This window comes from Tenrec ecaudatus, chromosome 13 (genome assembly GCF_050624435.1).
Source record: "Tenrec ecaudatus isolate mTenEca1 chromosome 13, mTenEca1.hap1, whole genome shotgun sequence".
Classification (NCBI taxonomy): Eukaryota; Metazoa; Chordata; class Mammalia; order Afrosoricida; family Tenrecidae; genus Tenrec; species Tenrec ecaudatus.
The window spans coordinates 3,295,722-3,438,620 of NC_134542.1; the positions used below are offsets into that span (position 1 = coordinate 3,295,722).

Below are 142,899 nucleotides of genomic sequence, written 5' to 3' on the forward strand. Positions count from 1 at the left end.
GGAGAGGAGGGGGAACAAATCTTACTTTCTCCTCTTTCCTGGTCACAGGGCATTGACCAACAGAATGCCAAGGCTGCCTGCCTAGTGGGGTTTCAGCTCTGAAGGAGGGAGGGGGGAGTGAAGAGAAGTTTTTCAAATCCTTCAAGAAGCAAGAGGGTGTAGAGGGTGTGGTGTGCGGAGGGAGCATTTCCTGTTTTCCTTGGGGTGGTGTTGGAGAACCAGGGCTGCTTGAGCAGAAACTCCAAAAGTCCCCCTCTCTGCCACCAGGGGCCCAGCCCCAAGGTGACCAGGCCAAGTGGTGGCTCTCCCTCTCTCTTTTTCATGCTAAGAGCCCTAAGCAGCTTGTCTGGTAAAGGCCTGAGGGTGACATCAGCGCCTGCAGTGGGGCCAGGAGCCGCCCAGAGGGGAGGGTGTCTGGCTTTCATTTACAGTGAGTAGCGGAGAGAGAGCCTTGTGCGGGCAGGGGGAGGAGGAGGAAGAGGAGGAGGAGGAGGAGGAGGAGGAGGGGCTGGAGGAATCCCTGACTGCACCCCTGGACCCTGTCCAGTCCAGGATCAGTCTTCCTTGGAAGCGCCCCGACCTTCTCCAGGGCTCTAGCCCCGCTCCTGCAGGACCAGTCAGGACGCCTCCCCCTTCTCGCTCGGGTCCTTGGGCCCCGGTGGAGGATCTCCAGGAGGAAGAGGAGCTCAGAGAGCGGGCAAGAATATGCCTCAGGTTCCCGCCTAAGTCCTCCGAGAACAGTCCAGGACGAGGACCAGCCAGGTCTGCTCAGGGTGAGTCCTAGCCTGATCCCCTCTCTGCCCCCCAAAGCTGGCGGCACATAGGCATCGCTTCCATTCTGAGGTGACTGCCTCCTGAGGACCCAGGACCTCTTGAGGGGGGATTCCAGGTCTCTGGAAGTTTTGATGGCCCAATGTGGGTTGACGGGGCTGTGGTCCTGGGGCACCTGTGGGAGCCTGAATGAGGCTCCGTCTTTCGGCTTGGCTGGCCATCCTTTTGGGAACAGGATTTACTTGGAACCATTTGCTTCTTCTAAAATCCAGTCAGGGTCTGTGTTGTTTGGGAAAGGGTCTTTCACTGCTGAGGGGCTAGCGGGCTGCGTGTGGATTCTGGGAATGTGGGCTAGGCTCTGCTAGTCGGTGGGGCATCAGGGCTGGGGGATTGGGGAGGATGCCTGCTCCAGTCTACACTTGGCAGGGTTGGGGGGGGGCAGACATTTGTCCCCACGGGGCCAGAGATAGCTCAGGAATTCCCACCAGTGGTTCAGGAGCCAAGGTGCTGCTGGAGTCTGCTCTTTAGGACTTGTGAGTAGGGCTGCAGGCTCCGAGAAAGCGTTTCGTGTTTGGCTGCCTGCCCAGGGGCCAAGGCTGGGCCTCAGAGGCCGTGGGGCTGGCCTCTGCTGCCAGATGTCAGTGTGTTGCCAAGAGGGGGGCCCCCGGGCTGCTTTACATCTGGGAGGGGGCAGGGTACACTGAGCATGGGGCAGTGTGGATTGCCAGATTTCCTGGGGAGTTGGGGTAGAGGTCCATTGCTCTAGACTCTAGAATCTAGAGGCTCCACTGGGTCAGAAGCAGGGGTGTCCCACAGCTCAGTCGGGGTCCTCAGGATAAACTCTCCATGTTGGGGAGCACCCTCAGCCTGGGGGGCCCACAGCCAGCCTTGAGGATACAGGTCCCTCAACAGCAGGTGGCCTCAGGGCTCCTGTGGGCAGACAGTTTTAAACTGGGCTCTCCCAGATTCCTGGGGGCCCCCAACCCAACAGAAATGCTGTCTTGGCTCCTAGCCAAAGTGAGATGGAAAACAGATGGTCTGTTGATGAGGGGGTTGGAACTTCTGTGTTCTTGGCTGCACCACAGGCAAGCAAGAGGTCCTTAGTTGGCGTCCACAGGCACCCTTGAGTCCTGGGTGTGGAGATAAAGAGCCAGAGGATCCCAGGTGCTGAGTTGCTTGTCCGAGACTGCAGAGCCAGGAGGTGGCCGAGGTGGCAGTGGAGAAAGACCCTTTTGTGAGCACACACATGGCCGGCCAGCTAGGGAAGGAGGGTCACAGGCTCCCTTACTTCTACCCTGGGAATCTGGGATCTGACTTGCCCCACCCCACCTCAAACCCCCAAATCCCAGAAGCCACACTCACTGCCAAAGAGTCAATCCTGAATCACAACGACCCTACAAAGCAGGGTAGAGCTGTCTCTGTGGGCTGGTGAGACTGTAACTCTTTATGGGAGTCGAAAACCTCATCTTTCTCCCTCGGAGTGGCTAGTGGTTTCGAACAGCCGAACTCGAGGTTATCAGCCCAACTTGTAGCTGCGACATCACCAGGCAGGGCTCACCCTGATCCCCACTTCCACAGTCCATTAAAAGTCAGGTGAGACCTGGTTTATGCTGTCTCCAGATTTCCTAACTTACAAAAGAAGGGCTGGGCTTGTGGGCAAGACACGCCCAGAGAGTATGGCCGTATGACTGGGATAGGAGTGGTCATGGTTTCTTTGGGGGCTCTCTGGAGTCTAGGGGTTCCAGAGAGGGGCCTGGGGTTTGTATCGTTCTGACATGGGCTTGCTGCAGCTGAAGGCATGGGTAGGGGCCAGCGAGGAGGGCCTGGTGCAGAGAGAGGACCATGTGGCTGGGGATCTCTTGTCTAGACAAAGGGCGTTCATGACCAAAGCCTCTTTGTCCTCTCCCCCACTCCCAGTAGGGCACCGGATGTGGGGGACCATTAAGAGGTCCCTGTGGGGGCGAGGTCTTGGAGAAAGAATTCCAAAGGCGGGGTGAAGTGTTGCTCCCCTTGGCTTTTCCTATGGGGGAAAGGAGGGTGTGGTCATGGCACCTCTTCTTGGGAAGTGTCCACAGAAACTTCTAGAATGAAAACCCTGGGCTGCGGCATTTTGCTCACTTGGGCGGGGCTCATGGTGCTCCTGGAGATGGGATAGGCAGGGAAAGCCCCCACACTTGGGGACACACGATAAGCATCTTTCTGGGTGAGCATTAGCATCCTCTCTGCGCCTATCCTGTTCCCGAGGCACCCAGGGCTAACTGCCCCCGCCCCTTCCCCCACCTTCCTCAGCAGTGTCTTTGGGGATTTCTACACTTTAGAACTTCATGTGTACCTGGTGGCAGACGCACGTCTCCCCAGGGTGTCCACGCCGAGCATGCGGAGCCTGCTGAGAAGTTAGTGGTTCACATCCAGCCAGAGACCTGGCAGTCTCCCCTCCCCCATATCAGCCTCACTGAACCCCCACAGAGCCCAGGCACACTCTGACCCTCATGGAGGTGCAGAGAGTTGGGGTCCCCTGGATGGCATTCATGTTCCCCCTTTGTTTGGTGTTGAGGCAGGAGGAAAGTCCTCCAGCCAACCACATTATGATTTGAGTGTGCTGAGAGGCTTTCTGTCTGGACCCCCGTGGTGGGTTAGGGCGCTGCAGATACGCATCTTGGAAGAGGCCTTCCTCCTCTTTGGAGGTTGGCAGAGGGCCAGGCTTCCTGTGTCTCAGTGCTCTGAGTGGGCACAGCTGGCCGGAGGAGGACAGGCCTCGGGGTCATGGGTGCTGTCAGCGTGAAGGTCCCCATGGAGCAGGAGGGTTCCACCAGCCAGGGACAGCCTCTTCCCAGGGGGTTCCGTTGGGGTTTCCTGGGAGAGTGAGCCGAGGTTGCTTCTGGAGGGAGGAGGATGCCCTGGGGTCCTGGAGTGGAGAGTTCTGGGTCTCACTCAAGTGGTTTTTCTGCAGGAAGTTTTTGGTGACGCTTAGGCGTGGAAGGCTGGTGGGGAAAGCCACCCCGCTGGTGTACACAGAGCAGAGGGTCCGAGGAGAGGCCTGACACTGAGAAATTAAAAATCATCCCGTCAAGAGAGTGGGAATAATTCACACCTGGGAGCAGGGCTGTGTTCCAAGGTTCCCCCTGAGCAGACATCCTGACCCACCCTGGGCGAAGGCTCTTCTCGCTGGTCTGAGAGTTTGCCCACGGGGAGGAGGCCCTGGCCTCACCAAGGGGAACTCCGCTGCCCGCTGGCCCCAGAGAGGGTGAGCCCCGTCATGGTTCTGGCTCCAGTGTCTGTCTGCAGGGCCCAGGAGACATTCTGGGCTCCTTTACAGGGGATTGTGGTGGGCTCTGGGGATGCAGTGCAGCTCTGTGCCCCTAGAGGGCAGTGCTCTACAGCGAGCACAGAAAACTCTCTGTCGCCCCATAAAGTCTCAGGGTTTGCTGAGTCAGCTGATGCACGCTCAAGCAGTTCCTGGTGGTCTTTAGCCTCCACCTAGAGGCTGTGCGAGCCTCTCTGTTTCGCTTATTCTCTTTTTCTCCCTCTTCCTTTTCTTCCCTGCCTCCCACTTCTCCTCCCCCACCCCGTTCCCCCCCTTCCTCTTCTCTCCTTTCTGTGCGTATTCATATTGTTGTCCCTGTTGGGTGCTGCAGAGCAGATCCGTCTCAGGGGACCCAGGCCGGGGCACAGCTGCCCCACTCCCCCAGCCTCCCCCCAGCCGTCCTTTCTGCAGGGGCAGGTGGCCAGAGCTGCCTGGTGGACTCGGTCTGCCAGTTTCTCAGTCAGCAGCCGGGGCCCCACCAGGGCTTCGGTGGCAACCATCCGAAAGGGGGATCCGTTTGCAGTCTCGCTGTCCTTCCTCAGTGGGAGTCGTGCCTTGGAAAGAGGTTGCCTCTCTGTGTGGTGGGACTTTGGTGTGAGCAGGGCATTAGGCTGCAGTTGGACCTTTGTGTGTGTGTGTGGGGGGGACACTTTGCCTGTATTTAATGGCAGATCCTGAGGTCCACAGTGAGGAGCCCAGGGTCCACTATGCAGCTGTGTGAATCTTGCCCCTCCTTCCTTCCTCCCTCCCTCCCTCTACATCCATGTCAGGGTTTCCAAGGGTGTAACTCTTTATAGGAGTAGAAAGCCTCCTCTTTCTTTTTTTTTAATTTTAACAATTTATTAGGGGCTCATACAATTCTTATCACAGTTCATACATATACATACATCAATTGTATAAAGCACATCTGTTCAGTCCCTGCCCTAATCATTTTTTTCTCCTCTTTTCTTTTTTTTACATTTTATTAGGGACCCATACAACTCTTATCACCATCCATACATATACATACATCAATTGTATAAAGCACATCTGTACAGTCTTTGCCCTAATCATTTTTTTCTCCTCTTTTCTTTTTTTACATTTTTTAAAAATTTTAACAATTTATTAGGGGTTCATACAATTCTTATCACAGTTCATACATATACATACATCAATTGTATAAAGCACATCTGTACAGTCCCTGCCCTAATCATTTTTTCTCCTCTTTTCTTTTTTTACATTTTATTAGGGACCCATACAACTCATCACCATCCATACATATACATACATCAATTGTATAAAGCACATCCATACATTCCCTGCCCCAATCACTCTCAAAGCACCTGCTCTCCACTTAAGCCCCTTGCATCAGGTCCTCCTTTTTTTTTCCCCTCCCTCCCCCCTCCCCCCTCCCTCATGTGCCCCTGGTAATCTATACCTCGTTATTTTGTCATATCTTGCCCTATCTGGAGTCTCCCTTCCCTCCTTCTCTGCTGTCCCTCTCCCAGGGAAGAGGTCACATGTGGATCCTTGTAATCAGTTCCGAAAGCCTCCTCTTTCTGAAGCAGCTGTTGGTTTCGAACTGCTGACCTGGTAGTCAGTAACGCAGCGCACAACTACTGTGCCACTGGGCCTCCTCCATCTCACCACTGGAAGGGCCTTAGGGGCAGCCAGCCAGGTCACTCCCAACTTTCCCGCACTCCCCACTACCCCTCCCCTTACTCATCTGAACACTGTTTCTTAAACACCACAAACTATCCTTGTGGTAGCCACCTTCTCCCAGTTAGTTAAAAAGAATAGTTGCCACCCTGACCCTCAGGTTGCAGCTGGGGTCAGCCTCTCTGAGGAGCCTGGAGGACGGGGGCAGAGGGCGCAGGCTCTTTGGGTACTCTGAGCCCTCCCAGACACCTTGAAGCTTACTTAGCAAGTCCCACTGGGCTTCCTGATGACCCCAAAGGGCATAGTACCTGCCCTTCCGGTCAGTGAACACGATGTCGGTTGGTCTGTTAGGTCACTGGGTGCCACCAACAGTTGGTGCTCCACTGGGATCTCAAGACTGGTGGTTTGCACCCACTCAGTGGCATGTGGAGGAAAGGCCTGGCAGTCTGGTCCCATCGTACCGAGTTCAGCAAGTAGCCCTAGGGAGTGGTCATACTCACTAACACAGGGTGGCCAGAAGTCGGAATCAACTCGATAACACGGAGTCTGGCTGTCTTCCCTCCCTCTCTTCCTTCCTCCTTCTCTCTCCCCGTCTTTGAAATGCTGAATCCTTGGGTTCTTACTCCTGGCTGGTTCAAGGACGCTGGCGCTGGCTGAAGCCTCAAAGCCAATGCTGCAGCATTCCCGTGGGCACCCTAAGGCCTCACACGCAATGGATCCCATAAGCAGACATCTGGGACCCATGCATTTGGTGTGGGTGGGTCGGGGCACAGTCTTTGCTGGAGTAGCATATTTTAACTTTACTTAGCAGGAGAATAATCACTGATTTAAAAAAAAATCTGGAAATAAAAGGGGAGAAGGAAATTAAAACAAATACTAAGCGTTCTGCCAAACTCTCTCCCCGAGGCAAGTTCCTCGTCTTTGTCAGGGGTCTGCTTGCACGGAGCATCCTCTGGCCCCGTCTCGAATGGTAAGTCTCAGGACTCACAGCCAGCCAGATGGGAGTTGGGTGTGGTCAGAGACCATGGGAATAAAAATATGATCCAAACTCACTGCCACCAAGTCGGTTCTGACTCATAGTCCCCCTACGGGACAGAGCAGAACCCTCCTCATGTGCTTCCCATCTTTACAGGAGTAGGGAGCCTCATTCTCTTCTTGCAGAGTGGCTGGTGGTTTCGATCTGCTAACTTTGCAGTTTGTAGCCTTTCTGTTCACCCACGATGCCACAGGCCACTCCTGTTTGTGCTCTGCGTTTGAATTTGGTAGACCCAAGACAGTGGGATTGGCCCCCTGGAAGGGGAACCATTTCACATTGGAAAATCGAACAGCAGCTGGATGTGACTCAGGCCTCCAGGGAAGCCAGTCCAGGAAGCTGGGCTTTGCTTCTGGAATCTTCATCAGTTGATTCAGCAGCCTGGTGCAGCAACCAGAGTCAGTGCCAGCTCAGCCAAGCCTGCGATGTGTGCTACGTCCCCAGAGGGCCCTGGGCAAGGAGGGGAGGGGATGAGGGGAGGGGACATCCTATGTCTGGAAGGGAGGTGGGAAACCCAACTGCATCAGAGCTCAGGTCATGGATGGAAGGGAGCATCGGAAGCTAGACTCATGGCGCCCGGGAACAAGCGTGGTTGGGAGAGATGGGAAGAATGCCACCCAGAGGAACGTTCCCAGGATGCGGCACCAACTCCAGTGCCAGCGCCGCCGCCACGTCAGAGGTTCCACGTGAATGGTTCTTTTTTCTAGGAGGCTCTCTCCTCCCGGGAAGAGTGACAGTCTTGGAAACCCACAGGGGCTCCTCCACACTGGCTTATGGGGTCTCTCTGAGTCGGCCTCAACTCGATGGCTTTGGTTTATACTTGACTGAGGAGCCTAGGAGCCCTGGTGGCCTAGTGCGTATGCATTGGGCTGCTCCACAAGGTCAGGCGTTTGAGACCACCAGCTTCTATGGGTGAAAGATGAGGCTCTCTACTTCTGTAAAGAGTTACCTCCTCACAACCCAACAGGGGCCCCTCTACCCTGTCCTATAAGGTTGCCAAGAGCTGGCACGGACTTACTGTGGGCTAGATGGTGAGCTGCGAACCTCAAGGTTGGCAGTTCAAGCCCACCCACTGCTCTGATGGAGAAACACCAGGCTGTCGGCACCTGCACCAGGTCACTATGCCTTGGGGTTGGTTCAATGGCAGTGGGATACTTGATTAGTAGAACTGGGAAGTCCAGGTGCTAAGCTGAAGTTTGGGGGTTCAAACCACCCTGGGGGTCCAGGAGAGAAATGTTTGCCCATACAGCCTAGAAAACCCATCCATGGCAATCTCTACATGTGGGGTGCCAACTCCAAGACGACCAGCCAAAACAGTGAGGACAACCACGTGCTCGATGGTGGGTCAGACCAGAAACAAGCACACACACCACTTTGGTTTTCCTTGACCACGCCAGAGCATTGCCAACACTTGGCTGGAACGCCGTGGCTTTGGAAAGTTTGGCCACCCTGAATTCAGGGACCAACAAGGGAGAGGAGCAGAAATTCAGACCCAATGTCATGATGGGTCGCGGGACGGGGATGGCGGTGTGTTGGTGTGATTTCCCTGGAAGCTGCTGCTTCTTGTGTTGCGTGGTGCACGCTCTTCCTTCGCGTGAAGGTGGAGCTGGTGTTCATACCCCACAGTGTAAATGGAGACCAAGACGGGCGGCTGTCGCATTCTTAAGGGTTGCAAAAGGTGTCTGACACCTACTCTGTGGAGCAGCATTTCCCAGTCTACGGCAGATCTGGAATTGGCTGACAAAGGGCTATTATCACAGAGGTTAGAGCTCGGGGTTCAGTGGGAGCTGCTATTCCATTGCTAGTGCAGGCTGCCATTTGGCGGGGGCCTGTCTGATGGCATGATTCTGAAGTTCCCACTAATTCCAGCACCAGCGACCCCTGGGGACATATATGCCCCGCTAGTTGTATCACAATCCAAATGACCTGAAAAAGCTTCTCTGTTTGATTCATAATGTCCCCCCGTATGGAAAAGGCCTGGTCTGAACGCCAACAAAATCCAGAATAGCAGTTGGTTTGGTCTTAAAAAGAGTTGCAGGCTTGTGCAGGAACTTGGCAGGTTCATCGGCAGGCTCTTGACTTGCTGTCACGAGAGCCCCTGCTGCCTGGTCAGGGTGCCGTGTGTCGCACGGCTGAACTCTCCACAGGGCTGCCCGGGCTGTTATCTTTCCAGAAGCAGATAGCCAGGCCTTCCTTCCGAGGGACACCGGGTGGGCTCGAGATGCCAACTGTTGGGTCGGGGGCTGAGCTCAAACCATTTGTGCCACCCAGCGACCTTCATCCCAAACCCAACCCAACCCACTGCCCTCGAGTCAAATCCAACCCATAGGGATCCCAGATAAGGAGTCTGAGGCTGCGAGGCTTCAGAGAAGCAGCTAATGGGTAGGGAGGGAGGTCATTCTGTAGGGAGGTGGGGAGTAGGGGGCTTCTCTGTGATCTTTGACCAAGAGCGCTCCACTCCCCTTGAAAACTGAGCAGGTGATTGCTAAGACAAGACCCGGGACTCAAGGGCAGGAGCCAGCACTTGTTGCAGAATCATTTCCGTGTGTGCGCCTTTTTTCTTAAAAAAAGAAGAAAGTTCCAGACGTGGCAAATGAAAGGGCCTTTGAAGAGGATTCGTGAAAATGGATTTCACAGGTTGCACACTAGCTGGGGTGGGTGGGGGCCTCTGGAACACGGCCCGCTCTGGTTTCAGACGCGGAGCTGGGGGGGGGGGGCTCAATCTTCACAAGAAGAGGAAGCTTTGAAAGTTTTAGACAGCTGCTAAATTAAAAAAAAAAAAGGCTCCTATCCCATCTTTTACAGGATGAGGCAGAATAAGAAATAAAAAACAAAATAATAATAGCAATGAACAAAACAAAATAAAGCAACATGAAGTGAAAAGCAATTGGGAAAGCGAAGCAGGCAGATGAGAGGGGAACCTTAATGTGCTCCCATCATGGCCCTTCTGTCTGTGGGCGTAGATGGGGGGGCACCAGCCCAGCAGGACCCCGCCCAGCCTAAGAGCCCGGGGGCCGCCTGTTCTGAGTGCTTCCTTTCTTGTTTGAAAGGACGGGCCTGGACAATCAGATCCTGTGGACACAGCTCAGTGGCTAGTTGCTGCCCAGGAAGCAAGTCTATTTTCTCTCCCACGACATGGGGAGTTTCCTGGAAATCAAAGCCAAATCAGGCACCCGTCTTGTCTCTGATGTTTCCTGGGTATCTTCTCAAGTGTGGGTGCCAGCGAGGACTCTGGTCCCTCTGAGAACCACCTACGTGACCTCGGGCAGCCGTTTGACCTCCCCTGGGTGTGGTTTCCCAGGTATAACTGGCAGCCCGTGAGGAGCCCTGATGGCATCGTGGGTTATATGTTGGGCTGCTCACTACAGGCTCAGCAGTTCGAAACCACCAGCCACTCCACTGGAGAAAGAAGAGGTTATCTAGTCCTGTAAAGAGTATCAGCCTTGAAACCCACAGGATATCGACCCGATCTTACAGGGTCACCGCGAGTCATAATTGACTCGGTGGTGGTGAGTGAGAGAGTGAGGGGTCTTCCGTAGGGAAGAAAGCATGGCTCTCCATTGGGAGATTCCAAACAAAAGTACTTTTGGGTTCTGTTGCCCTGGAGGGCAGCGTGGGACTGTTCTCACAGGGGTTCCGGTCGGGCGTCTTTCTCTCTCACAGCAGCTGGTGAAAGTGCCTGATCGCTGACTGAGAGGCTGGAGGCTCGAGTCCAGCCAGAGCCACCTTGGAAGAAAGCCCCGGGGCATCTACTTTTGAAAATACGCCCCCCAGGAGCGCGGTGGCAGAGTGGTTTCACATGGCTGCTCAGGGTGAGGCGTGGCTCCACTCCCGTGAGGAGCTAGTCTGGAAATGTCATTGGATCTGGGGGTTGGACAGTGACGAGATGGACATGCAAGCTTGGGGTTGGGGGGTCCTCTTCCGGCTTGGGGTGGGGGAGAAGGGGTGGTGTTTGAGGAAAAGGTTTGGTGAGCCAGTCGGTTGAACTATCATCATGTGAGATAAGTGACTTCAAGTCTAGTTCACAGCCACCCACGGAGACCGGGCCACAGTGTGAGAGTCTTACTAAGGAACTAGCACTGGGCTCAGTTCAAGGACTCTGGGTGGTGTAGTGGGTTGATGCAAGATGAACAGTTCAAAACCACTAGCCATTCCAGGGCAGAAAGATAAGACTTACTACTCCCGTGATGAGGGACAGTCTCAGAAACCCACAGGGGGCCGTTCTGCCCTGGCCTGTAGGGTTGCCAGGAGTCGCAATCAACTCAATGGTAGTGAATTTTTGGCTCAATCCAAGGAGCCATGGTGGTGCTCTGGTTACGTGATTGGCAGCTAACCAGCATATGACTGTCTGAACTACCAGCTGCTTCATGGGAGAAAGATCACTACCTTGGGCCTCTGTCCCATGAGCTCTCTACGGACCAGAATGGAGTCAGTGGAATCAGGTGTTTGGGGCTTGCTCTGTTCTAAGGCTGGAGGCTGGCAGGCAGCAGATGCTCACTGCAAGAAATATTGCAAAATAGTAGTAGAGAATGCCAGCGGCTATGGTGGCTTTTGCTCATGTCACTTGGCAAAGTCTAACTGAGAACTGCAGTTTCTAGAGCAGTAGTTCTCAACCTTCCTAGTGCCGCAACCTTTTAATACAGTTTCTCATGTTGTGGTGACCCCTAACCATAAAATTATTTTCGTTGCTATTTCATAACTGTAATTTTGCTACTGTTATGAATTGTAATGTAAATATCTGATATGCAGGATGTATTTTCATTGTTACAAACCGAACATAATTAAAGCATAGTGATTAAAGCATTAATTAAAGCGTTTACCCAGTAATTATAATTCATGAAGTGTCATTTTACCTCCAATACTACTGCTTTCAACACAGTAGCGGTTTTTTAACAGAGTAGTTACTTGCAACACAGCAGCTGCTCTCTACACATGTGTGACTGGTCTGCATAAGTACATTATGGCACCAACCCTGTCACATATACCTGTATTTGTATGGGGTGTATGTGATAGGGTTGGTGATAGGGTTGGTGCCTGGTACTTGTAAATGGGTGCATCTGCATGTGGGCAGACCCACCTGGAGACAGATAGAGGAGGAGTGTCTAGGTTCCTAAGATCATGGGAAATATGTATATTCTGATGGTCTTAGGCGACCCCTGTGAAAGGGTCGTTCGACCTCAAAAGGGGTTGTGACCCACAGGTTGAGAGCTGCTCTTCTAGAGCTTCCTTCATACATGGCTGGCAGAGTTAGCAGGATGCTGCTAACAGGCCACGTGTGTGTCACTGAAGACCCATTTGGAACAAGAAGATTCAAACACACAGGTGTTCACATGGGCCAGTTTAGGAATGCCATTCAATCCGAGGTCTCAGGTAGATGTTTAATCAGCGGTCCCCCCCCCCCGCCCCCGAGAGAAATCTGATTAAAGAAAGGACACTCTCAGCTGGTGGAGAAACCACTACAAACTGGCTGCTTTTTAAAGAACTCATGTGACGGCGTTCTTCACGCCTGAGTCAGAATGCTTGAGCAGGACAGCGCGGAGCCTTCTCCGAGGGTGCCTCGTGTCCGAGGACAGAGAGGACGGTCTACCACTTCCCACTCATCTAGCAGCTGCCCTCCTTTCTCCATTTGCTTCTCCGCTGGTCCTTCCTTTGCTTGGTTTTCATCTATGTGTGCATGTGTACACGTACCTATGCGGACACGTGCAGTTGTTGATAGGTGCCACTGCGTGGGTTTGGAAACAGAACGAAATACTTCTTGAAGCTGTGCAAAGTGAACCATGGGTAAGGGGTGGGGATTCTGTATGCATTTAGTTCTCAGATATCTATAAGTATATCTACCTACCTACCTACCTACCTATCTTTGTCTTTGTGTCTCTATCTACATATGCACATTCATCTATTTTTTGTCAGCTTATCTACATACCTATCTACCCACCTACCCATGTCTTTGTGTCTGTACATTTCTATCTATCAGATATTTGCTACTGGTTTTAAGAATAAATTGGGAAGTCAGCTTGGATTCTGAACAGGGCGGAGACACAGTGTTTCGTATTCCCTGAGGGTTGGGTAGTATGAGGAAACTGATCTCTCCCCCCACCCCACCCTATTCTCTCTCTCAGGTTCATACTTGGTGCTCAGACAAACCCAAAATGAGGAACCACCGAAGCCTGACCTTCGTGGCCCTCTGCTGCCTCTTTCTCTCAGGCTTTTCCATGACCAGTGCCCAGCAACAAGCAGGTAAGCCCGGAAGCATTTCTGGTCACCGATTTTAGATCTTAGCACGAACTTGAGGGAGAGTTGAGAGGCTATTAAGAGACAGGAAGTCATTCAGTGCCAGGTGCTGGTTTAGTTCACAGGCTCTATTCAGGAAGAGGCGACCTTGGTCACTGTACTTCACCTCAGCCTTGAGATCCTGGAGCTGGCTTTGCAAGGGGCTGGTTTTGACATTGGGTGTGAGCTGAATGTCTGTTTCGGGAATGCTGTCCCTTCAGAAGAGCGTTTCCATATTTCTGGTGTTGGTGGGTCTCCAAACTCATGGAATCAGGCGACGGCAAGTGCTATAGCAAAACAAAACAAAAAGCCGTTCCCACGAAAAACCAGGATCACATTCTATGTTACCCTGGGCACAGAAAGGCATTTAAAAATCTTTCTAGTGATTGGATCTTGAAAGAATCACTTCACCCAAATTGCTAAAAAAACAAATAGATCCCAATGAGCCCGATGACGAATATATCTGCTCATCGGGTGGGAGAAAAGGGAGAACTGCCCCCAGCATTGACCGTGGCAGGTTATAGGCTAGCTAGGATGGACTTGGGTCTTTCTCCACTGAAGGGGGAGCAGGGGCCTCTGGCCAGCACTGGCAGCTCCGCCTCGATGGCACAGGTGGTCTGGCGGGCCATCAGGTCAGCTGGGGTGTGTGGAGTCTGGGTGCCCCAGTGCACAGCCAGAAGGATGGGCTGGCAGGCACTTCTGACCTGGAACCCTTAGCTTCTCACTTCTGCTCTGGAGGGAGAAGTGAGCACATCTTTGAAAGACATGAATCATAACGAATATCTCTGAAGGATTTCTTGCTCTGGGAAATAAATAGTAATTAGGTAAGGCACCTTTGGTGACACTCCAACATTGGAGAAAATGGGACATGTGTGCTTCCAGCATACACTCAGGTCTTCCTCACTTCAAGGAGATGTAAACATATTTAATGCATGTGATTTTTGTTTTTCTGGCAGACCACCCAAAGCATTGGGTCTTGGTTACTGTAGAACACCTGTAGCTTTCACTTTCCTGTCACGGTCCCGTTTCATACTCAACACTGAAAAATGACCTTGGAACATGGTGGTTGGTAACTGGGGGTGAGATTTCCTTCCGGTCTGGTCCAGTGGTTTCTGGGACTCAAACTGCCACAAAGTCTCATCTGCGGGTGAAAAACATCAGTCCATGAGAAGCTGTCTTTTTATATTCCATCGGGGGCATGTTACTGGTTCATGAGTTGTGGTCCGTGTATGTGAAACTTGAGTCAATGAGCAGACGCCATCAGCTGTTGAGCCCATGTGTGTGGACCCTCCGCTGGCTTCTCAGGTAAGTTGTCTACCTTCCCGTACTGCAAGTGGGGTGTCAGGGATTTAGCACCAGGCTAGTGTAAGCTCAATTTGTCCAGGGAGGCTTTTGTAGGTAGGAAGTCATTGCGCGAACAGTAGCCGAATCTAAACCAATGTCTTCTTTTAAAGATGGCCCAAACGGTGCTGCTGCCGATCTAATATTTCTAGTGGATTCCTCTTGGCACATTGGAAAGGAGCAATTCCCACTTGTCCGGGAGTTTCTGTACGAGGTGGTAAAGGCTTTAGCTGTGGGAAACAGTGATTTCCATTTTGCTCTGGTCCAGTTCAACGGAGACCCGCACACTGAGTTCCTGTTAAATACCTATCGTACCAAACAAGACGTCCTGGCCCATATCTCCAACCTGTCTTACGTTGGGGGAAGCAATCAGACCGGACAAGGATTAGAATATGTAAAGCAAAACCACCTCACTAAGGCTGCCGGGAGCCGGGCCGGGGCCGGAGTCCCTCAGGTTGTCATAGTGCTAACGGATGGACAGTCGGAGGACGGCCTTGCCCTGCCCTTGGGGGAACTGCAGTCTGCTGAGGTTGACGCGCTTGCAGCTGGAGTTGAGGATGCAGGCGAAGGAGCGTTAAGACAGATAGCCAGCGACCCGCTCCACGCATACGTCTTCAACCTAGAGAATGCCACCTCCCTGCATGGCATCGTGGGGAACTTAGTGTCTCGCGTTCATTCATCCGTGTTTCCAGAGAGGGCTGGGCACAAAAAGACCCTTAAAGACATCACAGGTAACAGCAGCATCGCCAAGCTTCGCCTTGCCCTCCTGTTCCTTCTTCAGCTCGCCAGCGGCGCTGGCGTTAAAGCAGCACTCTGGCTGAAAGATGGCGGGGGAGGGGAGCGCAGGGAAGAGATGAATATTCATGGCTGTAAAAACAAAGGTTGGAAAATTCTTCGGTTGCCTTTTTCTGAAACGGGCAGGATTTTGCCCACCTCCAAGAGGAGAATTGTTCCCCCTCACTTTTTTGTGACAAGGAATATTCTAACGCTAGAAACCGACACTTGACAGCTGCGACCCTCAGAGACGTACTTGAACTTCCCCCTTCCTCAGCAAAGAGACCCTCCACATAGCTGGGTCGGCATCCACTAAAATTGCCTTTGGTCCGTGACAGGAATTAAGGGCTCCCTTCCTTAACGTGGGAGAAAGAGGAGGCCTTCTACTCTCGTGAAGAGATACACTCTCCAAAGGCGGCAGGAGCAGAGCTACTCTGACCCAGAGTCGCTGTGAGTTGGAATCCAATTGATGGCAGTGAGTGTCTGGTTGCTTCACCTGAGCTGACTCTCCCCCAGCCAGGAGCCGAGAGAGGCAGGAACCCGTCCACCCACGTCCCCGTGCGACGGCACCAGCTCTTCCCTTCTGCTCCGTGTTCTGCTCCGTGGGCAGAATGAGCCGAATTGGAATCAGCAGAAACCTTAAACATGATCTACCCACACTCTCTTCTGAGGACACGAAGCCCGAGAGACAGGAAGTGATGTGCAGTTAGAGAAACAGCCAGAGCCGCGTTTTGGCTCCTCCCTCGTCCTCTGCACCGCGGTGGTGGCTGTGCCCGTACATGCATCTGAGTCCAGGGATGCTCCTCAGGGCCCACCCAGAAGTACTGGTTCCCCGGCAGGTAGTTTAATTAGCCATTGCTTGAGCCAGTTAGCTCTCCTCCCGTCATCTGTGACTGAAAGCCCCAGGAGGAAAGACCGGAGAGCAAGCCTTAAGAGATCAGGGCCGTTTAGACAAGTGTCCATGGGCAGGCTGACTCACGAGGGCTGAGTTGGACAGAGGGACCCCCTTTGGTTAGAACCCGAGCCCACGAGGCATTGAGTTAGTGTGTGCTGCCAATTCTGGATGGAGTGGGCCTGGAGTTAGAGTGGAATCAGGGATATTGTAGGTGCATGAGCTTCACGCAGGAGAGGGGTACCTCCTCTGAGCTGGTGAGAAAGGCAAGGAGCAAGGAACGAGGAATGTGTCTGAGATTCGGAGGCAGAGAGGTTGGAAGCCCAGAGAGTTCAAGTTGAGTTGGCACCTGCCATCTCCATGCAGGACGGCGATGGGGACAGTGAAGCCGCCGGGCTCGGGAGGTTGGAGGAAGAGGTGTTATTTTTGAATGGTCGCTGCAGGGGCCGCATGAGGAAGGGGTCAGAGTGTCCATGGTGGTCACTGCTGACCCGCAGCGACACTCGGTTGTTGGAAGAGAGCAGGAGCCATTGGCTGTCTCCACTTGTGGGGCGCCATGACTCTGCAGAGACCTCGGTCTCTCCAGGTCAGAGGCGAGTGCTGTTGAAGAAGAAGTGGCAGAGAGTAGGAAGAATCTAGCGTGGTGGCAAGCAGAGTCCCGAAACAGCCCATCCTGAGATCTTGACTGGGCTGGGAAGCTGCGTTGGGGGATTTCTGAAGAGCCAGTGCACGAGAGGGCAGGATGAGGAGGAAGAGCCCCAGGGGCAGCTGAGGGTGGCCAGGGGAATGCTGCGTCTGCAGGAAGGAAGATTTTAGAGAACTGATCTAGGGGTGGAGGCTTCCCAGGGGATGCTAATCTCTCAGCCCTCCTGAGATTAAAGTGCAACAGACAGAGTCCAAATTACCGTAGATACTCAAGTATAAGCCCACCCTGTTATCAGCCGAGGTACCTATTTATACCCCAAGAACGGCATTAAACATGCACTGGAAAAGTCGGCTTACACACAAGTATATACGGTAGATCCAAGAGTCTGGCACTCAGAGGGCTTATCCAGACAGATGCAAAGGTGTTGGAGAGGATGGTGGGGCACGGAGTGTGGGCCCAAGCAGAGCACGACAGAGTTGAAAGTGGGAGCACTTCTTCGTGCACAGCTTCAAAGCAAGAAGTGGATGCGCATCCGAGTGCACCCAGGAGGCATGGGCGAGCAGGCCTCCGCAAGCTCCCTCCGTGGCCGAGAAGAGGGATGGTAGAGAAAGAAGGGTTGTGGTTATCACGAGGGGATTGAGGACACGGGGGCAAGGGGCGCGGAGTCAGCCTCTGGCTAATCTAAGGTGGCGGGTGGAGTAGGAAGCAATGAGGAGCTGATAGCAAGGGCTCAAGTAGAAAGAAAACGTTTTGGAAATGATGATGGCAACATAGGTACACATGTGCTTGACACAACGGATGGATGGATTGTCATAAGAGCTGTAAGAGCCCCAGTAAAATGATTTAAGAACAGAACAGAACAGAGAGTTGAGACTGCGGTCGAGATCCCGCAAGCTAAGGGCTCAGCAGGAGGGGCTCCTAGAATGGTGGGCAGCAGACAAAGGCGAGAGAGGCAGCACTTTCTGGAGGGGTGGGCTGGTCAAGCTCTGAGCTTGGTTATTGGACCGAGCAGCCACGTTGTGGGAGGAAACGGTGGCAATCTGTTTCTATGAAGATTGCCAGCCTTGACGACAATGGGGCAGTTCTGCTCTGCCCTGTTGGTTCCCTCTGAGCCAGAACTGATAAGCTACTAGGTAGTGACGATTTTTATAACAGGCATTTGGAAAGCAAAAGACAGGAAATGGGGCAATGGAGTGTCCGCAGGACTTGGTTCCTGAACTCAACTCAAGGGCCGTCAGAAGATTGCTGGTAACTAGGCTTCCCCAGTGGTGCCGAGTGACACCAGCTTTGGCAGGGAAGAGGCTCTTGCAGATTGGATGGCTTCTCCAGGGAAGGAGCGAGGGCGCTGCCCAGCATATTGACCAGTAGCCCTAAAAAGAAAAGACTTCTTAGTGGGCATTGATAAAAGGGGAATGGCCTTGGTTCCAACTGGCAATTCCACTCCTGGCATGAAGGCTTCATGCTCACCCTGCCAGATCACAGATAAGGAAGATAGGTGTCCTCAAGGACAACCCAAGCAACCCCAAGTTGCAATGAAAGACTCAGAGGTCTCTTTGACGGTGACTATTTTCTACATTATTGTTAGGATCATTGACTGACTACAGCACCCCCCTTATTGGGGTATAAGGATAAAAAAACAAATCTGTATCACAACACAGTGACGAGGCTCCATAGAGAATCAAGCTCCGTTTCTTTAGCAAATCCAGGAGAGAGCACATGAGTTTTCCTTATGTTTAGCCATCATCCAAATAAGCAAATACTTGGATCCCCATACGGACAGCTAAATCAATCAATCAATCAATCAATCAATCAATCAATCAATCAATTTACATAATGATGCTTTCACACAGATGATAAAACCTTTGTTTTTAGCCAAGAAAGCATCTCTGTCTTCTAGTACCCAAGCCACTTGCAGCGCCAAGGTGTAATATTCATCCCTTCAGGTTGCCTTTGCTAATCCACTCCACTCTGCAGTTCTTCCGGAACCGTGGCCCACTGCATGTTACACGCACACACAAAATAATAACCACAACAGTAATGTCTCTGCTTACAGTTTTAGGGCAGGCTAGTTAGGAGGGTGTAATAGAGAGAACTAATAAATTTGGGTCTATTTTGCCCCAAAGGGAGCCCAGGTGGGATAAGTGCTGGGCTGCTCACCATAAGGTGGGCGGTTCAAACCCACAAGACATTCCACGAGAGAAAGAGGAGGCTCTTGTTTCCCATAAAGACTTATCGTCTCTGATTACATAGGGTCACCATGCGTCAGAGTTGACTTGATGGCAGTGGCCTAGTCTTCCCATTGGTTACCTGTTGGCCAGGTAACTTTTCCCTGTAGAATGTAACTGACTAAGAAACACATGGATATAATGTTAGCAATCACCACAGCTCCCCATGAACTCTAATTAACCGATCTCTAAAGATGATCAGTGATGTTCTTTGAAACTCTTGTGTCATAAACAAACAAACAAGCCCTCAAAACATAAGATGGATTTGACTAAAGTGCAACCATATATGGTGAATGGAGAGGTCAAGGTGAGTGGAGAGGTCAAGGTGAGTGGAGAGGATTGGTGAGGATCTGACTACAGCTTTCTTTCCGCTGCAAAGAGCTGAAAGAGTTGACAAACGGCCTAAACTTATGTGTGCTCCTATGTTTTGCACTGGAGATAAGAAGATAGGTGCCGGGAAGGCATCGGACTTTAGCAGATGTGTCCAGAAAGGAGCATTTCCAATGATCGGACAGGAGGTAATTCTCCATGGACACTTCAACTCTTTCCACCCTCAAAAGCACCACCGAAATGAATGAGACATGAGTCACAGACGTAGCCAAGGAGACGACTTCCATGTTGTCACTTTAGATAGGTTTGGTGATGGCCAGCACCATTCTGCTTGGTGGGTTGCCTTGCTATAGACGTGGAACTCTGGTCTTGTGTCTACTTGAGGCTGTGGCTCTCTTGGATAACTAAGCATGCTTTGTATGTTCCATCATTGTGTGTGTACGGAAATGATGTTGTATCTTCGGTGATGACAAATTATCCAACATTTTTCCATGGCCTCTGTTCAAGGAGCCCCCACCCCAATCCCAGGGTTCTTTTATCATATTGATTCTAGTAAGTTGTGACCAAAGAGCAAGTAGTAGGTTAACAAGAGCTGATGCCATCATATGATTCAGGTGTCACTTCTCTTTCATTGGCCCTAAGATGACACTTACTCCTTCTTTGGAGTGGACTTGACCTATAGGGAGTGGAAAGCCCTTTCATGCCCCTCAAGGGAATCGATTTGACCCTGGGGAATGTTGGGAGCCTGAGCAGTTATCTCAGAGGAGGGTGCAGGTCCCTTATACAACCCTCTATATGATTCATACTCCTGAACACAGCACCACACCCCCACAAGAAAGATCCTCCCAGAATTTTATACCTTGGAGGAAGACTAGAAAATACTTTGAATTTCTTAACAAAGTCTCAGTTTTATTTAATATGTCTATGGAACAATTGCTAATATCCTAAGATATCCACTATAAAAATAATTATCTTTCACATTAGATGGTATAAAAGAGGGTTGGGCCACTGATGTTTCCAAGTTAATAGCTTTCCAAAGGCAAATAGTTCATCTACACGTATGTTTCTCAAGCGAGTATTGTGGACGTAAGGGGAGGAAGAGAGTAGTTTTGCGTCTTGCCATCTCTGTTTCAACTTAGGCAAGGACAGGGCTTGGGTAAGACTCTAATTTCCACGGAAAAATCCTTCAATTTTTAGGAGGCAAAATGTGTATCCTCTTTCCACGGTGAAAATGAAAGTCGTTTTACTGGCGCAGGGGCAAAAGAGCTGTAACTATGAAATGCCCGTCGCCACGACAAAGCTCAGAATACAGATATCACGCTCACACAAAATCTCTTGGTATTCCAAACACATTTAGAAGTCATTAACCAGAGTGATGGAAATTACTGCGCACGTGCTCCAGGTTAAATCAGTATGATTTAAATGTTCTAGCTCAGCGGTTCTCAACTTTCCTCATGCCGCGACCCTTTCATAAAATTGTTTTAGCTGCTGCTTCATCACTTCATTTAACTACTGTTATGAATCGGGTGACCCCTGTGAAAGGGATGTTCGACCCCTAAAAGGGTCGTGACCCAGAGGTTGAGAACCACTGCTCCAGCTGGCCCTTGGTGGTACTTCCCTGGCTCTGGTTTTTAGATTTGTTGATTTATATCCCTTGCTACGGGTGTCTATGGAACCCCACACCCAGGGTGGGTCTTTCCTGTCACTATGGAGAGAAAAGACGGACTTGCTAGTGCCCCAGAGGGAATTCCAACGCTAAGGGTTGATTAGCTGGTCAAGGTCCCAAGAGGCAACCAGTTTAGGATGTCATGAAAATAGAGTTGGATAATTGTGTCATGACTGGATTCATAGCACCCTGTTTAACATTGTTCTGCATTACATGATTGGATACAGAGGCAACACCTGAATGAAGTGAACAGCTCCCAGGGGGGGCTTCTGCCAGTGCCACAGACAGCCTGGGTCTGCGCTGTTGAATGGACAGCCAATCTGCACTGTCCAGTGTCACCCACATCAGAATGGACCTTTTTAAAAACAAAGAAAAAGCAATGTCCTGTGTACACTTTCACCCAAATCCAAACCACACACACACACACACACACACACACGCACACACGCAAGCACGGAACAGAACATGTAACCCAACCTAGACTCACCTCTGCGTTTCATACAACCATCCTTCCGATGAGAAAGGAAAACCAAGGCAGAGTGTGCATCCGGGTATTTAAACAGTGAACACAAACCAACTTTGTGTCTCGCTCAGTTCTTCCCTCCATGTTCAAAGTGGCACGTGATCCATCATTCTGATACGTCAAGAACGAGGAAGACATGGTAGCCACCTGGACACGTGGAAAGCCATGCGTGGCCAGACCACGACTCCTGTATTCACACCTGCAAACCTGCCCTTCATCCCCGAAGAAGGCTGAAGCTATGGCCCCGATTTAGAAATCATCTTTGGAATTCTCCTCGATAGGTCTAAGGGTGCAGAATTCCAGTCAGCTCCAGAGCATGGATGAGTCCGGAGCAGGCGCTCAGGATTTCTCCCTGAGGGCGTGGAAATAGGATGCTGTGACAGGGCTACACCACGAGGATATGGGCTCTGTGCCCTGTTCTGCACGGCCTTTTCCACAGAGTTGCCTCTTATCCATTCAGAATGCAGACTGAAAGAATGTCACGTTCCTTAATCCACATGTGTTTCCTTCATCCAGATTGCGTGTTTCTTGTCGGTTTCTGGAGAAACACGTGAGAACACCAAACGGATTGCATGTTGTCACCTGTTCTAACGCTTTCACGTTTTTGTTTTCTCTCTCTCTCTCTCTCTCTTTTTTTTTTTTGCCATTTCTTTCTCTTAAAGCACAAGACTCTGCTGACATTATTTTCCTTATTGATGGATCAAACAACACCGGAAGTGTGCATTTCGCAGCCATTCGAGACTTCCTTGTGAATCTCCTTGAGAGACTCTCGATTGGGACTCAGCAGATACAAGTGGGGGTGGTCCAGTATAGCGATGAGCCCCAGACCATGTTCTCCTTGAATACCTACTCCACCAAGGCTCAGGTTCTGGAGGCGGTGAAGGGCCTCAGGGTCCTTGGTGGGGAGTTGGCCAACATTGGCCATGCCCTTGATTTCATTGTGGAGAATCACTTCACCCAGGCAGGCGGCAGCCGCGTGAAGGAAGGGGTCCCCCAGGTTTTGGTCCTCATAAGTGCCGGGCCTTCTAGCGATGAGATCCGAGAAGGGGTGGTAGCCCTGAAGCAGGCAGGCGTGTTCTCCTTTGGCCTCGGCGCCCAGGCAGCTTCCCGCTCAGAGCTCCAGCACATAGCTACCAGTGACAACTTGGTGTTTACTGTCCCGGAATTCCGTAGCTTTGGGGACCTCCAGGAGCAATTACTGACGTACATTGTTGGCGTGGCCCAAAGGCTCATTGTCTTACAACCTCCAACCATTGTCACTGAAGGTACGTATGCTCTTCTTGCCCAAGGTGGGGGTGGGGTGGGGCGGGGGGCGCTGTGCATGTTGGCTTCTGTGAAAGTGAGGCAGGCGCCAGAATGACTTACCCCAGGAGAACCTGTAAGTACCCACGGGCCAGTCTTTCTGTGCTGAGCTCTTTGGATGAGATGCTTGTGAAGGTGACCGAGTTTGTAAGACGGAAGATCAGTAGGTGTGTCAGTTGTCAGGAAAGGGTCAAGAAAGTGTGAAGAAAGCCGACCTCCACACGTCGCTCTTTCCGCGACGCTAACAACCCTTGTTGTCTTATCTCGTGAGAGTCCAGATGTCCTAACCGTGGATTTGAGTGGATCTCGTGGCTGATGTGGATGGTTAGTGGCCGCTCCTGTTAATGGAGAGGTCGGAGGTTTGAGTCCGCTTGGGGAGACCTCAGAGAAAAGGTCGGGGGTTCTATTTCTACTTTTTTTTTTTGGTAAAAAGCAGCCAGTGAAAACCTTTTGAAGCACAGTTCTGCTCTGATACACACGGGGTTGCCATGACTGGCAACTGACTCAATGGCAACTGGGTTTTATTATAATTCAGAGAAAACTATTCCAAGAGAATGGTATTGGCCTCTCAAATCCGCATTGGCCTCTAAAATCCACATCCAAAATCCACGTGGATTCAGACATTTAAAAAATAAAAAAAGTCTCATCCGACAGCAACGGTGGAGCAGATGGTGGGCAACCATTCACAGGTGCTCTGTGCCAGGGCTTCTGGGCCATGCGTGCCTTCTGAAGGTAAGAGACGGAAAGCAGTCATACGGTGGAGTTCGCATGAGCCTTTTCCTTCTGTGCGTGCAGATCAGATGTGAAGGGAATTATTTTGAGTGTCAAGTTGATGGAATACACTTGAATGTAGCGTCTTTGGTGGAACAACTCATGGGAGTGGCTTTTTCAAAGACAAAACCAACCAAATCATAGAGCAAATATGCATTTCCACATATATGGGAAGTGGGGGATGTATTTTCAAAGTTTAAATCAGATGCGGTGTTCATTAAAAATCTGACAGATGCAGTCACACCATATTGTGGGGGCTGAATTCTTCTCAGATGAGCACAGGTTTTACTCCTGATCAGAGAGAGCACGTTGCTGTGGGGGGTCAATCAGAATGGCTGTGGAATTACGTATTGGCTACTCTCTTGCTATTTCTAGACAGCCCTCTGATGAGGCTAATTTATACGCTGATGCCAGGGAAGCCTGAGAGATGCAGTTTTCCATTGCACGAGTTTTACAGATGAGAAGAAGTTGAGGCCTAAACTGGAAGCCTGGTTGTGGAGGGATGTTGTCGAAGTCACACAGTCGTGCAGAGGCAGAGCTAGGTCTAGATCTCAGGTGTACTGCTTCCCGGAAGCAACGGAGTCTCTGGTTGTGGCAGATGCTCCCATGAAGCAACTAGCAGAGTGAGGACAGGGGAACAGACAGAGCTCCCTCCCCCTGATCAATTACTCTCTCAGACCCGAGTCTCTGTAGACTGCATCAGGCCAATAGGATGCAGTCTGGTAGATTCATCCTATGATGGAACCTCAATCTTTTCCTGAAACACTCAACTCGCTTCCAGGTGTACACACTGAGGGGCTCTCACAGCAATAGTTCTTGAATGTCAAACCTTGGTAGGCTTAACCTTGGTAGGCTTATCCTTCCCCGTCCGTGCCTAATTGGACACTGAGGATTTAATAAGACCTGATGGTCATCTGCAACCAATGACTACATTTTCTTGAGTGGATCAGTACACTTAATCCTTATCTGTCAACTTTCTAAGCAAATGATGTGTATCTGTGTCTATAAAATTAATTTGTTAGTAAGATATTGCTGTCTTTCCCCATTTCCCCAATTGAGTTTTCCTTTGAAGAAGGACTGTCAATTATCATTTTTAAATAAACTTCGTTGGGAAGGCATGCCATACTTGATTTCAGTCATTAGGCTGCCACGTGGCCTGCTGGGGCCGCAAGAAACACATGTACCAAGGTAACTGACCAGAGGATATCTCTCATAACATTTATTTCCATTAGTAAGGCAGCCCTACAAGGCTTACCTGTCATTCCTGCTAGATGCCCAGCGCTTCCCCCTCATTTGACAGGAACCTACGACTGACCACAGTCCTTCCGGCGAGCAAATAGAAGGGTTAGAGCATGGGGTGAAATGTGATGCGGGAACGGACTAAACCGTGGGAATTTGCCAGAGGCTCATTTCCAACATGGCGGCATTCCTGTGACCCTTGCAGACCTGGAAGTGCTCTGGGAAGGTCCAATGATCTGTTGCCATTTCCATGGGAGTTTATCCCTCTGGAAACAAAGAAACCCCTTTTAATCATTTTGTGCACATTGAGGAACTTCCAAGACTGTCGTCAGAGAGGACTGGCTTCTGATCGCTGATCTGGAACTCACAGCCATTTGACTCTGGGAAGGCCACACAGTGTCTCTAGACTCTGTTCTTGGATTCCCGACCAAGGAGTTCAGTAGATGAAGACGTTTCCATTCCAGAAGATCCAGGTCCCTTGCCAGGAGTGGGTAGTGCATGGCCCTCATTTCAGGCGAGATCTGGCACGTTCAGGGTGGTATGGCTGTAGACTGCCCTCATTTCAGTCATCCCTTAGTTCACGAGCATTTCATGAATACCATCTTCAAGCTTAGTAATTGATTGAGAGCCAACAAATGCTGAAGAGGTGTCTAGCTGTCTGTGTCTCAGTCATCGATGTCTGCATGTCTGTCTGTCTGTCTGTCTGTATCCATCACCTACTGCTGTTACAACAGAAGTATCCCAAGTGACTGGCTTTCAAGGCAGACCTGTATTTTCTCACAATTCAGGAAGCGGCAAATCTGAATTGGGGCCGTGACTGGAAGAGTCCTTCCTTGTCTAGTTCAGCTGCTCCTAGCTGTGCCGTCCCTGGTGACCCAGGGCTTGCCCATGCATCTGTGCATCTGGGTGCGTTGCTGCCCCTCTGAAGCCCTTCTCCCCGTGTGTGTCTCTATGTCCACGTTGCTCTTTGTAGAATTCAGAAGTGACTAGAGTTAGGTCCCAACATAGCGGAAAATTCTATGTTCCAACAGGATCACGTCCACTGCCAAAACATATTTGGGAGTGGGGGATGCAATCAAACCCATGGTAATATTGATCTCCAACTCTGTATCTATATGCCTATAACTATGCTTATCTCTGTGTATCTGGCTTTGCTTATCTTGTACCCCTATTTGGAGAGACCTAGAGGGAGAAGGCAGAGTCGGGGGGGTGAGGTACTCCCTATTTTCCAACAGGCACATGGGGTGAGGATGCCCCATGTCTTCAGGTCTACTTGAGGCCTGAGAATCTGCCCATTCCTTGGTTAGACCATAACTTGCCTAAGCAATGGTCTTGAAGTGCCCGTTATGTTTTATCTCTGTGTGCGCGCGCACACACACACTTTCCCTTCGAGAGGAGAGTCTCGACCAGTCATAGTGGCCTTGACCCTTTCCAGTGTGTTGAAGTGGCACAAAACCAAAAGACCGTCATGGCCTCCTGACGGAGGACTCCCCAAGTCATTCAAACGACTTAGTACGTCGATGGCATAACTCGATGGGACCCCTCCACTCCCTCAGAGTTTTAAAGCCCTTCGGGGTAGTCCAGGTAGATTTTCTGGCCTGCTCCAGCCTGTGCTTCTATGACCTGGTGAACGAGCACACCGCCGCGGCAGTTCACCAGCCACTCCCAGGTAGTGGCGTCATTGGCATCTCTGTGTTGTGACCCGATGTTCAGTTCTCCAGGTCTGGGTGGGGATTTAAAGACTCTGTCGCAGAGTACTTCAGCCACAGTGATTCAGTGGCACTTGCTGGTATTGGTGTTTATGATGCCAAATCATGTTCCCCCAAACCCCCGCCCCCCGAAAATAGAATGAGAGAGAATGGAACTGCGTTTGCTCATTCTGCTTTGGCCGTTGGCGATGCATGTCCCTTGGAATCAAGATCATGAAGCCAAGGGACTCTTGGGGCGCACCCTCAGCTACTCTTTTCGTGATTAAAACAATGGCCTCCGTCTGGCCCCTCAGCTCCAAGCCAGACGCATGTATGTATCGGGGGAAAGAGCTTAGCGGCTTCCAAGCGTCAGCGTGCCACACCAATGGCTTTGAAAGCCAATTTTGTTCTCCTGCAATGGTTGTGTGAAACATGCCAAGAGGGGGCGGGGTGAGAGGGCACCCCAACTTGTGGGTCAGCAGCAAAGAATGCATGTGTCACGAACACGGGTGCAATGACCCTTGCCGACCCGAGGCTCCTCCCTGACTTGACATGGGCCAAGGAAATGGGAGTGTCCCTAAGCAGAGCGCCCTCTGTATACAGTCCTGGTTGAGAGTGATCGTGAACGTCCTGCTTCTCACTGTCTTGTGTTGCTACCTACAGTCACTGAAGTCAACAAGAGGGACATAGTCTTCCTGATAGATGGCTCCTCCACACTGGGACTGGCCAACTTCAATGCCATCCGTGACTTCATTGCCAGGGTCATCCAGAGGCTGGAGATTGGACAGGACCTTATCCAGGTGGCAGTGGCACAGTACGCAGATACTGTGAGGCCCGAGTTTTATTTCAATAGCCACCCCAGCAAGAGGGAGGTCATAACCGCGGTGCGGAGACTGAAGCCCCTGGACGGCTCGGCCCTGTACACGGGCTCCGCGCTGGATTTCGTCCGCAACAACCTGTTCACTAGTGCAGCCGGCTACCGGGCTGCCGAGGGGGTGCCCAAGCTCTTGGTGCTGGTCACCGGCGGGAAGTCCCTAGATGAGGTTAGCCAGCCGGCCCAGGAGCTGAAGACTAGCAACATCCTGGCCTTTGCCATCGGGAACAAGGCTGCTGATCAGGCCGAGCTGGAAGAGATCGCTTTCGACTCCTCCTTGGTGTTCGTCCCCGCCGAGTTCCAGGCTGCCCCCTTGCAGGGGATACTGCCCAGCTTGCTGTCCCCCCTCAGGACCCTCACTGGACCCAACGAAGGTATGGCGGGGGTAGCATGGGCGCACCATAGGCAGTCTTAAGGTATCGCCTTTGAGGATGAGAAAAGAAGGGTTATTTCGTGTTTTGATAACCAATACCCAATGAACACACTCACTCACTCACTCACTCACTCACTCACTCACTCACTCACCCACTCACTCACTTTAGGTGAGGAAAAGGACATGACTTTTACAATAGGAACCTGGGTCACCTATGGTTGGATCGAATGGCCCAAAGTATTCCCAGCAGCTCTTATCTCTGGCCAGTACCAGCATGGTTCTGTTACTATGGTGATGCCCTCTCACTCCCCTCCTCTCCACCACCAAGCTGTTGCCTGGCCCCTCCCAGTCCCGAGCCTACCCCTGAAAGACCAGCGCTAACTGGGAGAGGATGTGGTTTCCTCCGCTTTGAACTTCCCCCTCTGCTCTGTACGGATTTCATTCCATGAGCAAGCTTTGGGGAGTGAGGTGCACACCGCAGCCCCAGAGTCCCTCAGCTCCCTCACGTGCTCTGCTCCCCAGTGAGGTATGGTGTTTAAGACCACCCACAGGTCTGTGGGCTTCCGAACGGAGGCAGTGGCGCCCGCGTCCTTAATGAAGATGACTCTCGTGGATGCCGCCCTCCTCACTGCACACGTGTCTGGAGGGCCCGGGTGCATGGACTGTACCGCGCGCGTGCATGCTGCTCCTTTAAGCCTCCCTCGTGTCCCTACAGCCGCACTCTAACTCTTCCCTCTTCCTGGAAACATCTAACCCTCACTTTTGCAGCTGAAGTTCAACCTGATCGAATGCAGGGCACGATTATTTGTGAGGTCTACGTTTCAGGGAGGCTTTGGGAAAGAGCAGGAGGGCACACGATCAATGCTTGGGGTGGGGGATCATCACGAATTGGGAGGACTTTGCTTCTGATTTTCCTCAAGGTAAAGCTCAGCCAGGTGTGCAGTCTCTGTATTGTGATCACCCAGGTAGTTCCCTGGGTGCCCCAATTGATGGTTGCCTAGCGATGCCAGGACTCCTGATAAGACAAGAATGCCAGTTGAGGATGACCTAAGGAGGTGCCAGGACTGCGTCTGATAAGTGGAGCCTGCTCTTTTTTATTTCCATTTTGAGCCTTAAGGCCGTCTTAGCTTCTTGGTGACTTGTGTAAACTACAAGCCCTTGGCTGGTGCCCAGGATTCATGTGCTTGGCTCCTAATTTAAAACCTGGAGATTGGCATCCACCTAGAGGCACCTTGGCAAAAAGACCAGGTGATCTGTTGCCAGACAAACAAACAAAAACCACCCAAAATACAGAAAAGTCCCCGCCATCGGAAACCCTATGGTTTAAGCTACAGGTGGAGGGCTCTCTAGGTGTCCCAGTTCCTGGCCTGTGTCCACACACGACTAGCTGGGAGCATCAACACCCCCACAGGCCAGGCAGGCAGGCTCAACGCCCTCCTAGGCAGCAGAGGCCATTCCTAGGGCTTCCCAGACTGTCCCAAGGATTCTGATCTTCTGGGTCAGGTTGTTGGGACCGTTGGAACTTCAGCACTGTGTCCCTCTGACAGCCCACGGTGGCCGTCAGACCAGCACGCTTCACCACCACCAGCCACCCCGAGGAAAATATGTTGCCGCCTGCCATATTTTACGCGATGGCCTCGCTTTGCCACCCTGAGTGTTTCTGTGTTGTCGATGTTGACATGTGTGCCCACGTGGCGTGGTGCGCACACATGGTAAGGCCCTCTGGGGTCACGTGTGTCTCACTGTGTTTTCTGTGCTCCACCGCAGTGCGCGTAAACAAAAGGGACATCATCTTCCTTTTGGATGGATCGGCCAACGTTGGAAAAGCCAACTTCCCTTACGTGCGTGACTTTCTTACCAAACTAGTCCACAGCCTTGACGTTGGACATGACACTATTCGCGTGGGGGTAGTGCAATTTAGCGACAGCCCCGTGACGGAGTTCTCTCTAGACACACACCACACCAAGGCCGAGCTGCTGACCCGCCTGGGCCAGCTGCAGTACCAGGGGGGCTCCGGCCTGCGCACGGGCTCCGCCCTCAGCTTTGTCCGCGCCCAGCACTTCACCGAGGCCGGGGGCAGCCGCATCCGAGAGCACGTGCCTCAGCTCCTGGTCCTGCTCCTGGGCGGCCAGTCCGAGGACTCCTATTTGCAGGCGGCCAATGAGCTGGCGCGCGCCGGCGTGCTGACCTTTTGTGTGGGGGCTAACCAGGCCAAAAAGGCCGAGCTCGAGCAGATTGCCTTTAACCCGAGCCTGGTGTATCTCATGGACGATTTCAGCTCCCTGCCATCTCTGCCCCAGCAGCTGATTCAGCCCCTCACCACCTATGTTAGCGGTGGTGTGGAGGAAGTGCCCTTCAGCCAGCCAGGTAAACACGGCGTCCTTCGCGCGGACCCCCTCTCCCTCCCCGGTGGGCAGCTGGCCAATCGGAACCCAAGTGTGTTATTAATACCTTGAATGGAGGGTGTGAACCACTGTACCAGCAAGGCGGGGGGCGGGGCTCTGTCTCCAGGGCACTCTTTGGGGGTGCTGACGGCCAGGATGGCAGAGATGGGGCACTGCACCCATCTCGTCACACCTTCAACACGGGAACTTCGATTTGCTTACTTCATTTGTTTTGCTCCAATGCTGTGAAGAGTTGCCGTTTACGCCCAGCTAGAGCTGATGGAAATGAGGAGAGAGACAGCCAGAGGGAAAGAGGGAGAGAGAGAGCCTCTTTCATACAGGAGTGTGCTCTGAGGTCAGTGATTACCCACTGGGCTGCTGACCTTTAGGTCAGCAGTTCGGCATCACCAGCCACTCCATGGGAGAAAGATGAGGCTTTCTACGCCCATAAAGAGTAATAGTCTTGGAAGCCCATAGGACAGTCCCGTCCCGTCCTATAGGGCCACGCACGGGGAGTCGGATTTGCCCCGATGGCAGTGAGTTTTGAGATGGTTTCCCCTAGATGGTATTGTCATGCTCCTAAAGCTCAAGTTCCAGCTAGTTATGTAGAAGAAGCCCCGGAGACATGATGTTTCAGCCCTTCCAGCCCAGGCCCCACAGAGCTGGGTAGCAAGCCTGAGCCAACTGGAGCCCCCTCCCAGCACTTGTGGGAAGTGTAGGCCTGGGGCGAGCCCTCACATTGCACCCGGCCTTCCGCCTGCCTCTAAGAGGACTGGGACACGAGGGAAGGCCCGGTGGTCTTCAAATTAGAACGTGCCATTTCATAAAAAAGATACTCCAAGCACAGCAGAAACGTGGCCATTCAAGTATGCTTGGGTGCTGCCCCACACGTCTTTATCACGCAGGATCGAAGTGAAATTTTTAGCAGAAGAGCAAGGGCCACGCTGTTCGCAGTTCGGTGGGTGGCCGTAAGAAAGGCAGCCTGGTCTCCTGGTGGGATTTCCTGCTCATGTGAGAGCACAGCCCTGCGGTTGTCTCCAGTGGCTCACTTTGTTGAAGAAACATGGCGCCCGATTGGCTAGCGCGAGCTCGTCCACCCCGAGCTTTGCAAACGCGCACCGCTTTGGAATGCGGCTGTTTCTCGTTAGGTGCCTCCGAGCTAGTTCCAGCTCATAGTGGGCCCAACTACAAGACAGCAAGGCACCGCCTGGCCCTACGCCATCCTCGCAAGTGTTATGTCTGAGCCTGTTGCTGCAGCCACGAGGTCCACCCATCGCCTTGAGGGCCTTCCTCTTTTCACCAACCCCCCACTTCTCCAAGCACAATGTCCTTCTCCAGGGACTGGTTACTGCTGGTAGCTTGGCCCAAGTCTAGGAGACACAGCCTCTCCATCCTCGATTCTAAGAAGCAATTTGGCTGTACGTCCAAACCCGGATTTGGGTGTTCTCTGGGCATTCCAAGAAGACACTCTGTTCTTCGCGCACACCAAAATTCGAGGGAGACCTTTGAGTGACAGCTGGAGGTGCTCGCTCTTCCCTTGCTGGTACAGTGGTCATCAGGCTGGTGACTGGGCGGTGCCTGCTAATCTCGCTCTCTCTCCCCTCCCGGCGCCCTCACCCCTTCTCTTGCAGAGAGCAAGAGGCGAGACATCCTATTCCTCTTCGACGGCTCGGCCAATCTCGTGGGCCAGTTCCCAGCTGTCCGTGACTTCCTCCATCGCATCATCGATGAGCTGGACGTCAAGCCCGATGGCACCCGGGTCGCGGTGGCCCAGTACAGCGACGACGTCAGGGTGGAGTCGCGCTTCAGCGACCACCAGAGCAAGCCCGAGATCCTGAACCTCGTCAAGAGGATGAAGATTAAGACGGGCAAACCCCTCAACCTGGGTTACGCCCTGGATTACGCGCAGCGAAACATCTTTGTGAAGTCGGCGGGCAGCCGCATCGAGGAGGGCGTGCTGCAGTTCCTGGTGCTGCTGGTGGCGGGCAGGTCCTCGGACCGTGTTGACGTGTCCGCTGGTCACCTGAGACAGAGCGGGGTGGTGCCATTCGTCCTCCAAGCCAAGAACGCCGATGCTGCCCAGCTGGAGCAGATCGTACCCTCTTCTGCCTTCATCCTGGTGGCCGAGTCGCTGCCCAAGATTGGGGAGCTCCAGCCCCAGATCGTGAACCTCCTGAAAACGGTGCACAATGGGGCCCCGACACCAGGTACATCCCGTTACCAGTGCGCGAGTGGGGAGTGGGCTCCTGGCACCGCACCCACCGAGAGCAGCCCTCGGGGGGTCTGCCTGCACAGCCGACCCACGTGGTTTCTGCAGGAATAATAGAATGAGGATCGGAGCCCCTTTCTTGCGTCTCCTTTGGCGCTAGGCTTCTGTGAAGGTCACAGCCAGGATGCCCCTGTGGGGCATCTCTCCCTCTGCTCTGCAGCATGGGGCTGGTCAGGAGCCAGGACTGACCACCACAGCCAAGGCTGTAGCCCTTTCCATGCGGGCGTTCATCTCCCGCTGACCCCTAGGTCCACCAGAAGAACTGGGATGGTGATTGTCAAGGACGTCACAATATTTTGTATCGCAGAATTTACTTTATAGGCTTAGGCATACTGGTGGCCACACACCTTCTTTTCTGAGCGCACCTTCTGCTGCGTGCTTAAGGAAAGCGCACTCCCGGGCTCCACGATTGCTGGAGGAGTCCCCCCATTCCACCCCCGGCCGGCATCTTTATTTCAAGTGGGTATCAGCCTCAGAAGCCCACAGGGGCAGTTCTACCCTGTCCTATAGGGTTTGCCATGCCTAAGAATTGACTGGATGCCACCGAGATTGGTTCTCCTTGACCAGTTCCCAATGATGATGCCCAGTCAGTGTGTCCAAGTATCATAGACTTTCACCAAAGGACACCATCGGGAAATCCCGTAGGTGAATTTCCACCACAAACGCTTGGTACCATCTCCAACTGCTACTGACCCCATAGAGGGCTGCTCTGAGCTAGAACTGTCTCAAGGGCAATGGGAAGTTCGCGTTTCCAAGACTTGGTGTTTTTTAGCCCCTCTTCCTAGGTGATTCAGACCCGGGAAGAGCATGCAGAGCACTGTGTGCACCAGCCGGGCGGCCCCTCTTGAGCTCCTGGGGACTCCGTGTTGACCGCTGTGCATGCCCACTCTTGAAATCGTGTTCTCACCCCAAGATCCACGTTTTCTTCTTCCCCACTGACTCACTTGTGACTTGCAGAAAACCACCCAGATCCCAGTTGGCCACCGGAAAGTAGGGATGGCTATGCTGGCCCGGCCATCCAATCTCTTCCCCCCCAGAAACGAAGTAAATGGGAGAGTTTTGACCCCACCCTTGAAGGTTGGGCTGCTGAGTGTAAGGTCAGCCATTCGAACCCACCAGTCGCTCCACAGGAGGAAGCTGAGGCTGTGTGCTCCTGGAAGAGGTGGACAGCTTTGGGAGCCCCCGATTGGGTTGCTGTGATTCAACCCATGACAGTGGATGGGTCGAAGGTCAATAAGTGACCATTTTTTTCAAGCACTGGAAAGTTCCCTCCAGTATGCCAGGGTAAATGAAACAGGGTTGCTACGAAATCATAGAAACTTTCACTAAATGAAGACATGAAAAAGTGAAGCTCTTCTTCCCAGATAGACCTTCCACCCAGGTCTCATACTGCTGAAGACAGTGTCTCCATCCCGCTAACCTTTCCCCGAAGAACTCCTTGCTCTTTGGTTGACATCCTATTAAAGCCGCCAGCCGGCAACCTGGAAGATTCAAATTGGGTTCCTTTCCCATCTGTTGTTGAGTTTGGGGAACAAAGTGGAAGTCTGAAGGGGCAAGATCAGGACTGCAGGGTGGATGTGGAAAGAGGTCCTGATGAAATTCTTCTGAGACAGCTTTGTTCCTTTCCCCTAAGAGTGAGCAAGTGCACTGTTATGATGCAAAATGGTAATAATAATAATGATAATAATTAATAATAATTCCTCAGTGCAACTTTCCTGGCTCTTTCCTCGGCTGTGACTTTTTCTATATTCTTAAAACTTCCTGATAAACCCCTGTGATAATTTTCCCACAAAATGATCCAGGTGACCCCTTTGGACTCCCAAGCAACCAACTGCATATCTTTCTGAGCTGACCTCTTGGCTTTTCATTGGTTCAGCTGTCCCGTCCCCCCTCCCCCCAGCCAATGTTGGCATTGGACTTTTCTTCGGAAGGCACCCCAGTGAGACTAGGATGCGTGGGTTACTGAGAGAACTTGTCTGAGCCCTCGGCCAATGGCAGAGATGTGTGCCAACCCTGGAATCTTAGTGGGAATGCGTGTTCACCCTTATAGATCAGTTTCCGTTGGCTGCTGTGACCAGTGACCACACACTGGGTGGTTTAGAACAACACACGCTGATTATCTTATAGATCTGGAGGACAGCGGTCCTGCATCTGCCTCCCTGGGCCAACATCTAGGCGGCTTCAGGCTTGTGCTCTTTTCTGGAAGCTCAGGGGAGCCACCCTTTCGCGGTCCCTTCCCATTCCTCAAGGTCACTCTCATTGCTTGGCTCTCGCCTCCTCTCCATCTATCCTCAACTGGAGCAGGGTAGCATCTTCTCTCCTCTCTGATCGCGCCTTCTGTCTGACACCCCCAACCCTGACTCGGCGGCCTTCTTCTAAGGAGTCTCTGGCTGCCCCGGGCCCCCCTTTTGCAGGTCAGGTGGCATTGTACAAGTTCAGGGGTCTGGGTGGGGCCATCTTTGGGGTCATTCAGCCAAGCACACTTGGTATGACCTTGATACTTCTGTCCTGTGTCACTCATCCCGTCATTGTCTCAGTTTCAGGGGAAAAGGATGTGGTCTTTCTGATCGACGGTTCTGATGGCGTCAGAAGTGGGTTCACCCTGCTGAAAGAGTTTGTCCAGAGGCTGGTGGAGAGCCTGGACGTGGGCCAGGACCGGGTCCGAGTGGCCGTGGTTCAGTACAGCGACCGACCCAAGGCTGAGTTCTTCCTGAACTCATACATGGACCAGCAGAGTGTCATCAATGCCATACGTGGACTGACCCTGCTGGGCGGCCGGACTCCCAACACCGGCGCAGCCCTGGATTTTGTCCTGAGGAATATCCTCATTCGCTCTGCAGGCAGCAGGATCGAAGAAGGCGTCCCCCAGCTTCTGATTGTCCTCACAGCCGACAGGTCTGGGGATGATGTGCAGGGTCCCTCGGTGGTCCTCAAGAGGGGAGGGGCAGTGCCCATCGGCATCGGCATCGGGAACGCTGATATCTCAGAGATGCAAACCATCTCCTTCATTCCGGACTTTGCCGTGGCCATCCCCAACTTCCGGCAACTGACCAATGTCCACCAGGTCATCTCTGAGAGAGTCACCCAGCTCAACCGCGACGAGCTTAAGAGGCTGCAGCCTCTTTTCCCAGGAGGTCCAGGTAAGGAGAGGATGCGTGGGCTCTTTGACCCTGTTAATTGTCTGGGCCCACTTGTTGGGATGATAAACTGCACGTGGTCGTCAGTCTTGTTTGCTCTGCCATGTGGGTACAAAGTGGAGTTTCATGAACACACTGCAAGCCCGTGGCTAGGAACCCATCTGCTTCAACGATGACTGTGAGAGAGGGGTGGGACCAGAGGTGTCTTGTTCTGTAGTACTTGGGGTTTCTGTGAGGTGGGGCTGACCCAGCGGTCCCCACCAACAATGCCTTCTCCAGGCTTGGTGCCCAGAAATGAGAGAAGTTGGAAGGGAGGCTGTGATTTGTGTCTTTGGCCAAATTAAAGACTCCACGTGGGCCGGATAGTGGACTGAAAAATCTCAGCTTCCTAACTCTACGTAGAAGGTTGTGCATCAAGGTTGGAAGGGCGATAAATCAATTGAACATGTGACTTTCAACCTCCCCAGGTAGATTTAGCCATCAGCCTGCATGATCTAGGGAGGGGCTTGATCATTGGTACTCTCTAATGTCCGGGACCCACCCTGCTTTCACTCTGTGACCGGGCTTTTACAGATACGAGCTGCCGTTGTGACTCTGCCTATCAGCTGGTGACTCTGTGACCAATGGAGAGGCGGTCCATTAATACTAAGGATTGCATGCGAATGAAGGTGAAACCCGTGATAATGTTTGATTCACAGGTGCGGTCAGCAAGAAAGACGTGGTGTTCCTCATTGATGGATCCCAAAGTGCTGGACCAGAATTTCAGTACATCCGCACGCTTATCGAAAGGCTGGTCGACTACTTGGACGTGGGCTTTGACACCACCCGCGTTGCGGTGATTCAGTTTAGCGAGGATCCCAAGGTGGAGTTCCTGCTGAATGCCCACTCCAGCAAGGATGAGGTGCAGAATGCCGTAAGACGGCTGAGGCCCAAGGGGGGCCGGCAAGTCAACATCGGGGGGGCCCTGGAGTATGTGTCCAAAAACATCTTCAAGAGGCCACTGGGAAGCCGCATCGAGGAGGGCGTCCCTCAGTTCCTGGTCCTCATCTCGTCTGGGAAGTCTGACGATGACGTGGACGACCCCGCTGCCGAGATCAAGCAGTTCGGGGTGGCCCCTTTCACCATCGCGAGAAACGCAGACCAGGAGGAATTCGTGAAGATCTCCCTCAGCCCCGAGTATGTGTTTACCGTGAACACCTTCCGAGAACTGCCCAGCTTGGAGCAGAAGCTGCTGACTCCCATCACCACCCTGACCTCGGAGCAAATCCAACATCTCCTGTCCACTACACGCTATCCTCCTCCAGGTGAGGACTGCCTTTGCGTCCTGCGTGCTTTTGATACATATAGGAATACATGTGGATCTTGGTCCCTTATGACCACAGAATGGCTTTGTGTCATGTCGATGGGAAGGAGTCTAGGTTGTCAATATCTGGCTGGGTGCAGGGACCAGCTCCCCATGATCAGGGGATGCTTCTCTTTTTCACTGATGTCCATTGAGATTTTTCTGGGCTGCATTTCCTCTGTAAAATACTCCCGAGGCTCAGGAGGCAAAGGCAGGTTTCAGTGTGTTGAGTGGCAACACTGATGTAGTCCTGGACACGGTCCTGGAGAGTCACCTTCAGTTCTAGCTCGTAGGGCATGTCAGCTCATCTTCCCTGGGGTTTTAAGATTAATTTTCTAGTTAAAATGGACTTACGAAAAGAGCATATAGAGCAGTGGCGATGGAGGTGGGGGTGGAGATGATTGGGGTGGAGGTGGTGGTGGTAGAGGTGGAGGCGGAGATGATTGGGGTGGAGGTGGTGGTGCTAGAGGTGGAGGTAGTGGTGCAGTTGTTGGTGATGGTGTTGTTGGTGATGATGGTGTTGGAGGCGGTAGTGGAGGAGGAAATGGTGGTGGTAGTGAAGTGGTGGTGGTGGTGGAGGAGATGGTGGTGGTGGTGAAGTGGTGAGGGGGCAGGTGGAGGTGGTGTTGGTGTTGGTGTTGGTGGTGGTGGTGGAGGTGGTGGTGATGTGTTGGTGGTGGTGGTGGAGGAGGTGGTGGTGGTGGTGGTGGAGGTGGAGGTGGTGAAGGTGGTGGTGGTGGTGGTGGAGGAGGTGGTGGTGGTGGTGGTGGAGGTGGTGGTGGTGGCGTTGAGGGAGGTGGAGGAGGTGGTGGTGGTGGTGGTGGAGGCGGTGGTAATGTGTTGTTGGTGGTGGAGGAAATGGGGATGGTGGTGAAGTGTTGGTGGTGGGGGGAGATGGAGGTGGTGGTAGAGGGGAGGTAGAGGTGGTGGTGGTGGTGGTGGTGGTGTTGAGGGAGGTGGTGGTGGTGGTGGTGGTAATGTGTTCGTGTTGGTGGTGGAGGAGGAGGTGGTGGTGGTGTTGGTGTTGAGGGAGGTAGTGGTGGTGGTAATGTGTTGGTGGTGGTGGTGGTGGAGGTGGTGGTGGTGGTGGAGGTAGTGATGGCGGCGTTGAGGGAGGTGGAGGAGGTGGTGGTGGTGGTGGTGGTGGCGGCATTGAGGGAGGTGGAGGTGGTGGTAATGTGTTGGTGGTCGTGGTGGTGGTGGAGGTGGTGGTGGTGGCGTTGAGGGAGGTGGTGGTGGTGGAGGTAGAGGTGGTGGTGGAGGAGGTGGTGGTGGTGGTGTTGAGGGAGGTGGTGGTGGTGGTGGTGTTGAGGGAGGTGGTGGTGGTGGTGGAGGAGGTAGAGGTGGTGGTGGAGGAGGTGGTGGTGGTGGTGTTGAGGGAGGTGGTGGTGGTAATGTGTTGTTGTTGGTGGTGGAGGTGGTGGTGGCGGCATTGTGGGAGGTGGATGTGGAGAAGGTGGTGGTGGTGATGGTGGCGGCGTTGAGGGAGGTGGAGGTGGTGGTGGAGGAGGTGGTGGTGGTGGCATTGAGGGAGGTGGAGGTGGTGGTAATGTGTTGGTGGTGGTGGAGGTGGCGGTGGTGGCGTTGAGGGAGGTGGAGGCGGATCCTAATGAAAATCGTGGGGAAAGAGAATTATGAGAAAGCAAGCAAGCAGGAAGCTTCACTGCAGCTTGGTGGGGACAGGATTATGTTGGGAGGACCTCATCCCAGATGGATTAGGACTGGCAAGCAGGGAGGCTGGAGAGATGGCATGGCCTGGTGGGCCAGAGGGTGGACACTCGAGTGTCCCTTATCATGCAGTCATTTTAAACAAGTCACTTAGCCTCATTGGACCTCACCTGCCTCTCCTTTTTTTGTGGGAAAAGCGAGTTTACCTCAGTGATTTTCGTCCCTTTTGGTGGCGACTGTTCATGATCCTGTAGTTTGTCATATGCAGGATTTGTCGCTAAAACTTTAAAAATTAAGGACACCTGAGGCCATAAGGCAATATTAAAACAGTACATTCAGAAACTCTAGGTTTTGGAGAGTGCAAACTATTTCATAGGTGCCCTGGGGGTATAGTGGTTACATATTGGGCTGCTAACTGCTAGGTCAGCGGTTTGAATCCACCAGCCGCTCCTCCACCTCCAACACCAATACCACCTCCTCCTCTACCACCACCTCCACCCCAACCATCCAGAGCTTTCTGCTCCCTAAATATTGGCAGCCTTGGAACCCCACAGAGCAGTTCTACTGTGTCCTCAAAGGTCTCTGAGACACAACGGACTAGACAGCAGTGAGTTTTAAACTAGCCCCAAAAAGGAAACGGAAAATCGTTTGGTGGAAAAAAAGGAGTCATCTCAAAGTCTAGATGGTAGGGCCTGTGAGCTTGTCTTTCCCAGGATTTTCAGATTCATTTTCTAGTAAAAATGGGTCCACATGGAGGGTGGTGGTAACGATTTGTTTAAAAATGTCGATGGGGATAAATGACACACGCCAATAAAGATACAATTCTGGTGCTTATTGATACGATGGTACACGATAAGGCAAGGCTCAGCAGATGACGCAAAGAACAAGACCAGAGCCAGACGTGGGCTGGGTGTGTCCTGAACTTCCTGTCCTTTCCCCCCTTCAGCTGTCGAGAGCGACGCTGCAGACATCGTGTTTCTGATCGACAGCTCCGACGGCGTGAGGAGCGAGGGCATCGCGCACATTCGAGACTTTGTGGGCAGGATCGTCCGGAGACTCAACATTGGCCCCAGTAAGGTGCGCATCGGGCTGGTGCAGTTCAGCAACGAGGCCTTCCCTGAGTTCTACCTGAAGACTCACAAGTCCCAGGCTGCCGTGTTAGAAGCCATCCGCCGCCTGAGGTTCCGGGGAGGCTCTCCACTCAACACCGGCAAAGCCCTGGAGTTCGTGGCAAGAAACCTTTTCGTGAAGTCGGCTGGAAGCCGCATCGAAGACGGCGTGCCCCAGCATCTCGTCGTGGTCCTCGGTGGGAAATCCCAGGATGATGTCTCCAGGTTCTCACAGGTCATCCGTTCCTCGGGCATCGTCAGCATAGGGGTGGGAGACCGGAATGTCGGCCGAAGTGAGCTGCAGACCATCGCCAACGACCCCAGGCTGGTCTTCACCGTGCGAGAGTTCAGAGAACTGCCCAACATAGAAACCCGCATCATGGACTCCTTTGGGCCCTCTGGGACCACCCCTGTACCCCCGAGCGTGGGCCCACTTCCACCCTCGAGACCAGGTAGGTGCTGTGAGAGGCCAGGGACTCGGGGTGTGGCATCCATTTTTTTTTTTCCCTCCAAGGAAAATGGAGACGATTGCTTTTCAAGGAATTAGGAATGGAGTTATTGAAATTTAAGTCAAGGGTTGATCTGAAATGATTAGCCTTCATTTTACTATTTGCCTTCTCTCAGGGTGACTTCCGAAGATATTGAATCCTGGGAATAGAACCCCGTTGAGACTGTCGAAGGAAGTATATACCTCACCAACTGTGTGTTCCTTGCTTCTTTCGTTCCTCCTGAATTCATGGCCACCTTATGGGGACGTGCCCCAAGGATGCAGTGAGGGGATCTCCTGGACGCATTAGCCTTCAGTATCGGATGGAATCATCTGATACTGAAGTCAGTCCATGCATGCCATTGGTGGTACACCACCCTCCTTCTTGGGCAGATGGGACCTGAGGCGGAAACTCCATTTAAATCTTCTACCCCACATGCCTAGTGGTAACTTTAGCAGTTGCGAAGAACAAATTGAGTCTCTGTGCCAGCCCGCATCTCTTTTTGATACTCCTCGTGAGGATGGACGCGCCATGTCCTGAGCAAGTCACAGGACTGGGTCTCCAGGGAGGAGGTGTCCTCTGTATTCCTATGTAACCCTGCCACGGCCTAGTCCCATCTCACAGCATCTTCTGAGAGCCTGTCCTCTCTGTCCCAGCGTCAGTTGAGAGAAGGTAACCAGGACACTAGTGTCCAGAGCCATGGAGTCCCAGAAGACCGCCCCAAGGCTTTCAGCATGCGGGCACTCATGCCTTCAAAGACTCACGGGGCCCCTTCTCATTCTTCCACGCGTTTCTCTAGTCCTCTGGTCCTGCCTCTAGCACACGGCCTCACACTGTGGCTGGCGACCATCACTTACGTAAAACCGAAGGAGTGACCGTGGTGGCAGGTCCTGATCCACTCGAGATGACGGATCATTCACTCGGGTCCCCAAAGGCTCCCCGAGATTGCTTGCAATAACTGGGTTCATTTTCATTGAGTTCTCAATTCCTGTTTCATTCTCTGGTGCTGCTGTACCAGAAGCACCAACAACCAGGCAGGGTTGGCAGATAGGAAAGCGAGAGCAAGGTTAATGCCAGAAGTCTGAATTCAGAGCACGGCCTCTAAGGAAAGGCTTCCTCTCTCTGTCAGCTCGGGGAGGGGGTAGAGGAGGCCTTTGTCTCCTTCAAGCATCTGCAGGCCTGGTGTCTCTTGGAGAGCTCCATGCGTCTGGACTTCAACCTTCTCCTGTGTCTAGGAGGTTCTCGGCACAGGGGCTCTGGGGACAGAGGATGTTCTCTGCTTCCAGTTCTTTCCCCCCTCTGGTGGTGCTCAGGCCCCTCCCTATCTCTCCCTTTATCTCTTCTGAGAGAAAAGGTGGTACAGACCATAGTCCCGGGCCACGGCCTTTACATCAGGCCAGAGCTGTGACTTGGGTAGAGGCATTGCATCCTGCCCTAATCCCCTTACAACTGATGAACTGATCACATCAGATCACACCACGGGGATGATTAAATCATTAAACAGCTTTCAATCGCATCACTCCCCAATGGCCAAACCGAATTGGCATATTCTGGGGGGTGGAGGGTGGGGAAACGCAATTTAGTCCAAGACACTTACCTTTTCTGTTTTGGCATAATTTGAGGGGGCATAGGCCGACCTCAAGAGCATTTTCATCAGGGCCTGGGGTGGCTGATGTCAAAGGTTCTATCCAGTATGGGAAGCTGGTGTGTCTGTGATTTACCTGCGACCACAAGGCCAGCAGTTGGAAACCACCAGTCATTCCTCAGGGGAAAGATAAGGCTTTCTATTCCCATGAAGAGTGACAGTCTTGGAAACTCACAGGGCAATTCTACCCTGTCCTACAGGGCTGTTTTGAGTCGGCATGGACTCGGCAGTGGGTTTTGAGGTTTGGGTTTATGCTATTAGAGAGGGGCGATTAGATTACGGGCCGTGAATTCAAAGACTGTAAAGGCATGCAATCCAGGGAAAGGCATCGCATCACTAACTTATAGAGAAGTCTCGTTTTCATGATTTTAGCTTACTGCTTGTGTTTTCATGTTCTGATATGAGAAACCATTTTCTCCTCATTTCCATTTTAATCCCCCTGCAGAGCAAAAGAAAGCGGACATTGTGTTCCTGTTGGATGGTTCCATCAACTTCCGGAGGGACAGCTTCCAGGAAGTGCTCCGCTTTGTGTCGGATATTGTGGACACAGTGTATGAAGGGGGTGACTCTATCCAGGTGGGGTTGGTCCAGTATAATTCTGACCCCACGGATGAGTTCTTCCTGAAGGACTTTTCCACCAAGACGCAGATTATCGATGCCATCAATAAAGTGGTCTACAAAGGGGGGCGGCATGCCAACACCAAGGTGGGCATCGATCACCTGCGGCGGAACCACTTCGTGCCCGATGCGGGCAGCCGCCTGGAGCAGAGGGTCCCGCAGATCGCATTTGTGATCACGGGTGGGAAGTCGGTGGAGGACGCGCAGGAGGCAAGCCTGGCACTCACTCAGAGTGGGGTCAAGGTGTTTGCCGTGGGCGTGCGGAACATCGACTCAGAGGAGATTGGAAAGATCGCGTCCAACAGTGCCACGGCATTCCGAGTGGGGAACGTGCTGGAGCTGTCGGAGCTGAGCGAGCAAGTTCTGGAAACGTTGCACGATGCCATGCACGAAACCCTGTGTCCTGGTGTGCCTGATGTCTTCAAAGGTAACCCCCGTTGAGTGCCTTCCACCCTGTCCTTAAAAGGAGTGACTTAAAATCCACAGCAAGGAGTACACCACGCCAAGAAATTCCACATGCATGACTCAGTGACACTGCTTACATTCTTCAGTGTCCTTTTCCAATTTACTCTGCCACCCTTCGCATGAACCAGCAGTTCTCAACCTGTGGGTCGCGACCCCGTTCAGAGTCAAGCGACCCTTGCACAGGGGTCACCCGAATCATAGCACCAGCAAAATTACAGTGATGAAGTAGCCAAGAAAATCATTTTATGGTTGGGGGGTCACCACCCCATGAGGAACTGTATTAAAGGGTCACAGCATTAGGAAGGTTGAGAACTACTGTCCGTAAGCTTCTCATAAAACCTTTCGGGCTGTACTGGCCAGTTCGAAGGCACTTCTTGGAAAAAGCTCAATGAACACATGCTTCACTAACTAAGCTAGGCTGCTGTTCAGTTCAGCTCAGTGCAGACGTCCGAGGACACTCGTGGTTTGGAGGTTAAGGCTGAAAGATGATTCAGGGGCACTAGCTGGGCAGTTTATCTGCCCTCAATGGCACCTTCATATTTTCAGGTCATTTAATATTGGATCCTGTGACTTTCATGAGCACTGGTTGGCTTCAGTCATTTGCTTATATCCAGATATAAGTCGGTTGACCCTGGCGATCGTCCGGCCATTGTTTTTGTATGGTCTTCCAGGGTAGGAATGGAAGTCTATCTTTTCTTGCCTTTATAAAAAGTTGCTCTTATTATTATGACTTACTGATCTCTACTTCCGTTTAGAGGTTTATTAGATCAGTTTCATGGGATCAGAGTATCAGCCACTTCAATCAGAAACTTGGGTTGTTTCTAAAAACCTCCTGGAGATGGTCATCCCGACAGTTACTAGCATCACCAAAAAATAACAATCTTGTATTTAAAAAACAAGGTTCCTAAGAGCGGGCACCATTTCTTTCCTCCATGAGAGAAGCAGCTCGAATTGCTTTTCAAAGCTCCTATGGAGAATATCCCATTTTCCCATGAGCACCAAGTCCCGGTTAAGGCCTGGCTTGTGCTGGTGATGGGGGTAAATAAGGATTGCCCTGGAAGCCTCCGTGTGCAGCTCATTGCCTGTTTCTCCTTTCCAGCCTGCAGTGTGGATGTGATCCTGGGGTTTGATGGCTCCAGTGACCCCAGTATATTTGTGAGCCAGAAGGGGCTGGAGTCCAAGGTGGAGGACATCCTGAACAGGATCAGCCAGATGCAGAGGATCAGCTGCACTGGCCACGTGGCGCCCACCGTGCGAGTGTCCGTGGTGGCCAACACACCCTCGGGGCCCGTGGAGGCCTTTGCCTTGGACGAGTACCAACCAGAGCTGTTTGACAAGGTCCGGAATATGCACAGCCAGCACCCCTTTGTCCTCACTGCCGACACGCTGAAGGTCTACCAGAACAAATTCAGAGCATCCTCGCCCAACAGCGTGAAGGTGAGCCGGGGCTGCCCTCATTCCGACTCGTCCTGTGTGCTTCCTGTCTGGTGCCTGGGAGGACCCTCCCCTGAATTCTAGACATTCTTCATGTTCTCGACTTCGTCACTGACCGCATCGATCTGCATGGTCACACCCTCCTCATTTAGCTTAATTTCCACTCTTAAAGATAATTCCTGGGAATCTGTAATCAAGCTTGATGGAGTTGAATTTATGATTAATTCTTAAGCAATTGTAGTTCTAGCCACTAAATTATCCATGTTCTTACGGGCGTCTCTCTCCGCTTCGATGTGCCTGAGCTGTGGAGTAGCTTCTGACTCCTCACAACTCCGTAGACAGAGTAGAGCAGCCGCACAGGGCTCCCAAGGCTGTCAGCGTTTCTACAAGAAGACGGCCTTTTCATCCCACCAAGCGGCGAGTGGGTTTGAACTGCTGAAGGTTTGCTTGGAAGCCAGAAGCTTTAACCACCGTGCCACCAGCGCCCCTCTTTCTATATCTACTCCATTACATATATATGTCCGAAGGTTCATAGAAAAATAAAATGAAAAGATGATGGCGTTTTCCCCTATGCGCCTGGGGGGACCCCCACTCGATCTGGGCCCTCCATTGTTTCCATGAGAACTGTATGCTCTCTCAGTTTCCCGAGGGCCATCTGGGATGCCTCTTCTCCATGTGATGTGCCTTCTGTTTTCAGGTGGTCATTCATTTCACTGACGGGGTGGATGGAGACATGGATGCTCTGCAGAGAGCCTCTGAGGAACTCCGACAGGATGGTAGGTTTGGCAACATCCTCAACCCGAGAGGTCGCGGCGTGCTGCTTGCTCTTTGGGAGATGCACTTGGTTAACAGCCAGCGTCCTTGATGCGATGCTTCTGAGCAGGCTTGACCTTTGTCCTCAGTGTCATGGTCCTTCCTTGCCCATCTGGGGAGTGTAGTAGAGTTAGGGAGGGCTCTTGGTGGGTAAAGACTGTTTATTTCAAGTTCTGGTCATGTGTCTCCCAGGCATCATCATCAACAACATCAGCAAAAAGATTTCCAGCACCAAAGGCTTCAGCAGGATGTCTGGGGCATCTCTTATTCTGAGAACGCTCCACTCATTCCTCTGCGTGACTCAGGCTGTAGAGACGGGACATTATTTTTGAAGTTCTTCCCAAGGAAGTTGTAGCGTGTTCATTCAACACGGCAATCCATGAGATAGTGGATGTTTTCTTCCGTGAATGTTTCGAACTTCCTTCCTCTCTGAATTTCACTTCCTCACTCGACACATCTGTGATATGTGAGACCTGAGATGGAGAACACAACCATTCTGCTTTCTGGTTCTCAATTTTCTAGCCATGCCTTTAGCTATTGGCATGCATGAAAAACTGGCCCAGGGAGAATCCACGGTTTCTATCGTTCAGCTCCTCAAGGAGACAATCAGTTCAGTTAACAACCTTCGTATCGCAGACCACATTTCACAGTGAGCCTTTCTCCGAGAAAGGAAACGGAGGGCATGCAGGTAAGAAGGTGTTGCCTTTCCCAGCAGGTGTGCAAGCTCTGATCTTCGTGGGCCTTGAGCATGTGGTCAATCTGGAGAGGCTGATGCAGCTGGAGTTCGGACGAGGGTTCATGTACAACAGGCCCCTGAGGCTGAACCTGCTGGATTTGGATCACGAGCTGGCAGAGCAGCTTGTAAGTTGTCCACGTCTTTACCCACCAGTTAGATTTGGATGCTGCAGATTCCACCATCTTTAGACAGCCGGCCAATGAAGACACACATCCTAGGAGAGGCCTTGTGGTTTCAGGCCCCATTGACCCCACGGTATCGAATAGCTGTGAACCCAGGAGAATGATTACTTGACCTTGGCCCTCATTTCCCATAACTGTAAGATGGTGAATTTGCATGGGATAAGCTCCTGTTCAGTTATCTTTGGGTGAGTGGGACCTGGACTGATTGTAGGTGGGTCAGTTGATTCATTTAATTCAATTGAACCGGTTGCCCCTGGACTGAAGGACTTGGACTCTACGTGACTCCATGTATATCAGAGTAGAACTAGGCTCCTTTGGATTGTCAGTGGCTGGTATTTTTGTAAGTAGATCTCCTGTGTATATCTTCTGAGGTGCCTTTAAGTAAATTTCAACTCTTCAGTTAGTCCAATAAAGTAATGATTTGTGTCCAACTAAGCCTACTTCAACCAAAGCAAAGCAAAGCACAGCACAGCAAACCCCATTGCTGTCCAGTTAGGTACAACCCGTAGCAACCCTATAGGACAGAGTAGAACTACTTTCTAGATTCTCCCAAGGCTGTAATCGTCAAGGAAGCAGATTGCCACAACGTTCTCCTTTGGAGTAGCTCGTGGTTTTAAGCCAACAACCCTCTGGCTAGAAATCAAACACTTACCCATTGAACCACTTGGGGACCCCAGGGCTCCTAATCCACTTGTTCCCGTAACACACCAGTCCCGAATGTCGAGGTTCGATTGCTGGAGAGTGGGCGCCCGGGGCTTCCCAGGACCCCTGTAGTGGCTGCTCCTTTCCCTGTCTTTTTAGTCATAGGGTTTCTGGGGATGCAGAACATTACGGGTGACTGTCCCCAAGCAGTGAGTACAATGTCCGTGGTGAAAATGTCCCTGAGGAGCATGGACACTTCTAGAGGGAGAAGGGCTGCATCGTCTTGTCTTCTCATGTCCGTTGACTGCTTTCTCCTCCCTGAGCAGGAGGCGCTAACTCCTGGGGTCGAGTCAGGTCTTGGCTGTGATGTGGGTGTGGGCACGAGGGAAATGTGAGATTGAGTCTTGGATTCAGACAGTGGCCAGCACCGTAGCAAACTGGGAGCCCGATAGTGCAGCCTACTGAGAGATGGGCGGTGGACTCGTGGAGCCGATGGGTATATCTTTGGGAGTCCACTTTCTACCTATGCCCAGGGACTGAGATGCTAGAAGGGAATGCAAGTGTCTGATGGTTGTCAGAGACACTGGTGACCAGAACTGAGTGCCTGTGACTGAGAGGCAAGGACAATCCACTCTTGTTTGTCCCAATTCATGGCTGTTCTGGAGACTAAGTATCCTAATCCGTGACTCTGACCACAGTTCCGAGGGAAGTCATGCTATGTATATCGATGTTGGAGCCACCTTCAGACCCAGTAATTTGCAAATTGTCAGGTTTGGTTGAGTACATATAACATCGGAAGCATGCACATCTATGTTGGAAACTTCTAGAAGAGGGCCCAGCCTAGCAGTGTGAATATGATTGATGTTATGTTGGTGACTTTCCATGCTCTCATTAGTGACCTCCCCGACTTCCCACTCTCGACGACCCACTGGCCACTAAGACAGAGACTCTAGGCTAACCAATCCTGAGTTCATGCCACAGTAACTTTCACTCGATTCCAACTGTCCTCGGAGAGTCATGCTTCTTTCTCGGCACATCTTGAGCCACGGACGTCCCCCTTCCTTCCTATTTTTCAGGATAGCATTGCCGAGAAATCTTGCTGTGGGGTTCCCTGCAAGTGCTCAGGACAAAGAGGAGACTGGGGGCCCATCGGCACCATCGGGCCAAAGGTAAGGTGGTTTTCCCCACTTTGCCCTCTTAGGCCCGAGACCAGCTTTCAGAAACCCAGCATTGCTCTGGCCGGGAACTCTCTCTGACACCACTATGGAGGTGGTTAAAGAAGAAGAAAAGATAGCCCCACTTTGTAGAACAGGGAATCCGAAGTGCAAGCCACCAAAGAAGACACCTAGGCGTTTCCCTGGATAGACAGAGCACTAGGATTTTCTTCTCAGCGCCCTCTGGGTAGACTCGAACCTTCAACCTATCAGTTAGCAGATGAGTCACTCACGATTTGCACAGTCCCGGGCCCCTGGCTTAGGAAGGTCCGCTGCTTACGATATCCTCCCTTTCCAAGGCGCGGGGGGCAATCTCCTCTTCAACATGCTGGTTACCCATTTCAGAGGTGTGCCCAAACCCGCCTTGGCCGCTGACTGCGGCCCCCTCTGGGGATCGTCCATGGGATCCTGAGCCAGGATTTCTCCTCACACTGAGAGGCTGAAAGATCTTGCTAGAAAGAGTAACCTCATGAAAAAAGCGAGGAGACAAGTCTGTGATGTTCTAGGAACTAACCCAAGGCCAACTAACCGTCTACACCACTGCACAGAGCACGGGAGTGAGGGAGCTGTGGAAACACAGATCCACGAGCCCCACAGGATTAATGGCACCCCATTTGTTCTGTCCTAGGGAATCCCAGGAGAAGATGGCTACCGTGGCTACCCGGGAGATGAGGGGGGACCGGTGAGTGAGGCTGCAGCCTGCTTTGGTTTCCACTCCTTGTTCTGCACACAGGGGGGCTGAGTTGCGGGGCTCTAAAACCCAGTGGTTTTCCCGGTAGAAGAAAATGCCATTCCGAATTTTCTAAGGATGATCCTGGGATTTGTATGTCGTGGAAAACAGCGCCATCCCTGACAGGTCAGAAAAGCCTGGGCGAGAATTGCAGGTGTCCACTGACTCTGCTTGGGGAGCAGGGAGTCATGGGAAAGAGAGGACCACCCAGTATGTCCACATCATCCCCTCTCCAGCCCCACGTGTCTCCACCTGGGTTAGGATTTCAACTGAGGTGGACGTGAGGGGAGTGGGTTCAGGGAGCTTGGTGAGAGCAGGAGGCTTGCACCCTTCAGATGGAGTCTAGGGGTGGGGTGGGAGGAAGATGTTTGACTGGATGGGGCCCTTGGTACTGAAGGGGTCCAGTGGAGGGTGGGATGGACTCGGACAGCAGGGCCCTTGGGGAGCAGTTGCTGGGACAAGGACAGGTGCTGACTGGGTGGTCCAGTCCTGGGACAGGGGAGCCAGGGGCGTTCAGGAGGCAGGTGAGGCTAGGGCACCAATGCTGGTGGCAGGGCTGGCCAGGGCCACTGGAGACCTGAGTGCCCAGGCAGGAGCTGCCACACCTCCGTGTTCTCCAAGGGGTCCACGTCGACTCCGCCATTGTCCTTATGCATGAAGACACTGCCCAGACCCCTCTAGCCTGAAGGGCAGAGACTGGTAGGCTCATAACTGGAGCGCCAGTGCGGGGTAGCCAGGACAACGGGCTCTGCATGGCCCCAGTCCCCACTGACGCAGGGCCCGGGGTCCTCTCACTCTGGGTGCCCAGACCCCACACTCTCCACACGTCAGGATATAGGTCCCAGGCTGAGCCCATTATAGCGGGGCCCAACCACCAATATGGAGCTCGAGACACACCCTGGGGTGGGGCAGATGTTACAGGGGCTCCGCGACTCAACACCTGCTGCTCTCTCGTTACAGGGAGAGAGAGGTCCTCCTGGCGTGAACGGCACGCAAGGCTTCCAGGGCTGCCCCGGTCAGCGAGGCGTCAAGGTATGAAGGCAGAGGGACGCTGCGCTCAGAGAGGGGCTTTGGAGGTCTCGGGGGTCAGGCGAGGGGGGGGGGAGGTTGTGAGGAACCCTGTCCCCAGAACCAGGGTCTCCAGGCCCTCTCCCATGGTTGGCGGGGGTCTACTGTTGGGGTTTCATTTCCCATGGAGGTGCGCCAGTCAGGGGACCTTCAGAGGAAGGGTGGGGTGACCCAGGGGGAGGGGCCAGGAGGGCAGACAAGGATGCTGGAAGGTTCCTCGATGAGAGCACTGGGGACTGAAGGGCTTCTTGGTTTGCTGATGCCTGAGAATCAGCCGGAGCCAAAGTGACAGCGTCTACGAAACGCCTCTCCTGACGCCTGGCTTTGAGGGCCCAGCCCTCGTGCCCTGGAAGTCAGTTGCAGGCAAACTTGCTTTCTACTGGGGATCAGTGACTGGACTTTCAGGCAGCCCGGTGCAGGCAGTGAGGACCTTGACCCATTGGCCCCGTGTGGCCAGCCTTGCAGAAATGGAGCTAACATGGGCCCTTTGCCCCTTGCCTTGCAGGGCTCCCGTGGATTCCCAGGAGAGAAGGTACTCAGCTTGGTTGTGTGTGTGCAAGTGTGTATATGTGTGTGTATTCATGTGTGCATGTGTATACATGTCTCTGTGTGTTTATGTGTCTGTGTGTGTGTCTGTGTATATGGGTGTGTTTCTCTGTGTATTTATGTGTCCATGTGTGGATGTGCATGTGTATGTATGTGTCTTTCTGTGTAGGTTGCATGTATGTGTGTATGAGTGTATGTGTGTGTAGATATGCATCTCTGTGTGTAGGTCCATGTGCGCGTGTGTATATATGAGAGTGTGCACATTTCTCAGCCTTTTCTTTTGCCAGTGGGTGCTCCTCCCTGACCTCTGCCTCTTGTCTCCCCGCAGGGTGAACTTGGTGAGATCGGGCTGGATGGCCTCGATGGGGAAGACGTGAGTGACTTTACCCTCTAAGTTCCAGGACTTGGGCTCTGAAGGTGCCAGGGACTCACGTTTGGGTCCACGTTGGGAACCACCCTGGGAATGACCTTGTGCTATTGTCGTTGGCAGGGAGACAAGGGGCTGCCTGGTTCGTCTGGAGACAAGGGGAGCCCTGGAAGAAGGGTAGGTAGAACCAGAGAAGTAGCTCACCTGGGGCCTGTCGATTTTCCTTACTCCTTCATGGCAAGCCTACTTCCTCATGGATTTCCTCCCTCCACGTCTGTGACAGCCTTCCAATCCACTCCAGCCCCGGCACGTCGCATTTCGTTTTTTAGGCTGTACGTACCGTGGGCAGGGGATGAGCTTGTTCCCCATAAATGGCTCGCCAGTGCCTGGCGCAGAGCCAGTCTCCCTCCGAGTCTTTGGGACTCCCTCTCGCTTCACGGCCAAGGAGCGCTGACAGACACCTTCCTGTGAGGAAGCATGACTCAGAGTGTGGCTTTAAGAGCCACCTCACATTTGGGCATCCGAGTTAACCCTTTGCCTCCACTTTGGCATGATGATTATTTTTTAAATCCAGGGTGATAAAGGACCGAAAGGAGACCAAGGAGAAAGAGGAGACGGTGGAATCCGAGGGGACCCGGTAAGCAGTGTGTCCTCACTGGTGGGATGCGGGGAGGAGGATGGGGGTCGGGGAAGGGAGAAGAAGAAAGGCAGGCGTTTACTGCTGAAATGGTGTGAGAGCCCATAAAGGGTCGTTTGTCCCTCTTCCTGATTCTGGGGGTATGGGTGGCGTGCCGGAAGGCCAGCTCCCAAGATGCACGTGTGCACCGCCGTCAGACTGGCCCGTGGGTCTAAGAGGTGCCCCTGCCAGGAGATGTTATGCCTGCTTTTGGAGAAGAGTGGGGCCCTGTACAGGCCAGCAAATGCCCTTCACTAGGCCGGCCCGCCTCTGTGGCCAAGGAGAGGCCAGAATGAAGTTTGATCCAGTGAGGGCAGCCAGTGGGGACCCCTTTTCCTTGGGACAAATACCATTTCCCCCTGTTGAGGCCCAGAGTAGTTGGTGGACATCAGGGCTAGGTTCTGTCTCGGTTGGATGACTACCTCCTGGGGGAATGTGCCCCAAACTGTCCCCTCCTTGTTTAGCATCTGTGTGGTCACTAAGGGCTCCCACACTGTGTGTGCATGCACGCGTGCACACACATGTGTGTGCATGCATGTATATGTGCACGCACACATGTGTCTGTGTGAGTGCACACTGCATTTCTTGACCTGTGTGTTTGCAGGGCGATTCAGGGCGGGATGGCCAGCAACCTGGACCCAAAGGAGAAACTGGTGAAATTGGTCCCATGGTAAGTGCCCCTGTGGCCTTCGACCCTCCCTGTGTTGAGGTCCCAGAAGCCACACTCACGCTTGCTGGATCTGACTCCTTGAACGCCGGGCCAGCGGGAGCCGCCTGAGGTTTCCAGTAAAATAGCATGGGGTCTCAGATCAGAGACTCTGTGAGAGGTGACCAAGGCAGCCCTCCCCAGAGTGTTCCCTTCCCTTCTGGGCAGTGTTTGTACACCCAGGTGGTACACAGGAGCAAGTACCCAGAGGGGACTCAGAAGAGAGGCCTGGCCGTCTCCCTGGGGAAGAGTGGACAGTGAAAGCCCATGGGGCACAGTTCTACTCGGCCCCCCTGGGGAAGCGATGAGGGGACGTGAACTTAGCGGCAGCTGGAAGGGAAAGACAGATGTTTACACAAGGTGTCTGGGAAGACCCGTGGAGTCTAAGCCAACCACCCATGACCCCATGACCCCAGAGGACAGAGCAGAGCTGCCCCGTGGGTCTCCCAGCTGTCACTCGACATGGAAGTAGAAAGCCTGTCTTTCTCTGGTGGGAAGACGCAGGGGTGACAGAATGAGAGTGGACTGAAGTCCAGTAGCTTCATCCACTTGGGGAGAGGACCGGTCCTTCCTCTGGGTGTCCTTCCCCCGCATTCTGGTGTTGGTGTGAGATGCACGAGTTAGCCCCTCCTCGGAGATGCCAACCGCATGCTCCTGTTTCCTCTGCAGGGCCTCCCTGGGAGAGACGGCCCGTCAGGAAGACCCGGAGACCCCGGGAAGGAGGTGAGTGCTTCCTGGGGGAGGAGTGGGGTTCCTGTGCCACTTCGGCCAGAGCCCCACAGTCCTACCCCTCCTAGAGTCTCTGCCACCTCTCGCTGAGGGCTTTCCGTGGGGGTTCAAGCAGCATCTCTCCCCACGTGTAGCTGCACCCAGGAAAGTTTTCTTTTGTTCTTAGTTTGCTCTGCATTCCATTTTATATCCCCCGTCTCCTCCATCCTGCTCTTCCAAACAAACACAGCACAGAACAAAACAAACAACGCACAACCCCAGCACTGGGGAAACCTAACACCTTTGCAACTTTCAAACACCCGGCCAGGTTGTATCCTCCTAAATATTTTTACAAATCCTCAAAGCGACATCCCTGGGGAAGGGAGGAGGATGCAGCAAGAAGGAGGAAGAGGTGGCCAATGGGTCGCTTTGGTAAGTTTTTCGCTGTGCTGCTGAAACACCAACGGCTGCACTAGATGCGACTTTCTAGGGTCTGACATCTTGGAGCTGCTTTTTCAAGATGTCAGAAAGGCCTGCTGCAGAAGAGCTTGGGGAAAGGCTGGTCTCTGAGTCTGGCAGAACCGCCAAGGACAAGAGGACAGCCATGACCCCGTGGGGCTGCCCAGAAGCTCCCAGGAGTCCAGGTCACGGGCGCTGGGTAAAGGTTGTCTCTGCCTGGGCAGCTGTGGTACAGAAAATCGTCAGCGCTCAGGGGAGCCAGGGTCCTGGTGGCTGCCCGGACTGTTTTTGGCTCAGAGCACAGGCGGCCACAAGAGCAGCGCATGGGGCTGGGCAGCCCCTGTTCCAAGGGGCAGCGGAGAGGTCTAGAGTGCATCTTTTCAGCCAAGTTGGACTTGGCAGCTGTGGCATTGGTTTTGTTTCCATGTAAGGGGCACACTTTTGCCTTTCGCATCCAGAAGAAAGAGTGGGCGTGATGGTGCCATGATGCTGCCAGGCTGTGGGGTGAGAAGGAACCCAAGAGGTCCCCGTCCAATGGCCTCATAACGTGCTGTCACTTCACAGGCTACACAGAGCCGGAGCATGCTTTCGTGGAAAGGACTTAAAATCTAGCAGTACAATCAGTCCCCTTTTATTCTGTGCACACGATGGACATTTGGATCTAGGGCAACAGACATCCCTGTAGACTCCATTCTCCCTGAGGCCTCCTGCCCCCACTCGCCCTCAGATGAGAGACATACTCCCTACTAGGGCTTTGTCCTTCCCCACCACCCTTCTCTCTCTGAAGCAGCGCAGCCAGAATGCTCCTTAGGGTCAAGGATGGCGAGACTTCATCTCATCTGCTTTGGACATGTTGTCCTTCCTGAGAGACTGGCCCTTGGAGAAGGACATTGTGCTGGGTCAAATGAAGGCGTGTCAAAAAAGAGGAAGCCTTTTGACAAGATGGATTGACACCGTGCTGCAACCATGGGCTCAAACGCAGGAACAATCGTGGTGCAGGACCAGGCAGTGTTTTATTCTGTTATACGTAGCATTGCTGTGCATACACTTGGAACCAACTCGGTGGGAACGTCAATACCAACACCACCCCGGCCTGCGCAAGGTGTCACCGAGCACCCGTGGCATCCCGAATTCTCTACGGTGCCCATCTGTTGCTCTACGGAAGAGGGAAGTGGCCCTCCCTCCCCCACTTGCCAAGTGTCATCCATGGAAGGAGGCCAAGGCCATCTCCTCAAGCGGCTACCACTAGAGTGTGGCATGAGGAAGCAGGAGTCCCCTGGGAGGGGCCACTGGGAGCGGAGGACCTGGTCGTTGGATCCATGCAGCAGATGGCCCTGGGATCCCTAACAGAGCTGACATTTGAGAGTGTCCAGAACACCAGCCCTCCCCTGGGAAAGAAGCAGGTCTGATGCCCGGACAGGCTGCCTCATTGTGGCCACCTGTCAGTGGCTCCTGTGTTGCTACAATGCTGAGTAGGTTCAAGGGGAACGTCCAGACTCAGACAGACTAGGAAGAAAGACTTGGAGATGCACTTCTGAAAACCAGCCAGGGAAAGCTTATGGCTTCCAGTGGAACAATGGCAGAATGTGTGTGTGTGCGTGTGTGTGCGTGTGCGTGCGTGCACACTGGGTGTCTGTGGGCCGGGCCCGACTTGACAGAAGCTAAGAGCCACCTTGGAAGAAGACCCAGGAGGTAGACGCTGCCAAGTCCCGGGGTCACCTTCACCCCCGGGTCCACGTGTGTGCACTTTGCTCCTTCACTCAACGAGGGGGTGTCGCATTTGACCCAGATAGTGTGGAGAATCTGGGGGCTCCCGTCTACCACAATGAACAAATGTCATGACTTCTCAAGGCAGTAGGATGGAAGCAAAACCAGGCAGCTTGAAATTCTACTTCATATTCCTCACCTGAGATTGGGGGATGGACTGTGCAGCCAGTTGTTATTTTGCCCGGAAAGTCTGAAATAACGTAAAACTAAACTCCCATTTGGATGGCTGGCATGGGCAGCACGGGAGTACAACTTTCCAAGATGGAGGGTGGGAGGAGGGGGCTCTTTTTCTGAGGGTGTTTCCCTGATGCCTGGGGCACTCTGGAGGTGGCCAGGACCATCCTCTGAGAAAAGGGCAAATAATGGTGGAAATCTCAGAATCAAGTGCCCCCACTTGCCTCCTCAGAGTCTGTGTGACTTTTCTCCTCAGAGTCTGTGTGACTTCTCTCCTCAGAGTCTGTGTGACGTCTCTCCTCCGAGTCTGTATGACTTCTCTCCTCAGAGTCTGTGTGACTTTTCTCCTCAGAGTCCGACGTCTCTCCTCAGAGTCTGTGTGACGTCTCTCCTCAGAATCTGTGTAACTTTTCTCCTCAGAGTCTGTGTGACTTTTCTCCTCAGAGTCCGATGTCTCTCCTCAGTCTGTGTGACTTTCCTTCATAGTCCACCTGGCTTCCTCTCAAAGTCTGTGTGACTTCGCTCTCACAGTTGGTGTGAGTTCCCCCTCACAACCTGTGTGACTTCTCGGCTTGTGTGGCTTCGCCCCTCGTTGCCGGTGTGACTTTCCTTCACAAACTGCCTGACGTGTCCTTGACGTCGGTGAGAGCCCCCCTCACAGGCCGTGTGGTTTTTTCTGCAGGGTGGCTTTGGAAGACGGGGATCGCCAGGAGCTAAGGTAAGCTTTGAAGGCAGATGCTTTTTGCTGTAGTCACTACTTACCCACCCCGTGCTCGGGAGACACTGCTCCTCTACGGGCCCAGGCACAACCAGGACAAGGAATACAACGTACTCTCCACTTGGGGGGGGCACAGCTCTGTAACGCCACTCTTTCCAGCCATTGCCTCTCAATGAGCGTCGTCTCCAAAGACCCGGGCACGTGACTGATAGTGGAAGAGGGCGGGGAAATAAGGGAGAATGACCCAGGACATAGGTTCTGCGTCTCTTGGCTGTAAAGCATCCCCTTGTCTGATGGCCACTTCAGGCTCCTCACTCTTCCCACCTCAGATTGAAACAACTCTTCTTTCATGAAACGATCTCGAGAAAGTGAGGAACAACTCTAAACCCCCCAAGTAGCAGCCATGGTGCCAGCTGTCTCGCTCTGCACCCATCTCTTTTCTCAGAAGTGACTGTGGGACAAAGACTTGGGACTGGAGTAAACCATCCTGATCGCCCCTAAATCTCCATCTGTTTTCAGGGCAGCAGGGGCAACCCAGGGCAGGCTGGCTTTGCGGGAGAACAGGGGACCAGAGGTTCACAGGTCAGTACCCCTCATGTACCTGCATGCCTTCTGATATCTTCCCAAATGCTCTTGTGTTTTTAAAATGGCGGTAAAAGGCATAGACCACAGCTTGAGCCGCTTTCGTGTGTTCAGTTCAGTGGCATCTGTAGATCGACCGTGTTGTAGAACCACACCTCTACCACTATTTTCATCACCCCCAAAGAAGACCCCCATAGCTATTAAGCAGTCCTCCCCACTCCCCACTCTTCCATCCCATAGTGCCCGGAAATCACCAATTGCTTTCTGTTTCTGTGGACTTGCCTAGTCCAGCTATTTCATATGAATGAAACCACACAACAGGGTGACCTCTGCCGCCTGGCATCTTTTAACTCACCTGTGTTTCCAAGGTCCACCCAGATTACCACCTTTATGTCTTTTGGTGTCTGAATGGCCCTCCTGTGTGTGGGTAGAACACATTGTACTTAGCCAGTGGTTGATGGGCACCTGGATGGCTTCAACTTTGCGGTTGCTATGAATAGTGTCGCTGTGGATATTCATATGCAAATATTTGTCTGAAGGCCTTTTCCATGCGGACAGCAAACACCCCCACTCGTGTTATGAAGTGAGGCCATTGTGATTGCAGGACTGCAGCTAAGGCAGAAGAAACGGTCTCTGCTGGGTGTTTTGCATGGCAGACACGAGGTTATGTTCTGTAGCTTGCATAGATGCCTCAGAGTCACCTGAACTCAGCACTGTTATTGACCTTTTACCTCCCCAGGGCCCATCTGGTCCCACCGGTCCTCCAGGCCTGATTGGTGAGCAAGGCATCCCTGGAGCTCGGGTGAGTCTGCCTCCATCCCGCACCTTCCCGTCTCTGAAAGAACAGGTGCTTCTCTGGCACAAGCAAGACTCTTTTGGCTGATGCTACTGCAGACAGACCCTTGGGCGATACAGACCTCGATCCTCTCAGTGAACGGCTAAGTCACCCCAAGGACTTTACACCCAACGACTAAAGGAGCCCTTTGCTCGGTGGCTAAGGGCTTCTAAGCACCAAAGCACAACCCAGAAAGGACCTGTGTTAGTTTGGACTCAAGAAACAAATCCAGGGACCCGTAAATGTGTATAAGAAAGAGCATTATATAAAAGAGGAATTGTATATTGAGAAAACATCTCAGCCCAGTCCAGATCACGTCCATAAGTCTGATATTAGCCCATATGGCCAATACCAGTCAATAAGTCCCTCTTCAGACTCACAAAACACATGCAACAACACCAAATGTGGAAGATCACAGGCTGTGGAAAGTCTTGTGGATCTAGTGGTGCTGGAAGCATCTCAGTACTGGTGTGGGTCTCCACGTGACTCCTCCAGCTCCAGGGCTCTGGCTCCATCAGCACAGCTCCATGTGGCTTGCCAAAAGGAATGTGTAGCAGAGAGTGGAGCTGGTCTCCAGTGACATATTTGTCTGCATAGCACCTTCAGATGAGATCGTCAAGTTGAGACCTGATTGACAGGCTAAACTCTACCCCTTCACTCTTAATCCTCTCAAGTTGACACCAGATTATGTAGCTACCACAAGTCCCTAACACGTTGTTGTTGCTAGGCGCTACTGAGCTGATTCCAACCCCTAGGGACCCTATGCATCACAGCAGGACACACCGCTTGGCTTTGTGCCATCCTCTCAATTCTTGTTTTGTTTGATCCCTCTGTGGGAGCCACTGTGTGAACCCATCTTGTCCAGAGTCATCTTCTTTTAGACTGCCCCTCTAGTCGACTGAGCATGATGTCCTAATATACGTAACACACACACAGTGGAAGTCAGGATTAATCAATGGTTGCTTCCTAAAATCCAAGTCCGTGGGGTGATTGATAAGAGAGCACCCGTCTCATGCCCGAAGCTGTCGATTGAGATGGTGTCAAAGAGCTGCAACAGAGTCATCTGGGGCTCGTGATAACTCTGTACCCTCGAGTAGGACGGTGCCCCCTGAGATTCCCAATGGCTGCTTTTTGGGAAGTTGATTACTGGGATTTTCTTTCCCGGTGCGTCTGGGCGGTCTCTAGAGGCACAACATCAAATTGTACTCAAATGGCTGGATTCGGAAAAGAGTGTTCCATGCTTGCTCTGCAGAGAACAGCCACTGTGGTTAGGCATGTGTCTCAGTTGCTGTCAAGTTCAATATTGAAGATACTGCTTAAACTTTCGGTGACCCCAGACATCAGCATCTATCTCAGCGATTAGGGATGAGCGAACAGAAACTTCTTGTTCCCGCTGAGCTGGGAACCAGTTGCCTTCGCTCTGCCCTGCTGGCTCGCCTCTGTCTAATATCATAACATCGAGGGAGTCAGAATAGAAATGACTCACTGGCCACAACCTGGCTCGTGGCTACACACATGCGCAGAAGTATCCCATCCCGAAGCAAGCAGGGGTGTGGTGAAGGCGGCCGTTTGTGCAGAAACTCCTGCCCACGCCTGAGCTGGGGTACGTACCTAGCGATCAAGCTTCGGCAGGCTCCCAGGTGGCTCGGCGTTGGGTTGCGAACCACAAGGTCAGCCCTTGGGAACCCCCGGCTGCTCCTCAGGGACCAGGCCCTGGAGAAAGACAGCATATGTGCTACAGTAGGGGGTAGCACAAAACAGGAAGGCCCTCGGGGAGAGAGGCTGACGCAGTGGCGGCCCGACGGGCTGAAGCCTAAGAGCAACTGTGTGGGCGGCCAGGACTGAGCGGTGGCGCGTGTCCTTGTGCTGGCCATGCAGTCGCTGTGGGTGGGAGTCGGCTTGGTGGCATAGCAGCGACAGCTGCTCCTCGGGAGAAAGGCAGGGCTTCTCCTCCAACAAAGAGCGACAGTCTGGGGAACCGCGGGCCAGCCCGGCCCTGCCCTTTAGAGTCGCTATGGGTCGGCATGGGCTCAGGGCAGCGAGTTTTGGTTTCAGAAAGCTTTTCCCTGGAGCGTGGGGTATCTTTTCAGGTAAGTTCTCCCGACTCAGCATGTTAGGTGGTCAAGGGGCAGCGCTATTCAAGGAGTTGAGCCATGACCCCTGCACTGCGTGTGACTCTCCGCTTCAGAGTGGACTCAGTGGCACACGTGTTGGGGTCATTTCCAGACGCCGCACCCTTGTGTTCGTTCATTAATGGTTGGAATCTGTCCCCTAGGCCCGTTTGCACCTGCACGTGTCAGGTGCTTATTGCGGGGTGTGTGGAAAGAGGGGGCACAAGACCATATCATATCTGACCGCTTGCTGTCTGGTCGACGGCACAGGCTGGGCGTGCCCGTGTGGCTGGCGCCGTGGTTAGATACCGCCTCGAGCTGGTTTCCAAGCCGTGGCGGCCCGATACACAACAGAAGGAAACCCTGCCTGGCCCTGCACCCTCCTCCCCATCGCTGCTCTCTGTGAGCCCGGTGTGGAAGCCACTGTGCCCATCCATCTCACGCACGGTCTTCTTCCTTTCCGGTGACCCTCGACTCGACACGTGCGATGCTTTTCTCCACGAACGGATGCCTCAGTCCGTCTATAACACATCCACCAGCAGTTGCAATTAGTCTGTGTAGCTGGTGTCACCGGCCGTGCTGATACTTTACATTTACGTAGTACCCACACTGGGGGCTCAAGTGTGATTTCCATGATTGTTTCTGTGGGTCTTCACCGTGAGCGCTGTACCACATGCTAGGGAATTGTGGGTAGTGCAGGCTGTGGCCGCTTGGCAACTCTGACCTCAGTTTAGGAACAGAGGTGGGTGGGTGGGTGGTGGGAGGGGGTGGAGGGAATGAGCGACACTTCTCCTCCAATGGTTGGGGAGTTCACTGACAAACCTCTCTGGTCTTACTGCAGGGAGGCGGAGGGACCGCTGGGGCTCCTGGAGAACGTGGCAGATCCGGTCCCCTGGGAAGAAAGGTTCGTCCTGGGTCAATTGGGCCTCCTTCCATGGGGCCAAGAAGGGGGCTGGCACCTGGCTGACGTCACACTTACCTCTCCCGCATTTGTACACCTGTCCACGTGCTTAGAGTGGTCAGACCTTCTGCTCGCCATGGGACATTTCCATACCCACTGTTTCTCTCGAGAGCCTTCCTGGCCGGTGGGATGATCACCCCTACAGAGGGAGTGCACAGCCCCGACTGGAGGCATTGGAATCGGGAATGTTCCATCAGCTGGTGGCTGATAGGGTCCATCTGCGCCTTGGCTGTGTGAGGACAGCCAGAGGGCCATTGGAGCTCTCAGCAACACTTAGCTCAGCTTCAGCATCACATGATATACATACACTCCTGAGGTCCCTGCGGTGCACAGAGTGCTCGGTAATCCCAGGGCTGGCGTGCTATCAGAAGGCTGTCTGAGAGCCTGCGTTCCATCAGCCTCAAGGAATGCTGCAGTCAGCCTTATCAGAAACGAGAAGACGGCAGAGTTCAGAAGATGGCAATCTCCTCAAGAAATGTGCCCAGCACCCAAGATCCTCTTTAGTCCCTTTGTAAACCACTTTGAAACCAGAGAGCCCTAATTTCTGTAGGACCAACAGCACCTGCATAACAAAGAAAATCCCACTGATCTCTGCTCACGTCTTTTCTCAGGAAAAGAACGGTTCCTGGGAACCCAGAACCCCTCTGATGGGCCTGCAGGGTGGGGCTGGGTCTCACTGGTGATTTCAGCACCCACCACCTTTGTGTCTTCTCTCCCTAGCTCCCCACCCCTCTCTCTCAGGTCAGCGCGCCCACCCCCCCAGTCCATGAGAATGACAAGAACAAGCAAAAACTTTCCAAATCCTTTCCCAAATGTCCAATTTTGAATGCTGCAATAAAAAAAAGCACATTACATTAAAATCTAGTACCTAAAAACCCTTCCAGTGACGTCACCCAGAATGGAAGAAGGCTGGAGACAGCCTGAGACCACGGGGATCTCACTCCTGTCTTTCTTCCTAGGGTGAGCCTGGAGAGCCTGGACCGAAGGGTGGCCCTGGGAACCTCGGCCCTCGAGGGGAGACGGTAAGATTGAGACTCGCTGGGGGCTCCGGGTCTTTCTGACTCTTTGTTGCGAGGGTCAAGGAGTGAGGAGAGAAGGCCCTGCTTGGGGTCAGCTTTGTGTCTTTGCACACTGGGGTGGATGTCACATAGAGAAGACTCGAACCCTGCTTCTTGTAGTATTGGGGTCCTGGTGGTGCCGCACCGAAGCGAGATCCCAGCAGTTTAGACGCATCCGTCTATCCACGGCGTAAAGCTGTGGCCGTCCGTTTCCATAAAGATTAAAACTCAACCCAGCTCACTGTCTGGTACTGATTCCACTTCCTAGTGATCCTCACAGGGCAGGGTCGAACTGCCCGTGTGGTTGACCAGACTGGACAGGTTCTAGCCTTGGCATCCCTGTGGGCTGGTTCTACTCTGTCCTACCGGGTCGATGTGAGGCAGGATTGGCTTCGCAGCCATGGGCGTGGTTGTGGCTGCTTTCCTCTGGCAGCCTGGGGGCGTGATCGAAAACTCTGAGACCTGCCACTTCATCAATAGCGAATGCATTTCAAAATAAGAGTCATTTCATAAAGGCGCTGGTTGGTGGGCAGTGATAGTCCCTGCTCCCCGCCCCCGCCCTTTATTGTGACTAATAAGTGAACATGGCGACTTGCCGCAGTGTGTGCCCCCTCCATTTGGGGTCCTGCTGTCATTCTGTGGGCGTGAACGGGCAGAGTGTCTCTGAAGAGAGTGAAGTGCCTTTTGGGTGACAGACCATGAACTTACATTTGATAAGGTTGAAGTCCAGACTGAAGGCATCCCTTTTGAAGAAAACATTTAAAATATATTTTACATTTCTGTAGGTTCCCAGTACTGATGTTGTAAGCCACATGTGTATGATGGAGGGAGAAATCTACCGTATGGTGGGAATTTTTCTAGAATGAGTTCCCACATCTAAAACCTAGACCAACAGACTAGGCTGAGCTGATGGTCATGAAAACACAAAGGCTTGAGATCTTTTTCTGGAGTCTGTAGCTTCTCAGCCACTAGAGGAAAAAGGAAAAAAGCCAAATCTGTTTCTTTTACTTTAAGTCCTGGACTCCCAGGGCCACAGGTAAAGAGTCCCGACTGGCTAAGGGGTACCCTTGTTTTAGACTAAGTCTGATTTATTCATGATCTAAAAATCAGCTGACTTGGCTTCAGATGCGTACAACGAAGCAGAAGGGGTATTGGGATGGGGAATAAACTAGACTTAAAAATGAAAATGTAGCCAAATCAGTAAAAGAAATCTTTTTCCGGATCCTGTTTCTATAAATTTGGGGGCAACAGCTGACAAGGTTTTTAGAACTTTTGAGGTTCATTTGAAACTGTCAGTCATTGCTGGATTGGTATGTAAATTCTCAACAATGAAAAGGAGACACATTATAACAAACAACCATCAACGGGCTGCATGCCTGGTTTCACACACGTTTTAGAGACATCGCTGCATATCTAACATCTAGTCTTCTGGTTCTTCGGAAATCACAGGTGGTGTCCAGTTCTGGAGACCTCCCATGAAACTGTGTCATGGTCACATTATTGGGCATGGGGAGTGGGGGGTTTGGGAAGAAGAGCTGTCTAGAGGCCTTCACCAGGAAGGACTCAGGGAAGAGGGGGCAGGATCCCAGCCCAGAAGACTCAGGAGGGGCCCCAGGATGGATTCCAGAGCTCTCCTCTGAAGCAGAATCAAAGATTCACAGAGGCAGCACATCAAAGTGGCCTCAAAGGTTCTTTCCTTGCTGGAGTTCTCTGTGTCTGCATCCCTGAGTCCACCAAGATGGCATCATTATCACTAGGGAGTGGCTTCTCTGTATTTTGAGTCCAGCGGCACCATTTGCTCCTTCCCACCCATCCTTTGGAGAGATGGTCCTGATGTCCACCTAGAGGACAGGTAGGAACAGGAAGTGCCCCTCCCTCTGGACTTGATCCTGGAACATTCAAGGGCCTTCTCACGGAGATGGCCTTAGGCAGACACACAACTGTGGCTTGTCCCAGTGTGAAGGCTCACGGTAACACTCTCTGTCCTCTTTCAGGGAGATGACGGACGTGATGGAGTGGGCAGCGAAGGACGCAGAGGCAAGAAAGTAGGTATCTGCTCAGAGTTCTCAGATCTGGGCACACCAATGCCAGGATGCGCCAAGGACAATTTTGGACATGTTGTATTTGAAAGGATGATTTCCGTACATGCAATTGTGTTTTAGCAATTCCCTTCGTGATGCTGTAAACACGTGTATCTTCTCAAGGTGAATGCGTTTTAGCTGAATCGAAAGTGAGACGGACTCTTGAGTCATTCATTTGCCTGTTTCTCTTTTCTAGGGAGAACGAGGCTTCCCTGGATATCCAGGACCTAAGGTAAAGATTCCCCAGTGGTAAAGGAGTTTGGAGATAAATGTGGTCTGCCCATGGACAGAAAATCTGAATATGTTGGCTTTGTCTTTGGCAATTACAAATCGGGTGACCCTGGAAAAGACCTTGGCCTCTTGGAGGCACAGCTTCCTTCTCTGGGTGACTGTGATGACTGAATGAATTTTCGCGGCCACAAAAGTGTTTCCTAAAGTGTACAATGGTGTTGTAGTTAGGTGCTGTCCAGTCGGTTCCGACTCATAGTGACCCCGTGTCCAACAGACCGAAGCACCATCCCATTCTATCCCAGCCTCACGTGTTCTGATGTGTGAGCTCATTGGGGGCAGCCACCATGTCAAGACGCCTCATGGAGGGCCTTCCTCTCTTTTGCTGCCCTCTGCTTTACCCAGCCCGATGCTCTTCTCTAGGGACCGACCTCTCATGACAACGTGTCCAAAATAGGCACGAGAGTCTCACTGTCTTTGCCTCTAAAGATGCTGTATTTCCTCCAAGACTGATTTGTTGGCTCTTTTGGAAGTCCATGATACTTACCCTGGTACTTCAATATTCTTCACCGACACTGTAGTTCAGATGCATTGATTTCCCTCCGTTTTTCGTATGCAATGTCCAACTTTCACATGCATATGAGGTAACTGAAGGCACCATGGCTTGGCTCAGGTGCACCTTAGTCCTCAAAGCAACATCCTTGCTTTTCAACACTTCAAAGAAGTCTTCTACACCACATTTGCCTCAAGCAATCCATGGTTTGATCTCTTGACTGCTAGAATGGTAGGATCTGTATGTTACGGGTTGAGTAAACTAAGGCTGGAGGGCCGTGGTGATTGGGTGACTGAGTTCTCTCCTTCTGGTTGGGGGACTTGAGATTGATTCCCCGCCAATGCACTGCAAGGACAGCCCCCACCTGTCTGCTGCTGGAGGTGTGTGTGTTGCCAGCCATGGTGTGTAAGAGGTCTCCTTGGAGCTTCCAGACTAAGAAGCAGAACCTGTCAACCACTCCGTGGCCATTAGCCGACGAACACCCTAGGGATCCCCACAGTCCTCTCCTGTGGTGCTCAGGTTCACTGTGAGTCAGTGCTGATTCAAGGGCAGCTCACGCCAGCCACGACATAAGGCTGACTCTGCACATGCCAGCAAAGAGACCCATAACCCAGAGGAAAGGTGAATGAAAGTTGGAGGCCCTGGGACAAGCACTGCCCAGGACCCTCTGCTAGGCCTGTGCATTTCCAAAACTTCACATGTTCCTCTGTGGCTCTCTTCCTAGGGCACCTCCGGTGAGCCTGGGACAGATGGATCACCAGGCCCCAAAGGGATCCGAGGCCGAAGGGTAAGTCAGCTCAATCTTGGCTGCAGGTAGAATGCCAGAGCCTGATAGGCAACGAGCTGAAGCATTGATGTCTCCATTGGTCTCTGACCACCATTCTTCTTCACCTTGAATTCATCCAATGGTAATCTGGGTGGAACACAAGCAATCTTAAACCAATGTCCTCAGAAGTCAACCTCTTGGCCGTTGTCTGAGTCTGTCTCCCCTCAACCATACTCATAGGGAGCCTTTGAGTCCCCTTAGTCTATTGACCCTTAGGAGTCAGTGTCTGGGGTTGACACCTCTCCCCCACCCCACCACGATGCCAGAGGGAGTTGTTTCAATCCATGCAGCCACAATGGCCGGGCTCACCAGAGAGTGAGGTCACAGGATGTAACTAGACATCAAAGCTGCTCACTACGGTCGTGCAAGGCTCCCAGGCCAACCAGGCCTGCCCCGCACCCCTCTTCTGGACAAAATCCCTCTTCCAGAAGCCACACTTGGCTCTAATCTCTTTACTGGATGCTTACGCATCCTTTGAAGAATGTGCGAGCCTTTTCTGACCCCCATCTTGTAAAAATGAACTTCTGTTTAGTTTTTTTAAAATGTTTTTGAAATCTGAGCAAAAGTGTGAAGATGAAATCAGGCTTCCATTCAGCAGTGCACCCACAGTTTGCTTTGTGACATTGGTTGCGATCCCAAGAGCCCTCCCTCTCCACTTCCCCCCTGGGCCCATTTCCCCCCATCCTTCTTCCCTCTCCCTTTCTGGTACCCGAGCTCCTCCCTGGGAAAACCCTGTCCTTTTCGTCTCTGTGGCTGGTTTATCTAAGGAGTGCTGCCTTCCCTGTCAGACCAGTGGCCTTTCTATCGTGTGGCTGAAGGTTGAGTCATTGGGATGAGCTTCGTTCCAGGCCTGGAAAGGCCATAGCTGTGGGAGACCCACAAGTCTCTATAAGACTGGCCTCTCCCAGGATTGTGAGCTGTGTTCCCTAAGTTCTAGCCAGGACCAGGTGGTGTGACTGGCTTCATAGCAGGTCTACTGTGGCTCTGGTCTTAGAGACTGGCGCAGAGTTTTAAATGAACAAATCATGGTCTAGTTGCTAGCCGTTGGTTTTATCCTAAAATCTAGTTTTTAAAAAAAACACACAAAATTTCCTAAGTATTCTGTTTACTTATTCAGTGTGGACACAAAATTAGATCACATGCTCTTTATGTAGAGTTTGAACACATGGGTAAATTATCTACATGGACCAATTGCCTTATTAATTGCTAGTTAGCTAATCTTTTGTGCACTCATACATCATCTCCTCAGTGTCTCCTGGGCAAGCCCCTGTTGTACTCTTTCCTCTCCGAAAGCACTGATGTGGGCATTCAAATCAGCTTTGTGAAGGTTGCTTATTCCTACTCTTAAATTTCTTTTACATTTACTGTTAATTGGGAGTTAATACATGTATCATATCATTCCACAGTTCAGTCACGTCAAGCAGCATTGTACAATTGCTACCACCAACAGTTTCCGAACATGCTTTTCCTTCCTGGACTCCTTGACACCATCTCCCTTTTACCACCCCCACCCCCCCCCCCACCCCGAAACCCTTAGTCTACTGGCTTTCGCTACAGATTCATCAGTCCTGGGTTCCATGTACCAAAACACAACAGAAAAACACAACACTTCTAAGGTAAACCCTGATACGAACAAACAAAAACCAAAACAAAAATACAGACAAGGTTGAAAACCAGATCAGGTCCGCGTGCATCAGAGCAGGGATCAAGTGCAAGAGTTTTAACTGTTCAAGTCAGGTTTAGCCTTTGCTCTTCTGTATGCGTCTCACCCACGCACGCTGCTTAGTAACCACTTTCCTCCCAGCCCTCATTTGTGGAGGGAGGGAGCTCCCCGGAGGTCTACTTCCTGCGTGGTTTCCACACACAAATCTTGGACTCCAACTGTTGTCCACAGCCCTCCGCAAGCAGGACTCTCACAATTTCGGCTCGGATACTAATCCCTCGCTTGATATCAGATTATATGATTTATAACCCTACTCTTGAATTTGGGGGACCCTTGAGCTCTCCGGAAGGTTTCTCACGGTCATGGGAAAAGCTAGATTAGGCCATCTTTTCATCCCTTCCAAGGTCAGGGTTTGAGATTTTATGTCGTCTGCCCCGGCTCAGCAACGTATGTTCTTCTATCCACTATAGGGAAATTCCGGCCCTCCAGGGGCAGGTGGACAGAAGGGCGACCCTGGCTACCCCGGACCAGCTGTAAGTACGAGCTCAGTTCCATGTGACCCTCCTGAGGGCTGGACGACTTTACACATGGTCTCAGAGAACTTCTATGATCCATAGTCTGCACTGTATGACAGGCCTGCATGGCATTGCTTTCTACTCTTGCTGGTTTGTTTATCTTAACCACTTCCCTTACAAGTGTACAGTGGGGAGAGGACTTCCGAGGCTGACATACTTACAAAGAAAAGGTTTGTGGCATTCTGGCGTCTAGGGTGTATTGTAATTTGCCCTTCCTGTCTCCTGGTCTGGCCTTGTTTACAAGAGAAAGGATAGAGAGCAAATGAAATAGCTCTTGCTTTCACGTTGAAGAAGTAGTCTAATTACGTCGGTCTGTGGCTTGGAAAACATTTCCTGTGGTTTTTAAAATCCCCCAGAGGGCTCCTGATTCATGGCTTTAAAGCCACAAATGGCCCTGCCGTCAGAAGGCAGGCTCCCACCCGCTGCTGTCCTTCCATCATCTCCTTATAAGCCGAATCTGAGTTTGAATGTTGCAAGTTTGTCTTATCTTCCACGTTGACTCTGATGAGGTTTCAAGGAAGAATGGAAAAGATACTGTAGGAAGTGGACAACCACCCTTAGAAGGAAATGTCATAGAGTCAGTGTTTGCTTTTTTAAAGATGGATCAACCACATCTTGAAATGACAATTTTTTTCCTCTTCATTTTTCTCTCTGCCTTTCTCCTGGTCTCCCTGTAGTTTTCAGCATCTGCTTTTTTTTGGTGTGAAAACGGTTTTTCATATATATATATTTGTCATAATATATATATTATAGTGGTCTCACGCAGTATTCACCTGTATGAGGTTGACTAACTTTGCCGAGCATAATGTCTTCCAAGTTTGCCCATGTCCTGAGGTGTCTGACTGGTTCGTCATGCCTTTTTAGGGGTGCATAGTATTCCACCGCATGAATGTACCAGAACTTATCGATCCATTCCTCCACAGAGGAGCATGTTGGTTATTCCCATCGTTCGGCTGTTGTGTAAGGGGGATCATTTTGATTGTGCTCAGGAGCAAAGGGCTGAGTTAGGTGGGTGCTGGATCGAGAATGTTAAACCAGTTACACGATTGTGAATTGGTTGGAGATCCAACTGGCAGAAGTAGCCCATGAACCAGCCCACGGGGCCCAGCGTGAGTTCTTGACTTTTAGGGCAGTCATGGATGAGGCTCAGATGCTGCTGTAGATCTCTCTCTAAAACCACTTGTCAGAGAGTCCAGCTGGGATGTTCTAGAGATGAAGGTGGAGGCTTGCTGAGTGTCTCCTCACTGCCCTTTCTCTGAACAGGACGCACAAAGCAAAGGGAGAAGCAATGTTTGCCACCAGGGTCAGATGTGTGCCTTATACTGATGTGTGTCTCAGGGTTGGGTGTCCCTTCAAACGCTTTCAGTGACCTCACCGGGGCACGCTTTTGTTCTTAACACCTTCTCACGGTGGCTCTTGAGCAGTAAGCTCAAGTTCACAGGGAGAGACAGAGATTCTAAAGGACCAGAGTTAGTCACAATCCACCTTCTTCCGTGGAGATCTGGGAACTGTGGACAATTCTTTTAAATTCCCCAAGTTTCTCAGCCTTTTCTTCCTTGATTTTGCAGGGCTACAAAGGAAACAGAGGGGACTCTATCGATGTAAGTTGCCCGTGTCTAAACTGCACCATGATTGTGCAAGCCTCCCTCTCCTCTCCTTCAACACATCTCTTGTCTCCTTCTATAGCAATGCACACTCGTCCAGAGCATCCGAGATAAATGTCGTAAGTACCCGACTTTTCTGTTCCTCGGCGCTGAACCTGTATTCTGACATTTGGAATTCCTGTGGGGTAGTCATGTCGCTCACCCGTCTCATTCTTTCTTTTATAGCTTGCTGCTACGGTAAGTCGACTGGTGTCTGGCTTTCTTCGGAGTCAAGCAAGAGTCCACTCCAGTAAGTAAAATGTATCCGTGATAACCCCTCCTTCCCGCAGGGCCCCTTGAATGCCCCGTCTTCCCGACGGAACTAGCCTTTGCCTTGGACACCTCTGAGGGGGTCACCCAGAACACATTCAGCCGGATGAGAGATGTCCTTTTGAAGATCGTGGGTGATCTGACCATTGCCGAGAGCAACTGCCCCCGGGGAGCCCGCGTGGCTGTGGTGACCTACAACAATGAGGTGACCACTGAGATCCGCTTTGCCGACTCCAAGAAGAAGTCTGCGCTCTTGGAGAAGATCAAGAACCTTCAGGTGGCTCTGACATCCAAGCAACAGAGTCTGGAGACTGCCATGGCCTTCGTGGCCAGAAACACGTTTAAACGAGTGCGGAGCGGCTTCCTGATGAGGAAAGTGGCCGTTTTCTTCAGCAATAAGCCCACGAAAACATCGCCCCAGCTCAGAGAGGCGGTGCTGAAGCTCTCGGACGCGGGGATCACCCCCTTGTTCCTTACCAGCCAGGAGGACCGGCAGCTTATCAATGCCCTGCAGGTGGGTGCTCCTCGGCTCCACAGCCGCTCCGTCTCTCCTTGTTGCATCTAGGAAGATTCTCATACACAGTTGCTCTCTCTCTGGTGGGGTCATGTTGCATAGATCCTGGAAAGTCCTAGGGGGCTGGTCTGACTGAGATCACCTCTAGTCGGAGCGCCAGGACAGGTGAGGGACTCTGGGATCAGCTAGACACCCACATGGCTTATTCCCAGTGCCCTCCTTCCATGGTGACAATTAAAAAAAATCATTTTATTGGGTGCTCGTAGAACTCTTATCACAATCCATCCATCCATCCATCCATCCATGCATCATCCATCCATCCATCCATCCATCCATCCATCCATCCATCCATCCATCCATCCATCCATCCACCCAACCATTGTGTCAAGCACATTTGTACATTTGTTGCCATCATCATTCTCAAAACATTTTCTTACTACTTGAGCTCTTGGTATCAGCTCCTCACTTTTTTCCCTCCCTTCTCCTCCCTGCCTCATGAACCCTTGATAATATATAAATTATTATTTTTTCATGTCTTGCACTGTCTCCCTTTACCCCCTTATCTATTGTCTATACTCCTGGGAGGGGGTTATAGGTAGGTGATTGCGATTGGTTCTCCCTTTCTCCCCCCACCTTTCCCTTCCCCTCCTGGTATGGCTACTCTCAGTATTGTTTATCTGTCCTGGATTCCCTGCATTTCCAGCTCTTATCTGTACCCATGTACATGCTCTGCTCTAGCCAGATTTGTAAGGTAAATCGGGATCACGATAGTAGGGGGCAGGAAGAATTAAAGAACCAGAGGAACGCTGTATGCTTTATCGGTGCTACACTGCACCCTGGCTTGCCCGTCTTCTCCCCACCATGGTGACAATTTTTGCCAATCAAGATATTGGCGATGGTTGATGGGTTCTATCTATTAATGGGGACAAGGGTTTCTGTGACTTGTTTACCTTTCGAATGGGATCTCTGGAAACTTGGGTCTGTTCTGGCTCTCCTCTTGCCATGAAGACAAATCTAAGATGCCCTGGGGGCCTCAGAACAAGTGCATACCCTCATACTGAGGATGTCCTTTTCAGGCCCAGTGGTGAAGAACACTCATTTCTTCTGGATAAGACGTTCTTGCAGTTAGGAAGGGGCTCCAGAGAGGATGAGGCCCGGATCCATTATACTCTAAAGTCCATGTGCTGGTAACCCCCAAACACTCTGCCCCACACCAGCCCTGAAGGGAGCATCACCTTTCTTAGTGGTGACCCTGAAACCTCAGGACCCGTCACTCTCCACTGCACTACTCTTCGAACCTTTCTTTGACCACGGTCAGCCTGGGCCGAGGCCAAGTTTCCCTTGCCATTGCTTCAAGAAGGAAACCCATTATTTATTACAATCAACCTATTCATGTTTCTCGGCTGCCGGTTCTACCAGGCATTGTCTAAGGCATGTGGGTGGTGAAGATGAAGAGAAAGAGCCCTGGACCGGCCATCAGGAGGCTTTGGATTTAGTTGTCTCCCATTCACGCTCTGTGTCATAGAGCACAGTGATGCCAAGGCGCGTCAAGTCATCCCACCATGTCTTAGATTCCCCATCTGTCAACGGTGCGTTGAGTGCGAAGATCCCCAAGGGCTCTCCTTCCTATTTGCATGTTCTATGGGTCCACCCTCATCAAAGGGGTAGCTGTGTCATGGCTGCCATGTTTATTCTGCCAAACTGTGGGTTAAGGTGAGCAAGGGCCCTCGGGCTTGAGCATCAGTCTCACATTTGGGAAGCCAGACACACGAGAACATGTCGTTTGGTAACAAAGTTTCCATGTGATTGGCAGGTCATTCCCTGGCAGGTAGGACCCTGGGATGGGTGGGGCTTTAGGGTCTGAGAAGATATTCCTTCACTTGCTTTACCATTGCTTCCCTTTCCAAACCTGGGAGATGGGGGTGGATGGGATAACCTTTGCCAACTCAGATTATGATTGCTGAACAGAGTGGTGCCAGTCAAGCCCCCACTATTAGCTAGAGGACATGCCAGCCACTTTGTAGGTGTCATCTAATTTACGTCTCCAAATAAACCCACTAAGGAGGAACCGTAATTTCCATTTTACAGGTAAGGAGACTAAGCCCCAGAAAGGACAGGTCATTTTTCTTCAGGTCAAGCAGAACCCTGTACAAGAAGGACTGAAACTAGTTCATCTCATCAGAATAAAATCTACATTGTTCTGTTGTACATAATGGCTCCTCCCACCCCCCCCTTCCCTCTTGAAAAAATAATGGAAGGAGGGAAGGAAGGACCGAAGGACAGGTGGGAGGGAGGGAAGGAGAGAATCTGGAATGAAGCACACACAGACCAAGTCTGGAAGACCCTGTTGTGCTGGAGAGCTTGGTTGATGGCCATAACTTTGGTCGATGTTCAGCTGTGCTTTTAAATAACTGCTTGTCGTGTGCATTCCTGTGTGAACCAGATCAATAACACCGCAGTGGGACATGCGCTCGTTCTACCTGCTCAGAGGGATCTCTCCGACTTCCTGAAGAATGTCCTGACTTGTCACGTATGTCTAGGTAAGGCGTCTCTCTCTCCAGGAGCAATAATGAGGGGCATGCACCCAAAGGCTTGGGAGGGAATGATTATGAACTGTAGGAATAACTTGAGTTCAATTAATATGAATCAAGTCTTGCATTTGCCAGTGTCGGTGCTATCTAAGTAGTTTTGTATTTAAAATGCACTCCCCAAACGAGTCTGATCCTCGATGGAGGGGCAATATGCTTCATAGGTAACCAAAAAGAAGATAAGCTCGGCTTACAGTTCCACCTTGGGGTCCCGAATTTAAATGCATCGTTCTAGTGACTTTTCTAGAACATACTTTTTTTTTGGAGAACTAAAGTAAATTTAAAACAAATTGTACCGTCATGACATGAAGCAGAATTTCAGTTTATGATTTGATTCTTCATCAAATAAGTCGTGGGTAACACAGTCTGAGAGCCGGCCACCATGCGGGCTTTGTTGCGGTTCTTGTCAGAGGACGTGCTCAGTCCTCGACATCTGCCTGACAGTTGGCATGATCACCTCTCCCGTCGTGGTTCTTGTGTCCAGCCACTGCATGCAGGGTCTCCCTCCCCTTTTTGTTGGCCAAATGTGATGTCCAGTTTTAGCAGTAGATGCGTCCAATGACATGCTCAAAGCAGAACCTTGAATCGGCTCCGCTGGACTCGGGCATGGGTGATGAATTGACATCAGCATAGGGCTAATTTTGTAGATTATGGGTGAACTGAAACTCTAATGGCAATGGAAACAATTCTGGGTCAAAGCCCTGTGAGAAATGTAGTCCACCCTCTTAGAAAACAAGGGCAGCGTGGTTTCTGCAGCGTCATCAAAATCCTTGGCTAGTTGAGTTGAAGATCACGTTGCCCTTCTTGAAGATGGCGGTTGTGCACCGGGACTGTGAGTGTGTGGTGCTCTCCACTGTCCTGGCAATGATCTAATCATCCAAGTGAATTCTGAAAGAATTCTCTCTGCCTCTTCTGAGTCTCCCAGTCCAGCGTGTTGACCCACCATCTTTCCCGTTCCAGCTAGCATTCCACATCACCCATTTTCCAAAGTAGGGTCTGTTCTGGATTTGCTTCTTTGGCCTGTGGGAACCCATTCGAAACCCTGGTTCTAAGCGCATGAGCTGGTCTTTCCACCATAGCAAGGACCTTTCTGGTTGTATGTTTTGGGGGGTGGATTTGCTCCACAAGACGTGAATGGCAGTGACAATTTTAATGGCCTCAGGTTCCTAGCAGACCTCTGAGCGGTCACCCCCTCCCCACCCCATGGGATTCACAGAGTAACGGGGTCACCATGCTTCTTTCTAGACATTTGCAACATTGACCCGTCCTGTGGATTTGTCAACTGGAGGCCCGTGTTCAGGGACAGGAGGGCGGCCGGTAGCGACGCGGACATCGACATGGCCTTCATCTTGGACAGCTCGGAGTCGACCACTCTGTTCCAGTTCAATGAAATGAAGAAGTACATCACCTACCTGGTCAGGCAGCTGGACCTGAGTCCAGACCCCCAGACCTCGCAGCACCTGACGAGAGTGGCGGTGGTGCAGCATGCGCCCTACGCCTCGGTGGGGGCCAGCAGCGTGCCGCCCGTGAAGGTGGAGTTCTCCCTGACCGACTACGGCTCCAGGGAGCAGTTGGTGGAGTTCCTGGGCAGTCGCATGACCCAGCTGCAGGGCACCAGGGACCTGAGCCGCGCCATCGAGTACACCATCGAGAATGTCTTCGAGAGCGCACCGAACCCCCGGGACCTGAAGATCGTGGTTCTGATGCTGACGGGCGCGGTGCAGAAGCAGCAGCTGGAGGAGGCCCAGCGAGCCATCCTGCAGGCCAAATGCAGGGGCTACTTCTTCGTGGTGCTGGGCATCGGCCGCAAGGTGAACATCAAGGAGGTGTATGGCCTCGCCAGCGAGCCCAACGACGTCTTCTTCAAGCTGGCCGACAAGTCCACCGAGCTCAACGAGGAGCCCCTGATGCGCTTCGGCCGGCTGCTGCCCTCCTTCGTCGGCAGTGAGTCCTGCGTCCAGCCTGGGGGGCAGGGCGGGAGTTGGGCACGGGGGTGGGGGAGGGGGTGTATGTAGGCAAGGACAGCACATATGCTGATGTGAGCCCATCACTCCTGCAACAAACGCACGAACAGCTGCTACACGCAGACACTCTTTTAGGGCCCGAGACAGCTGTGAGCCACTCAGACCAGTCTGTTACCATGTGTTATTCTGAGTAGACTAGAGAAACAAATTCACAAACAGGCATATGTATATAAGAGAGGATTTTATACAAAGGGTAATTATACATTAAGAAAGCATTCCAACCCAGTCCAGTCCAAGCCCAGAAGTCTGATTAGCCCATATGTCTGATACCAATCTATAACGTCCTCTTCAGACTCACGAACCACATGCAACGGTGGCAAGTGCAGGACGATCACAGGCCAGTGGGTGGGAAGTCTTTGGATCCAGAGGCGTTGTAAGCATCTCAACTCTGGCAGGGGGCTCCATGTGGCTTCTCCAGCTCCAGGGCACAGGGTCTATCAGCTTAGTGCCATGCATCTGATCAGTAGAGAGTCTCCAAGGGAGTGAGTGTGTATCCCCCGCCTCCAAGGAGTTTCCAGAATTCTCAGGAGAAGGCCATGCCCATACAGAGGCCTCATTGGCTATGATCTGATTGAGAGACTAGACTCCACCCCTTCACTTTGAATCCTCTCAAGTCCCAAATTGACAGCAGATTATGTGACTACCACATACCACTTGTGCTTGGCAATCAATTCTCTGGCTTGGGTTTCCCTGGGCCTTTGTCAGCGAGGCACCCTATACCCACTGTGCCCAGGGGGCTCCCTGTGTCCCTGCTCGCCCTCACCAGGGAGAACCCATGCGTGAGGCCTCCTTAGCATGGCCTGGATGCTGAGCTAGCTTTGTGGGCCCAGCGGGCTCTGTGAAGAGGTGTTGCGTTCACCTGGCACCTTCCTGTTCTCATTGGAGTGAGCCAGATTCAATGCCACCCAGTGAATCTGACTCACAGTGACCCTATGGGATGAGGTAGAATTGACCCGGTGGGTTTCTGAGACTGCTACTTCTTTACGCGGGTAGAAGGCCTTGTTTTCCTTCCGTGGAGTGTGCAGGGGTTTCAAACTGCTGACCCTGTGGTTAGCAGGCCAGTGTCTAACCCACTTTGCCGCCAGGGCTCCCGGGCACCAGAGTGGACTCAAGGGAAAGCATTGAACCCATGAGGTGGGGTGTGGAAAGATGAAATAAGCACATGGCTATGAAACCCACTGTGCATTATAATGGACTCAATGGCTCCGAATTCGGTTCGGGACACGACACGTCCAAGGAGCCCTGTTGGCACGGTGGCTAGTGGCCAAGTCAGTGGTTCGCATCCACAAGCCGCTCCTCGGGGAGAAAAAAGAGGCTATCAACCCCCCCTAAAGCTTTCCGCAGGGGGAGTTCCGCTCTGTCACATGCAGAGCTGTGAGCCGGGATGGATCAGATGCTGGTTTGGTGTGTTCTACGGAACCTCTGTTAGTTAATAAAACACGGAGGTCTAAGGCAAGTCAGTCCTGTTTGCGGAAGACACAGTGGATGGTGCGTGGAGCTGCTAATTGCCAAGTTCAAACCCACCAGCTGCTCCTTGGGAGAAAGATGGGGCTGTCTGCTCCTGTAAAGAGCTGCAGCCCAGGGAAGCCGACAGCGGTGCCTGAGGCCTGTCTGGAAGCAAGGCTATGAGAACCAGCTTGATGGCGGTGGGTGATGCCCGTGAAGAACCAGGGCGAATGGAAGCAAAGGGAAGCCTACAAGGGCACTCAGGGCCGTCGTCCCTGCCCTCAGATTTTCAAAAAGAAAGAAAAAAGATCAAGGAAAAAGAGATTTTAAAAAGATGTGTTAAGGAAAGCAATGGGGAAATATTAAAAGCAACCTGATTATAATTTAGGCTCCGGAGCCTGGAGTTTATTAAATTGGCCACTTGAGATTTCCTCTTTCTCATACTGAGTGGCATCTTAACCTCCTGGTTCAAATATCACCGTGTGGAAGCTTCAGAATGAAACAACACACACACACAAATAAAACAAACAAACAACTTCCTCCCCCTTTTTCCCAAACTCACAGCCATCAAGCCCATTCTAATTCACAGAGACCCAACGGGACAGGGTAGAACTGCCCCTGTGGGATTTTGAGACTGTCACTCTTTAAAGGGGGTAGAAAGCCTCATCCTTCTCTTGTAGAGCGGCTGTTGGTTTAGAACTGCTGACCTTGTGGTGAGTAACCCCACATATAACCACTATGCCATCAGGATCACTACTTAGATGGTTACTCTGCTCATTATAACACAGGAGTCATAGTACCTCATGGTCCCAGAGCAAAACACCAAGCCCACTGCCATCGAGCTGATTCACTCTCCTAATGACCCTGGACTGGGTCTCGAGACTGTGAATCCTTACAAGAGCACTCAGCCGGTCTGTTTCCTGAGGAAACAGATGAAAATAAGAAAACACAACCCCGAATGTTGAAAATCACATCCGTGGGGCCGCCTTGTATGGGATTCAGTGAACTCATTATAGACGGTTGTAATGGGTACGCGATTCAAACAACGCTGAAATGTTTTTCGCTCCCCTTTCCTCTGCAGGCGAGAATGCGTTTTACTTGTCTCCAGACATCAGGAAGCAGTGTGATTGGTTCCAAGGGGACCAGCCAGTGAGGACTTCTGTGAGATTTGGGCACAAGCAAGTGTAAGTGGCCGTGACCTTTGGCTCGACCATCAGGGGTCCAGGAAGGATTACAGAGACCCACGGACCATCGCCTACCTTTATGGGCGAGGACATGCCGTCCCAGGGAACACAACTTCCCAAAGGCCAGGAGCGAAGGAAGGAGTTGAAGGAGTATTATAAGCCACATAACACACAAAACGAGCTTTAGAGCACACGGGCTAAGGGTTCCTAAAGATTACCGAGGCTGCCTGCTCCCGTAAAGATGGACAGTCTCAGGAAACCCACCAGAACCATTCTATTCTGTTTTCCAAAGACCAGTCGGCTGACTCACAGCACCTCTACAAGACAAGGCAGAACTGCCCCGAGGGCTCCTGAGACTGGAACTTTCACGGGAGTAGAAAGCCTCATTTGGCTCCTTGAACCCTTTGGTGACTTCAAACTGCTGGCCTGGTGGTTGGCAGCCCAGTGCATAACCACTGGACTTCCAGTGGGCTCTTCTCCACACCTGCCTTACAGGGTCACTATGCAGGAGGCCTGGTGGCCAGGGCTATGCATTGGGCCGCTAACTACAGGGTCAGCAGTTCAAAACCCCAGTTGTTCCTCAGGAGAAAGATGTGGTTTTCTACTCCTGCAAAGATTCATAGTCTTGGAGACTCACAGGGGCAGATCCACCCTGTCCTGTGGGGTCACGCTGAGCTGGGACAGACGTAATGGCCGTGTGTTTCTGAAACAGTAGCTTTGGGCCAGAGTCCATTGTGACACGGCGACCCATGTGGCTTTTTTTTTCTTTCAGAAATAGTTCACCAGGCCTTTCTCTCTTTTCTTTTTGAATTAAAAGATCATTCACAGCTCTTATAACAATCCACACATCAATCACATCGAGCATATTTGTACTTAGGTTGCCATCATTCTGTTCTCAACAGGCACTTTCTATTTGAGCCTTTGGAATCAGCTTTCTTCCTCCCCTCCCATCCTTGTGACCCCTTGAAAAATGATAAATAATTATTATTTTCATATCTTACACTGACTGCTGTCTCCATTCCCCCACGGTTTCATGGAGGGGGTGGTTATGTGTCCATCAGTGTGATCAGTTGCCCATTCCTCCCCTCCTCTTTCTTCCAAGCACCTCTGCATGGACTCAAACCTCTGACCTTGGGGTGAGCAGTGAGTGTTTTCCACATGTGCACCCCTCAAAGATGCCCCGTTCAGACTATAGCTGCGTGTCTGTAGGGCTGGGTGGTAACACGGAATTTGTTTTCACAGCCACGTCCCAAATAATGTTACCTCGAATCCCACAACCAAGCCGACGACCACCACGAAGACAGTGACCACAGAGACAAAGCAGGCCACCATCGTGAATCTGCCACCTGCCCGGCCGGCCGCTGCCAAACCCGCCCCTGTGAGGCCTGCCGTGGTCAGGCCCGAGGCTCCGAAGACAGCCACTGTGCGGTCAGCTGCCCCGAAGCCTGCAGCCCCGAAGCCAGCTTCTGCGAAGCCTGTGGCCGCCGCCAAGCCTGTGGCTGCCACAAAGCCCGTGGCCGGCACCAAGCCTGTGGCCGCTGAGAAGCCCATGGCTGCCGTGAAACCAGTGGCCACTGCAAAGCCTGTGGCTGCCGTGAAACCAGTGGCCACTGCAAAGCCAGTGGCTGCCGTGAAACCAGTGGCCACTGCAAAGCCCGTGGCTGCCGTGAAACCAGTGGCCGCCGAGAAGCCCATGGCTGCCGTGAAACCAGTGGCCACGGCAAAGCCCGTGGCCCCGCTGAAGCCTGCAGCCCTGAAACCTGAGGCCAGTAGGCCACAGGTGGCCAAACCCGCTGCGGTCAAGCCAGCCACCACCAAACCCGGGGGTAAGAAGTCCGAGCAGGGCTGCGGGGACTAACGATGCCCTCCTTTCGGTCCCCAGGGGGTGCTCTCAGGGCTTGTTTACAAAGCACCAGGGCTGCTGACCTGTTCACAGCCCCCAGGTATCGGCGGGCATCTACGTCTGCGTCTGGGTGGGTTGGATCCTTTGACTTTCCAGGTGGGGCAGACGGGCAAGTGTGTTGACCTCTCTGTCTGGGGGACCTCAGTGTCGCCCTTGAGCCGATGGTGACATGTCGGTGGGGAGCTGGGCCCCCTGGCAGTTTCAGAAGATGGCCCGGTCTTTGGGAGGATGTGATTCCCTAACCTTAGCACCACGTCCCCAGAAGTGCACGTCTGTTTAGGAAGCAGTCGGAGTAGCGTCGGTTGGTTTTCCTGCACCTGTACTTAGCTGCACACCAAACCCACTGCCTCTGAGTCCATTCTGATTCAGAGAGGCCTTGTAGGACAGGGTGGGACTGCCCCTTTGGGTTTCTGAGGCTGTGACTCTTTACGGGAGTAGAGATCTTCGTCATCCCTCCAAGGAGAGTTTTGAACCGTGGACCTTGTGGTTAGCCACCCGATGTGTAACCCTCTCTGACCTTGGTTTGGGTTTCCCTTGCAGTGAGGCTGCCCCGAGAAGTCCACGTGTCGGAGGTCACAGACAACAGTGCCAAGCTTCGCTGGGACCGGCCAGAGCCCCCCAATCTGTACTTCTATGACCTCACCGTGACAGCGGCCTATGACCAGTCCCTGGTTCTGAAGCAGAACCTCACGAGCACAAATCGGGTCATCGGAGGTCTGCTTTCAGGACACACCTACCACGTGTCCGTGGTCTGCTACCTGAGGTCCCAGGTCAGGGCCATCTACCAAGGCAGCTTCAGCACAAGTGAGTGTGTAGTTCTTTCATGAGTTTACTCGGCTGGAGAGACACGCGAGTAAGAACAAGTTCCCAAGGGTTCAGTCATACACCGACTTTATTAAACCATAGAATCAAAGGTTTGTCCTGGGCCAGCTAATGGAGGGTGCCAGGCCCACTGGCCTGAGTGCGACCGCACACCACCCATAATTGAAATCAAAGTCACTGCCATCGAGTCGTTGCTGACTCAAAAGTCACTCGATAGGACAGGGTAGAAGAACTGCCCCCTGAGTATTGAGCCGCTGGTGGTTTTGAACAGCTGACCTTGCAGTTAGCAGCCAACAGCGTAACTCCTTTGCCACGGACATGCCACGCAGCACCGGGAAAATGTGTCCTTGTGACCTTGGGACCAAGAGGAGGTCAAGGGTGAACTAGTCGTACCAGGCTTGCCTTGCACACAGGAAACGCAGGCTGTGTGCCTGGCCAGATGCCTGGTCACCGCCGTCTGTCTGTGGAGGCTAGCGAGTTGCTAGGAGGTGGAACAGGTTTTAGGGGAACTAGCAGATTCCAAAATGCAGGCAGCAGAAACCCTGCAGGTCACCAGGGCCCCAGCCTAAAGCCCGTGTGGGGATGGAGCTAGGCAGGCAGCATTTCCTTCTGCCGGGCGTGGTGTTGCCATCCATGTGGACAGCTGACAGTGACCATCAGGAAGGAACCCTTTCCTGCCCACCACCCCTTCCACGTGTCCTCAGTGGTTCTGGGTTCAGTGAAACGAAAACAGCAAGATGAGTCTCACAGTGGCCTTAGGGGGAGTTGGGGAAGTCTCCCTACCCAGGGGTCCCAAGATATCCACAGCCTCTTCAGAAAGTTCCCTGCCCTGGCCCCACTGCAAAAGAGCTCTGGTGGCCCAGTGGGTTAAGCATGGGGCCCAATAACCAGAGGGTTGGGACCCACTAGCTACTCCTCAGCACCAAGATGCTTCTGCAAAAGATGACCTCTGGGTACTCTCTGGGGGCGTCTGCTCTGCCTTGCAGGGTAGCCGTGCATTGGGATGGGCTTGATGGCAAAAGCCTGCCTTTGTCCCCTGTCATCCGCTCCATGGGGTGCCTTTCTCGTGACTCATCCTTTCTCATCTCTGAAGTTCTTCCGGATCTCCTCTCGCAGCCTTTGGGGGTTCCACTGCTCCCAGAGTGTGGAGAGGAAGCTTGTTTCCCCTTTCGTTCAGCTCAAGGAAAGAGAATCCCTGCCAGTTGCCAGACAAGGAGCATACCAATCCATAAAGAGATGAGTCCCAAGGACTGTCCATCCATAAGAAGTTGAGTCCCAAGGACCAATCCATCCATAAAGAGATGAGTCCCAAGGGCCATCCATCCATAAAGACATGAGTCCCAAGGACCAATCCATCCATAAAGAGATGAGTCCCAAGAACCAATCAATCCATAAAGAGTTGAGTCCCAAGGACCTATCCACACAAGACAGCAGGCAAGAGTCTGTGGGGGAATGAGCGAAGAGGTGTTCAGGAGCTCCTGGATGGCCTCAGACAGACAGATGGACCCACGTTGCAGATCCTCCACGATTAGTGTCTGTAGCTACTCCTCAGGTCTCTGTGGCATGAGAAGGTCTTTTCATGACGGGTTTATTCCACCAGCTCTTCCAGTTCTGATCAACTGACCAGCTGTAACCACTTTCCCTTCCTAGAGAAAACCCAGCCTCCACCTCCACAGCCCGCAAGGTCTGCCTCCAGTTCCAGCATCAATCTGATGGTGAGCACGGAACCTCTGGCCGGTACCCAAACAGGTGAGCTGTGACCTCATTACATCCTTTGGGGGCATGGGGAGATGTCCTCTTTCCAAACTGGTGAGCTGCAGATGCCTTTTAGTCCATTCCTCTAACTAAGGCCTAGGTCTCAGACCAGGCATGACTTCTGTGGGGTAAGGTTCCAGGTCACTTCTGCCAGGCCCAGTCTGGTCTTCTTCCAAGCAAGCATGGCCACTTACCTCGCCTGTCAGCAGGCTCCTAAGGGAAATTGGACCGTTGCTTGGGGGACTGGAGCCAGCAGTTCATGTCCTGTTCGTCCTCTTCTGATGCTCCCCTCTTGAGGCTGGGGATCACTGCGGTCTGCCAAGCTGAACAGAGGGTTTAATGCACCCAGTAATTTAAGCCGATAAAAACTGGCTGAGAAACACACCAGGCAGCTCGATCGGGCCTGTGAGGTTGGCGTTTGGATGTGAGCCATGACTGTCCTGGGCCTCACCCCTTAGCATGCCTTCTGGTCCAGTCTGCTATTCCCTGCCTTGTGTGTGAGAGTCCCCAGAGCGTTTGTACATCTTTCATGTTCCACAGACCGTCCCGTGGCGTGACTCAGGACCTGACTGCGCCCACAACTTGTGTCCCTGGGAGTAGGACTGGGACCCTTATTCAGCCAAACCTGAGCTCAGATGTCTCACTCACAGAAACCCCATCATTCAAAGAGTGGGTGTGTCTGGCTGCTTGGTAACGGGGAGGGGCAGTGGAAAGAGGAAGGCCCTGGACAAGGTGGATAGACACAGCGGCTGCAGCCGTGGGCTCAGACCTCGGGCACGATTGTGAGGGTGGCCTAGGCCCGGGTGGGGTTTCGTTCTGTTGTGCATGGGCTGGCTGAGTCGGAACCGACGGATGGCACCGAACCCCCACCCCCAGCCCCAGCCCCAGGAGCAGACGTCGTCACTGATGTCTCTGCTTTGCGTTTGGAGGGGCTGTCGCTGGCATGCTTCATGGGATTGCTATGTCTATATAACAAAAAGCCATCATGGTGACCCTGTCAGACAGAGTAAAGCCACCCCAGAGGATTTCCAAGGCTGTCATATTGACCACAGGCCTCTTAGTGAGTAGACACCCTTAGCCCTAGGCCACCAGGGCTCTTGGATGTCTATTTATTCATGCATATTTGGGCTCACACTGACCCTATTGGACAGAGTAGAACTGCCCCTATGGGTTTCAGACACTACATTTTTATTGGAGTAGAAAGCCCTCTTTCTCCCAAAGGTCAGCTGATGGTTTTGAACTGATGGCTTTGCAGTGAGCAGCCCAAGACATAAACCACTAGAACATCACGGCTACTTGAGTCAAAATTGACTTCCTGGCAGGGAGCGCCGTCCATGTACAGCTCGCTATCTATATGTCAGGTGTGCGGCCAGGTAGAGGATCAGTAAAAGTGGAGGGAACCCTCCTCCGTGAGCTGGATGGACACAAGGGCACCCACCGTGGTCTCCCACCTGTCAGTGATGACGGGGGTGGTGCAGGGCCGGGCAATGATTCTGTGTTGTACGTAAGGTCACTCCGTGTGGGAGCCAACTTAATGGCCACACACAATGATCACGTAAGTCATGGGATCACAAGTCAGGCAGACATCGGTCCCTGACCAAGCCAGTGTAGAAACTGTAAAACTATTATACACACCAATGTGTGATCAGGGTGAATCAACGAACTACATATAGAACTACTTTTAAGCTTTAAGTTTGTTTTGGAGAGCATGTTGAATTAGCCTGCGTAAGAGGGCACCGTATGCGTTCTCAGACCCTTCTACTGTTTCCAGTGGAAAGATGGACAGAGGAAGAGAAAATTCCCTACTCCTGATAAACTCTGGGACAGCTCAGCACTTTATGGTGGATTGGGTAGCTAAGCTACTCACCCTGCAAAAATTGAATACAGAGAATTCATGAAAAAAAAAAGTTCTGAATTTTCACTAAGAAGTAAGGCTCTGGAATGAAGGCTAGGATGGAGACGGATCCTTGGAATGGAAGTCTTGAAGCTTTTGATTTCTCATAACCATTTCTGTTCGTCTCGCATCGAGGGCCATGGGTAACTTTTGCTCCCTGTGAAATGGGTCCCCTAGTCCCTAACCCACTTCGCTTCATCCGAGGATGAAGCCACTCTTCGGCTGCTCACACGTGTTTCATCCCAGAGAGAAGCCACAGGGACGCAGCAGGGGCCATCAAAGTGGTCCATAACCTCCTTTTCATGCCGTGTCTCCACGGTCACCTTGAAGACTCCTAGGGGAACCTCTCTGATGACCCGAGTCAAGATAGATCAAACTCTGATTTCAAAGCCACTACAGTGTCGTGCATGCTTCCCGACTCCGGACAAACACCTGCTTTTGTAACATGCTGTTGTTGTTAGGCGCTGTGCCATCGGTTGTGACTCGTAGCAACCCTGTGCACCAGGACGAAGCACTCAGCTGCCCTGCCCCATGTCAATCCTTAGAGTTGTCCTTATGTTGGAGCACAGGGGAGTCAGCTGTCTGACAAATGCAGGGCTTCGTGGTGAGGAGATGACTTGGGGTCAACTGGACAGTGAAACTTGGGCATGCCCTGACGTCCTTATTTGAGGTCCAGAAGGGACAAGCGGATGCAAACAGTGTTTTTTCAAAGTCAACAGCCCAGTCTTTACACCAGACTCTGGCTGGGCTGTTTTGTGTCATTTCTCAATGTTGTGTCCTCAGGTTCAGAACCGGGAGCATGTCTTTAATCCTGCTCCCTAACATTTCCCACTCCATTCTCCATCAGGAGAGAAGGGTTTTTTCAAAATGAGGTTTATGTTTTCTTTCGAGGCTGCCGATAGTGTGACAAGTTGTTCTTGTTTGTACCGATTGGTGAAGACCCTCCAACTTGTCAACGTGTATGTTCTCTCACCATTGCACGTGTCTGTGTGTGTGTGTGCAAAGTGGACTCACAAAATGTACCTTGGGCATCATCACAAAGTAAATTCTAAATTCTTGGCTCATCCATTCATGTTGAAGAAGAGTTTCAATGTCCAGAACTGCCAAACCGATGAACAAAACACGCTGCATTTTGGAAATGAGCCACCTGAAGACCAGTCACAGCAGAAACTGTCATCTTAGGTACTGTGGAGTCCATTCCAGCTCACAGTGGCTCTAAGCCACCGGAGCGAAACACAGCCCAGTTCTGTGCCATCCTCACGACGGTTGCTGTGTTTGAGCGGCCATGATGGCCACTGTGTCTCATCTCATTGGGGGCTTCCCCAGGGTCTGGTTCCTCCTGACAACATGTCCGATATCCATGGCCTGAAGCACGCCACTTTGTACACACTTATCTTGGTTCTGGAGCAATGCACGCCCCGACAGCTTACTTTTCAAAGTCTAAGCAACGTCATTCGTTCCCATCATGACACTGATGGAATTGGAATGCGACCTGTGATGGACTGGCAGTGCTTTGTACTGCTCAACAGAACCTAAAGCCATGGTGCATCCCAAAGTCAAGATGCCTTAGCATTGGTGGAAGGCACCGTGTGACTGACTGCCCTCCAACCAAAGGTCTAGCATTGGCTACCACCACGTGAAGTCGTGGAGGAAAATCCTGACTTCATGTGAATAATAATTTAAGAGTCAACTGAGCCCACAAGTTAAAGTAAACGACATCCCTACAAATATTTGTTCTACTTGGGCCAAGAGACATAGCTACCTTCAAAGCCACTTGTTTATAGCTGCATGAGAGAAAATCCATGTTTGTTGCCATGTTTGGATCATGATGTTTCTCAGAGCCTATACATCTATATATATATATATATATATATGTGTGTATGTTTATACATACACACATATAAAAGTCTTTTAAAAAAAGGTCTATTGGCTAAGAAATGTGGAGCGACGGGCCTGAAGCATAACCACAATGACTTGTAAAACAAGGTTAAAAATATCAAAACGTTTCCTTGGTATTTCCCAAGCTAATCAACCCTCAAAAAAATAGAAGGTAAGGCTTTGTTGATGTTGTGGTTGTTGTCTATTTAAACAGACCATCCAGGCTTTCTAGCTTTGGAAATTGTTTCTCCTGTCAACAAAGTCTGGCCCTGAGGCCGTTAAGCTGTTCCCCCGTGCACATTAAATGGACGAGGAACATATTGACTGCAGCAGCGTACACTCACGCCCCCCCCCCCCTCCTTTCGCTCAAGGAAACCCTGAGGAGGTTGGAGGAAGTCCAAGTCAGCTTTTTACAAATGCTTTCCCGCCCTACGGGAATCTCAACCCGGGAGAAGGCGCTCACCATCTCCCTACAGAAGAGAAGAGACGTTCTCCTTTGCCCAGCTTGACGGAGGCAGACCGCCTCCTCTTTCTCAGGAGGAGTGACTGGTGGGCTTGAACTACTGACTTTGCACTTAGTGGACCTGTGCTTAACCCCCGGCACCACTAGGGCTTCTTAGAAAGAGGCAGCATTTCCTAATTTACCGTATTTTCTGTTTCAAAGAATAAGATCTACATAGTCTTTCCTGCTAACAGAACAAGTAGATGGCCATTGCGAGGCATTGAATCTACATGATTCCCATTGGACGGTCACTGGTGGCCGTAATTCGGGACTTAATGTGTGTCCTGACCCACACTTGTATGAATGTAACGGACTTACCCCGGAGGCACCCCGGAGGACAGGATAGCACTGCTTCTGGGGTTTCTGAGACTGGAAACCTTCACCAGGGCAGACAGCCTTCTCCTCTTCCTGTGGAGCGTCTGGTGGGTTCAAACCGCTGACCCTGTGGTTGGCAGCCCAACACCTATTGCACCACATCTGCCCGACCAGCAGAGCTCTCCCCGCAGGGTGCCTGGGTCGGGGCTGGCTGATGGAGTCTGGTTCATAAGGGGCCCAGAGCATGGACACTGACTAGCCAGTGCAGAAGGCTCAGGCTGAAGGACATGTGAAGCAAGTACATTAGAACAGCTCGGACCATTGGATGTGTCTTGGGGAGGAAGAAGGGGGCATGAAGAGGTGACCATTTGGCCTGGGTCCTCAACTGACAAGGAAACGCACCCACCAACAAGTAAAACGTTTTGTTGGCTGGATGACTTTGACTTCCTTAGATCCGCCCCTGACAGGCCTGGGGTGGCCACCACCTCCTCCTCATATTGGCCCATTTGGGAGCAAGAAGGCTGTTGTCCCTACTGACCCATCATTTCACTTCGGCTTCATTGGGCGGCTCCAAGCCTTTCTGAGCCTCTGTGAGAGTTTGGGAGCAGGAGGCGCAGTGTGGAGACCTCCACTGCCCTTCCCAGCTGGGTGACAGTTTCTCCCCAGGGACCCATGGAGGGTGCTAACCCCTTTCCGGGCCCTCACTCCCCTGGCCACTTGGGGTCTTGTTCATCATGGCTGGCTCAAGCTTTGATGCTCCCCCTGTGACTCGAGTGTACCTCTTATCTGCAAGCAGTGAGCCTCCTGGCGCAGCTGTGGGTCAGGCAGATAGAAACCATGGGTTTCTGGAAGATCCGTCCACGTCAGCTACTCACGTTGTCGGCATGCAGTGTTATCAGCTCCCGGGAGTCTTATCTACAGGAGGGTCACGTCTTCCCAGCTTTCGGATAGCAGTAGGCTTCCAGGCCTCAATTTGAGGTTTGCCAGAAAGCTCTGCGAACAGTTGTGACTGTGTGAACTGGGGGATGGGGTGCCCCCTAGGCACAGCGGAGGCTGGAGAGCTCTCGGGACAGCTGGCCTCCGTCACAAGCGTGCTCTTAAAGCAGGAGCTTCGTAACTAGAGAAAGAATGCTGCCCTGCTTCAAGGTCGCTTTGCTAGGTGACAGTTTGCTCTTGTGAAATGTACGTCATCCTTTTCACTGAATTGTTTTATTTGGCAGGCCACAGAGGCTGGGTCTCTCTCTCTCTCTCTCTCTCTCTCTCTCTCTCTCTCTCTCTCTCTCTCTCTCTCTCTCTCTCTCACACACACACACACACACACACACACACACGCCACTTTAACTTTCATTTTCTTGGCTGGTGGTGAAGAAATGCCTGACTTTGGAAGTGCTGTTTAATTGTTCACCCCGCCCCCCGCCCCCACTGCAAGGAGTAGACAGCAGCAAAGATTTTAAAATTCAGTCTCTTCTTTGGTGATTTACAATGGAAGGAATTGGGGAAAATAAAATTAAAATTAAAGGGTCAATGATCAAAAAAGGGTCAGGTGGGGGAAAATTCATTTCATTTTTAATGATCAGCTAGGGTGTAGTGGGATACATGTTGGGCTGTTAACCACAAGGTCAGCAGTTTGAAACCACCAGCCGCTCCTCTTTAGAAAGACGAGGCTTTCTCTTTCTGCGAAGAGTTACAGTCTCAGAAATCCACACAGGCACTTCTACCCCACCTTACGGGGTCACTATGAATTGAATCATCAACTCGATGGGGATTCTGAGTAGGACTTTGAATAATGGTATGGCTGTCATTGGTGTCACCGTCTGCAGCTGCAGCTTCTAAAGTGATTTTCAACAGTGTGGTTGTATGTAATCCTCATGATGTGATATGTGACAATGCCCATTCACCAGGGCGGAGACTGAGTCACGGGAGGGGTAAGAGAACCGAGGGCTCTCCACCCCAGCATCCCTCCAAACCTCCACAGGTCCCTCACACTGAAAGCAGGGTGGTTGGCGTGTTCTACTGATTGCCCTTCCCTGGTCTTGTCATTAAAGATATCTGCAAGCTGCCCAAAGACGGAGGGACCTGCAGAAAATTCGAATTGATGTGGTACTATGATCCGGAGACCAAAAGCTGTGGGCGGTTCTGGTACGGAGGCTGCGGTGGCAACGAAAACAGATTCAGTTCGCAGAGAGAATGTGAAAAGGTCTGCCTTCCCGGTGAGTGCCCCTTCTTTTACCGATGACTTTTGCAAGGGCACCAAGCGATTCTGGTCAAGAATGGAACTTTGGGAACTGTATGACTCAGGCTGATTGTGACAGACTTTGAGTCAGACACTTCCCTGTGCCCTCAGATGGGAAAGAGCTTCCCTTAAAGTCCAATAAAAGTTCTGGAATATTAGTTTTTGATTCTTAGGAACATACTGTGTATTTCCACTTGAAAAAAATTATGTCAACGACGAAACAGGACCGATTAGTTGTCGCTCTTTAGAAATGTCCCCGATTTTATATCAACCATGATTACTGGGGAAATCATATCATGAAGAACTATGGGTAATAACAAAGATAAAGGGCTACCCTATACCTTATTCTAATTCTGCTTCCTATGCATGGTCATGCTGACACTGGGGACCATCCAACATCTCCATTACCTTGGGCAACTCGATTGGTGAAATCGTAAGACTCTCGGAGGCAGAGCCCACAGCCAGTACCAGAACTGAGAGAGTCTCTTTTGGCTCCAGACCCAGTAGATGATGTGGGGTTGGAGGGCAGAATCAGGTTGATGTTGATAGCCTCTCAATCACGAACCTAGAAGGTCATGGGAACCATTGAAGATGTGTGAGCTGAAAAGTGAGATTGGCCATGGCAGCCAGAAGAAGGGAAAGAGTAGTCCCATGACCAACGCAGGGTATCCTTTCTGGTCGGTAATGTCCTTGATCCTTCCTCTCTCTCCCTGTCCTCTCCTCCCCCGTCAATGTCCAGTGCTCGTCAACGCTGGAGCCATCACGGCAATGGGAACTTAGACCTGGCTGACCGGCAACACGTACCTCTGAGAGAAGAAGGAGTTAGTCACCCCCAACTCGTCTTGGCAGAAGCTCTGGGTAGAGATGACCTTGCACGGTGCCATTTCATGCTTCCATCTACACTCGAACTTGGGAGGAGACATTTTCCTGCATGTCCTGCCCATATGGTGCTAACTGTGTCTGTGGACTCACCCCTCCTTGTCTCCAGGCAGTTCCATTTGTATCCCTCGACCAGGTGGAACAGCTACCCACGGCTGGTGTTTATGTGAACCTTTCTATCAAGTCAAGGTCCCCCCTGGAGCTTCCCGTCATGCCTGTTGTTGGCGAATGCCAGGTCTAGAAAATAGCCCTCCACCTCCCAGCTGCTCGGTACCCTTTTGCTTGGTTCCTTCCCTGTCCCCCTTAATCAAGCATAAGCTTAGCTGGAAAGCCTGTGTATGATGAATAAACCAGAGCCCAACTTTTCCACCCCCCGCCCCAGCGCCCCAACTTCCTGGATTTGATTTTGTGTGGAGACCCTTCTTCTAACACCTGCAGTACCCGATCTAGTTAGAAGTAATCAAAGATCCCTTAATCTAGGTGCACTGTTGGGACCAAGTCCTTGATTTAAAACAAAACAAAACGTTTTTACAAAATCACAAGATAGAATATTTTTGGCATCCCTCTCATGTTGTGAGTTTTTTTCCCTTTTTTGTGGGGGTGAGGGTTTAATGTTAATTTTCAAAGTTTTAGGAAATTTATACAAAGAAACTTTTTAATAAAGTATATTGAAAGTGTTGTGGCCTTATGAGCTGTCTTATTTCCTCCACACCAATTCTCAGAGTCATGGACGGTCAGGAGAATCGGGCGCATTCAAGCCCATGGTCAAGGGTCCTACCCTTTGGTGTCAGATCTGTCATCCAGAGGAAGCGTGCTTTCTCAGACGGAACATTAGGAGATCCCATGGTTCTGCCCGTTCTTTCACTAGTGGATTCCAGCCACAGCCTCTGCAGGGTCCCGTGGGTCCCCAATGGGTCCCATCCTTTATTTCAGGAATCCTGGAATCGCCTGGTTGCTTATCTTCCCCCCCCTCCGCCCCCCGCCTTTGAGTTGGAGCCAAGAGTCTCCTCTTTGACATTACTCCTCCCCTGGGATCTAGTTTGCCCTCTCCCATATGAACCGCGATGGGGGATCCCATTTCCCCAGGGCCCTCCTGCTCCTCTGTGCTGGAGTCTCAAAGAGCAAGCATACATTCTTTTTTCCCTCCCAAGGACCTTTCTCCTCTCTTCAGAGATGGTCCAAACCAACTCACAAAACCACTTGAACAATATGAAGGTACATTAAAAGGTACTGGGGTTTGATTCATAAAAGCCAAGGTTCATTCTAAGCAAAACATATAAGTAAGCATGTGATTGGCGGATGGCTGCGGACCATTCCTCACAGTCATGCACGTGTCTTGGTCTCATGAGAGTGCCTGTGACATAAAGGCCGGTGAGAGCAGTGACTTCTCAGGGCACCTCCCAGACCCGTTCGACTGGTTTGATTTCTGGATTCCAAAGACGTGTTTCAATAGGTTTTCAAGATAGACAACCCAGAACCGTCATAGGGCTAATTATGAGGAGGTTTCACGAAAAGGGAAAACTGTACGGATGAGAGAAAGGACGGGAGAGTGGCACCGAGGACGTTTTTCTGTCCCCAAACACACCTGCTCATTTTCAAAGGTCGCGGGACTGTCCTAGGAAAAATCCTTTGGGAAACCTTATTCCAGGTGGGAGATCAGCCTCCACAATCAAACGGGTCCTTGTGGGGGCAGTTATGTAATTGCACGGTAAATCAAAGAAACATCAGGCAAGACATGCAAGGCCGTCCACGATGACCGGAACCAGAGAGAGAGAGGGAATGTGTCCCCTCACAGGATTCTATCATTGGGGGCATGCAAGCCACGTGAAACACATACGTAACAGGAGGGGGTTGTATCGGAGGATCCATGTAGTAGGAAGCTACCTGCGAAACAAGATGGGCTGGTTCTAGAGTGGAGGCGGTGGCTTAACCTTGGTGCTCTCTGAGCTGGCCTGACCTTCAGTGTCACTGAGCTCTTCTCCAGGGTAATCGATGATCCCTATCAGAAGGGAGTGGGCTGTCCTTAGGAGGGACTGGTCTGACTGCTTTTGATGGCAGACGGCAGATAACCTTCAAGCACTTAAACTTCAAACAGAGCAGCCATCATGTGCTTGCAAGCAGTACCTTGCATTTGGCATTAATACGGGGGACATTGTGGGGATAACTGTTTAGCTAAGAGAATGTGACTGGGATTCCTCTCCAGCCCACGAGCAGTGGAGGCCTTCCTCCACCAGACCCCGCCTCCACGACGCCTTAACGATGAGCACAGAGGATTTGCCCACAGACAATTCTCTTCCTGGTTCTTAGTGCCCCACCACCCTCTCAGCCTACTGTCCTGACCTTGCCCCTTCAGACTTCTTTTGGGTTCCCAAACTCAAAGGTCATTGAAAAGGACCGTGATTTGGGTTCTTCAAGGATGCTTTAGCTGATATTTTGACTTGGAGTAGGTCAAAGCACACAGCATCCTGTGGGGAAGGATTTGAGATGGAAGCTCGGCCTTCAGAAAGGTGTAGCCCTGGATGGAGGATATGCTTGTTGAGAAACAAGAGCTTCAGATAGGTGTAGCCCTGGATGGAGGATATGCTTGTTAAGAAACAAGAGCTTCAGATAGGTGTAGCCCTGGATGGAGGATATGCCTGTTGAGAAACAAGAGCCTTCAGATAGGTGTAGCCCTGGATGGAGGATATGCCTGTTGAGAAACAAGAGCCTTCAGATAGGTGTAGCCCTGGATGGAGGATATGCTTGTTGAGAAACAAGAGCCTTCAGATAGGTGTAGACCTGGATGGAGGATATGCCTGTTGAGAAACAAGAGCTTCAGATAGGTGTAGCCCTGGATGGAGGATATGCTTGTTGAGAAACGAGAGTTTCATGTTCTGATAGTTTTCCTTAGTGACGCTTTCTATGATTTTTGTAGCAATACCCACCTCCCCCAAAGCTATGATGAAAGCAAGACATTGAATAGGTCACATGTCCATGTTGCTGTTGGGTGCTATTGACTTGGTTCTGACCTATAGCCACCGTTTGCACAGCAGAAGGAAACACTGCTCTACCCTCCTGCTCCATCTTCACAATCATTCCTGACTTGAGCCCATTGTTGCAGCCAGGCCGTCAGTCCTTCTCCCAGAGGGCCTTCCTCTTTAGCACTGCCCCTCCATGTCACTAAACATGATGTCCTTCTCCAAGGTCAGGTCACTTCTGGAAACATGTCCAAAGGATGTAAAAGGGGAATCTCGCTATCCCCGCCTCTAAGGAGCACTCTGGCCATACTTCTTCCAAGACATTCCCATAGAACCTTATTTTCTTTATTAAAGAAAAATTTTAAAAATTCAAAAAGGAGGTCTAAGAAACTTAAGCAGAACTGACAGATATACCTTCCCAGTGGTCTGTGTTGTTTCCGTGGTGGCTAGATGCGTGGCCCGTGGTCTAGACCTGTAACCGACGAAGGCAACGCTGCCTGTCCTACTCCATCCTCACATGGTGCTCACGTTTGAGCCGCTGTGTCAGTCCATCTTGCTGAGAGGGTTCCTCTTTTTCGCTGTCCCTCCGCTTTACCCAGGTAGGTTGTGGAGACGGTTTAATGGAGTATAAGACAACCTACTTCTCAGGTGGTCCGGCTTCCCCAGCCTTGGCTCATAGGGCTTTCAAAGCTCCTTTCCTGCAGTGCTGTCCTTGTCCCCAGACCCCCACCCCACCCCTCCCCCTCTTGCTGCATGGCTGGTCTCTCCAGGTAGCCTCTGCCACCGTGTCTTGTTCCCAGTGCTGGCACCACTTAATTGGCATTGATCACACGCCAGTCTACATGGCACTTATCTTTCCATAGGTGTATTTTACCTTCTCACCTGGACTCGAACGCCTACGGGGCATCAGTGCTCACAAGATGCCGGCATAGCTGGTGGTGCATTGTTTTGGCTGATGGTGGATGAATCATTTTGACTGGTGGTGGGGTTAATGGTTTTGAACACTCTTGAGAAGAAAGGGCCCCTGATCACATTCTATCAAGGTGACAGGGATGTCCCAATTATTTATCGCCCTTAGATCCTTCAGCTGAACCACGGTTGAACCTTCTCTTGAGCCAACTAGGCAGCCTCTTGGCACCTCAGTACTGTTGCCTGGAGCTCCTGCTAAAGGCGAACCACAGAGATATTGCCAGTCTGAGTTGGTTCCGGACCACAGCAGCAGGCTGAATGTTGAGGGAAAGTGAGTCAGACAAATGTCATGGTTTCCTGGTGCCTGAAAAGTTATATTTACATCATGCTGTAATCTATAGCTGTTGGTGTTGTTAGGGTTGTCGAGGGTGCTCCAACTCACGGCCACCCCATGGACAAGCGAACGGATCACTGCCCCGTTCCCCGCCACCCTCTCAATCCTGGCTATGCTTGCGCCCGCCGTGGCAACTACTGCATCCATCCACCTCGTTGAGCGTCTTCCTCTTGCCTGCTGCCCATCTACTTTACCAAAACTAACATCCTTCTCCAGAGACTGCTCTTTCCTGGTCACGTGTCCAAAGTATATGACACATATTCTCAATATGCTTAGTCAGCACTGTAATTCAAATGCATCCATTATTTTAAAGACACCAGTGCCATGCCGTGCCTAGCCTATTAAGTGTGCAGTAGCATGATGAAAATAATGAGGGTGACTGGAAGGTGACACAGAGCCACAAAATGAGCACAGGATATGGGACAGATGGCCATCGATAGACTTGCTCAACACAGGGTGGCCCAGACCCCCAATTTGTAAAAAATACAGCATCTGCGATGTGCGCAAATTGACACCAGGTTATGTAACTGCCACAAAGAGGCAGGCCCTCAACTAGATGGATTGACACAGTGGTTTTAACAATGGGTTCAGGTGTACCAATTGTGAGGATGGCGGAGGACCAGGCAGTGCTTCATTTTGTTGTTCTTAGGGTTGCTAGGAGTTGGAATCAATTTGATGGAACCCAGCAACAACGACAACAACAACAACAGCAACAACAAGGATGCTGTGAGGATCTGGAATTGCGGCAGAATGCTTTACATCAGAGTGTGAACTTGCCTCTCCTGGGAAGCTTGGGGGTGGTACAATTGTCTTTCCCACCAGTTGACTGCATGACATTTCTCAGTTCTTATGATGCTCATGGTGAGGTCATCTTTGTAGGGACTGGCAATAAAACTGAGCTCTGTACTCCAGGGGACGGGGAGGGGATGACGACAAAAGGGGGAAGTAGAGGCTGTTAGGAACTGGTGGGGTGTTTGGAAGGACTCAAGATTTTGTGATCCCTGATCTTGGGGAGATCAAGGCAGCTCCGGGGAATTGAAAAATTGTGGAGGCTTGTTGCAGTGAGATAGTTTCCTGGACCATCTCTGCTCAGGTGGTTGTTAGAAGCCTCCTGGAGGCCTCTATCCATCCCTGTTCCTGGTGAACAACACAGAAACCATCCCTTCCTCAAGATAGGTCTCTGCTTCCTCTAGGTCACCTCAACTTCTCTCCTCACCGAAGACCCCCTTTCTCAGCTGGAGGCCAACCTGGTGGGTTCTGAAGGACCCCCGGAATGGTTATGAATTCCATTCAGGTAAACATTTGTCTTGAGTAGGAAATGTGCATTCTAGAACTTTCTCTGTGGGAGCACCTCCAACTTCTGCAGCCCCACAGGAATAGATCCATTCCATGTGCATACATAAGCCTGCGTCCCCTCGGGCTGGCTGGGATGCTGCCAAGCTCATCCCATTGGAGCAAAAGGACATGTGCAGTGGCACCGAGGGAGAGGAGCCGCACTGGTTTCATGGACAGGACAGAAACTCGAGACGGTCTTAGCACGTCCAATAATGACTCCCAAATCCACTACATTGCTCCACCACTAACCATGAGGCAGTGCTGAGGTGCTCTCAGCCTCATTCTATCACTTCCTAGTCCCTGTGGTTATTGTAACCATCACTGCTGGAGCTTAAGAATGAGGCCCACCCATGTTAGGGCTCAAATCTTGTGCAAAACTTTCTGATCATAACACTGACTCAGGTTAGACTTCAGGTCTGGATGGAGTTTGTGGGGCAGAGAAGACCCCGGCTCTCTTTCAACACCTTCCTTTCTCTCCTCCTGGCTGATAGGTTCTGTGTCGGAGTGCCCTGTTGTTTGTAGGTACCACTGAGGTGGTTCCGACTAACAGCAACACTATACATGATGCAGTGGGACACCGCCTGGTCCTGCCCATCCTCACAATTATTCTTATCTCTGAGCCCATCGGTGTAGCCGCTGGGTCCGTCCATTTGGCCAAGGGCCTCCTCTTTGTGCTGCCACTCTACTTGGCCAAGCAGGATGTCCTTCTCCAGGGACTGGTCTCTCCTAACCACGTGTCCAAAGTATGTGAGAGTACGTCTCGATACCCTTGCCTTAAGAAGCTTTCTGGTCGTACTCCTTCCGAGACAGACTTGGTTCTTTTGGCAGTCCATGGCACTTTTAATAATTTTCATCAGCACCCGCGTTCAAATGCATCGGTTCTTCTTCGGTCTTCCAACTCTCACAAGCATACGAGGTGATTGAAAAGACCTTGGCTGGGGTCAGATGTACTTTCGTCCTCAAAATGACATCCTTGTTTTTCAACCCTTTAAAGAGGCCCTGTGCAGCAGATTGACTTGAGACTGCCAAGCTTTACAGGTGTAGAAAGCCTCGTCTTTCTCCTGGGGAGCTGCTGGTGATTTCAAACTGCCGACCTTGTGATTAGCAGCCCAGCCTGTAACCCTCTCTGCTGCCTGAGCTTCTCTGGAGTGCCCTGTTGCCCTTCACTTTCTGTTGGTTGCTGTGATGCTCTCAGCAGACATTGGCCTGACTCTCTTGTGGGGTCACATATTCGTTACAGGCCTCTTGGCCCTTCTAATTCATGGTGGCTCTTTCTTCCCAAATCCTGTTCTTTGCCAGCCCATGCCATAACTCTGCATCTGCAAATTTTCTCTGGGGCAGCCTCGAACCTGACCACATGGAAGGTGGATTTATTGAGTAAAAAATGAACGTTGATTGAGGCAAGGCACTGAGAGCGTGGGCTGTATCAGAAGCTGTCTGGTTGTCATTGAGTGCCATCAACCGAGCGTCACCTCAGAGGGCTCATAGGGAGCCCAGAGTAAAGCACTGGAGACATGGCCCGTCCGGTGCCATCCTCACAGTGGTTCTCAGGTGTGAGCCCACTTCCCCCGCAGTCACTGTGCTAGCCCATTTCATTGAGAGTCTTCCTCTTTTTCACTGGCTCTCTTCTTTATCAAGCACGAAGTCCTTCTCCAGGGACTGGTCTCATGACAGCATGTCCAAAGTAGAGGAGGTGTGGTATTTACATCCTCAATGGTGCCAATGACGATGACACAGAGGTTCAGAGAGATCCAGTCCACAAGGTCTACCCGGCAGAGGAAAGATGCTTCTGAGCCCGTCACTGCAACCCACTATCTCTCTGGAAGCAGAACCTGAGCCAAGGCACGGTCATACCTTGAACTGTTGTCCCCTTAAAGTACATTTCAACCTGACGAGGCCTTGGTTTTCAGTGGCTTGACAGTTATGCAATGATGTAATCATCCACATGGCGTAATCGAATGAGAGCAGCCGGCCAGTTGTGAAGAGACCAGGGTGGGATGCAGCACCCTGACTCCAGGCACTGCTCTGCTCTGGTTCCAGGGGACTTTGCCTGGGGAGTGGCCTGCATCAGCTTTTATCATACAAGAGATGGAATCAGAGAGAAGGCAGGAGAGGCGGGGGGTGGGGTGGGGAGGGGCGGGGGGACGGACATGAAAACCATCAAGAAAGAGGAGGAAAGAGTAGAATACACCCTTCAGATTCAGGACCCCTGTGCTAGGAACTCCCCAGGGAAAAATGAATCCCAAGGGGAATCTTCAAGGACCACTGGGCCCCGGATGTTGGAAGAAGACGAGGACCTTCCTCCGGAGCTCACAGAGAAAGGGCGCCTTCCGCTCCAGCCAGCACCCTGAGTTTAGTTTCTTATTATGTAAGAAAATAAATGTGCTGGTTGAAACCATCCAGTTGCAATGTTTCTCTCGGGTCGTAGATAGCCAGTAACTAGATAACTCTACGTCTTCAAGAACAAAGCTTATCCAAGGCCTAATGTCACCTGTAAGTCGTGTTCCCCTTCCCGCCACCTTCCCTGTATTTCAGTCTTCCTCGTCTCTCTCCCACTTTCTGAAGCTGCCTAGACTTTGGAGAGGACTTGGACACATTGAGCGTTCTGGCACCGATGAAAGAACTTGTGGAGAAGCTGACCTCTGCCAGCACAGATGTCCTAGGTCTCCAAGGCCAAGTCTTTGGACATGAGCTTGGCCTCAGCCTGAGTACATTTCAGCCCTGCCAACATTATCTTTGCTGCCTTTGTGACTGTAAGCGTTCGCTTCTCTTTTCCTCCCTCTTTACCATATTCTACACAATTACAAAGAAATCACGGCCCAGGAGATGGCTGCCAGCCTTTCTGCTTGAAGCCGACACCACGAACCCTCAGGAGCCATTTGAAATGTCCTCTCCATGCTGACTCACTTGGAGGGAATGGTTCACAGCCTCCTGCCAAATTCCCTTGGCTGCCACAGTTTCAACGGGGTCTGGCTGTACTTCAGGAAGCAGGCTCTCTGGGCCCCACCCATCAGGGCATGGCTTCCGGAGAAGTCGGGGGCTGATGGCACAGAGCCGTTGGACCATGGCTCTACTTACCGCCCTCTAGTACCTTTCTTCCCTGACTCTAGTTTGCTGGCCTGAGCTTCGATGCTGCCTGTGTATCTCGCCTCCGCTTGCATCCATGGTGAACTCACTGAGTTCCCAGGGGGTCTTGCTCTCTGCTTGCAATCATAAGCCGAACCACCTTTTAGAGGCCTCGAGGCTCAGCTCGGATCCAGCTCCTGAATCCCTCCCCACCCTTATTCATGAGTCTGTTTATTCATATGTCACGCGGTGGGCATAAAATCGCCGAAGAACAAGGCGTCCAAGAAGTAGCAGCCAGAACCCTTCTGGGGGTAGGTGATTTTGGAACGGTGGTCTGGGAGATGTGCCAAGGAGAAAGGGCCTCTCTGACTGGGTGGCACCTTCCAAGGGACCCTGAACCTGGAAAAGAGTAGACAGTTTCCCTGCCCCGAGTCAGAGGTGTACATTCATAGCTTCACACAACTGTTGTAAGAAGCCCTTCAGGAGCAGGCATCCAGGCATCTGCATGTTTGCATTCAAGGGGAATGCCGGACTTTCAGAACTGGATGTATTTTCCAGGCTCCGTTAGACAAAGAAGACATAGTTAGCACAATCATTTTTATAAAGCAGTGAAGCCTGGACAGTGGAGAAGAAATATTTTTGTCTCCAAGCATTCCAAATGAGAACACTTGCCTTTGGGTTGATTTCTAGCTCAAGGGACCGGGGCAGCATATGCAAATCCCAAAGCTGACCCTGGCTGAGTTCTGGAGGCAGGAACAGGCTTCTCCTGCTTGTTAAAAGTCTGCCTTACACACCTCAGTGAAAGATCGACATGAGTGGCTCTTTGTGTTACTGAAAGGGGTAGAAAGAGGACTTGGGCTTTTTGAAGAGCTTCCAGGGAGGCAGCTCATACTTCGAGCAGCAAGCCCCTTCCCTCTGGGGACTGACCACACTGGGCCTCTCAGCGTCACGCCACCTGGGAGCACACAGGCTGGTTGCTTCTTCTGCGTAGACCTAGGTGGTAGGTCTGTTACCCAGAGCTTCGATGATGAAGCCCATTCTCCTCACTGAGAGGACGGCTTGCTTTAAGGCAACTCTTTACGGCTCCAGATGCTGTTCTTTCTGGTAGCTGGGCACCACCAGTCAGTCGGTTTAGATTACACAAATGTGGGGCATCCTCTGCAAAGAATGTGCCGATTTTGTTCTACGCTTTATTGAAAGTTTTAAGCAAGGACGTGCCATGGATTGATTGGCTAGCCTATTCCTTGATCATTTGGGCAATTGTGTAGAGGCCTGTAGAAGGTTAGCAGGATCACCCGGGGAGCAGCTGGACACTGCTTCTGAGCACAGGTTAGAGGAGGTGGGGCCTTGAGCCAGGTATTGACCATGGAGCTGGGAGAATAGCCTTTGTTATAGAAGCTCTGGGTGAAAGACCTACCACCCATCTGTTCCCTTGTGGCACTGTCGTGGTGGCTTGCATGTTGCTATGATGCTTGAAGCTATGTCCCTGGTATTTCAGGGAGACCAGCAGGGTAGACAGGTAGACCATGGTAGACAGGGTTCAGCAGAGCCCCCAGACAAAGACTAGGAAGAAAGTTCTGGAGAGCTACACATGAAAATTAGCCAAAGAAAAGCCTATGGATCAAATGATGATGGCAACATATGTCCAAAAGTGCTTGACATGATGGTGCATGTATGGATTGATTGTGATAAGGGCTGTAAGAGCCCCCAATAAAATGTGTTTTTTGTTAATGGAAAGAAAAGAACATCATCCACAAATTTTGGGGATCAGAGCCGGTGGTTTGGTCAGGCACCCACAATCTACACTAGCTGCAACAGTGGATGAGGATGGCAAGGCCTGGGCAGCGTTTCCTTCTGTTGGTTTTGAGGTTGCCATGACAACTAAGCCAACTCTCAGACAAGCAACAGCATCAACATACCACCAGCAGCAGCAGCAGCAGCAGCAGATAACTAAGCCATGACGCATTTTGAAGCTTCAAAGAAAAATCAAAGTAGAAACAATTTTTTGACAGCTTTGGTAAAAGAGAAGCACTTGAACTAAGGGACTTGGCTGGCCTTGGTGACATGACTGTTATTCCTCCACGATGAGCCAACCTGGGGCTGGACTTGACTTCCAGCTCAAACGCCTTTCACGCTAGATGCCAGCTCTCTTGTGTGTCTAGGCATGAGCACTGATGGTCTGAGGTCAGTGCTGCAGCGCACACCTGGCTCTCCACCTCCTTGGTTTTCTGGCGTTCACGAATACTCTGGCCAAGTCTAACGCTGGTGGCCTGATGATCGCGATTTGGAAGACCATGTGATGGTGGATGAGTTGAGTGTTGTATAAAATTTGTCTCCAGTCTGTTTTTTTCCTGTACCCCTAGAAATTTAAGCAACCTTATCTATACACAATAAGGGCTTTTTAAATTTCACTGCTCAAAGCAAGGGTGTTACTTTGAGGACTAAGTTGTGCCTGACCCAAGCCATGGATTTTTCACTCGCCTCCTCTGCGTGCGAACCTTTGGCATTGAATAAGGAAGACCCAAAGAGAACCAATGCGCTTGAATGACGGTGCTGACAAAAAACATCGAAGGGACTGTGGACTGCCAGGAGGACAGACACATCTGTCTGGGAAGAAGTACAACCAGAAGGGTCCTTAGAAGCAAGAACGGCGAGACTTCATCTCCCAGACTTTAGACATCGTGTCAGAGGGACCTTCCTGGAGAAGGACGCCATGCTTGGTAAAGCAGAGGGGCAGCAATAAAGGGGAAGACCCTGGAAAAGATGGATGGACACAGCGGCTACGAGGACAAAAAGAAGCGGAGCAGCAAGGTCGAGGCTGGAGCTGGAGGGGCTGGTTCTTCATTCTGTGGTCCGTCGGAACTGACTTGATGGCGCCTAACAGCGCCGCAGCCGCACGGCAGCACAGCACTTCATGAAGTGCTGGCCATTTCCAGCAACAAAAGCATAGGCTTGCCTTAGATCCCACAAAATAAAGACCCCGAATGAGAATATAGTCTCATTCCAGATGAGACTACATTACTATTCTAGTTTAACCAACGCCACCCCATCCATTCAGTCCTGTCTTAGAAGGTATGCAGGGAGCTGTTTCTCTCTGGGAGGTGGTCCTGGGACAGGTTTTGAGCACCTGCGGACAGTGTCTGCTTCTCGGGAACCTCTGAGCAACTGGCTGGCCAGTTTGGATTTGTCAAGTCGGTGTCTCAGGGGATCTATAGGAACGCCTCACTGCAGTGAACCACAGAAGGACAGCCTTTCCTCGGGTGACCAGAGGCAGTCTCTCTGCTGGCCCCGTCCCTGTCCTTGTTGGGATTTCGAAACCAAGATGCATTTCCACATAAGGGACGCACACAGTGGGGACCCCTTCGCCAGCTGGCCCTCTGTGCTCATCCATCCTCTGTCTCCTGCCTTTTAAGGAAGCGCGTTCGATTCTGCAGGCGCTCAGCTTGGCCTCTCAGCCTGCACACATGGAACCCAGACTGGCCCCAAAACTGGGCGGGGGCTGAGGGTGGGGGTACAGCTGCCAGCGTGGCAGAAGAGCTAATAATAGCAGGCGCTACTCAACAGGCCTTGCTGCTGCGTTTTCATCTGTTGATGGATGGGGTTCCGGAGCTGCCTCCCGGGTCAGGCCAGGACTGCGCCCATTCCTTTGTTCAACAGAAGCTGCTACTTACTCTGCCTCCACCCAGCGAACCGGACCTGCCACTCGCCCGGAGAGAGACTCGGGGTGGCTTGAGGCTGCCAATTCCCTGGTTCCCCAGCACCCAGGAACCCTGTCTTTGGTCACCAGAGAACTTCAAAATAGTCATGCTAAGAAACGTGGGCGCAGCCCCGGTGAGTGTGTCTCTGGGGTCAAGCTCACCTGCGCAGGCCCTGGTGGTCCCGTGGGGTCTCACTGGGATGCATGGACTAAGTGGGGTCAAAGATGCCCACACCTTCGAGGGGTGCGTGTGTGCAGGCTTCTGAACTCATCAGGCTACAGAAGGTTTAAGGCCACAGGGACAGCTGGGGTCATGAAGGAGAATCCATTTTAGAAGCATACAAGCTTGGCCATTTTGAGAGATTCCTGCCAAAATACACAGGCCTTTTAGGCAAAGCTGGTCCCTGGGGCACCGGTGGGCAGTCTCTGGCTGAGAGAGGCTGAGCTAAGACGGTATTTCAAGGAAACATGGCTGCGTCTGGTTGGCTGTCTTTGGTGGTGCAACTAAGCCCTCGTGGTTTACTACCTCCTTTTCCAAGCGCGGTGTCCTCCAGAGAGGGTCCTTCCCGACGATACATCCAAAATACCTGAGATGTGGACATAGGCAAATATAAGCTATGTGAATGGATTTAGACACACTTTACTATAAACAGTAACCTAAGAACAATCCATCCTTAAGATGCAACCCTGCTCCGTACTTCCATTCATGAAGGATCCACCGAAGACATGCATGCTAGGGCAAAATGTGGCGAAGAAAGCAGATGCTGCCCAACTCTTAGAAAGAAACGTGTCTGAGGTCTTAAAAACTTGTCTTAGAAGAAGCAGCCGTTTAAGAGAAGTGTCAGCTAAGCCCACACGAAGAGAGCACCCTGTGTGATCCGAGGATTGCTGGATCATAAAATCCAAGTTGGAGGAAGGAATTGTGTTAGAGCTTAAATGCTGAGCATCCAGTTTGCAGAAAGCTCTAGATGGCGGGGAAAGCCCAACATCCATTTGTAGAACCCCCTCGTTGAAATCCCTCAGGCCATTGACCAGGGATTTGAATGGCCTTGCCCTCCTCCAACAGAGTGCATCAGAAAATGAATGTAATGAAGATACAGTTCCGTTAAATTTAATATCTTATTTGTTTTCCCTTTGTTCTATTTTATAATTTGTTCTATTTATTATTTTTTATGTTCTTTTGGATTGAGATTGTTCTACATTTTGTTTTTGTTGTTGGGTGTAGTATTTATACGGTTTTCTTTATATAAAATCCAGGGTAAGTAAATTGATAGAGACAGGAACTAGATTTATAGTTTCTTAGGGCTCTGGCACCTATCTGTCAGTTTGCCATGCTGTGGTGGCCTGTGTGTTGCTATGATACTGAAAGTCATGTCACTGGTGTACAAAATGCCAGCAGGGTCACCCAAAGTGGACGGGCTTCAGCAGAGCCTCCATACTAGGAACAGACTATGAAAAGCCTGTCCACTTCAGAAACAGTAGCCACCGAAAACCCTGTGGCTAGCATCTCAACATTGTCAGATACTGAAAACTCATGAAGAAAAGCAGAACATTGCCAGAGATGGTGCCAGCAGATGAGCCCCTCAGGTCAGCGGGCTCTCAGATTATGACTGGGGCAGAGTTGCCTTCTCAGAGTAGTGTGGACCGTAATGACGTGTCAAGTCTGGAGGAGCAGAGCTTTGGGGCTCTCCCTGTGCTGATTGGTCACAACTCCAACTGAGAAGAAACAGTAGCAAATATCAACTCATGATTGGAACTTGGAATGTGCAAAGTATCAACCTAAGAAAGTTGGAATCTGTCAAAAATTAAGTGGAACCTATAAAGATCAATCTTGTAGTCCTTAGTGACCTGAAATGGACCAATATTGGTTATTTTGAATGAGAAAAATCATATGATTTACTATGCTTGGAACAACAGTTTCAAGAAGAATGGTGGTGTTGCATTTGTTGTGAAAAAATTATTTTCAAGATAGATCTTGAAGTATAATCTTATCTGTGGTAAGATAATATCCCTTCAATACAACTATCATTCAAAGTTATGTACCAAGCACTAACGTTAGTGATGCAGAAACTGAAGAATTCTACCAATATCTTTAGTCTGAAATTGATAAAACATGTAATGATAATTGCTGGATATTGGAATGTAAAAGTTGGAAACAAAGTGGAAGGAATAGTAATTGGAAAATATGATTTTGCAGAAGAGACAAAGCTGGAAATTTTAGGATGGAATTTTTGTAAGATGGATGATTTCATCGCATTTTTTTTTAACGACCCAAAGGCTACTACTACCCACATAGACTTCTCGAGATGAAATACACAGAAATCAATTGACTACACCTGTGGGAAGAGAGGATGGAGCATCTCAATATCAGAAGCTAAGACTAGGCTGGTGGGTGGCGGGGGTGGGGGGGGGACCTGTGGAACAGACCATCACTTGCTCATATTCAAGTTCAGGCTGAAGCTGAAGAGAATTAAAACAAGTTCACAAGAGCCAAAATATGACCTTGAGTCTATCCCACCTGAATTTCTAGAAACATCTCAAGAAGGGATTTCCTGCATTGACCAGATGGGCTGTGGGGTGACATCGAGAACACCATGCATGAAGAAAGCAAGAGGTCATTAAAAAACAGGGAAAGAAAAAAATGGACGTCAGAAGAGACGCTGGCTCATAATCAGAGAGTAGCAAAGGCACATGGAGGACACGGTAAAGTCAAAGAGCTGAACAAAAAGTTTCCAAGGACAGCTCTAGATGACAAAGTAAAATATTGTAATGAAATGCATAAAGACAGAGTTAAACGACCAAAAAAGAAGAAAAAGCCCAGCTTATCTCAAACTTAAGGAACTAAAGGGAAAAAATTCCAGTCTTGACTAGCGGTATTGAAAGTTTCTGTGGGCACCATTTTGAATGAAGCAGGAAGTAGGAAAAGACGATGCAAAGAATTGTACGGTTATTATACAAAATAGACTTTGTCACCCTTTCACCATTTCAAGAGACGTTGTTAGGTGACATGGAATTGGTTTCGACCCATAGAGACCCTGTGCACACAGAACGAAACACCGCCCAGTCCTGCACCATCCCCACAATTGTTCCTGTGCCCGAGCCCAGGGCTGCAGCCTCTGTGTCAATACAGCTCCCGGAGGGTCTTCCTCCTCCTTACTGCCCCTTTACTTTACCAAACACCATGTCCTGGAAAGAGGACCAGAATCCAGGATGCCGAGGACGCAGACTGGGAGGAGGCAGGACTGTCTAGAGGTGGCTGGCGAGGAGAACATCCCATCAGAGATGTCCCCTCGTGCCTGTTTCTATGACTGGAGCATTAGGGGAGCCATTCCTGGGGACGGGAATTACATCATGAATTATAGGTCCAGCTAGAACAGTGGTTCTCAACCTGTGGGTCATGACCCCCTTTGGGGGAGGGGTCAAACGACCCTTTCACAGGGGTTATCTAAGGCCATCAGAAAACGCATATTTCTGATGGCCTTAGGGACTGAGATACCCCTCCTCTTTCCATCTCCAGGCGGGCCCACCCACATGCAGATACGCCCACATATGAATACCCGGCATAAAGACCCGGCACGAAGACTGTTACCCATGCTACACCATGCTTCAAGACAAAGTTTAATTTATTTGTAATTAGAAATAAATATTTCACAATATATAATTATATATTGTCTTTGTGATTAATCACTATGCTTTCATTATGTTCAATTTGTAACAAGGCAAATGCATCCTGCCTATCAAATATTTACACGATGATTCATAACAGTAGCAGAATTACAGTGATGAAGTAGCAACGAAAATAATTTTACGGTTGGGGGGGTCACCACCACGTGAGGAACTGTGTTAAAGCGTGGCGGCATGAGGAAGGTTGAGAGTCACTGAGCTGGAAGATTACCAACCCAAGGAAGCTGTCCTATGGATCTTTCTAAGGGGCATCAGCTAATAAAGCAGGCGGATGGATCTGGGTACCCGGAAGCGGGCAGGGGGCCCCTGGGTGGAGGGGATTCAGGAGAAATCTCACGCCATTGAAGCCATGGTTGAACCTTTTTGCCCAGAAAGCGAGTATGGAATCAAGAACCCAGTGGCAGGTTCTGGGGAGCAGTGGCCCAAGGGTGACATTGGAGTGTGGAAGGTGAGGAGAGTCTGCTGGGGGAAGGGAGACCCAGAGGCAGGCATTTCCGCAGAGGCTGTTGGAACAGACGGGAAAGCTGGAGAGCAAGGAGGGTCGGGGCTGGACGGCAGGGCTGGGAATACTGTTAGCACTTCCTGGCCGGGTCATGCTTCCTGCCTTCGATGGTTCTAATAAGCTCAGGACCTCCTGCGGGTTCTCGTGCACCACGTCATCTCCGGGCTTCCGGGGCGTCGCTCTCTTTCTGCTTTGTCAGCAGCCATCTCAACAGCACGGTGACAAGTGAGTGGGGTCGGGATAGCTAGCCACCACCGCACATTACTTGAGAACAAATGAGAAGAGATATGACCTTGGATCCAAGAGCACACGCATCTCCATCTCCTTCCTCCTCAAGCTGTTTGCCCACGAAGTCACACCACCCCCCACGCCCAGGGACAGCCTGCACATCTCTCCTCTTTCCCTTGAGGACACGTGCACACTTGCAAATCACCACAGATTCCACCTGTGAAGACCAATGGGAGGGCAGCGCCTTTAATCTGCTGTGAAGTTGAAATGTCAAAGGCATTGGCTTTCTTCTCAACAAGCCATTGTGTGCAGAGTAGCGGCAGCATCGACAAGGGTGGGGCGCAGACCAGCTCCCCGAATCCTGCCAGCACTGGCTCAGGCTCCTCTTGTGGATCAAGGAGTGGGTCTTCACTGTGACAGAGGTGAGTGAGACAAACTGAGCAGGGATTTGTCCCCTCACAGTTTGGGAGGCTCATAAGTCTAAACCAGGTCTCGGGCATGTGGGCACTTTCCCTGTGCCTCTCGCCCAGGGTCGGGTGCCTGCTGGTGGTCTTCGGTATTGCTTCGCTTGTTGTCCTGTCCGCAACTGGTACCTTCTCTACTTCCTACTCTGCTGTGTGTGTCGGCTTCTTTCAGGAGACGCGTCTCAGAGGAGGGGCTGTGCCCATCCATTGCGCCAAGGGTCTTCTTATTTCCTCCTGGCCCTCCGCTTTACCAAGCGTGATGCTTTTGTTCCCCATAGCATTCTGATCTCAGTAAGAGGATATAAAAGCAGCCACCTTATCTCCCAGCGGGGCCATATTCATAGGTACAAGGATTGGGACTTGGAGGTATGTCTTTGGAGGACACAATTCCTCCGTGAGTACAGGCCAGCTGAGACCCTGGAAGGTTACAGAGGTGCCCTAAGCCACGGGGTTGATTAAGTGGTGCCCTGGGCTTAGAGCCCAGGCAGGCTTGTGTGGAGGGGTGCTGATCTTCCTATGTTAAGGAGGTTGTGTCCAGTGAGTGACTTTCACAGACAAGGCACATGCCAGACTGACTTGTCACTTGCCTGTTTTGTTGTGTTGATTTCAACGTCTAGGGAGGCAGGTCCCCTAAAATGATCATTTCTTCCCTTGCACACTTCACCTCTGCCCTCAGGCTTCCCAAGCCATCTCCTGCCCCAGGCTACGGAGCCCTGGTGGCACAGTGTGGCACGTTGGGCAGCTCATCCCACAAGGTCAGCATTTCAAACCCACCAGTCGCTCAGGCAGACAGAGTGGAGGCTCTCTGCTCCGGTAAAGATTTACAGCCTCGGAAACCCACGGAGGCCGTCGGTCCTCCCATGCCCGGTAGGATCGCTCTGTGTCAGAATGGCCTCGGGGGCAGTGAGTGGGCGAGACGCTTGGCAGGAAACGGAGAATGAGGCCAAACCACACTCACTGCCGCGGAGTCCATGACCACTCGCTTGGAGCAGGGTAGGACTGGCCCTGCAGGGGCTGAGACTGTCCCTCTTGGCGGGAGGAGGAAGCCTCCTCTTCCCCACGGGGAGCAGCTGGGGGGTTCCTACTGCTGACCTTTTGGGGACCAGAGAGTGGCCAGTATCCATGCAGTGCAGCTCCAGCAGCCATGTGGTACCCCCTACGCCCCCCAAGGGTACCATTCCAGGGTGAGCGGGGAACAGTTAGAAGCAAAGTGACTTTCATTGTCCAGTTCGCCAGGGAAGGAAGGGTCTGGGAGTGGTGACTCTGGGCGATCTCTGGTCCTGGCTCAGAAACCCTAGCGCCCACAAATGGAAGTCGAGAGGCAGCTGACCAGGGTTCTTAAACCCTGGGCTGGGAACAGGAAGGTGGTTGGACCATGAGAGAGGAGGAGGCAGCCCCTTTCCTCAAGAACCCAGCTTTGGAAATGTCGGGCATGTCTACTGCCAGGAGGAGGCGTGGACTTGATGACAATGGGTTGGCTTGGGTCATGAGGGCTTTGTGGGGGGCAGGGATTTGATTGTTCTATCCCCAAGGAGATCCCAGGTGTGTTGAACCAGGTCCCCTGCCCCTCCCCACCCCAGGTGTGTCTATGTCCTTGAGTCCAGGCAGTGTAGGATTATCCAAGAAGAAAGTAAGCATGGGTTGACTGTGCTTACTTACTCTCCTACATGCAACAAGTTCACGTTTCCCACCCATTTGAAGATTCTCCTGCGAGGTCTGGCTGGACCCTTTCTTTCCCCCAGCCCTTGAGCACCTCCCCACAGAAGCAAAGCTTCCTTTTCGATTCACCATCCCCAACAGGGACAGAGGTCACTAAGTCAGATAAGCACAGCTTCTCCATGCTTACCTACACATCTGTAGTCACCAACTCCACTCACCTGGGCCTCACCACTTCTTTGATTCCCTATGGAATCAAAGTGAGCACTAGCCAGCCTGAGCTTGCCTGGTTTATTGGAAGATCTGGGCTGCCCTTGGGCCCATGAATGAGAAGACTCATCCCAGTTCCACAGGGAAGGCTCGTGGGGAAAAGGACAGGCCAGCAAAGTGGAGGGCACAGAAGGAGCAGCTTCATGGGCAGTCACTCCCCTGCCCCCCCCACCCTGAATTCTATGCCAGATGCCTGCCCATGAGAAGCTTCCATCGCCACTTTGGTGGGAGACATAGGGAAGCGGTCCCCATAACACCTCTCTTCTTCTTCATCCTCAGTACTCCAGGGTCTCGGTCCTCTGCCCTTCTTCGGGGTCTGGAAGGTGATTTTTGGGAGTCTGGTTGAAGCCTGCTGGTGGGCCAGGGGAATTTCACGAGGCTGCTTGTAAGTTCTCCAAATTGTTCCAAAGCTATTCTGCAAATGCCTGGACTGCTTCCTATGAAACTGACCGAGGGATTTGCTCCCTTTCCCCCAGGTGTCCAAGCCTCGCTCGCCATCGTCTTCCTCGTCTTCTGCATCTTTTCTCCCACTTGCGTCCCAGTGGATGAGCGTGGGACAGAGAGAGATGGGGAGGGAACAGGAGAGAGAGAGAGAGAGAGAGAGAGAGAGAGAGAGAGAGAGAGAGAGAGAGAGAGAGAGAGAGAGAGAGAGAGAGAGAGAGAGAGAGAGAGAGAGACCTGTAAGGTAAGAGAACATGGTCACCCACTGCTGTCGGGTGCACTCTGAGGACAGCGTAGAACTTCCCAGGAGGCTGCAATTTTCATGAAGGCAGACAGCCTCACCAGAAGCTCGTGAGTTTGAATCACCCACGTTCCAGGTTCCCGCTGAGCACTGACCCACTAAGCCACCAGGGCTCCTCGTCAGGCCCTTGGTTGTGGCTGTGGTTGCGGTTTGGTGTCGTTGAGTGGGTTTTGGCTCATGGAAACCCTGTAGGGATGAGTAGAGCTGTCCCATTGGGTTTCCAAGGCTGCAATCAAGTGCAGGAGAAAGAGGAGGGTGTCGTTCCTGGGAAGAGCCACCATCTGCACAGCCCTGTCTAGGCTGGGTGAGTGTTGGAATGGATTTGGGGTGGGGTGTGTTTTAAAAAAATGTGCTTGTTTTGGGGAAACAGACAGACACATCCTTCTTCCACAGAGCAGTAGATAGATTAGAACTGCCCACCCTTTGATTAGCATTGGAACGAGGACTCATTGGAAGTGAAGGCAATGGAGAGGAGGTAAGGGCAGGAAAGAGGAGAGGAGAAGAGGGGAGTTTCGGGAAAGAAGAGACCATCGATCCTGATTTCTCAGAGCTTTGAGGCCCCTGCAGGTGTCACACCACCTGCCTTTCACAGAAGGAAAGAGGACACAGTGAACTGTCCTGTGCCCCTCAGTTCCCAATGCTTGTGTTGCTTCATTGAACTTGACACAGCAAGTAACACTCGTCAGTTATTGGTCGCCATATTGACTTCTAGCATTTGTATTGTTTTTAAAATATAATTATCCGAGATGAGTGTATTTTATTTTAGTGTGAGGTGTAGAGAATTAGTCACCCCGTGCCCCCAAATGATTGTACAAATATCTCAACACTATTCGTTGATATCTTATCACAGCCTCTCTCCGTAAAGAGTAACGTTTTTGCTATTCGCGCCCAACATTTATAGCTGTCCCTTGCCTTTCTGGCTGTATCACGCTGCCTGCTGCTTCCAGCTCCCAGCGTCACAGTCAGGAATCTCTGTCTTCATGGGGCAGGACCCATTCATTGTGGTTCCATGTGAGTTCCAAATTCTCCAATTATGTGTGTGTTTTTACACTTTCTACTGTATTTTGTTGCTGTTGTTTCATAATTAGGGATAGATGTTGACTTATCAGACATAGGAGTTATCATTGAGGTTGATAATGACAGGTCAGGGCATATTGCAGTCTATCCATAGCTGTTTCTCAATGCAGGGAGACTCTGGGCCAGGACCTGAGACCACAGGAGTGTGTGACTACTGGGCAACACCCTTTCACCCAGTGCCCTTGCACGTCCAGGCAGACAGCCAGCTTGGTGGACATATGGTAGGAAAGGGCCCGGGCCCCCAAGGACACTCTTGATGGGGTGGTGACTGGTGAGGACCGTCACAGACCCCATTCTACGACAACAGATCTACTGGGTTGTGTGATTCCAAGCATTGTTCAATGTCACTTCTGCTTTCTATCCACAATTCCACACCTTTGGCACACTCTGTATTCCATTTTGCTATTGGTTTTATCTGTAAGTATGCCCTTCACAGGCCCAGGGAGTCTCCTGAGCAACAGCGTGAGTGAGTGAGCGAGTGATCCTATGGCTGTTGGCCGCTAGGTGGTGAGGGACTGGGGCAGTTACGTCATCTCCTGTCAACTTGCAAAGGGGTGGAGTTTGGCCTGTCAATCAGGTCTTAGCTTGATGACCTTATTTGGAAGCACTAAGGAGATAAATAGCTCACTAAAGGCCAGACACATACACACTTCTACACATTTCTGTTGATAAGCCACATGGAGCTGATGGAACCCTGGAGCTGGAGGAGCCACGTGGAGACCCATGCCAGAGCTGAGATGCTTCCACCATCACTGAATCTACGAGCGCTTTCACCCACTGGCCTGTGATCTTCCTGCATTCGGCATCACTGCATGTGTTGCTTGAGTCTGAGGAGGACTTTACAGACTGCTATCAGACACATGGACTAATCTTGGACTTATGGACTGGATCTGGACTGGGCTGGGATGTTTTCTCAACATACAATTACTCTTTGATATAAAGCTCCTTCTTACACACATATGAGTGTCTATGAATTTATTTCTCTAGTCCACTCAGACTCATACAGGGACCCTGGAATACCATTAGGAACCCATGGGAGAAAGATCTGAAACACTTAGGAGAAGCAGTAGGAGAAAGCTCCGTGGATCACAACGGTCTGATGTGGAAGATGCGGGACTAGGCACCACTTCATTCCACTCTGCGCAGGACTTAGGACTTCATGGCATCTAGGAACGACCTCGAAGGCTTAGGGCGAACCGCCAAAATCCCGCTGAAGACACACACTTGCCTCAGCGACAAGACCACAGGCTTCCAAGTCCTTGCCAGCTAGACAGGACGCCAGCTCGGGACCATTGCATATGTGACATTCTCATGCGGTAGGAGGACAGAGGTCTCGCAGGCCATTCAGGAGTCCATTGTTGCCCAGTGAAAATCATGGAAAAGCACCATCTTCCTTCACTGTGGTCTTTCAGTTGTTTCTGCTTTAGTCTCCAACCCAACCCCCCTGCCCTAGGGATCCCAACTCATGGCGACCCTGTATAGAGAGTTTCTCTTGGCTGCACATCTCCAGGAGCAGAGGTCATACCACCCCCTCGACCATAGTGATTTTCTTTGCCATAGTACCTCTTCACAGCACTGTGGTGAGAGCTAAGTCCAACAACATACATGCCATTTCCAGCCCACAAACCACATAAGACCTCAGGATTTTCCGTGACTCACTCAGCAACGAACACTCTTTCGTTACTCAGCCAGCTTCCGTGGGTGACCTACCATAGCCTTTGATCTCAAGCTTAGCATGAGTCATGGTGTCAGAACTTCCAGCCACCATATCACGTCTCCAGGCAGATCCACTTTTAATCAAATACTGAAACTTTGTACAGGAAAACCTGCAAAAGCCCACCGGTGCGAGGTGGCAACCTGTCCGAGAAAGACCACTGTCATACGATCCACTGGGGTGGGGGTGGGGTCGTTGTTGGGGTCAGGAGTCGGTTCTGACCCATTGCGACCTTATGCACAGCAGAAGGGAACATGGCCCGGTCATGCGCCACTCTCAGAGTGGTTCCCAAGCTTGAGCCCATTGCTGCACCCGCTGTGTCCGTCCATCTTGTTGAACGTGTTCCTTGTGGAGGGCCTTGCTTTCCCCTAGTAGAGAGCAATAGGAAAGTGTTTAGACTGCCCCCTGCCAATGGCAGGCAGCTTGTGCAGCTCAGGAGAATCAGGCAGGCCCGTCTTGTTCCGCTCTCCCGGCTCTCCCTGAAGAACATGCAAGCACCCTGGAACAATAAACAGTGCGTGTGATGGTGCTGCTGGTTAAGTGCTAGACTGCTAACGAAAGGTCGGTGGGTCAAAAGCACCTGCCTCTGGGAGGGAGTAAAGGTGAGGCTCCCTGTCCTCATAATGATTTACAGCCTCGGGGAACTCGGTAGACACTGCCACAATCAACTGGTTGATGGTGAGTTTGTGGCTTTTTGGAGGAGGTTTAGATTTTCCATAGGAGCATTCTTAGATTTAACTTTATAAAGATCCTTTAAAAGTAGAGTCCATTGAAACCACCCACTCTCTGATTAAAACTAGGAAATAACAGAATTTCACAGCAGCTGCCAGCATTGATTTCAGTATGAGAATAATTTCTGAGAATGAGGGGGGAAATCATATTCTAAACTATCAAAAGTAAATTCTTACCCAATATCTTAAATGGAAATTCTATTGAGGCTTCAGGCTAGGAGGGGCAGTTCCTGGACCCCCCCCCCCCCAAGAGCCAGTGGGGAGATAGTCATAAAGGTCAGTGGACGGACCTGGAATTTTGTATGCTTTCATGGATTTTTTTGGTCAGTTTTTCCCCCTCTTTGTATTCAATTTTTGTTTTCTTTTTGTTTTGTCTCTGCCATTGTTGGTTTGGCTACTTATATAAGATAGGCATTGAAAGCAAGCTTGAGGAGAAAGCAATGGGACCTACGGGTCTGGAGGGACTTGTAGGGAGGAGGAGGCAGGGGAAGGGAGCCGTGAGCAAACAACACCATAGACAAGGGAACAACTAGGGAATTAAAATCAACAATGAGGTGGATGCAATGATCCTTGGGCATGTTGGAGAGCAACCGTGGGAGCAGAGCAGGGAGCCCCCGAGGGAGTACAAAAGACAGACTCTGGGGCCAAAGCATACTACCCCATTGGACCTGACTGAAGGACATGCCTAGAGTTCAAAAATCAGACCTTGATCTATTTAAAGGTCTTTCTTTCTTAAAAATTGTTTTTCTTTTAATTAATTTATTCTTCTATGGGTAATTGGTTTCCTTTTTTGTTGTCATCGCTGTGTTCTCACCCATCACCTATCTTGCTAAGACTTGATTTTTGGTGCATATTATTATCTCTACAGATCTATCTTGATAAGATAGACTGGATGAATAGTCTGGAGGAGAAAACAACGGGACCAATGGTTCCGGGGGGACACGGGAGACGGGGAGGAGGGAGCAAGGAGGTGGTGCTGACCAACCCAGGGACAGGGGAGCAATAAGTGATCCAAAATCAGTAGCAAGGAGGGTGTGAGAGGCCTGGTAGGGATTCAGCAAGGGAAAGGTAACCGAGAGAAACTACTGAAACCCAAATGAAGGTTGAGCATGATAGTGGGAAAAGAGGAAAGTAAAAGGAAATAGAGGACAGGACTAGGTGACAAAGGGTATTTATAGAGGTCTAAAGACTGGAATGCACATATGTAAATATATTTATGTAAGAGTGTGGGGAAACAGATCTATGTGCATATATTTATAGATTTAGTATTAAGGCAGCAGATGGACATTGGGTCTCCACTCAAGCACTTACTCAATGCAAGAACAAGTTGTTCTATTAAATTGGCATTCCAGGATGCACACCTTCCCGACACGATTGCTGAAGAAAAATGTGTGTATAAGCAAATGTGGTGAAGAAAGCTGACGGTGCCTGGCTATCAAAAGATATAGCATCTGGGGTCCTAAAGGCTTGAAGATAAACAAGCAGCCATCTAGCTGAGAAGCATCAAAGCCCACATGGAAGAAGCACACCAGCCTGTCTGGCCACGAGCTGTTGAAGGGATCAAGTATCAAGCATCAAGGAACAAAAAATCATATCATTATAAATGTGGGTGAGTGCAGAGTGGAGACTCAAAGCCCATTAGTAGTCAACCAGACAACCCCTTACTGAAGGGTTGTGGGGAGGAGATGAGCCAGTCAGGGTGCAGGGTAGCAATGATGAAACATAATTTTCCTCTAGTTCTTAAATGCTTCCTCCCCCCCTCCCAACTATCACAATCCCAATTCTACCTTCCAAATCTGTCTAGACCAGAGGATTTACATAAGTACAGATAGCAACTAGAAACACAGGGAATCCAGAACAGATGACTCCTTCAGGACCAGTGGTGAGAGTGGCGATGCCTGGAGGGTGGAGAGAATGTGGGATAGAAAGGGGGAACTGATTGCAAGAATCTAAGTATAGCCTCCTCCCTGGGGGAGGGACAGCAGAGAAGAAGGCGGGGGGTGACGTCAGACAGTGTAACATAGGACAAAATAATAATAATCAATGAATGATGAAGGGTTCATGAGGTGGGGGGAGTGGGGAGGGAGGGAGGAAATGAGCAGCAGATATCAAGGGCGGAAGTAGAAGGCAAATGTTTTGAGAATAATGATGGCAAAAAACGCACATATGTTCTTGACACAATGTATGTATGTATGGATTGTGATAAGAATTGTATGAGCCCCCAATAAAATGATTACAAATAAAAAAAAGAGTAGTGTTTTCAATGACAACTTGCTAGAGATGACAGAGCTGTCTCAAATAGAGTCATTTATTCTAACATTTGTTTTTGATCATGACATTTTCTTTGATGACATCTTTTTCATTGATTCACTTATAATTATGGCATTAATTACAAAACAAGCATCAACGTTGATGGATGAGTCATTTAAGGGCAAATTGGTCAAAGTCAATTTCATTGTTGGCGATGAACCAGAATTTTCATTGACTCCTGGAGCAAGTTCTCTGACACATTTTCTTTGGCGTAGAATATGTGAAATCGTGATTTGGTGAATATTCTTTGCCAAAACCATACTTAAAATATATCTATTCGTTGGTCTCCTTGTTCCCGGGTCAGCTTTCTGAGGTGATTGAAAATAACATGGCGTAGGCTGGGCGCCCGAGTCCTCAAAATGCTCTCCTTATTTTTAACACTCTCAGCAGGTCTGCCCGGTGCTATATGTCGTTTGTTTTCCTGGCTATTGTTTCCATGATGGTGAACGCAGACCGTGCAGCTAAGTAAAGTGACACCCTTGACAACATCGCCATTTTCTCCATTCATCACGTCACCTATCGGCCCAGTTGTGAGGGTTTTGTTTTCTTTATATTGGGCGTAATTCATGCTGAAGGCCGTGGCCTTTGAGCTCCATCAGCAAGTGCATCACGTCCTCCTTGCTTTCAGCAAGCAAGGCTGTCATCCGCAGATCACAGGTTGATAAGGAACCTTTCTCTAGTCCTGACACCACATTCTTCCTCAGCGAGTCCAGCGTCTCAGATCACAGATTGAATAAATGTGGTGGGAAGATACAGCACATCGTTCCTGATTTTAAACCGTTCAGTCGGCATTCCCTCGTTCCAGTGGAGTGAGTACCTCTTGGTCATTTACGAGTTCTGCATGAGCACAATTAGCTGGAATCCCCACTCGTTGCAATGTTCTCTATAATTTGTCAGGAGACAGCCAGTGGAAAACTTTTGCAATGTTACTAAAATACAAGTACACGTTTTCCTGGTACTCTCTGCTTCCGGCCGAGATCCGCTGGATAGCTTCTGGATTTCTGCTTTCCCAGGCCAGTTCACCGTGGGCAACCATGCTTAAGCTTTCTTCAACACAGTTTTACTTGCATGTCATACTAATGATAGAGGCTGACAATTTTACCATTCTGATGGGTCACCTTTCATTGGAAGGAGTGCAAATTGACAGGTAGGTGTCCAGATAGCTACTTGTAAATTTCTTGGCATAGACACATGAGTCTTTCCAACATTGCACCTGTTGGTCGAAACATCCCAGCTGGCATTCTGTCCAAACATCATTCAGTATGAACATTCTGAATCTCAGAGTACAGTCACACTTAAAAAGTGACATCATGAATACTCCACACACATGTATAAATACACACACGTGTATATATGTAAATCACACATCTCATTCAATGCGTGAGTCAACAGAGGATGAGGCTTTATCAATTATCAGTGTCTAGGGCCCTGACGCCCGCATGTGACTCTAGGAATGTCGCATCTTTCTCCTGCAGGGTCCTTGGTGGGTTCGAACTGCTGGCCTCACAGTGAGCAACCTAGTGGTTCACAATGGTACCCCCAGGGCTTCTTGGCTGCATGACGGTGACTTTGTGGACGGTGACTGCTTTGAACTCCTGGCTCTCCCGGCACAGCTGCGCTCCGTGGAAGCTCTCAAGGGACACCGCTGTAAGATCTGCAGCGTCCGCAGATCTCGCTCCCTTCTTTGACAGGAGCTGAGCTCGGGAATGTGGTTGACACCGTGGGGCATCTGTTCTTCATTAAGGCACTGGACCAGCTTTCTATGGTCTGTTGTGAACCCGCTGGGAGACGGGGTGGAGGCTGGTAGCCTTAGTGGATTACTAACTGGCTAGCGGAGCCCAAAGGAATTGTTGACTCAGGAACCCAAGCACTTTGGGTCTTGGGTTGCAGAGCTCCACCCCAGGTCCTGAAGCCCTCGTCACTTGGTGAGAGCCATGGACAGAACATAGTAGCTGCCGTGATCCCCAGGGGCCACGGTGCAGAGGCTGCACCAGGAGCCATCCATGCAAGTCATTTCACTGCATCCTCCTCCCCGCAGGTCCACAGATAAACCACTTCCCAGGAAAACCACGAGCCAGCTGTCCTGGAGCGTCAGGGGACCCCCAAGACAGGATACAGGAATTGCCGTTGCTGTTGTTGTTAGTGCCGTCGAGTCAGTTCGGCTCATAGCGACCCCATGCGCAGAAGAAGGAAACACTGCCTGGTCTGCACCAGCCTCACCGTTGTCCACAGGGCTGAGCCCATGGTGGCAGCCACGGTATCCGCCCATCTCTGTGAGGGCCTTCCTCTTTTCTGCTGCCCCTCCACGTTGCCACGCACGATGTCCTTCTCCAGGGACTGCTCTCTCCTGACCACATGTCCAAAGTGTGTCAGACCCAGTCTTGCCATCCTTGCCACGAAGGAACATTCTGGATGCACTTCTTCCCGGACACATGGATGTGTCCTTTTCGCCGGCCACGTGACTCCCGCTATTCTTTTCCAGCGCCCAATCCAAAGATGTGGATGCTTTTTATTCTTCCGTATTCAATGTCCAACTTTCACATGCATACGAAGCAAGGGAAAATACCAGGGCTTGGCTCAGGGTACAGGGAGAACAGTTAATAACAGTCCATTCAGAGCATGGAGATGGGATCTCCCTGTGAAGTTGAACTACTATTACTAGGAGGTTATACTAATACGTATGTTGCTGATTATCGGAGCTGCCGCAAAAGCTGTCTTCATGTTAGCATCTGGTCAAGGTGGCAATACGGGTTGGTGCTTGCTTGCTAACAAAACCGTCGGTGGTTCGCACCTGTCCAGGGCTCCTCGCGAGAAGGAATAGGACATTGGCTTCCAGAGAAGATAAAAGGCGCCCGCGCCTTCTGGGAAAGCCTGTGGGGAAGTTCTGCTAGGCCTTGAAGGGTGGCTGATTGTTGGAACTGACTCCACGGACCAGGTTTGGCTTTTGGTACTCTCTATTGAGTCGGAATAAACTGTGATGGGCCCACTCGCAAGCGACTTTGATCATGTATAATTGCATTTAGAACTCGCTGCCGCCGAGGTTAGTACGATTCCTAGTGATTTTATTGGACAGAATCAAATACCCCTGTGGGTTTCTGAAATGGTACATATTCATGGGCGGGGAGCCTCATCATCCTCACAAGGAGTGGTGGGTGGTTCTTGTAGCTAGCATCCCAGCTCATAATCCACTAGAGCTCCCAGAACCCTTTATAAGTTCATAGAAATCATGGTATCTAGACGCAGGTCGGAAACCAACCAACCAAATCTAACACTGCCTTCAAGTCGATTCTGACTCACGGTGACCTATGGACAGGTAGGAGCGCCCAGCAGGTTTCTGAGTCTGTAAATCTTTAAGAGAGCAGCCAGACTCATCTTTTTCCTGATGAGTGACTGCTTGGCTTGGCCCACTGACCTTTCCGTGAGCAGCCAAATGTTTTAACCACGACACCACCAGGGCTCCTGGCAGTCTGGTTAGAGACTACGCCATGCATTGTCACTCTTTCAGCAGCCCAGAGGTGCCCTGTAGCATGCCCAGGAGAGAGCCAGGCAGCAGAGGTGAGGCCGCCTGGGTCCTGGCAGGAAAGCTGAAAATAATCACAGCTCTGTCATGTGCCAAAGAGAAGCTCTTGGAGTAGGCGGGGAGGGCTGGGAAGGGGGAAGACAAAGCAATGGGCTGGGACGTGGACCTGTGTTGACCTGGTTGAGGTGGACGACCGAAGTCCATAAGGAGGAGACAGACCAAGGAGTGGGCGCAGGGCAAACTCCTGGAGGGTTGATTAGTACTTTAAACTGTTGACGACAAAGTTTATGGTCCTAAATGTTACCCCCCCTTCAGCCCCCACTGATTGACAATAAAGAGGAAGTGTCTATACCTCGATGGAGGATATGCTGACAAGAAAGAGCTTCACATTTTGATGTCTTGGTTTAATAAGAGCTTCTACGGGTTTGTACTCTTTTAAAAAGAGAAGAACGGAATGGGTAGTTGGTCCACAGGAGATTAGGCTACTCGAGGCTGGGCTGCTTCTCCTTCATCCCAGCCACATTCCGGCTCAGGCTGCGTAAACAGTGGGAAGGGGAGCCAGCAGCGGGCCACTGACCACGCGCTTTGATGCTGTCTGCCAGAGTTTATCCAGGAAATACCCAGAGCAGACATGAAAGCCTCGCTGGGCTTTGAAGGATCAGGAGGCTTTCTGTCGAGGGCTGGTGGAGGTGTCTCAAGAAGTCATCCAGGGCTGAAAAAGCAGCACAGTCAGAGAGAGCAGAGATGGAGACCGGCGGGCTATGAATAGGAGCTTTGTCCTTGGGCTTGTGTTTGCAGGCACCCCATCTGCACACAACGCTTTGCTGCTGGCTCTACCATCCGCTCACTCTGCAACCTCAAAGAGAAGGATGCAGATGGCCAGGCCCAAGTCCCCACACGGGCAGGCCATGCTAAATGGCAAAGAGGGGGTCAGGAAGGCTGCCGACAGACATTAAAGTTTCCCACGGGATTTCCCAGCTTCAGATTCCTCTTCTGAATCTGACTTGAATTTTTGGGAGTTCCCTGTCAATGCACGGTGACAACTGGCTTTAATTATCTCTAGTGAAATTGTAATTGTATGTGATATTCATGATACTGTTTAATAATTTGTGAATTCTGTTGAATTCCCTTATTTGGGTGTGTGTGAGGGGAGGTGGATATGAGTATGTATCTTTTCCATTCAGTTGGCCCCAAATCATAGCTGATAAATGAGCATTTTCAGCACTGCATTTCTTTGTTGAGATGTGTCCCATGGTACCTAATTCCTGGAGGGTTTTTTTTGCCTATGCCTTTTGGTTCTTTCTTTTTATTATTATTAAATGCTTTTATTGGGGGCTCTTACATCTCCTATCACAATCCATACATTCATCCGTTGTGTCAGGCACATTTGCACATTTGCTGCCACCATCATTTTCAAAGCATTTTCTTTCTACTTGAGCCCTTGATATCAGCAACTCATTTTTTCTCCTCCCCACACCCTCCCTCATGAGCCCTTGATAAGTTATAGATTATTATTTTCATATCTTACATCATCCTCTGTCACCACCCTTCACCCACTTTTCTGTTGTTCATCCCCCTGGGAAGAGGTTATTTGTCAATCCTTGTGATCAATTCCCACTTTCTCCCCTCACTTTCCCCTTATCCTCCTGGTATCTCTACTCTTAGTGTTGACCTTGAGGGGTTTATCTATCCTGGATTCCCTGTGTTTTGGGGTTTTATCTGTAGCAGTGCGCATGCTCTGGTCTAATCCGATTTGTAAGGTAGAATTGAGGTCATGATAGTGGGGGGAAGGAAGCACTAAAGAATTAGAGGAAAGTTGTGTGTTTCGTTGGTGCTATACTGCACCCTGAGTGGCTCATCTCTTCCTTGTGACCCTTCTGTGAAGGGGGTGTCCAATTGTCTACACATGGGCTTTGGGTCTCTACTCCACGCCCCACCCCACCCCAGCCCCATTCACATTGGGTATGAGTTTGTTTTGGGCCTTAGATGCCTGATGCCTGATCTCATCCACACCTCATGATCACACAGGCTTCTTCCATGTGGGCTTTGTAGCTTCTCAGCTAGATAGCTGCTTGTTTATCTTCAAGCCTTTAAGACCTCAGATGCTATATCTTTTGACAGCCGGGCACCATCTGCCTTCTTCACCGCATTTGCTTATGCACTCATTTTGTCTTCAGCGATGGTGTTGGGAAGGTGAGCATCATGGAATGCCAGGTTATCAGAACAAAGTGTTCTTGTGTTGAGAGAGTAGTTGAGTCGAGGCCCAATGTCCATCTGCAGCCTTTTGTTTTTGTCTTAAGGCCTTCTCTCTTCAATGCCGTTGACTCTTCCTGCAGAAGATGCCGCCTCCTGAAATGACTGGACTTCCACTACTTACTTTTGGTACAGAGACTCTGTTTATATCTTCCATCTTCCTTAGATGCTTCCGATATAGTTCTCTATTTGGTCCACAGAATCCTTCAATATTTCAACCTAAGGCTTGACTTTGCTCGTTATTTCTCCCAGCTTGAAAAATGCCAACTGGGCGCTTCCTCTTTGGTTTTCTAATTACACTTTTGCATTGTCCATGAGAACACTTTAGTTTGTCTTCTTGTATGCCCTTTGAAGCCTTCCATGTCTTTGGAATCTTCTACTCAGTTTTTTTACTTCGTCGTTTAGTTTGTTTGCTGTAGCGGCTCCACATTCAAGAGCGAGCTTCAGAGTCTCTCCTGACATGCATCGTGGTCTTTTCTCGATTCCCCGGCTTTTGAATGACCTTCTGTTTTCTTCATGCGTGAGGCCTCGATGCCATGCCACCCCTGTCAAGCCTCTGGCGGTCAACCTCCTTCAGTGAATCAAATCTCTCTGTGAGGTGGTGTCTACATTCAGCTGGGACACATATCCAAGGTCATGTTTTGTTTTTTGTGGATTTGTTCTCACTTTCTTCAGCTTCAACTTGAACTTCCAAAAGAGCGATTGATAGTCTCATCCACGATCAGCCCCTGACCTTCTTCTGACAGATGTTACTGAACTTCTCCATCATATCTTTCCATAGATGTAATAAATTTGATTTCTGTGGTCCATTTGGCTAAATCCCCCTGTGTATTCAGTGTTCATTTTGAAAAAAAAAAAAGGGTATTTGCAATAGACAAGTCATTGGTTTTGCAAAAATCTATCGTGTGATCACCAACTTCATTTCTATCACCCACTTCATTTTTATCACCAAGGCCATATTTTCCAACTTCCCATCTTTTTTTTCTTTCCTTTGGGTTCCAACTTTGCATTCCAACCATCAGCAATTATCAGTGCATCTTGATAGCATCAATGATCAATTTCAAACTCCAAATAGTGGTTACAACATTCACCTTTCAAGTTGGCACTAAGTGTTGGTAAGTTTGACTAATCATCATATCAACTTGTTTTTCTTATATTACTCTTTGATTGGCATCGTTGTGCTTCAGGGTATATCTTGAACTGTTCTTTTTGACATTGATTGCAATGTCTTTCTGCTTCAATATGTTATTTCAGGCATTGTAGGATATAGGACAGTCTAATTCAAAATGGCCCAAACCAGACTATTTTTGCTCATGAATGCCCAGGATAGTGACCTTTAGGCATTCCAGTTATTTTCGACAACTTTCAGTTGTCTTAGGTTCATATGTTGTATATTCCATATTCCAATTATTAATGAATATTTGCAACTTCTCATTATCAATCTGAGTCAGGAGACATCATCAGATGAAGAGTCCAAAAGACTGACTCCATCCTGAAGGTCAAGTCTACTTTGAGGGGGCAGCTCTTCTCGAGCTGTATTCTGAGTGCCTCTCAACAAGGAGCTGCTCTCCAGCATCATAGCAGGCAGTGCTCCGGTGCTATCCAGAAAGCTTTCACTGGACATTTGTTTCAGAAGCAGACTGTCAGCTTCGTCTTGCTACTCTGCTTAGTCTGGAAGCTCTGCTGAAACCTGCCCACCGGGGGCGACCCTGGTGGTATTTGACATACCAGTGTCATAGCTTCCCGCATCACAGCAACACACAGATGCACAAACCGGCACAGTACCTCACACTAACAGATGAGTGGTCATCCAAGGCTGGAGGGACCTTAGATCATTATTTCCAATTCTCATCTACTCAGCCAATCCATGTATTAGTGTAAGTTGCTGGCAATTGATTTATCTTATAGTTTACTTAACAATAACAGAAACCACTAAGCACTAAGGGATGTTGTGGGGATAATTGTTGAGTTGGTTCATGGATTTTAACGACTGGATTATAGAATAAGTGCTTTCTGGACACTATTAGGAGCCCTGTGGCTTGGTGGGTTTCATGTTCAGCTGCTGCCCTGAAGGTCAGCAGTTCAAAACCAACTGCCAGCTTCCCCTTGGGAACAAGATGAGGTTTTCCACCCCTGTAAAGAGTTAGTCTCAGGAACCCACGGGGCAGTCTGCCTTGTCCTATAGGGTCACTATGAGTCGGAATCAATTCAATGACAGTGACTTTGAATGAATTTGGGTCTTGGTTTCCTTTCTGTGAACGCCCAATTAGCATCTTCAAGCATTCTACTGCCTCCCACACATATGCTACCTATCTTGCAGGTAGTGGATCCAGATGAGGAATTCTGACCAAGGAAATGGGTGAGGGAGTGAAGGCTCAGGCTCCTTTCTTTATTCTCATCCTCTTTTAAAAATATTCCCCTGAGCGTGGTGCCCCAACAGACTGGACTGGAAAACGCTCCTAAGGGCCAGCAAACGATCCCTGAACTAACTACAAGCTTTTCTCTTGTAAACTGTTTTATTCTGTTCTTTGTCAGTGGTTTGGTTTTGTTGTTTTGTTGTCTGGTTGTATACTGTTGCTTTGTTTTCCTCTGTCTAGTTTTCGTGCATGTTAGTGACTCCACAGGTCTGTCTGAATAGGACAGGCTGGATGAACTATCTGGAGGAAAAACAACGGGACCGACAGTTCTGGGGGGACTTGGGGTGGGGGGGTAGGGGGGGTAAGGAAGTGGTGTTAACAAACCCAGGGACAAGGGAAAAACATGGGACCCCAAATGGTAGAGAAGGGGGAGTGGCAGGCCTGGTGGGAAATGATCAAGGGTAAGGTTGCTTAGAGAAGAGGTATACTCTAGCCCAGGTGGCGACGAAGCATGGTAGTAGGGCAGGAGGAAAGTCAAGGGAGATGGAGGAAAGAGCTAGGAGTCAAAGGGCATTCATGGAGGTCTAGACAAAGATATGTACATGCAAATATATATAGGAGGATGGGGAAATAGATCTATGTGTCTATATTTATAGGTCAAGTATTAAGGTGGCGGAAGGACCTTGGGCCTCTACTCAAACACTCCCTCGATGCATGAATACCTTCTTTTATTAAATTGGAACTCTATGATGCTCACTCTCCTGACACAATGGCTGGAGCCAAATTGGGTGAACAAGTAAATGTGGTGAAGAAAGCTGATGGTGCCCGGCTATCAAAAGAGATAGTGACTGGGGTCTTAAAGGCTTGAAGATAAACAATCGGCCATCTAGCTCAGAAGCAACAAAGTCCACATGGAAGAACACACCAGCCTGTGTGATCGAGTGGTCCCAAAGGGATCAGTTACCAGGCATCAAAGAACAAAAAATCATATCATTGACTGCACACCTCCATGATAGGATCGCTGAAGACAAATGGGTGCATAAGCAAATGTGGTGAAGAAAGCTGATGGTGCCCGGCTATCAAAAGAGATAGTGTCTGGGGTCTTAAAGGCTTGAAGGTGAACAAGCGGCCATCTAGCTCAGAAGCAAATAAGCCCACATGGAAGAAGCACACCGGCCAGTGCGATCACGAGGTGCCCAAGGGACCAGGTATAAGGCATCATGCAAAAAAAAAAAAGATATAAGTGTGTGTATGTATGTGTATATGTATATATATATATGTATATATATGTATATATATATCATATTAAATGAAGGGGGAAGTGCAGAGTGGAGACCCAAGGCCCAAGTGTCGACCAATGGAGATCCCCTCATAGAGGGGTTTAGGAGAGGAGATGGGTTAATTAGGGTGTGAGGTAGTATCGATGAAGAACACAGCTTTCCCCCAGATCCTGGATGCTTCCTCCCCCCAACTACCATGATCCGAATTCTGCCTTGCAGGGCTGGATAGGACAGAGGCTGTACACTGGTGCATATGAGGGTTGGAGGTACAGGGAATCCAGGGTGGATGATACCTTCAGGACCAAGGTTGTGAGGGACGATGCTGGGAGAGTGGATGGTGAGTGGGTTGGAAAGGGGGAACTGATTACAAGGATCCACATGGGACCTCTTCCCTGGGAGAGGGACAGCAGAGAAGGGGGGAAGGGAGACTCCGGATAGGGCAAGATATGACAAAACAACGATGTATAAATTACCAAGGGCATATGAGGGAGGGGGGAATGGGGAGGGAGGGGAAAAAAAAAAGAGGACCTGATGCAAGGGGCTTAAGTGGAGAGCAAAAGCCTTGAGAATGATTGGGGCAGGGAATGTATGGATGTGCTTTATACAATTGATGTATGTATATGTATGGATTGTGGTAAGAGTTGTATGAGTCCCTAATAAAATGTAAAAGAAGAAAAGAGAAAAAAATGATTAGGGCAAAGACTGTACAGATGTGCTTTATACAATTGATGTATGTATATGTATGAACTGTGAAAAGAATTGTATGAGCCCCAATAAATTGTTAAAATAAAAAAAAAATATTCCCCTGAGCTTTGGTTTGGGTTTGTTATGACTATTTATTGTGGTTTGGGAGAAAGTTGACGAGGCAAATTCATTTCCCATCCACCAATCCATTCGCCTTTGCTCCGTGACATTGGTTGTAATTCCCTCCATTTAGCGCCCTCTTCCCCGTCCTCCCTGGGCTCCGTGCTTTCGTGCTCCTGCCCCTCTGCCCCGTCCTGTCTTCTGAGCTTCGTTTGTGGCAGATGCTGCCCTTGTGGCTTCGTGAGGTTGATTGTACTGAGGAGCTTCTCCCCGCCTGGTGTTGGACTCACGTACCAGCCCTGGCTATGGGCTAAGAGTTGGCCCCCTAGGAGTGGACATAGTGACATCTTCTTCCTATGGTTTTGCAAAAATTCAGCCCACATGGCATTTGACAATGTCACATTCTGTATATGTACAATTCAGTGCAACACATTGATCATCGGCAACCGCGACCAATATCCATTGCCAGGTGTCCCATCACCACAAACAGAAACTCAGTGCTTCCTAAACAATCATTTCCCCTCCATTCCTGCCCCCCCCGCCCCCGCAATCATTACTAAACTCTGAGCTCTCTCCATTAACCTACTCTAGGTATTTCTGATTAGTGGTATCATACAATGCACAGTGACAGGAGCTGGCAGATGTTCAGGCCAGATCCAGAAGAGGATGTAGAACAAGGGATATCATTGATGATATCAGATGGAGCTTGTCTGACAGCAGAGAATATCAGAAAGATGTTTAGTTGTGCAATATTGACTATGCCAAGCGATTTGACCATGTGGACCATAACAAGCCATTGCTAACCTCGAAAAGAGTGGGAATTCCAGAACACTTCCTTGTGTTTATGCAGAGTTGTACATGGATCAAGAGGCAGTTGGGAGAACAGAACAAGGGAGGGGTGTGTATTGGACAGGGTTCTCTAGAGAGACAAGCCAGATTGCTAGTAATTATATATAAATATATTTACAAAGATAGATATATAACTCAAGAAATAAACCGTTAAATAATATACAGCTAGATAATACAAGAAATTAACAGTTAAATTATAAAGCAGTGAGACACTAGCAGTCCTTCAAGTTTTGAGAGCTGCCAGTTGCCAGTCCCCTTCTGTAGAGAGAGCGGGGCTATATATCCCCAGGCAGCAAACAGCAAGGCAGGTCCCCAACTGTCATCAACTGTCAGTCCCCAGCTCCAGAGATGAACATTCCAATCGTGTGGGCTTAAAGGGACCTCACCTTACAGCGACACAGTCCACAGGCTAGGCATCCCACAGGTAGTGTACCCCTTTAAACTGAGGCACAGAACAACAAGGTGAGGCTCACCGAGCCATTTATCCCTCTGCCCTTCAGTTAATCCTACTTGTGTTTATCGGCCAGGCTGGCGCAATAAACTATAGCAGGGTGGGTGGTTTAAAATCAGGAAAGGTGTGTATAGGGGTTGTAGCCTTGCGCCATACTTATTCAGTCCACACGCTAAGCAGTCATTAGGGAAGTTGGCTGACAGGAAGAAGAATGTGATCTCAGGATTGGAGGGAGGCTTACTAACTAACAGCCTGCAGTATGCAGATGGCACAGCCTTACTTGCTGAAAGAGAAGATGGATTGAGGCTCTTGCTGATGGAGATCAAGGATTGCAGCCTTCCATATGGATTGTCACTCAATGTCAAGAAGACCAAATCCTCCCAACTGGACCAATAGGTGGCATCAGTATAATGGAGAAAAGGTTGAAGTTGTCAAAAAGTTGTCTTGCTTGCCTCCACAACCAATGCTCATGGAAGCAGCAGTCAAGAAACCAAATGACACATTGCACTAGGCTTATCTGCCGCATGACACCTCTTTTGAGTATTGAAAAGCAAGGAGGATACTTTGAGGACTAAGGTGCCCCTGACCCAAGCCATGGCATTTCCCATTGCGTCATATGCAGGTGGAAGTTGGACACTGACGAAGGAAGAGGGCGGGAGAATGGATGCAGTTGAATTGTAGCCCTGAAGAAGAATGCCGAAAGTATCGTGGACTGCTAAAAGGACAGACACAACTGCATGGAAGAAGCACAGCCAGAGTGCTCTGCAGAAGCGAGGATGGCAAGGCTTCGTCTCACATTCTTTGGACATGTGGCCAGGAGAGACCAGTCCCTGGGGGGAACAGCACGCTGGGTAAAGTAGACAGGGAGGGAAAGCGAGGAAGGCCCTCAATGAGACGGAATGACATGGTGGCTGCAACCGTGGGCTCAGGCCTAGAAACCCTCGTGAGGCTGGCACAGGGCCTGGTGGGGGTTCCTTCTCGCGCATAAGGTCGCTATGGGCCAGACCTGACTAGAGGGGAGCTGACAACAACACAATGGCAACCGTAGGCGTCCTTTGGTGATTGCCTTATTCCTAGCACCATCACGTTTTCAAGGTTCATCCATGTGGTGGCATGGGTCATCGTGGCTGAGTTGCCACCCCAAACAGCTCCTTTGTAATGATAGGCATGGCGTCCACAGGAGATGCACCAAATGGACTTCATCCATTTTTAGGCAAAAACTATACTTATAAAAAATGGGAAAATTCACATGCAGAAGTGATTTCTCATCCAAACGCCCACCACCATTGAGTCGATTCTGACTCTGAGCGTGGCTGTCAACCTCGACTGGAGCAGACTGTCTTAACTTTCTCCCGGGGACGGGCCGTGGTCCTTAGCAGAGCAATGCGTACCAGTCGGTGCCAACGGGCCCCTTTGTGATTCCACAGAGAGGAATTAGATATAAAAGCAAACCCAGAAACTTCCCGGGATGTTTCAGGTAGATCCATATGGGGCTCCCTGGCGCACACCCAGAGACCCAGAGGGACAGAGCATGTGTGGGAGAACTCGAGGACAGCTGTAACCGTGCCATTTCAGTAACGGCGCTGGGCTTCCGTTTCCTATCCGCAAGCGGAGGACAATCTCAAGACACGGAGAAGCAGCCAAGCCAGGTGATCAGAGAGCTAAATGCAGAGCCAGAGTACTGGGATTCTCCACAACACGGTGGTTGCTACAAATACCTTTTCTCTCACCGCCTCAGTTTCATAACCTGTAACACTGGGTGAGCAAAGACGACGCGTCCACTCCCACAAAGACCGCCGGCCCGGGAACCCGGCAGGAGCAGCTCTGCTCTGTCCTATGGGGCTGCCATGAGCTGCGAGCGTCTCCATGGCATGGAGTGAGTGCATCCTTTATAGGCTGACTGGGAGAATTTATGAGTCAACTTTCCCAGAAGCACATACACTCACTATATGCTAACTGCCTCTCCTCTTGGGGTCTGTTTCAAACATCAAAAGCCATGTCTTCTTAGAAAAGTATCTAATGACTTCCAATTACCTTGCTATTTTTATTATGCCGAGAGCTCACGGTTCACCTGGCCGTGTGCTTGAACCCCTGTTGCGACGACAGCCCCCTTTTTGTCCGCCCTTCAAAACTGAAAATTGAGAAAATTATCGACTTAAAAGCTGGCAGCTGGCTGGAAGCGACGTGGAAGGGAAGCAGTTCTTCTATAAAAGGAGGTACGCTGAGCAAACAGTCCCCAGAGCGGTGCTGAGTGCGTTCCAGATGAGTCATGATTTATGAACGGGAAATCTGGGTCCGCTTTGCTTGAGTCAAACAATGTGGGTAGATGGAAACCAGATGTTTAACCTTTATCTCCAAGTCCACAAAGAAAGCAGGCCAGAGAGGGAGGGAGGGAGGGAGGGAGGGAGGGAGGGAGGGAGAGTGGGAGCAGACGCAGCACGCGGGGGAACAATGAAGCCCCAGATGTGGTTCCCCAGGGGTGCGCACAGTGTGGAAGGGGGACTCTGGGACAGAGGGGAAAAGAGAGGATGGAAAAGCAGCAGCCAAGTGGGCACTGATGGAAACAAAAATCCCTCCAAACTCAGCCATAAACCATCTCGTCAGTCACAAGGCTTCGCATATATGTTTTGTGCAGGCATTTGTTCCCATGGAAACCAACTGAAAAAGTTCAGACATTTTTTATTGACTTCAACTAGTTGGGATACAGAGCAGGGGGAGGGCTGGAGAGAGAGAGAGAGAGAGAGAGAGAGAGAGAGAGAGAGAGAGAGAGAGAGAGAGAGAGAGAGAGAGAGAGAATGTATTAAAAAGACCAAATGTATTTAAAAATACATTTCAGTGAAATAGCTCTTTTCTCCTCAATTGGATCTCCAAATGAGAATAGTTTCCTAAAAGATGAAGCAAGCGTGAGGTTTCATATCAGCCTAGCAAACCCAGGAAAACTCACGTGTGCCTTTGCCGTGTTGCTCAGCCATGTCCCTAGAAAGGAAACCTGAGACCCGGCACAGGGGCAGCAGATGATTGCCTGGGGCCAGGTCTGCTTCGTGTGGCTGCTTTCTGTACAGTGAGCCAGTTGTGGTTTTTATATTATATTTAAAGGGTTGGAAGCATTTAAGAACTACAGGAAAGTGTGTGTTTCATTGTTGCTACACTGCACACTGATTGGTTCATCTCTTCCCCACCACCATTCTGTAAGGGGGTGTCCCATTACCTACAGATGGGCTTTGGGTCTCCACTCTGCACACCCCCTCATTCACAATGATATGATTTTTTGTTCTTTGATGCCTGATACCTGATCCCATTGACACTTTGTGATCACGCAGGCTGGTGTGCTTCTTCCATGTGGTCCTTGTTGCTTCTGAGCTAGATGGCCGCTTGTTTATTTTCAAGCCTTTAAGACCCCAGATGTGATATCTATGGATAACATGAGGGAGGGGGGGAAATGAGGAGCTGATACCAAGGGCTTAAGTGGAGAACAAATATTTTGAGAATGATGATAGCAACATATGTACAATGTGCTTGACACAATGGATGAATGTATGGATTGTGATAAGAGGTGTATGAGCCCTCAATAAAATGATTTTCAAAAAAGGGGGTTGTGTAGAAGAAAGAGAAGGAAAAAGCCGAAGAGCAGGAAGAGGAGAGGGAGGGGAGGGGAGGGCAGAGTGAGGGAGAGGAGGAGAGGAGCGGGCAGGGAAGGGGAGGGCCAGAGGAGGAGAAGAAAAAGGGGAGAGGGAGAGGGAGCAGAGGAAGAGAGGAGGCGTCAAGATTGTGCGCAGTAAGCAATGTCTAAAATAGGTCCGCTCCAGTCCTCATTCTGCTGGCCCCTAATCTGGCCAGTGCCTTCAAGAAGTCAGATGGACACCAGCTCCTGTGAGTGAGGTGGTCCTTAAATAGGCCTGGTCGACACGGCCTCTCGAGGGACATGGGCTGGGCTTCTCTGGAGGGTTCACGCCCAGCCACAACCCCTCATCCTCACACACAGAGGAAGACCAGCAGGAGGCACAAACATGGCAAAGGCTCTCCTGGAAAACATAAGATGCTCCGGGGCCTCGTGAGAACGTCCGCTGCCAAGTCCAGAGCCTTGCCCACCTTTCTCCACCCTCATACAGGTGCAGAGCCAGGAGCAGAAGAAAGGCTGCTTCTTGTGAGATCTGAGGGATAAGGATCCCAGGAGAGGCAACATGTGCAGATGTCCCCTTTTGTGGTTTTTGTGACCCCAATCCAGCGACCATGAGAAGAGTCGTGGGCCAACGGGAGCGTCATGAAGCCGATGACGCTGGGTTGTATTGGCTGTCAGCTTGTCCAGGGCTCCAGGCACTGTGCCGAGCACGTCCCCAGCAGAATGGGTCACCTTTGGTCCTCATAACAGGCTTTGGACGATGAAGGCAGGGATGCAGAGAACTCGGTCTGAGCAGGGATTTCACTTCTCTGAACCAAATCACCAAACCCACAGCCGTCGAGTTGATGCTGACTCTCCTCGCGGCCCACTAGGACAGGGCAGAAGTGTCCCTGAGGGTTTCTGAGACGCACTTCTCTCCGGGACCAGGAAGTCTCATTCTTCTCTGGTGGAGCTGTCGCCTGGTGGTTGTGAACTGCTGGGCTTGGGGTTAGCTGCCTAACACGTAACCCCAGGCAACCAGAGCACCTTATTCCTCATTCACTTTACGTCCTTGGTGTTCCTGAAAGGGTGAGACAAAAATCCTAAGTGTTGACATGCCACAGAATTCCTTTCTAGAGTTAATATTCCATGGAGCTTGAAATGTGCTCACTCAGGGTAGACTTCACCTTCCAGAATTTTCTGATTCTCCTTTTTCTGAGGGGTTGGAGGGTGGGGTGGAAATGTCTCCTGGTGTAGAGGTCTCTACAATGTATCTTGACTTGATCCCACCTGGAAATACATCTCTATCACATTAGGCATTTCCATCTGTACCTGCTTCATAATGGACCTGTGCTAGTCTGGGTACTTTAGAGAAAGAAATCCACAGAAACTCACATGTGTAAGAGAGAGCTTTATATAAAGGGTAAGTCCACATCAAGAAAACATCCCAACCCAGTGCTGCCCAAGCCCACAAGTCCGACATTAGCCCATATGTCCAACACCAATCCACAAAGTCCTGCTCTATCTCACAAAACACACACTATGACGCCGACTGCAGGAGGAAAGCCGAATCAGTGAGCAGGTAAACTTCTTTGGGCTGGCAGGGGTCTCCACAGGGCTGCTCTAGCACCCAGGGCTGCATCGGGGTGGGTCCAAGCGGCTTCTCCTCCTCAGGGATGTTTTGCAGTAAGTGAGCCTTGCCAGCTGGATCAGGACACTGGCTAAGGAAGCTGCACCCTGGCCCAACCATCATAAAGCAAGAGACCTGAGAACTCAAAAGTCAAGACTTACTGAGCCATTTATCTCTCCACCCTTCAATTAACCCCACATGTGTTTATCAGCCAGGTTGGCACAGTAAACTAACTCAGGACCCCAAAACCGAGCCGACAAAATCCATTGTCATGGAGTTGATTCCGACTCACAGGGACCCCGCAGGACAGCGTGGTGCTTCTGTCCAGCCCCCGCTGACTCAGAGCGGCCGTCTCATCTTTGTCCCTCAGCGTTAACTGGTGGACTGCGACCACCACCCGCTCAACTCGCAGCTCAGCACTGACCCCTGTGCCAACGCTGCTCCTCAGAATGGACTCTTGTCACGTCCAATAGTGGGCCCTTACCAAGCACAAGTGCCATACACCAGGAGGCCCTGCCTGGGAGAGCCAGGCTGTGCTCCAGAACGGGGAGCTAAAGCCCCCCTGACCACAACCAAGAGTCTGCGTGACACGGAAAGATCTTCCCAAACGGGGCAGATGATGCCTGGCTGGGGCAGGCAGAGTCTGGCTCAGCAGTTATTTAGTTTGCCTTGCTTGTAACCAGAGAAACAGAAAGAGAGGGAGTGGCTGATGATGGGGCCCAAGAGGCAGAGTACCCTTCTGCTGCTGCTGTGGCCCGCGGGACACGCTCATCTGGACCCTGGAGTGTTCCCGAGGCCACCCAGGTGCTGTCTTGAGTTCTGTGAACTGCAAAATGCAAGGTCTCTGTGAAATGCTGGCTGTCTCTGAGGACATCTGGAGTTCTCTTCCTGTGGCGGTTTTTATGGAGAACGCCATCTTCGACACCCCGGGCATCACGCCGTCACCAGTGCCCAATCACACAGGAGCCTTGCCCTCCTGGACTCTACAGGCCAATGAAGCCAGCAGACAGGAAAACAAGTAAGTCCTTAGTGAGCATGCTCAGCAAGAGCGCTGGGGCCACGGCACTCCTCATACTGGGTTCCCATGGGAGCTTCCCTCAGAATTCCAAGGCAGTTGGGGCTGTGAAAATGGATCTATTAACGGACCGATGTCCCCAGCTTCTGGGATCTGAAACCTTCCTCCAGGTTGGCTTTGAAGTAATACTTCTCAATAATTTAGCCTATTAAAGACATTAGTTAAGACAGGCCCTTCTGGGAGACACATTGCTTCTCTGATAAGCGATTTTTGTCTCCAGACGATCCTATTGGATTTTCCAACCTTTCTGGGACCTGCTCTGAAACCCATGGTCTTTCCACCATTGTCTGTTCCTCCTGTATTTCCATGGCATAAAAACAACAACAAAAAACCAGACCTACTCCATGGTCAGATGTCCCTCCAGCCTCCTCTGGCTGCCTTCCACTCTCCCTCACAGGCCTTTCCGCTCATAAATTTCATGTACCGCTCATCCTAGCTTGGCTGCCACTTGCTGAGACACAAAAGCCAAGGTAGTGTGAGTCAGGTGATTAGGAGAGGGCTGGCGAGGGCGGGTTGTTCTAGGCAGAAGGATCAGAATGTCCAAAGACCCGGATGGGAGCAATGTGATGGACCTATCAAGGGACGGAAAATCACTGAGAATGTTTGGAGCGGAGACAGTGAGGGAGCGAGAGGGGAGGGATGAGACCACAGGAGTGAGGGCTTTTGTCACCATGCAGAGAATTTGGGCACTGCCCTGAGTGTGTGGGTTGATTTTCATGTAAAGCAGGTGCTATAATAATAACAATAAATAAGGGTTCCTGGGAGGCAGGGAGGGAGGGAAGGGATAAAGGGGAGCTGATACCCAGGAGCTCAATATAAAGAAAAATACAAGCGATGGTGGCGGCAACTGTACAATTGTGCTTGATCTAATTGAATTCCCGATTGTTGTAATATCTGTAAGGGCGCTGAATAAAATATTTAAAATAATAGCAAAGCGGGTGCTATAGATGTAATGTTTGCCGTGGGTTGCTGAGGGGGAAGAAGTGGAGCCCCGGAGACAACATTATCAACATCACAGGCCAGCAACTGAGACGGAAGAGAGAATGTGTGACCCGGGAGCAACGTGTTGCACTGGCGATATGTTGGGTTTGGGGAGAAAGCCTAGATCTGACTCTTGGATGAGAAGTTGGGTGATAATCTCGTTCGTGAACAGGGAGCCTCAGGAGAGGAGCAGATTTCTTTGGGTGGGTGGCTGGGTGTGGAGGACCCGTTGGGTCTGCACACATTGAGTTTGCCTTCGAGCATTAAGTGGAGGGATCACCGGGTAGAAGTGCGAGGGTCTGGAACTCAGGAAGAGGACTGGGCTAAAGATGGAGGTTTGAAGACCCCCAGCCCTTAGGCGGCGTCAGACGGCACACTGTGTGCAGACGGCACAGCAGAGGCAGTCGTGGGAAGAGAATAGGCTTGGCATGTCCCGAGGAGATCTGGCAGTTCAGATTGGGGGAGTCATCGCTGGACAAGGAGACGATGAGAGGCTGCCACGTGGCTGAGAGGCTTGTGCCACATGAGTTGACGTGGTAATGGGGTGGGAGTTCATACGAACTCAGTTTGGGGAGTGGGAGCAGGGGAACTGGCCATGCGGCCAAGGAAGGCAAGTCATTATTTCAATGAAAGAGCATTTTAAAAAATAGAATCAGTGAAGACGGGCCAGTTCCTGGAAAAGGCTATCATGCTTGCTAAAGTAGAGGGTCCGTGAAAAAGAGGAAGGCGCTCCTCGGTGAGGCGGACGGACACAGTGGCTGCAATGGTGGGCTCAGACAGAGCAATGGCGGTGAGGCCGGTGCAGGAGCTGGCAGTGTTTCCTTCTGCTGTCCGTAGGGTGGCGATGCATCGGAACTGACGGGAAGGCATCTAACATTACGAGCCATCGTCGCGTATGATGAGGAGAGAGAATGTCGGGATCTGCAAAGAACACGGACACTCGGTCGATGGAAGGGCTGCCGGAGGAGGAGGGAGAGGAGTGGGGCACACAGGGAACAGAGTCCACATCACAAGAGCCCTGTCTCAGGAGGACGGGCCTCTTCCGAAGCCTGTCGAGCTCCAGTCCAGTTAAGCTGAGAGGGTGCATCACAATCAGTTTGCATGTTAGGAGATGGCCCTGGAATCTCGGTGGAAATTAGCTGGGAAGGATTGAGACAAGCAGGCTAAGGGAGGGCTCTTTCAGATTCAAGAAAGAGATGACAAGGGCCTGGACTAAGGGACGGTCACTTTTCTGTCCACTTGTCATCCTGGGGGCCTTGTTAGTTGCTGTGATGCTTGAAGCCATGTCCCTGCTATTTCACATACCACAGGGGCACTCAAAGAGAACAGATTTCAGCAGCGCTAACAGACTAAGAGGGATTGGCCACTGAGAACCTTACAGATAGCATCAAAATATCATCAGATGCTGCAAACTCCATGAGTGGAAGTAGAACATTATCAGAGAAAGTGCCAGAAGATGACCCCTCACGTCAGAAGCCGCTCAACATCTGACTGAGGAGGAGCTGCCTCCTCAGAGTGGAGCTGCCCACGGCGACGTAAATGGAGTAAAGGCCGTGGGAATTCAGCACTTGGGGCCTTCGTTTTCTGAAGGAACACCACATAAAAGAAAAACATCCACTAATAATCGCAACTTGGCATCTTCCTAGTGTGCATCATGGGATGCACCAGGTGTCATCAAAAATGAAATGGAACACACGAAGATCTATATCCTAGATGTTACTGGGCCAGAAAGGACTGATATTGGCCAGTTTGAATCAGAAGGTAATATGGCTCATCGTGGCGGGAATCACGCCATCAGGATGAATGACAGCGCACTCTCCCTCCCAAAGGACAGGGCAAGCACACTCTCGCAGTACCGTGCTGCCTGTGATTGGACGGTGGTTATCGGCATTCCAGGACCTCAAGCAATGCAGTCACCGTTCAAACGAGTGCACCAACCACTGTGACGAGTGATGAAGAAATTGAAACGTCTGCCAACGTCTTCAGTCTGAAACTGATCAAACAGGCAATCAAGATACCTTGGCAATTATTGGTGGTTGGAATGCAAAAGTCAGAAACCATGGAAGGAACGGTACGTGGAGAAATTGGCCCATAACCATAGAGCGACTTCTCCATCGCAAATACCAATTTTTCAACAACACAAACGGCCACGATGCGTGTGGAATTCCCCAGACGGCATGCACCCGAATCAAACTGACCACATCTGTGGGCAGAGACCATGGAGAAGCTCGATGCCAGCAGCCCAGGCCAGGCCAGGAGCTGACTGTAGAATAGACCATCAACTGCTCAGATGTACGTTCTGCTTGAACCTGAAAAAAATGAAAACAAGTCCATGAGAGACAAAATACGACCTTGAGTCTATTGCACCTGAAGTCTGAGGACAGCTCAAGAACAGATTTCCTGCACTGAACATTAAGGACAGGAGGCCGGAGGAGCTGAGGGAGGACATCAAGAACACCACACAAGAAGAAAGCAAATGGTCAATAAAAAGACAAGAGGGAAAGGAAAGATCAAAGTGGATGTCGCAAGAGACTCTGAAACTCGCTGCTAAATGTGGAGTAAATACGGCAAAAGGAATAAATGATTAAGTGAAAACGCGGAACATAACATTTCAGAGAGCGGCGCAAGAGCACAAAGCATTATAATGAAATGTGCAAAAATCTAGAGTTAAAAACCCAAAAGGAAGAACACACTCAGCATGCCTTAAACAGAAAGCACTAGAGAAAATTCGAGCCACGAACTGCAATAGTAAAAGATTCTTGTCCCTAATAAAATGTTTAAAAGAAAAAAAGATTCTGTGGGCAAAATACTGAATGATGCAAGAAACATCCAAAGAAGACGGAAAGAATACATAGAATTGCTGTACCAAAAAGAACGGGTTGACCTTGCACTATTTCAGGAGGTAGCTTATGAGCAAGTACTAATCATACTGGAAGACGGTCAAGCGGCACTGAAAGCATTAACCAAATCATGGCCCCAGGGACTGATGGAACACCAATTGAAATGTTTCACCACGCTTGTGAAGCACTGGAAGCCCTCACTCATCTGTGCCAGGAAAGTTGGAAGGCAGCTACTTGGCCAATTGACAGGAAGAGAACCATATTGGTACCCATCCCAAATAAAGGTGGTCCAACAGAACGCTCAAATTATAGAACCATTTCATTAATATGGCATGTCAGCACATTTTGCTGAAGGTAATCCAACAGCGGTTACAGTAGCACATTGACAAGGATCTACCAGCGGGCCTGATTCAGAAGAGGAAGTTGAACAAGGAGCATCATTGTTAATATCAGCTGGATCTTGGCTGTAAACAGAGAACACCAGAAAGATATTACTTGTGTTTCATTGGCTGTGCCAAGGCGTTTGGCTGTGTGGGTCATAAATTCCAGAAAGCATCACTGTGCTCATGTAGAACCAGACCACGAATCAAGAGTCAGACGTGAGACTAGAGCAAGGAAATACACATGGTTTAAATCAGGAGAGGTGTGAGTCAGGACTGCACCCTCTCACCATACTTCCTCAATATTTATGGTGAACAAGTAATCAGCGAAATGGAACAAGATGAGGAAGAATATGGCACCGGGTTGGAGGAAGCCTTTTTAACAACCTGTGACAGGCAGGACACAATCTCGCTTGCAGCAAGTGAGGAGGCCCTGAAGCCCTTGCTGACGAAGATTCTAGACTGCAGCCTTCAGTGTGGATTGGATCTCCATGTCAAGAAGACCCCAATCCTCACAACTGGACTAACAGGTAACATCACGATAAACGGAGAAAATACTGACCTCAAGGATTTCATTTTGTCAATGCTCATGGAAGCAGCAGCTTCGACATTAAAGTACACATTGCATCGGGAAAGTTGGATTCATAAGATCTATTTAAAGCATTGGAAAGCAGGAATGTGACTTTGAGGACTAAGGCGCGCCTGATCCAAGTCATGGTACTTTCAATTGCCTCGTGGGCGTGTGAAAATCGAACCGCGAATAATGAAGACAAAGAAGGATCAGTGGTTTGAATTATGGTGCGTGGGGCGCATACATAAGGCACCATGGACTGCCTCATGAACAAACTGACCTGTCTTGGAAGGATGGCCAGATGTTCCTTAGACACAGGGATGGTGAGATTTTGTCTTGCTACTTTGGGCATGTTGTCAGGAGAGAACAGTTTTAGAGAAGGACGTCATGCTTGGTAAAGTAGAGGGGCAACTGAAAAAGAGGCATTTCTTCCACAAGATGGATGGGTACAGAGACTGCGACAGTGAGCTCTGACCTAGGAACAATTGTGAGGATGGCTCTGGATCATGGAGGGTCTCGGTCTGTTGTACACAGGGGCATTGTGGGTCAGAAAATCTCCATGGTACCTAACAACACAGAGGGAGTGGTGGTGAAGAGAGTCGCTGGGGACAGAGAGCCCAGAGCTGTTTAAGAAACAGCACAGACAGGAAGCTGGATACCTGATGTCTTATGCTCAAAGCATTTAATTTTCATCTTATACGGTTCTTAGAGAACTAGACTATGCATTAAACCAGCCTGCATACAACTCGCCAAAGAGGAAATTTCGCTACTTAGAGGATGCTGAGACCCAGGTGTTGGTGCTGCTGTAATCTCTTTTGAAAAGTACAGTGGAGCTCTCTCAACTTCATGCATCTTATAAAGCCAGGTATGTGAGATTGTCTATCATCTACCTATCTTTAGCCATTATTAATCTTAATCCCTTTATATGTGGCCATCACAAAATGCCATGTCTTTGTAATGTGCATGTTTCCTCGAAAACTCTGTTCTCCCAGTGGAAAGGACGCACCCAAACCACTAAAACAAATCCTTAATGCCTGTGAGCAATTGTCTGACTGTTATCCAATTTCACTTCAAAAATGCAATTTTACCCGAAGGGCAAACTATGCCCATAAGAGTTGTGATGGAGCACGGCGGGATTTGTGAAATTATTGCAGCAACAACCCAACCGGCATCGCCGCAGGGGATTCTGATGGAGCACTCTGACCCCCGTGTGGCTGCCTTACTTCACATCCTAAGCATCATCCCATTTGATACGAATGGGATGGGAGAGGGAGTGGAGGAAGGAAGCTCCCATCTGAGACCTCCATCTTGGATGAAGACGCATGGACGCTGGGGCTTTGGGCGGAAACGACAAACTTGGAAACACCAAACCATCACCAGAGCCTCCACCATTTGTCTGCACTCTGTCTCAGGATGGACAGGTCCTGTCCCCTCCCCCTGGACCACTCAGCCGCGGATGAGGAGGGGCTGCACTGCATCCTGAGGCAGGGACGTTGTCATCTAGCAGTTGGCTACTTATCTCCAGCCTCAACTCTCAGTATTTCTGCTCCCCCTCCCTCCCTAGGTTATCCTTCAGAGTGAGGTGGCTCCCCCTCCCCTCCTTCCTCTGTGCCTTCCTGCCTTCCTCACTGCTTCTCTTCCCCCTTCCCAGGGTTGAGAATGAGGTAGATAAAACTGAAGTTTCAGTTCTACCAAACTGTGTGACATTGACCTGGTGGCCAGTGCCCTGCCGGGTGGGCTCCCTTGTCTTGGGAGATACGGAGTGGTTTCCAGATGGTGTTCAAAGGACTTGGAAATCCTTCTCCTGGGATCTCTCCCAAGCCAGCCGGTCTTTGAGAAAGCCAGCCATCCCAAAGTGGCCAAGTTTCTGGCAGAGCTGTGGTCCCTGGACCTTCATTTAGAACACATTTCCTCCCTCAGGGAATGCGGCCCAGACTCCACCAAAGCCTTATCATTTCCATCACGGCTTTTGGTCGCAGTGACTCAGACCGTGTTAGCAGCAACATTCCACTGCGTTTTATATGAAGCCTTGTAAAAGGAAATCTAAGTACGAAGCCGAGGCAACATGGAGGCGAAGCTGCCTTTGTTCCAAACGTGCAGTCACCCCACCATGATTTTGACTCTTCGATGTTAGCAGACATAAATCATTTACTTTGGGCCTCTTGAGATTGCTCCCCTCAGATCCTCCTCCCTGATCTGGACTTATCTGAAGGCCATCATTCATGTGGTCTATCCCTAAACCCAAACCAAATCACTGCCATTGAGTCACTCACAGTGAGCCTACAAGACAAGGTAAAACTGCCCATGCGAGTGATTGTAACTCTTTATGGGAGTAGAAAGTTCCCTCTTTCTCCCTCGGAGCAGCTGGTGGTTTTGAACTGCCGACCTTGTGGATCACAGCCAAACAGGTTACCACTATGGCACCAGGGCTCCATCCCTACCTGGCCAAATTTTGATGTCCATCTCTGTCCACACTCTCCCACAATAGCTCCCATCCAGTCCCAGGTGGTTGCCTCCTTTAGAAGTTAGATCTCCCATAGACAGAAGGCTGGTTATTCTCCAAGGACTCTGACATTTCTACGTCATTGTTAGGTGTCATCGACTCTGTTCCAGATCACAGTGGCCCGTGTGCAGCAGAGCACAGCACTCCCCCATTCTGCGCACTCCTCGCCGTCATTGCTGTTCGAGGCCATCGCTGCAGCCCTGGTCTGTTGAGGGTCTCTTTGTCAATCCATGTTGTCCAGGCTCTTCCTTGCTCCAGCGCCCCTTTCCTTTACGAAGAGTCATGTCCTGTGCAGGGGCGGGTCTCTCCTGATATGTGTCCAAATAGAAGACAGAGTCTCACCATCTTCACTTCTAAGGAATATTCTGGCCGGAATTTTTCCAAGGCAGGTCCATTTGTTCTTTTGGCAGGCGGTGTTACTTTCAGCATTCTTCGCCAGCACCACAATTCCAATGCGCATATCTTCACTCTTCTTTTATCAATGCCAACTTTCACATTCACGTGAGGTGAATGAAATTACCACGGCTTGGGTCAGGCACAGCTTAGTATTCAAAGTAACCTCCTCCATTTTCAACACTTTTAAAGAGGTTTTGTGCATAAAACTTACCCAATGCAACATGTCATTCAATCCCTTGACTGCTGCTTCCATGAACATTGATTGTAGATCCAAGTAAGATGAAATCGTTGACAACTTCAAACTTTTCTGTTTACCATGATATTACCTATTGGTCCAGTTGTAAGGATTTTTGTTTTCTTTATATTACATCGTAATCCACATTAAATGCAATCTTTGATCTATGTCAGTAAGTACTTCAAGTACTCTTTATTTTCAGCAAGCATATCACAGGTGGTTAATAAGTCTTCCTCCAATCCCGAGGCCATATTCTCCTCCGTATTGTCCAGCTTCTCTGATTATTTGCTCAACATACCGACTGAGTAAGGATGATGAAAAGATCCAATCCCGACACACGTCCTTCTTGATTTTAAACTATGCGGTATTCCCTTGTTCTGTTCACCCAACTGCTTCTGAATCTATGTGCAGGTTTGGCATGGGCAAAATCAAGTGTTCTCAAATTCCCACATTCATGGATTATGATCCACACAGTTGAATGCCTTGGCCAAGTCCATACAATACAAGCAAACCTCTTCCTGGTATTCTCTGCCAAGATCCATCTGACACCAGCAATGAAGCCCCTTGTTCCACGTCCTCTCCTGCATCCAGCCTGGACCCCTGGCAGCTCAGTGTCATTGTACTGTTGCAATCCTTGTTAGAGTATCTTTAATGAAAGTGTACTTCCATGTGATCACAATGATATTGTTCTATAACTTCTATAATTTTGTGGAGATGGACTAAGATAAAAACCCAAATTATTTTAGCTGACTAGAAATTCAATCTATTAATTGTCCTTTGCTATAAGAGAAAAGCAAATAAAAGGATGGTATCGTGGATTTCCTCACATCACACCGACTGAACATAAGACATCAAGTGTGGCACGGAGGAGAGTGCTGTCGGTGAGAAGAACGTGGATCCTGGCTTCCTGGGTCTCAGGGGATCTGGGAATGTTGGAGAAGGGCATTTGGTTAGACCCAAAGCACTCTTATAATGAGACCAATCCATTCAGGCTCAGTTCCAGATTTTTACAACTGATCATGAGTTTCTGGATGTACCCTCACCTCAACAAAGAGGGGAGCTAAGAGATGCCCCCAAGACTGTATGGATAAAGAATGAAAAGTGGATGCAGATTTAGAAAACACTTGAACAGAGGTTGAAAAGGAAAAGGTTGTTTGGTTACCGTCCAAGTTCAATGAGCCAGAATCTCATTCCTAATTTATTTCTACTAATGGAGGTGGTTTGCAGCCCTTCAGAAAGGTCCAGCAAATCTTTCTGGAAAACTTTCATCTTGGCAAACGTGAGTGTGTTATTTTTGTGTATCGCCCTGATGAATAGTGAGGTTAACAATATGGGTATTCTTTCATGACACAATCACTGAAGACAAAACGGGTGCACAAGCAAATGTGGTAAAGAAAGCTGATGGTGCCCGGCTATCAAAAGATATAGAGTCTGGGGTCTTAAAGGCTTGAAGATAAACAAGGGACCATCTAGCTGAGAAGCAGCAAAGCCCACATGGAAGAAGCCCACCAGCCTGTGTGATCATGAGGTAGATAGGATCAGGTATCAGGCATCAAAGACCCAGAACAAAATATTATATCATTGTGAATGAGGGGGAGTGCTGAGTGGAGACCCAAAGCCCATCTGTAGGCAACTGGAAATCCCTTTACAGAAGGAGCACGGGGAGGAGACGAGCCAGTCAGGGTGCAGTGTAGCAACGCTGGAACATACAACTTTCTTCTAGTTCTTAAATGCTTGCTCCCCACCGACTATCGTGATCCCAGTTCTACCTTACAAATCTGGCTAGATTAGAGCGTGTACATGGGTACAAATAAGAGGTGGAAACACAGGGAATCCAGGACAGATAAACCCCTCAGGACCAATATAGATAGAAGCCATATTAGGAGGGTAAGGAGAAGGTGGGGGGAGAAAGGGGAAACCAATCACAATGACCTATCTACAATCCCTTCCCAGGGGGATGGGCAACAGAAAAGTGGGTAAAGGGAGACATTGGTAAGTGTAAGACATGACAAAATAATAATAATAATAATTTATAAATTATCAAGGGCTCATGAAGGAGGGAGGGGACAAAAGTGAGAAGTTGATACCAAGGGCTTAAGTAGAAAGATAATGTTTTGAAAATGATGGCAACAAATGTACAAATGCGCTGGACACAATGGATGGATGTATGGATTGTGATATGGGTTGTATGAGCCCCCAATCAAATGATTTTTTAAAATAAGGGTATTCATTGTCTTATTTTATAGTCATATAAAAATATAGCTTTTGAGAATTTACTGTGTGTAGAACCTGGTGATGGGCGTTTAAAGTGTGGCTTTAAGATTGACTATCATGAGAAAGAAGGGCTTAGTTATGTCGATTTTTTTTTCAAACAAGGAGGGACTCTCCACAA

At 50.7% G+C, this 142,899-nt stretch overlaps 1 protein-coding gene across 2 annotated transcripts; it reads left to right on the top strand.

The window, feature by feature from the left end:
• Positions 1-208: 208 nt before the first annotated feature.
• Positions 209-89,726, top strand: COL6A3 (collagen type VI alpha 3 chain). 2 transcript variants are annotated; one of them, XM_075530382.1, is made up of 45 exons: positions 209-430; positions 548-773; positions 12,866-12,983; positions 14,471-15,088; positions 22,076-22,678; positions 27,077-27,661; positions 29,428-30,027; positions 31,676-32,251; positions 34,851-35,453; positions 36,149-36,754; positions 39,407-40,021; positions 42,148-42,747; positions 43,885-44,222; positions 44,917-44,995; positions 45,748-45,893; positions 47,669-47,761; positions 48,435-48,488; positions 49,497-49,568; positions 50,110-50,136; positions 50,479-50,523; positions 50,641-50,694; positions 51,092-51,154; positions 51,798-51,863; positions 52,569-52,622; positions 55,690-55,725; positions 56,245-56,307; positions 57,047-57,109; positions 60,095-60,157; positions 61,174-61,236; positions 63,267-63,317; positions 63,550-63,585; positions 64,859-64,921; positions 67,094-67,156; positions 68,767-68,799; positions 68,885-68,921; positions 69,028-69,039; positions 69,132-69,625; positions 72,069-72,165; positions 73,459-74,157; positions 76,765-76,867; positions 78,110-78,693; positions 79,311-79,574; positions 81,243-81,341; positions 87,982-88,146; positions 88,909-89,726. In XM_075530382.1, the coding sequence occupies exons 3-45, from the start codon at positions 12,896-12,898 to the stop codon at positions 88,947-88,949; spliced, it is 9,714 nt and encodes a 3,237-aa protein (XP_075386497.1). In that variant the 5' UTR covers positions 209-430; positions 548-773; positions 12,866-12,895; the 3' UTR covers positions 88,950-89,726. The 2 variants fall into 2 exon arrangements, with proteins under 2 accessions (XP_075386497.1, XP_075386496.1); XM_075530381.1 differs by lacking the exons at positions 209-430; positions 14,471-15,088; positions 69,028-69,039; ... (7 more) ...; positions 87,982-88,146; positions 88,909-89,726 and having other exon boundaries at positions 45,745-45,893; positions 68,885-68,983.
• Positions 89,727-142,899: the final 53,173 nt, after the last annotated feature.

Bases quoted from the DNA above. Each gene is read 5' to 3' on its own strand.
- COL6A3 (XM_075530382.1), top strand. From the start codon at position 12,896: ATGAGGAACCACCGAAGCCTGACCTTCGTGGCCCTCTGCTGCCTCTTT. The intron at 36,755-39,406 runs GTGAGGACTGCC...TCCCCCCTTCAG, and splicing joins TACACGCTATCCTCCTCCAG to CTGTCGAGAGCGACGCTGCA. The intron at 42,748-43,884 runs GTAACCCCCGTT...TCTCCTTTCCAG, and splicing joins TGTGCCTGATGTCTTCAAAG to CCTGCAGTGTGGATGTGATC.